The sequence below is a fragment of the Podarcis melisellensis genome, assembly GCF_964234715.1.
Source record: "Podarcis melisellensis genome assembly, chromosome: 5".
Taxonomy (NCBI): domain Eukaryota; kingdom Metazoa; phylum Chordata; class Lepidosauria; order Squamata; family Lacertidae; genus Podarcis; species Podarcis melisellensis.
In genome coordinates, this window is record NC_138537.1 from 20636943 (window position 1) to 20781121 (window position 144179).

A 144179-nucleotide genomic window follows, 5' to 3' on the forward strand; every position below is an offset into this window, starting at 1 on the left:
GACGGATGGTTTTGCTGTTGCCAAAAGGCTGCTAAGGAACTTAGGAAACCAGACAAAACCCCGGCTGCACATGCCTTTGTCTGAATCGAAGGCGAAAGCTGGGAGTTTCCCTGGCAAGGGGCAAAGCTAGACAATTCTGCTCTCTTGCCAGTTGGGAATGTTGCTTCAGCTGTGGCAGCAGAAGCAAGGACAGTTTGCTAAAAGAGATTTACAGGACTGAGCTACGGAGGTGTCTATAGAGCAACAGCTGTTCCACTTGCTTTAGCCATTAAATTTACACATTTAATTGGGTAATCCAAGGTCGAAAGGAGCTACAAGAGAGAAAGGGAGGAATCAGGAGTTTGGTCAGTGGGGCGAATGATCTTCTAAGTACCAGGGCCAGGAAGAGTGGGGAGCTGGAGCTTTTGCTTCATAGTAAGAATATAGCTCTGCAAGATTTTGACTATATGCATATGAAACCAGAGGTCCTTCCTGGATACCACTGTGATGTTTGAAGACAGTGAGTGATGTTTGAAGACAGGGCCTTTTCAGTGGTGGCATTTTTGCTGGAGCAACATATGAACCTCCTGCTCTGCATTCTGCTTGCCTGTCTACTCAGAGCTGTCCATGGTCTGACTTCCTTACCTTAACTCTTCCTTCACCTTCCTGGTCCTCCCTGTAGACCTTTGTCAAGAACACAGGGATACGTAAGCTGCTTTATCTCTCACTGGGTAAGCCCATCAGGGTAGCCAAATGTCATAAGAGGTGACCCATCAGAGGATATTAAGCCAAGCCTGCAGCCCATCCTGCCTTTGTTTTATTGGTGGTGGAGCACTTCCTTTGTCTGAAAATGACCACCAATTCCACCCATAGTATCTCAGGGCTAGGAGCTGCTGCAGTTCAGCGCATTACAGTGCAGTTCAGTATAATTGTGTTTCTGCCATGGAAAGTGATAGCTGCCTTCCACTCACCTGCTGAAAAAGACTTGTTGCAGTGAGGACAAAACCAGTCCTTCATCCCAAATATACTGGCTTTATTTAATAACACCAGAAGAGCTCTGCTGGATCAGGCCAATGGCCCAACTCGTCTGGCGTCCTTCATCCCAAATATACTGGCTTTATTTAATAACACCAGAAGAGCTCTGCTGGATCAGGCCAATGGCCCAACTCGTCTGGCGTCCTGGTCTCACAGTGACCAACCAGATACCTGCAAGAAGCACACCCTCCAACGTTTCTCTGTTGAAAATAGGTACGTCCTACTATACCCTCCGACATTTCACCAATGAAGATAGGGGTGGCGCTGTGGTCTAAACCACTGAGCCTCTTGGGCTTGCCGATCAGAAGGTCGGTGGTTCAAATCCCCGCAAAAGGGTGAGCTCCTGTTGCTCAGTCCCAGCTCCTGCCAACCTAGCAGTTCAAAAGCACACCCAAAAGTGCAAGTAGATAAATAGGTACCACTCCGATGGGAAGGTAAACGGTGTTTCTGTGCGTTGCTCTGGTTTTGCCAGAAGCAGCTTAGTCATGCTGGCCACATGACCTGGACAAACGCTGGCTCCCTCGGCCTGTAAAGCAAGATGAGCGCCGTAACCCCAGAGTCATTTGCGACTGGACTTAACTGTCCGGGGTCCTTTACCTTTACCTTTTTTTAAAAGTGGGACATTCCAGGATCTGTAAATGCAGGACCGTGCCTGATAAAGAGGACCACTTGGAGGGTCTGAGGCATACAGTCTGTGAAGTGGAACGGAATAATAATAAATAATAAATTTTATTTATATCCTGCCCTCCACTGCCAAGACCGCCAACACCAATACGTGGTGTTAGCTCAGGGCAGCTAACACCAGGTATAAAACAATTGATTAAAATACAACTTAAAAACAATATTAAAAGACATTAAAATGCAGCCTCATTTCAGTAGAAACTCAAATCAAAAACTTTTTGGGAGAAAGGAAAAAGGAAAGGGGGGGAGGGGGTCAAGTTGATTCCAACATACATTCATTACTTCTAAACAACTGCAACCAGCCCCCTTCCAAATCCCTGAGATTAGGAGCAGAGGGCTTCCAGGTGGTGCCTGTCATTTGGGGAATTTAAGCACTGAATATGAGCTGTGCCTCAGAAGAAAATAAAAGAGTTTGCGTCGTATGAAGCACAGCAGCAGAAACGGCAATGAATCCTGGCAAAGGTTATTCACCTCATGTCTAGTATGCACATCTGCCATACATCACAGGACTTCTCACTTGCACTAACACAATGTAATCCATATAAGGTGATCATCTTGTCTGAAGCGTCCTTGATTCAGAATGAAAATGTTTTAAGACTGCGGTCCGCATTCACCAATGCACAGGAAAATTAAAGGGCCGAACTGCACTGCGCATTCAAAAGCAGCACCGCATGGCTATAAAAGTTTGAAAAACCAGTAGCCATCTCGATTTGTTCTTTAGCAAAACATCCTCTCTATTACCCAATAAGTCTTCTGGATTTCCCAATAAGTGTGGTCAGACACAGAAGCCAAGTTCCTCCAAGAACAAAACTGCAATGAGTAGAATTATTGCACAAGTTCTTTGACCATGACTAGTTGTTGCTTTTCGGAAACATCATTCAGGAAAGCAAAGTAAGAAGAGCAAATAGATAAAAATCGGCATTCCAAAATTCAAAGAAGTTCTGGGATGGAGCCTAGTTTCTACATGACTCTGGCAATTCTATAATTCTTTAGAAATGAAGTAAGTTTCTTGCAATAAAAAGGCAGCTGTGTTATCCCACTGTATTTTCAAGCAGGGATGGGAAAATTCAGGCTTGAAGGGCGAAAACATGGCCTTGCAGGCCTGTCCATCTGGCCCAGGGTTTCCTAAACTTGGGTCTCCAGCGGTTTTTGGACTACAATTCCCATCATCCCTAGCTAGCAGGACCAGCAGTCAGGGATGGTGGGGATTGTAGTCCAAAAACAGCTGGAGACCCAAGTTTGGGAAATTCTAGCCTGGCCTGTGGAATTCTCCCCAGGCCCCACCCCTAACTGGCCCTGCTTTGCATACACACCCCTTGATTTTTTTGCCCGGTTGAAAATGTCCTTGAACTCTGGCAGTGTGTTATGTACTGAGTTGAGTAGGATCCAAAATGCAGCAGTCTGATTGGTCCTAGAACAATAGGATTCAGAATGCAGCAGTCTGAATGGTCCTAGAACAATGCAGCAGTATGATTGGTCTGCAGGAGCCACCCAATCCGGCTCCAGATGGAAGTGAATCCACAACCTGATTGGCCTACAGGAGAATTCCAGAATTAGCCAATCACGTGCAGCCCACTGTGTAAATAATGTATATAAAGCAGATACTTTGAGGGGACTTTCATTCCTCCTCACCACTATGAGCTGAATAAAGAGCATGAAATCCACTCTTGACTCTGAGTATATTTCACAGTGCCTCTTGCTAATTTGGATAGAGAAGTGTGCAAGTGTGTGTAGAAGCTAGCCAGGCTAGCCTACCGCACAATGGCGACATTTTCATTAATGCCTCCACCCACCTTCGCCTCTGGCTCCACCTGCCTCTGGCATGGGGGCCTTGGAAGGTTGCCTCCTTCATTGTGGCAACAGGGCTCTCTGAAACTCCTTTCCTTCCATGGTCATCCGCCTTGTTACGTCCACTGTTTGTTTAGCGCACTGTTTGATTTTATCTCCTCAAGGTTCTTTGCTGACTGTTGCTGCTATATTCTATTGTTTGTTTCATTGAATTTTATTATTTTAATATTTGTTTAATTATCCGATTGTCAGCCACCTTGGTGGAGGGTGGGATGCCCCATTTCAGGAACAAAAGACATTTTCATTAAACAAGCAACCTTGTCCAGAAAAGTGGCAGACTCTCAAAGTGCCCTGTTTTCCTGATTTAGAGAAGCTGTCCCAGTTTCCCACTTTTCCTTAGGATGTCCCTATTTTTACTGGAGAAATGTTGGAGGGTATGGAGTTATCCAGCCCCTGAGCTGTCTGAAGGCAATCCTGTATAGGAAAGGGTTTTTTAAACAAAATTTTATATTTTATTATGTTTTCATATAGGTTGAAAGCTGCCCAGAGTGGCTGGGGCAACCCAGTAAGATGTGTGGAGTATAAATAGAAAAGTTATCATTATGGAATGGGATGTCCCTATTTTCATCAGAGAAATGTTGGAGGGGTGCATGAAATAATATATTAGAGGGGGATCTTTCCTCTCTCTTTTTACCCTAATACTTCAAGGACTGATTAGAACAGCAGTAGTCAACATGGTGCCCTCCAGGTGTTTTGCACTCCAGCCAGCCTGCCTAATGGTCAGGGATGACTGGAGTTGTCACCTACAACATCTTCAGGGTGTCCTGGTTTAGAGTGCACAGTGCATGTGTTTCCAAACATGAGATCTAAGAGCACGCCCTAGTTGGTTCAAACAATCTGAGGGACGAGCAAGAATACATAAATTTGAATCCTTCATGCCAAATTTTTGGTGCTAGTTTTAGGCATTTAACTCATAAGATGAGTGTTATTCAGACACAGAGCAAACCAAAGTGAAATGGCTTCTCTGGCAATCACCCACCTGTTGCTAAGGCCCAGGATTTCCTTTTGCCAAACTTCAAGAAGAATCACAGCGTTTGCATCCTTCTCTCTATTGCAGCATCAATGGAGGCATCGCCGCAAAGCCTGCTGACAGTTGCTTCCCCGTTTCTCTTTGCAAGCATCAGCCCTGGGCCAGGACAACATTGTGCGCCACAGCCAATGCGAACGAGTTGTCACCAGGTTCTTCTTTCAGCCTTTAAAAAGCCTTTCTCTGCTACCTGGCAATCGGCCCTTCCAAACATTGGTTTGTCTTATCACCAGCACAACACAGCCCATTCATTAGCGAAATTCCTTTCAGAGCAGACTACAATGGCTCCTGACAAATTGTTGCTGCCATGTCTGTAAACAAAATCGAAAGTATCAAGGGCTTGGGGTTTGCTGCTGTCCAGACATCTTTAAAGGAGAAAAAGGAACACCAGCAGGGACCAAATTAATATTTCAGAGTGGAGAGATGCAAATGTGATGCTGAGAGCTGCCAGATCCTGGTTTCCCATGCCAATGTGACTGCGCAGACAATGAATGTCTGTACCTCAATGTGGGCATGAAGATTTTGATCGGGGGCTTTGCCAACCCATCTTTATCATCAGCGCAAGGCATTTAAGTCCAGTCTGAAGATGCACAGAGTTTCATAATGGCTACCTTCCCATTTCCCTTTCATAGTATTTGTGCTTACAAAGTGCTTCCGTGGGAATATGCTTCCGTGGTACATATGCCTGGTGTGTGGTTTTTTTAAAAAAAAAAAATACCTGAATGAAAACGTCTGTAGTTCTGCCAGGCTGTTTCTTTTCCTGATCTATATCTTGTGCACAAATGGAGACATGGCAGGGAATGTCTGCTGAGTTCTGCTCAAGCTTTGCCTGTCCTTCCACAAATCCCCTTTGACCGACAAGGATGTAGCTCAGTTGGTAGAGCACGGGACATAATCTTTGGGTCATAGGTTCAAGCCCCATGTTGGGCAAGAGATTCCTGCATTGCTGGGGATTGGACTAAATGAGCCTCGTGGTCCCTTCCAACTCTACAATTCTTTGATTCAAGGATGGGGAGTCTCATAACTGTCCCCAGACCACATCCTTCCCAGGTCGTGCTTCGTCCCATGAGTGTTTTCTTCTAGCTGAAGTGTCCGATCAGTAGGTCGGCAGTTCGAATCCCCACAATGGGGTGAGTTCCCATTGCTTGGTCCCTGCTCCTGCCCACCTAGCAGTTCAAAAGCACTTCAAAGTACAAGTAGATCAATAGGTACCACTCTGGGGGGAAGGTAAATGGCGTTTCCGTGCGCTGCTCTGGTTCGCCAGAAGTGGCTTAGTCATGCTGGCCACATGACCCGGAAGCTGTCTGCGGACAAACGCCGGCTCCCCCGGCCTATAGAGTGAAATGAGCGAGCAACCCCCGAGTCATCCGCAACTGGACCTAATGGTCAGGGATTGTTGTTTAGTCATTTATTCGTGTCCGACTCTTCGTGACCCCATGGATCAGAGCACGCTACGCACTCCTGTCTTCCACTGCCTCTCGCAGCTTGGTCAAACTCATGTTCGTAGCTTTGAGAACACTGTCCAGCCATCTTGTCTTCTGTCGTCCCCTTCTCCTTGTGCCCTCCATCTTTCCCAACATCAGGGTCTTTTCCAGGGAGTCTTCTCTTCTCATGAGGTGGCCAAAGTATTGGAGCCTCAGCTTCAGGATCTGTCCTTCCAGGGAGCACTCAGGGCTGATTTCCCTAAGAATGGATAGGTTTGATCTTCTTGCAGTCCATGAGATTCTCAAGAGTCTCCTACAGCACCATAATTCAAAAGCATCAATTCTTCGGCGATCAGCCTTCTTTATGGTCCAGCTCTCACTTCCCTACATCACTACTGGGAAAACCATAGCTTTAACTATACAGCCAGGGGTACCTTTACCTTTACCTTGCTTTTCTGCATGAAGGATAGAGAGGAGGAGTTTGTGTAGAACTTAGGTCAAATGATCAATGGTTGTGATTTCTTGCTTCCATGGAAATGTTTCTGCAGTCATTCTTGCCAGGAAACAAGGCAATAGTAAGACATGGTATAATCTGATAATGTAATTGAGTCATTCTTGTCAACTTTTTCACATGTACTGTATGTCCTCCACTCTTTGGGTTTATTTGTTTCAAGGCTGTCTGTTGCCTAAGGGTGGGGTGGTGTATTCTTTTTAAAAAATCATACTGTTCTTTATACTTCTTTATTTCCATATATTGAAAATGCTTAATAAAAAGATGCTGCTTCCGCTTCTTTTTACAAAACCAACTTATTTTAAAAACTGTTAGCAGTTTTTCAGGATGGCAATTTAGACCTAGAAAATGGAGGGGAAGGGTTAATCAGCTCCTCCACCACTGCTATAAAACTGAGCCCCACCCTGCCAGGGCTTTAAGAGAGAACAGAAACTTTGGTTTATTAACACAGAAACTGAGCTGGGTATGAAAGCAGCAGTGGGGCGGAGGAACAGGGCTAGTCTGGAGAAATGGAAGTGCACAGCTAACCAATGTACAATTTTGCAACAGCATAAAAACCGCATTTCTGGGAAAGTCATCATGGTGGTTCATTTAGATGAGATGCAATCTGCACACTTCCTCTGAAAGTTCAAAAAGAAGAAACGAAGATAAAGTAATGAACTCTAATGTAATGAATCTTTACGCCTGTATTCCGTTCAAGGACTTGGAGTGATGTTCTAGCCTCACTGCAAATAGCCCAAGAGACACAGTCTACCCAAGTGAGCTTCATTGCTGAATCTATAACTTGGATTTCCTGCCTCTCATCTTGATGCCATAGCCTTTGCTGCAATGCACACGGGGTCCAAAATACAAAATTCATTTGTACAGAGTCGATTAGAAAGGCCAGGCAGTTAGAAAACTGCCTTATACTGAGGTCATAGGTCAGCAAACTTTTTCAGCAGGGGGCTGGTCCATTGTCCCTCAGACCTTGTGTGGGGCCAGACTATATTTTGAAGAGAAACAAAATGAACAAATTCCTATGCCACACAAATAACCCAGAGATGCATTTTAAATAAAATGACACATTCTACTCATGTAAAAACACCCTGATTCCTGGACCATCTGGGGGCCAGATTTAGAAGGCGATTGGGCCGGATCCGGCCCCTGGGCCTTAGTTTGCCTACCCATGATCTAGGTTAGCACTGCCTGTTCCAACCAGTGTTTCTCCAGGATTTCAAACAGGTCATTCCCAGTACAATTTGGAGATCCCAGGGATTGGCCCTGGTCCCTGCTGCATGCAAAGCAGGTGTATGGGATAAATCCCAGTTTTTCAATTCAAAATTCATTTCCATTTAATCCATACAGGGAACCCTTTCCTAGATTCTTCTCACCTTAGCATTTATAAATTCATGTATCATTCAGAACTGATCCATTAAGTGTGTCTATCTGGGCAAAGTATCTCTTAAATCAGGGGTCAGCAACCTTTTTCAGCTGTGGGCTGGTCCACCATCCCTCAGACCTTGTGGGGGTCGGACTATATTTTGAAAAAAAGAAAATGAACGAATTCCTATTCCCCACAAATAACCCAGAGACGCATTTTAAATAAAAGCACACATTCTACTCTTATAAAAACACCAGGCAGGCCCCACAAATAACCCCGAGATGAATTTTAAATAACAGGACACATTCTACTCATGTAGATTCCCGGACCATCCGCGGGACGGATTGAGAAGACAATTGGGCCGGATCCGGCCCCCAGGCCTTAGTTTGCCTACCCCTGTCTTAAATGGATATTGTAGGAGAGTGCAGATTGAAGAAGAGGATCAAGATAATTCCTCTGCTAAGTTTCTGCCTGAGCTTTAAAGCAGAGAGATACAATTTATTTTCTCAGGACCTGTAGTTTATTTTGCTTCAAACTTCTCCTGCAACTATATTATGAGGCAAATGATATATTTCTTCATGTTCCCTCAACTGCATGCTATTCACATTTACATCACCCATATTTTGCTGTAAAAGTTGTGGGAAATTGTCCATCCATAAATATTTCCCTGTTACAGTTGACAGTAAAATCTGCTATCCTGGAAAATCCAAAATTCTCAAACACACAAGCCCAATTATATAGCAATGTGCCCACTTAAAAAAAGAAAGAAAAAAGGTTGTGAAAATCAGCTCTTTTCTTCCTTGCCCATCATTCCTTGTGTCAGATTGGTGCCTAGTTGGCAGCCATCAAGATGTATTGTAAATCAATGAGGGAAAACTCTGATGAACTGGACAATAGGTTCAGTTATTTCAACATCCAGCTATATCAATCAAAGGCATGTTTTTGTGCTTGGGTGAAAACTTCCACTTAGAGAAGGGCTGTTTTGCAACTCACACCCAAGTGTTGCACAAGAAAAGTGAAACTAAGTCTTAATATATCATTGTTTGTTCAAGCAATTTGAGCAACAGGGCAAGTGGCTATTTTCCTTCCGGTCATGACTCTTCGGATTAAACACTCTCTTTTCAAAAGTGCCTTCCATATGCTCTCCAAGAAGCTGACAAACAAACTCTGTTACTTATTCAGTATCCACAGGTATAACTGCCTCTGAATATAGATTTTCCATTTTAACTACCTGGAGGTACCAGGGTTTGAACCCAAGACCTTCTACATGCCAAGCAGATGCCCTCCTAGGACAAAGCTTTGGCCCGTCCTTATTTACCAGGCATGGCGACAAGCTTGGTGTGTAATAAATGGAAAGAAAAACAATTATCCTGAGATTGGGGAAAAGGGTGGAATTCTGTTAAGAAGATGCTTTAAAAACAACTTGTTTCGTAAAATCTAGTTGCGAAATGCCAGGGAACAAAACAAGAACGTTGGGTTTTGTCCAGATTAATTCCACAACAGTAGAAAGACACATGTTGGCAATTATTAGCAGAGTGATTGTTACCAAAAAATATATAAAAAGATGGATTTTCATTTTTATTTAATGGGAGAGGGCAGGAGAAAGGCAAACGTTTTGGACATTGTTGTCACCTCCACTTTCCCGAAGCTTTGGCTGGGTTAAGGTGGCCATCTGCAGAGCTGCAGACCCAGAGTGCTGGCCTGGGACCCATCCCTCAAAGAGCAACAGGTCCGGAGGCTCTAGAATCAAGCAGTTTTGTGCCAGTGTAGCCCAGAAGCCCCAGTTCTGAACAGAGGTTTCTACATGATATTTGAGAGAGGAGGGTGGGGGAGAAGTAGCTTCCCACAGGGCTTGCCTTTCCCCTTGTCCCCTAATATTCCCCGCCCCCCTTTAGAAATTTAACATGCAGAACAAAGCTCATCATCTCATCATGATATGATTATTATTATTACCCCGGTGGCATGTATGGCTGTATAGTACTAGCATGTGTGTGAAAGGATGTGTCATGTATTTCAGCTCTGGGTCACAAAGAACAGTTAGTTTTACAAGTGTGTGTGTGTGTGAGAGAGAGAGAGAGAGAGAGAGAGAGAGAGAGAGAGAGAGAGAGAGAGGAATTCCATTAGTGTCTCACTTTGAATATAACAGATCTCTATAAAGGACTCTATGAACTGAAACCAGAGACAGAGTATGTACTTCTGTAACCCAAGAAAATATTTAATAAAAACTATAGGTCCCATCATCCCTGTTGGCTAGGGATGATGGGAGCTGGAGTCCCAATAGCATCCTATTCCCTACCATTCAGCAGGAGCCCATATCGTTTTCTTGCTATGCTCTCAAGCAAGGATACATATCACTAAAGGCAGATTAATAGTACTTTGAGACTGACTACATGTGCTTTGTAAATTTAGAACACATTGCTTGTGGATGAGGGGAATTGTAATTTAAAGTGTAAACTACTCAAGGCTTAAGTCGTTTTTTTTATTTTTAAAAATGCCACTTTGTAAAGGTTGTTCAGTGAAGTTTGATAAAAAGTTACAACTGCAGTCATTGAAAAAAATCAAGACAAAATGAAACAGAATAACTAAACTATAATGCAAACGTTAATACCTTTATTAGGACTTATCGGTTTAGGCTGTTACCCTAACCTACTTCCAGTGTGTACCGTTTTACACTTGAGACTATTTAAGCTCATTAATTTTATTCTATTGCAGTATTTATTAGGGTTTACAAATTAAGTGAGCGTGTCAGATGCAACCTATAGTGGGGTGACTCTTGATAGTGTAATAGGGGTAATATATATTATATAAAGGGGACCCAGGTGGTGCTGTGGGTTAAACCACAGAGCCTAGGACTTGCTGATCGGTGGTTTGAATCCCCATGAGGGGGTGAGCTCCCGTTGCTCGGTCCCTGCTCCTGCCAACCTAGCAGTTCGAAAGCACATCAAAGTGCAAGTAGGTACCGCTCCGGCGGGAAGGTAAACGGCGTTTCCGTGCACTGCTCTGGTTTGCCAGAAGTGGCTTAGTCATGCTGGCCACATGACCCGGAAGCTGTACGCCGGCTCCCTTGGCCAATAAAGCGAGATGAGCACCGCAATCCCAGAGTCGGCCACGACTGGACCTAATGGTCAGGGGTCCCTTTACCTTTACCTATATTATATAAAAGCGAACAAGAAACAAAGGAAACAGCTAAATAAATATTGGAAGCTGCACTGAGGCCTTTTTAAAGCAGCTGCTGGTTCCTAGTGTGTATGTCTATTGGAAAGGACCAAATCCAACAGGTGGCTCTTCCTCTGGAAAGGCGGGATGATATTAAACCATGTTGTCGTTTGGGCGGAAAGGGGTCGCTGGGCTCCTTCCCCTTTCCCGAGAATCCGCCCCAGCCCTCCGGGGCGTGGGTCAGGCTGCCCTACTCGACGCCCCCGTGGAGGCGAGCGGAAGGCCGCAGAGCGTGGGCGCTGCTGCGAAGGGCGCCTCCTCCCGTCTGGGGCCGGAGCCAGGCGGCGGGAGGAGGCGGGACCGGCTTCCGGAGAGGGGAAGCCCGCACTATTTGTACTTGGTCTGCCGCTCCGGCTCAGTCACTCGCTCGCCTCCTCCTGCCGGGGAAGAAGATGCTGCGCTCGGGGACGACCCTCGTCTTGGCGGCGCTGCTCGCGCTGTTCTGGCCCGCGGGAGGCGACCCGGCCCCGCCGAAAGCCCTCTGGAAGCAGCAGCAGCGCTTTCGGCTGTCGCTGAACCCTTACACCGCGCTGGCCCGCCGGCCCGCGCAGACGGCCCTCGACTTCTTCAACTACCTGCAGAGCTCGCCCAGCTCTCTGCGGAGTCTGGCGTACGTCAAGAAGGCGTCCGCCAAGGTAAGGCAGGGCAGGGATCCTTGGGCCGAATGGTCTAGGGGGACAGGGAAGCGCACTCTGCACATGGGCAGAGGCGCGGCGCTTTGGAAACGCCGCCGTGGGAATCGTTCAAGGGGGCGTGGCTTAAGTAACGTGGGGTAAGCATTTGTACCGGGAGTGGGGCCCATGGGCGTGGGCAGGGAGGGGCGGCTGCCCCCCCTAAATCAATTAAATCAGTACAAAATGCTTAACTGAGGTTCTGCCCCCCACCCACCCCCAATCCTGGCCAAACCCAAGAGAGGGGCTTTCTCCAAAATCCACGCGCATGTCTGGAACAGAGCCTTCTGTGGGACTTTGCAGATGGAGTGGACTCTATTCTACAAAAGCAGCTTCTGACTCCTTAATAAATGTGTCAAGTCCTTAAGGCATCACAAGACAGCTTTTGCTGACTGAAATGATTCCCCCTATGGAAATCCTCTGTTAATGTTGCCCCCCCCCCACGGTAGAGCCATTGTGCCTTTTGAGGTGGCAGAAATGTATAGTGGGCAGGGGTGTGTGTGTGTGTGTGTGTGTGTGTGTGTGTGTTCAGCTCCTTTCTGGGGAAAGCTCCACCTGTTAAACTTCTGTCTGACTCCCTAGAAAAAAAGTTGGCAACTCTGCTTGCTCTATGTACAGTACTATGGAATTTGCTTGTAAACTGAAGAAAAGGCTGACTGTCGCGCAGACGTTGACCATGTTGGTGAGCCCCCAGGGTCCTGTCCATGCACACCTGTGCTTGATTTGGAGTAAAATGCTGCTTGGTGTAAGGTAGCAGGAAGACCTTCAAGCTCGCAAGAGTGGAGCTGGAAAGTTCAAAGAAGTCTCGCCATCACAGCTGGGCTCCAGGGCAACTTGTTTGCTCTGCCTGCTGGGAGTGTGGCCAACATGTGTGATGCTCTGGCATAATGCAGGCTTGTAGTGATGGTCACCAACTGTTTTCCCATTGATGGCTTATAATGGAGCTAGGTTGTTTGTTTTTCTCAATTTGGGTTAGAATCCTAGAATGTCAGAGATCTAATCCAACCCTTTGCAATGCAGGAATCTTCTACCCACCATGGGGCTTGAACCCTTGACCCTGAGATTAAGAGTCTCACTCTCTACTGAGTGAGCCATCCCAACTGGCCTAGGGGAAAACTCATCAAAACACAATACTTCATAAGAAACAAGAGGATAGATGCCCAGGGAGATATGGATTGTGGCTAATGCTGTGTGTACACTGCTTCTGAAACCAGCTGTGGGAGTACACTGGTTGCGGAGTATATGGGAATGTGTGCAATGCCATGAAGAGCTTTAAAAGGGGTGCGGGATAAGCTTATTCATGGTTGAAAGTGGACACCAGTTGTTGCAGGACACAGCTGGGGAGAGTACTGTTGCACTCATGGCCTGCTTGCAAGCTTCCCATAGAAGGGACTGTTCACATAAAAACTCAGTGATGTGAGCTTTGTTGCTCAACAGTGACAAGTTGCTGATATGCAGAAGGGATGGTTGATCTTTTTTGCTTTCCATGCATGTTTCTCTATGCTAATGACTTGTTGGGCAGCTAAAATTGTAAGGTACTAGAATCGATGTAAATGTGTAGAGGGTCTTTTTGCAATAAAACTGGTTATAACTTGATGCAAGTGTTTAACAATTGGGGCTGTTAAGTCTGACCATACATCACTGTGATATAATGTGGACTTTCAGAAGGGTAAAGCTACAAGTCTTAACCACAGTGTAACTTGCAGTTTCCGAAGAACGTAAACCTGGCAGCTATAGAATACACTATGTGCATTTCTAATAGCTATTTTATATATCGTAGTGTCAACATTTTTGAATTAAATGTTTTACATTCAAAAAGAAGAAGAAGGGACTGTGAAGGAAGGATGAAGGATTAAATAGAACTTTGGTCTGAACTAGCAGGACTCCTAAGTTCTTGTGATAGGATGGGAACAGCTTGGGCTGAAACTGCACATTTCCAGAGAACTGATGACTCCTAGTATCCAGCTGTTGTTTTCATTGGTATTTTGAATCATGAGTTCACCAGAAATTTGTCCCCCCAACTCTGTGGAGTCATTGGCAAAGCTGCTACACTGAAAGTTTTAGAATTGTTCCTGAAGAATGTTTCCAAGAGGGCACTTGTGAACAATTTAGAAAGACAAGGGGGCAGGGTCCTAAAATTTATGTTACACACAGCTGCTCCAGATGCCTTGGCAGTGAAATATTTCAATGTCTGTGTTTGATTTGAAGGAGCTACAGTTTTATTTAGCAGACCTTAGTGGAAACCGCTTCCTTAGTGTTAAGTTATTATGTCAAACGGTGAATACTTTCCAAGAAAATTGCTTAATTCAAATAACATGAGTTTTCTATTTTGAAAATCTTGGTGACCTCCTTTTTCCATTAAGTCGTATTTTGCAAACACAATGCTTGAAGTTGGAACTCTGTAATCATTTTTCATTAGGGTGGAGGAGCCATAACATTTGAGGTTCGTATACTACACTGTGAGATGGAGATCACATATTATTCAGAATTTGCACCCTGCTTTTTTCTTCTAAAGAAGGCCTAAAGCAGCTAAGCAAAAGAACAACCACCAAAACCCTCATAGCTTTAAAATAGCAATTAACATAATGTCAATGTCAAGATCTAAGCAGAAAAAAAACACAACTCTAGTAATCTAAGCAATCAGTACAATATATTTACAAGTGCAGGCAAAATAGCTCAGTCAGAGCCTGAGACACAATCTCAGGCTTGTGGGTTCAAGCAGTGGCGTAGCGTGGGGGTGCAGGGGGGGGCCGGCCGCACCGGGTGCAACATCTGGGGGTTAGGGTTAGGGGACTCAAATCCACAGGTTAGGGGGCGCAAATCCAAGGGTTAGGGGGCACAAATTACTTGCCTTGCCCCGGGTGCTGACAACCCACGCTACGCCACTGGGTTCAAGTGCCACGTTGGGTGGTGAAAAGATTCCTGCATTGCAGGAGGTTGGACTACGTGATTCTCGTGGTCCCTTCCAACTTTGATTCTAAGAAAAGTTATACCTAGGCTAACAGACAATGGACAAACTGATGTTATCCTACTCCCAAAGAATCCACGACTACCACCTACGCTCCTCAAAAGATCAACCTCCCAGTCTAATCTGAAATAAAAGATGAAACGAGAGAGTCTCTGGAGGAAGACACTGCCCTAGCACCATGAGTCATACCTTGGCTTTTGCAGATAAGAGATGAAAGAAAAAGGAAGTGACTCTCATCCTGCACTCTCTTCTTCTCAACGATGGGGAGGCAAAAGTTAGTTTGACAAAACCCCAGAACCCTCAGAGCACAGCCACACTCATAAAAAAAAGAGGTAAGAGGCTGGAATAGGGCTGGTGCTTGCAGCTTCCCCCAAAGGGACAATTGGAGGTGTGAACCTCAGCAGAAGTGCCCCCTCCCCATCAAATGCAGAAGTGGTTACAAGCAGCCAGATGGAACTACTTTACTGGGTGGGTGGAGTTCCTTCTTCAAGGCATCCAGGTCTTTAGGTGTGTCTGTTGAGTGCCTTCAGCAGCAAAATAATTCTGGTACCAGGGCAGGGTCTATCAATAGGAAGGTTCCCCCACCCCACAGCGCCCAGCTGTTCCGACTTATGACCCTGGGCTGCTGCTGTGCTCCCTTTAAACCCTGATGAGTGGTTCTTAAGGGGCAGTTTTGCAGATGAATCGCATCCATCACAAATTCCAGAATAGCCACATATTGGGGGCTGTTATTAAGCCTGATCACATACTGTTTAATCCATTGTTAAGTTACCAGTCCGTTCTGTCCTACAGAATAAATTAACTTGCAGTATGAATCTTGTAGTAACTTGTAGTATGAATCTCCCCTTAGTTAATCTGGGTAGACTCCCAGTCAGCAGTATGTAGGCAAATTTCTCACTTCCTCATCATAGAAAGGGAGATGAAGGACACATTGGACCAGGTATTCCCTCTGCCATTTGTCACACATTTTGAGATGCAGTTGATTGTTCTAACATCTCCCAGTTATAATGGCATTAAAATGGTATTTTTATGACTTTGGATCATATATGAATGGCAGGGTTTAGCACAAAACCATAATTCAGAGTTGGCTAATGGCTTTTTCCAAGCAAAACTGGATCGGTTTAATGTGATTGGTTCCTTCTTGCACTGCCTTGTACATTTGTGATTGAATAGTCCCGACTGGGTCAGGCCAGAGGCCAGTCTAGACAAGCATCTTTCCCCCTTAGTATCCAGTCGAATGCCTATAGGAAGTCCACAAGGCAGTGATAGCCTAATCATATTTTAAAGTCCGTTGCAACATCTTGTGGTAGTGAATTTCATACATTAATTATTATGTTTTTATTATTTTTATTTTTTATACATTAATTAATTCCTTTGTAAGATTCTCTCTTTTCATATGTCTTGCATTTCCTTCCCATTGGATGTCTCTGAGTTTTCTTGTATAATGAGAGGCATATGAATTTGACATTTTACAGCCATGCTCACACAATGAGATACAGCTGTTTCAGAATGTTAACAGTAATTTATTTATTTTTGGCACAAAGAGAGAGTAGCCACTTTGCCAATGTTTCCTAAATGAATTTTCAATTTAGGATCTTGTGTGCCAATATCCAAGTGGTTTGAGTTTCCAGGGGTTTCAGGTTTGAGGCACAGCAGAGACTGTGGTGTCTTTATGATATATGCTTTATTTAAGCATACACACACACACACACAACCTGAGCCTATGATGGAGGGGTTCACACAAGATCTTCCATAGCCACAGCCTTTGATTCAAACAGAAACCAAACATTGCTCTCGAACTCTGCTCTGACTCTCTCTAGCTTGCTGCTTTCCTTCTAGATCACATTACTTCCAAACTCTCTTTCTAACTAACCATTAGCTGGGAAGGTGATCCCACCCATCTGCCGTCTCACACAGAGACTCCTTCCTTTCTTAAGGGAATGGCCCATCTCCCAGTCTATCGCCACAGGAAACTAGCCTGGCTTATATTTTAACACTTGCTGGATCCAGGAGTTAGAAGGGTCTTTGCATACAGTCTACATCCTCCCCCACCCACTCAAAACCATACAAAGGCTCAGTTGTCAGCAGCAAAGAGAATGTGAATTTGTGATGAAAGCCATTCACACATTTTCAAAAAAATTATGTTATCCAAACAGGCTAATGAATAAAATTGTAAAGACAGGGATATGTTGTGCTATCCAAGCATGCTAATGAAAAACGAGGCTTGTTGTTGGGATCTCTGGCACAGCCAAGTGCTGATGAGGCTGTATACAGCAGAGGATAAACATATTCAGCCTCACTTGTGAAGATCTCAAAGAGCCCCCTGCAAACCTAGTCCAAGTGGGTTAAGACCAAAGCTCTCCTAAGATCTGCTGCTGGCTCTAATCTCCACTTGAATAATAAATCTTGTATTCCATTCTATCCCTTTGAAAATCTGAAGAAATATCCTTAAGCAGGCAGCAAAAAGCCTGGGGCAATGTTTTCGCTCCTCCCCACCCTCTGTTGTATTTCAGAGGTATTCGCTGGGTAGAAAAAGACAAGAGTAAGCATTCTTTGTAATGTTTTACAAAACAAACCAGCTGTCTGGCCAGGATTGAAGGAGGGTGTTTGTTAACATTTCCTGCCTTTGGACTTCATCAAAAGTGTGTTTCTTTGGATGAAGTTTGATCTGAAGCTATTCTTCTATGGGAAGACCTACTGCTTTGGGAGCAGGGCAGCTGGTGGTGGTGGCAGCGATGGGGAAGACGCAGCACAATTTCATGTGCTCAAAGAACCTATTCAGAACACTCTACCTCTTTGATTCCAGCTTGGCATAAATACTTGCCAGTTCCAGGGACTCCATATATACTTGCTTGGCATGGTAGATGTCACCTTGTGGCTTGCTAAATGCAAGGTGGTTCTTTTAATGAGATTCAGAAGCAATACAAACACAAGGGAGTGAGAAGAGTAAAGATCTTGTTCTAAACAGCAAGCATTGTATACATTACCAAGCAAGGACTTCGATCTGTCACTGGGAAGCCTTCAAGAAGTGGCGAAGTGACCCCAAGTAGCCTTCGTTTGCACGACCCACTGGCCATCGGTTCATGCATGAGCTTCTCAGAACTATGCCCAAAACGCATCTGATTTGTAGATAGCGAACTTGTTAGCCTATGTGCCTTGCTCTACTAGCTAGTGCAGATTATTATTTTGCTAGCCCCCTCTTCCAATACTCCACATTCCTCCAAACAATGTCTACCATCAAAGAAGGTCAGAAGGTACCCTGCGTTATCACTTCTTTCCAACAAATTAACGGCTGTTCTCAGCCATCAAAGAACAGAACAAGAGATAGAGGGGGAAGTAAACAGAGGCAGGAAGAGATAACCACGCCAGACCACTAGCTCTTCGAAATTACAATTATCTTCTGCAAAAGATTGCCCATACACCTTGCCAACCTATGCCCACCTACCATATCCTTTTTACAGGCATGGCCCTCATTGGGGTTAGAATTTGGCAGTTTCTAGCCTGTAACCTAAGGGGTGTTCACTTTCGCATCAGGAAGTTTATGCTGCAATAAATCTGTTAAGCCCTCAACGTGCCACAAGCCTTTTGGCTACCTTTTTTTAAAAAAATGCAACAGACCAACCTAGCTAACCCCTCTGATAGAAATTGCATTTGATTCAGACAATGTTCCTGCAGCTCACATACCCAATGGAAGGAAGTATCCTTCTACAATGTGATCCCTCTGGGTTGCAACCTCAAGCCTGCAAGTGCTTGTCGGCACCATTTTCTGGATGTTGCTGCAGGAGTATTGCAAGCATGGATGTCATTGTGGCCATGGTAAACCAGTTTATCTCTCCACCACCGTTTTTTAAACTCTTGCCTTTCCCCTAAACAGCTCTGTCCCCCTCCCCCCATTTTACCTACATTTCACTCACCCGACATGTTGCTCTAACATTAGCCTCATAACTCAAGAGTGTGACTTGCTCCACATCACACAAATAAGTTTGTCACTGAGCTTGAACCCACGTCTCATCAGTCCAGATCCAATACACTATCAACGATACCATTCTGATCTAAGCAATGCCCTAGTTTTGTGCCCACAATCTTATCATATAGAACTCTTAACCCAACAGCAAACAAAGGAAGTGGCAACTGGCTGTGTGGAGGTTTTGCACAACCATCATTGGGTTGTATGGAAAAAAGCTGTGCGAAACCCATCCCGGTAGACTCCATTACCGATCTCTTTCTCTCATGCTGGAACAATCTTGCAAACGATTCCCTTTTGGATGTTTTGAGTTTCCCTCCCAGTAAAAACCTTGATATAGCTTTTAAATATAAAAGGAGACGATTCATTATGGGGATTCCTTCACTTCCCAGATATCCAGCTTGCTTTGCAGTGGTGAAATTCATTATTGTTTCTTTCCAGCTGCCAGATCTCCTCTTGGACAGAGCTCCCATTCCTTGAGTGCTCCGATGCAGAGCATAGCACAGTGATATTAGAAGTTGGGCTTGCCAAATTTTCCCTTAGTAAGCAGCTATCTAAAAGATTGGAATCTGATCCGGAACAGAATTTGGCCGTCTTTTAACTCCTCGCCCCCACCTCCCTGCTTTGAATCTGACTTCTACCAATTCCTGTTCTACACCTAGAGCAGGGGTAGGCAACCTAAGGCCCGTTGGCCGGATGCGGCCCAATTGCCTTCTCAATCCAGTCTACAGACGGTCTGGGAGTCACCATGTTTTTACATGAGTAGAATGTGTGCTTTTATTTAAAATGCATCTCTGGGTTATTTGTGGGGCATAGGAATTTGTTCATTTTTTTTTCCAAAATATAGTCTGGCCCACCACATGGTTTGAGGGACAGTGGGCCGGCCCACGGTTGAAAAAGGTTGCTGACCCCTAACCTAGGGCATTATTCAACACAAGTCTTAAGCAAACTTCATTGATTTCAGTTGACTTAGGCTGCAATCCTATAACACACTTATTAGGCAATAAGTCCCGTTAAATAAATGGTGGGCCTTATTGACTAACACAACTAACAACTCGGCCTTAGGCATTCCTATTCAGAAAAAAGCCCTACTGGGCGCAAAGGGAATTCCTCCCATGCAAATGTATCTAGGGTTACCATATAAGAAGGTACTGAAGAGAAGGGCATTTTGGAGGAGGCATTTTGGCAGGGGGCCCTGCCACTTTCACCCCCCCCCAAAAAAAACCCCACACACAAATGTCCCTTAAAGCAATTTCCTCAAAAGTCAACTTCAATCCTGCTCTTACAAGCCAATTTCCTGGAACTTGCTTTAGGGTGAGTATAAGGGCTGGCTTGTAAAAGATGTTCTTAGCTCCCATCGTTTATTATGAAGCAGCCAATAGCTCCTATTAAATCCACTGATTTCAGTGGGTCTGCTTTGAGTATGACAAAATTTGAAAGCAGCCCTGTGGTCCTAAAGTTGGTGGGTTTCACTTCCCACCCATTACCAAAGCAGCTGTTATTTACGGTATTTTAATGAGAACATAGAGAGAGTCGCACGTTTCCATTTCCTTTGTCGGGTCTCGTTTGACCCAGAGGCGGCCTGCTTGTTGCTGTAAAATGTCAGACATAGTAATGCAGTCGTAGGGGTTTGCTTGTGAATCAGGATCATCACTGAGGGATGAGCAATACATTATCACTCAGAGGATAATGTGCTGTTAGTAACAGACTGACAAAAATAAGTTTTTAAACAACACATATCTTTTGAAACTGGCAAACACCTGTGTATAATACATAAACTTGTCTGTCTTCCTGTATGACTTGATATTCTAAATTTTGAAAGGAGGCTGGACTTTGGTGGATAATATTGTTTATAGAATGTTCCTCTTCAACCAGGCCTTTTGACTGGTTAATATTCTACAACCTTTTAAATGTCTTTGAGGTGGTGGTGCGTTTATTGTTTTGTTGTTTTTGTTTTAACTATTTAGTTGTCTTTTTGCCTTGTATTTTATCACATGAACTGCCCTGAGAAATATCACTGTTATAAAAATGCTGTGTATAACCACAAGGCATTCACTTTAAAAAGCAATAGTCCTTTTTTACTTACACTGATCTTCAGCTCTATAAAGGATTTTATTAGAACGGATTTTTATCTCTCTGATGATCAGCCTATCACTAAATTTGATCAAGACTGCTGGCTATGTTTTACCACAGCAGGTTTAAACATCCTGTTCTAACTAAAATAAACAAAGTTAAGTTTTAGGCTTACTTCTGGTAATTTTAGAGAGAGACGTGGCTGTGACTATTAGGAAAGGACCCTGAACCTCTGAATTTGCCACTATCCCACTGCATGCACAGACAAACTATGGTTGGTTGGAAATGGAAAGGAAGGCTTCTGAATGCCTTCTCCTAGCGGTGCTAGAGGAGGAGTATACAAGCCAGAGATTCACATGGTGCTAACATTGAGCTCTCAAATTTCAGCAGCGCCCCGTGCGACACTAAAATCCTCCCCCATTGCTGCCTCTTGCACTCTGTTCTAGAGCATTATTTTGGTGCCCCCTGCAAAGCAGTGCCCAGTGCAGCCATACTAGTCGTGCTACCCTAAAACTGCCTCTGCGTTTAACCATAAAGAGGTAAAGGGACCCCTGACCATTAGGTCCAGTCGTGGCCGACTCTGGGGTTGCGGTCCTCATCTCGCTTTATTGGCTGAGGGAACCGGTGTACAGCTTCCGGGTCATGTGGCCAGCATGACTAAGCCGCTTCTGGTGAACCAGAGCAGTGCACAGAAACGCTGTTTACCTTCCTGCCGGAGCAGTACCTATTTATCTACTTGCACTTTGACGTGCTTTCGAACAGCTAGGTGGGCAGGAGCAGGGACCGAGCAACGTGGGGATTCAAACTGCCGACCTTCTGACTGGCAAGTCCTAGGCTCTGTGGTTTAACCCACAGCGCCACCCACGTCCCACAGCGCCACCCGCATCCCAATACTCCGCATTTAACCATACTTAGCATTATATCTGAACCAGCAGAGTAGGGTTGCCATGTTTCAAACAGTGAAAATCTGGACAGCTTTTTTGGTGGGGGGAGAGGAGAGATGATTTCTGCCTGGACATTGCTGCCAAATGTAGTGTTCAGGATATGTCCAAGAAATTCCGGACATATGGCAACCCTACACCAGAGTCTTGGCTTATAAAAAGCTATATAATGATTGCTCAGGTTACTTTCTTCGGCCCTAACAGAACACCATGTTACTATCGTTTTTACAGATAGGGGCGTCTAAGCAATGTGATGCTACTAGGGCTAGAAATGCTGTTAAACAAATCCATGAATAAGTGACATTTATTAAAACCTGAACAGTATTCAGTGGCCAAATGTAATGCCTGAAGCTAGATATCTCTTGAAGCAGTATTTTTTTTCCTTCTTCTTCTTTTCTGTATTGAAAGATTAATCTTGCAGAGGTAAAATGATTCTTCAGTGCATTTCTTTGCTAGCGAGGAGCCTATAAAACAAGCAGCGCATTGTCAAGGTCTAAACTCTCTAGCAAGCCGTTTTGGAATTCCCTCACCCTTCCTTATCTGTCTAGCTTGCATCCTTTCAGGATATGCAGAAATGGGGCTTGAAAATGTACTTGCTGTTTTGGAAGAGAGTTTAGGGACCAGACCAGTGTCGTTCACCGGACTATTTCCTAATGACCAGGTATTTTTAAATAACCGAGAAGATGCATGGAAATTAAGCCCTGGACAGACACACGGCAAGTCGCATCATGAAGCTTGGATGACTACAGCTGCCAATTAATTGGATAGCTCCCATTCTGCCCTTGTGCCTGTAACTGCAGCCAGTTCTTCAATTAGAAACTTTGTGGTCTAATCACAGTTCATGTGAAGGGGTTTGTATGTGAAGACAAAATGGTTGTGAATACCTTGAAGTCATAAGCCAGGATATAATCATATGAATTTGATGGTGTTTCCTGCTTGGCAGGGGGTTGGACTCGATGGCCCTTGTGGTCTCTTCCAACTCTATGATTCTATGATTCTATGAATGCAGCCTCTCTTGGGCAAGCAAAAACCAAAAAAGACCTTTTGGAAGTTTTACTGAGGGTTGGAAAGGAAGTTTTCTTTCTGGATCATGCAGACAAGTTCTTACAACGTATAAATTAAGGAGAAGTTTGCTACATATTTATCATTCTTTTTTAAAAAACAAAAACAAACCCCACAACATTTGTTTGGACGGTTTGATTTAAATCGCCACACAAAAGGGCTCATTTGAACAATTTCTTTCAATCAAGTTTCCAACTTTGAACCTGCAGCAGGACATCATTTGAATGCTAAGTATTATTATAATGTGACACTTCTAGGCGGCTTTTTTATGCCTCTGGATTCATTGTTCTTTTTAAAAAAATGCTGTGAAGTGCAACTGTTGCTTCTTTCTCTTCCAGTTTATCCCAGGAGTTGAGCGCAAGTACTCCCTGAAGTTTGCTACAAAAGATGCTAAGTCTGGGGTAAGTTTGCACAACAAAATGGAACTTTGTTTCACATATGGTACTTCCCAGACATGTTTTTGCTGAGTCTTCCTTTGATAATCACTGGCCTCTGCCCAAGTCACTTCTCTTATCCACAGCGAAAGCAACAAACCTGCCGTGGCTTCTTGGTGCTTGACCTATTGGCAAACAAGGGTCTGCACAACCCTTGGCTATAATGGATTCCCTTTTCCCTTCTAGACATCTGCTGAAAATTGTTCTGTCTAAGCAGGCCTATCTAGACGTATAACTTAGTTGCAGCTGTTTTTAAATATGTTTAACATGTTTCACTGAGTTTATTTGTTGTTTGGATGTTTTTATTTTAATTTTGGTTGTATTTCTATCACAGAGGTTTGTTTTGGGGGAAGGACAGGATATAAATGTTAATTCAGATGCAAGAAACACCCCCACATCCCCTCTGCCCTGCCTCATGCAGGTATATGCCATAGCTGTCAACGTTTCCCTTTTTTAAAGGGAAATCCCCTTATTCCAAATAGGATTCCTCGAAAGAAAAGGGAAAAGTTGACAGCTATGGTGTATGCTGTTCTTAAGTTAAGGGAACCCATTGTCTATCACTATTGTTTTTGTCATGGTGCTGGCATTGAAAGTCCAAACATTTTTTATGTTGTTTGGTGCATGTTTTTTACCTTTATTGTATATTACTTTTGCATTGATATGTATTAAGTTCACCACTTGGGGGGGCGGGGCTTAAAAAGTGGCATATAAATAAATCATGCCAACACTGGTGCTTGTTCTAGAAGAATTCGTTTGCTGCCCTGTGGTGCTGGAAGATATGTGCAGGTCTTCCTACTAGTCCAACTAGTCATAGCTCAACAACACCTTCCTAGTAGTACATAGCACACACTCCCTTGGTGGTTCAACTGATTCCTCCCCACCCCCCACCCCCAATACTTCTGCCCAAGCACAGACTGCCTGGTGCTTCTTCACAACAACACACCTCCTGCATCTTCCTCCCACATTCTGCAAAGAGGCGAGACTCCATCTCTTGTCCCAGATTTTGAGGGACAGGTGTCATGTGCCTGCAAATCAGTAAGTGCAACTTCTCTGGTCATGTGTGGATTTAAGAAAGGCAGCACCCCAGATTTGTGATGTCCTTAAAAGCACACATGGCAGAAAGTGAGAAGGAATTAAAGAACCTTTTAATGAGGGTGAAAGAGGAGAGTGCAAAATATGGTCTGAAGCTCAACATCAAAAAAACTAAGATCATGGCCACTGGGCCCATCACCTCCTGGCAATAGAAGGGGAAGAAATGGAGGCATTGAGAGATTTTACTTTCTTGGGCTCCATGATCACTGCAGATGGTGACAGCAGTCACGAAATTAAAAGACACCTGCTTCTTGGGAGAAAAGCAATGACAAACCTAGACAGCATCTTAAAAAGCAGAAACATCACCTTGCCAACAAAGGTCCTTATAGTTAAAGCTATGGTTTTCCCAGTAGTGATGTATGGAAGTGAGAGCTGGACCATAAAGAAGGCTGATCGCCGAAGAATTGATGCTTTTGAATTATGGTGCTGGAGGAGACTCTTGAGAGTCTCATGGACTGCAAGAAGATCAAACCTATCCATTCTTAAGGTAATCAGCCCTGGGTGCTCACTGGAAGGACAGATCCTGAAGCTGAGGCTCAGGATCCCTTCTAGACACCTAGACATCATGGCCACCTCATGAGAAGAGAAGACTCCCTGGAGAAGACCCTGATGTTGGGAAAGATGGAGAGCACAAGGAGAAGGGGGCGACAGAGGATGAGATGGTTGGAGAGTGTTCTCGAAGCTACCAGCATGAGTCTGACCAAACTGCAGGAGGCAGTGGAAGACAGGAGTGCCTGGCATGCTCTGGTCCATGGGGTCACGAAGAGTCGGACATGACTAAACGACTAAACAACAAATAAAAGCGCACATGAAACTGCCCGATACCATTGGTTCATCTAACTCAGCATTGTCTACAATCTTTTCACTCCAAGGGCCCACCCTTAGTCCTCAAATGCAGTTTCAGATAAAATTGTAAGGTTGGAAGGGACCTCAAGGGTCATATCTAGTGCCGTGTAGGAATCACAGATAAGTAATCCCAGCCACCCGCTGCTTAAAAACCTCCAAGGAAGGCGAGCCCAGAACCTCCCCAGGGAGTCTGTTCTACTGTCAAACATCTCTCACCACCAACAAGTTCTTCCTAATTAGTCGGGATCTCCTTTCTTGTAATTTGAATCCATTGGTTCAGGTCTGGAGCAGCAGAAAACAAGCTTGCTTTATCATCCATGTAATAGATAGTTGAAGATTGCTCTCGGTCTTCTCTTTGCCAGGCTAAACACACCCAGTTCCCTCAACTGTTCCTCATAAGGCTTGGTCCTCCTCCTCTGAACGTGTTCCAGCTTAACAATATCCTTCTTAATACACTTCTTTTTAACCATATATTTGTATGGTAGGTGTGCTGCTGTTGTGACCCATTTGAAGATCAGTAGTCCACATGGACTGGTCATGGTTTCTCTAGGATTGCAAGTTTAAATTAGATATTTACCAAGTGATTGTTTCACATGTGCTTTTGAGGGAGAGGGAGATAAGCCCTTAGACTAGGGGTCCAGATTGACATTCTGGCATGTGGAAGATGGGTTAATATGTCCCCCACTTACTGTTTTCTGACCCAGCACACACACCCAGCCTACTTTTTGCCTCCAGAAATTATTTGCTTGCGCAGCACTTATTCTCAGAATGTGCTTCTTGGACTCATTAGTGGGTTCTCTGGACCGGGCCTGTGGTAATGTAAAAGCCTTTCAATTGGAAGTAAATAGCATAATTTTGTCTTTTGGTTTTTTCCCCTAAGCAAAATCTAGGCTCATGCCTTGCAACTGTTCGGTACCAGAGAGAAAAGCCTAAACCGAAGGTTGATATTGTGTGCCCACACAGCAAAGACCCAGAGGGCCTAGGCCATCTTCCGCAGAATATGCTACAGGACGTCGCCTTGTTCCACAGCATCAGAGGTATATCTCTTGCAAATGATCTCTCTGGTACCTCTCATTCCAGTTAGCAAAATTAATCAATGTTGCATGAACCTGGACTGATAAGAGATGCCAGGAAAACTAGTGTGAATGCCGTGATCCTGCACTTGTTACAGCTGCCTGTGGTTTGCAAGTCCAGTAACACGAGGGCTTTCTTCTTTAGTAATCAGTAGCTATTTCCCCTTTCTTTTTCTGACTGTGGGAGAAGGCAGAAGGGTAGCCAAGTTTCTGAGGCTTAATCCTTTTGAGTTCCCAATGAATAAGGAACTCAGACCCTCTATGTGATTTGCACACAAAGAGGAACCATTTCCTTCCTTTCAGCCCAGCGCAGTGCTTGGCCAAAGCGTCTTTGTGGGTGGAAAAGCAGGATGTTAAGAGCAGTCGCAGCAGGTCCTTCACCTCTGGCATTCCCTCAGGTTCACAGCTTGCACGACAGACATGCATATTGGCAAGATGATTATGAGTTCGTGAAGCAGTCTGTCTGTCTCTTTCTTTCCTTTCTAAGTGGCACATATATGTTCATCACCTCTCCCACACCCAAAACTTTTTTAAAGGGAGGGGGAAAACTGTTGCAAATCAGCTCCTGACATTTGGGAAAAGGCATGGTGGGGGAGAAATGTGTTAGCAGAATTCAAGAACTCTTGAAGTTGCCACATAACACCGGTCTTGAAAGACCTACATTGGCTCTCAGTATGTTTCCGAGCATAATTTAAAGTGTTGGTGTTGACCTTTAAAGCCCTAAATGGCCTCTGCCCAGTATACCTGAAGGAGCGTCTCCACCCCCATCGTTCTGCCTGGACACTGAGGTCCAGCACTGAGGGCCTTCTGGCGGTTCCCTTGCTGCGAGAAGCAAAGCTACAGGGAACCAGGCAGAGGGCCTTCTAGGTAGTGGCACCCGCCCTGTGGAATGCCCTCCCACCAGATGTCAAAGAGAAAAACAACTACCTAACATTTAGAAGACATCTGAAGGCAGCCCTGTTCAGGGAAGTTTTTAATGTGTGACATTTTAATGTATTTTTAATCTTTGTTGGAAGCCGCCCAGAGTGGATCTGTCCCATCCCTACCTGGATATGCCAGGAATTGAATTGGGGATCTTCTCAATGCTCTGCCACTGAGCTATAGTGGTCAAATTGGTGATTTCTGCAGCCAGCTTCCCCCCACTGAAGCCGAAGTGTGGCAAAAACTCACATAATCTGTTTTTCCAAAGTTTACCTGAGATAAATGGATTTTTGTTTTCCAAGAAATGGAAGCATGATCATGGGGGAGTAAGGGAAAGGAGATTGTTAGCCGCTTTGAGACTCCTGAAGGGGAGTGAAAGGCGGGATATCAAATCCAAACTCCTCCTCCTCCTAGTTCTTAAAATTCCCATGAGGTGGGGGGAAGCTTGCAGCATGTGCAACTAGGCCTTGAGCATCCATCACAGGACTCCAGGAGAGCCTTGTCATAAAAGTCTGATTGTCATAAAAGAATCTCAATATCCTTTTTCCTTAAAACACACACACAAAACCCCCACTATTTTTCTGTCCGCAGATGGCAAGAAGCCCTCTCAGGATTTTCTGCAGAATTTAGCTGCCATTGGAAACAGTTACATCTCATGGGAGAAATCATCTGAACACAGAAGTTACACCGTGACACAAGTGACGAATTTGAAGCCGTGGGTAGGTGAAATTCTATGCCTGCACAAGGGGAAAACGGGCCTTGTGCAGCAGATTTTGCAGGCCTCAGCAGCAGTGGGGGCAAAGCTCATTCTGCCCTCGGACAACCTTCCATCTGTCTGCCTCCTTACTTACAGCCAGTCTTTAGTCTTGGTGTCGCCTTTGTACAGAGGATGAGGGGTGTGTGTGTGTGTGTGTGTGTGTGTGTGTGTGTGATGGACTGGCTGGATGCAGTCGAGTGGTGCTTACTCCCTGGTAAGTATGTTTTAAGCTTAAAATCAGTAGGGCTTTTTTTTTTAATTAAAAAAAAGGGTGACTCACTTTTCTCTGCCATCAAATGCAAACAACACAAATGTGATGCTATCAAGAACCGTATTTTTTCACACCAGACCATAAGACGCACCTAGTTTTTGGAGGAGGAAAACAATAAAAAAAATATTCTGAATCCCAGAAGCCAGATCTGATTTCTGGGATAGCCTCTTGCGGTTCTGGCTTATGGGATAGCCAGGCGCAGCCTCTCCCAGGCAGCAGGAGGAAAGCTCCCCCAAGAGCCACGCTCCCTTTAAAGAGTGTTGAGCATGTGTGCGGTTCTTGGGGGCTTTTCCCCTAGGAGGGAGAAGGGCAGCCCTTAACCCTCCTCAGGGAAAAGCCCCCAAGAGCCGCACACACGCTCCACGCGGCTCTTTAAAGGGAGCGCTGAGCAGAGCCTCCCATCTGCATTCGCTCCATAAGATGCACACACATTTCCCCTTACTTTTCAGGAGGGGGAAAGTGCATCTTATAGAGCGAAAAATACGGTAGCTCCAAGATCGGGCACAGCTTTAGTGCAATAAGCAATGATAAACAACAGTAGCTTCAAGCTAGTTGCAAAAGCAGTGGAGGAGTGTGTGGATGTCCTAAGGAAGCTTTGTTGTGTATACCAGAAATGCTATGGTACTTCTTGACTGCACTTGGAATAAAAACAGGTAGTTTTTGCTGATGTAACGTGAAACACAAAATTGCATAGAGCCGCCCCCACCATCCCTGGATCAAATAACAGTTTCTTTCATATTTCACTGAATGCAAATCGCTGCATTTTCTAAGTGGAATTTTTGAATGACCATCTTCTTCTTCCAGGTAAGAAAATACATTAATTTCTTTGAAGTTGACTACACCGCTCAGCTGACAAGTGATTCCTCAGAGGTAAGAATACTATAGTACCTAAGATTGCATCTCACTCATGTGATAAGTGTGATTGTGCAGCAATCATCTACTTTGAAAAATATCATAGTAAGTGGCTACGAAACTGAGCTGAAATTAGGGTGCATCAGCCATGAATTCACTATGTGGTCTGTCAAGTTGTTCTCTCTCTCAGGCTCAGTAAAACAGAATAAAAAGCTTCAGTATCCTATGTGTTTATTCTGTAGTCCCCCTAAATTCAACAGGGTTTGCTCCCTAGTAAGCGGGCTTATTTATCTACTTGGCAGCAAGTCTTTTTGTGTTCAATGGGACTGTGTCTATGATCATCTTAAACTGCAACCCTGTACCCTTTCACCTGGGAATAATCTCCACTAAACTTAGCGGGACTTATAAGTGGCAGGCTTGGTGGGAGAGGGCCTTCTCAGTGGCTGCTCCCAGATTTTAGGACTTCTGCTTAAAAGAAGCTAGTACTTCCACTGGCAGGTGAAGACTTTTATTGTGCCAACAGGCTTCGAGGAATTGGCTGCTTTTAACGAGAGAGTTTGTGCCATGAAATGTTTATGGCCCATTATCTGAATCATTGAATAGTTTGTTTTAATTCCATTACTATTTAATTGCTTTTTAATTACTGGGGTTTTTTTTCTATTTTGTCTGTCTGGGGGAAAAGGTGGGATCTAAGTAAATACTCCGGCTTCTCCTCAGATCGTATAAATCTTTCGCCTTTTAGTAAATAAATGAATATAAGACTTCAGAGTATTTAAGTGTAGAATTGGGCATTCAAGCACTCAAGAGTGCTACATAAATACTGATTACTTTTGTCTGCTTCTCTAGAACCTTTCCTGCCATGTGCGTGTTGCCTGGAGACCTGGCTTGACAGCACGAGTGAAATATGACTGCTCTTCAGAGGACGACTCTTCAGAATCTGCAGATGGTTCTGGGGTGGAAGAGGGATCTGCTAATGGGGTCATACTTCAATATGATGAAAATAATTTTTAAGTAGGAAGAACGCCTGCATTATAAAGCTGTAAACATTTTTTTTTGCGAAGGTGTAGATGACCTTCCATTAATATTCCAAAACCACTGTTGTGATTCTTCTATATAAATCGTTACCGCATATTTCAAAGCTTTGCACTAGTCACTTCTGAGCTACCATAAATATCCTCTTTTCTTTGTAATTTCTGAAAAGAAAAAAATATTTTTGCTAAAACTTCTGAAAACTTTTTTTTAAAGAAAAGAATATATGTAAAAACTACTGATTTGTCACCAAGTTTCTGGTAGGAGGTAACTTTGTATGAGGCAAATTTAATATATAAACAAATGTCTTTTAAGTTTCTTAAAACTGCCATTTTAAATAAAGATTTGATAAAATATTTTAAGTTTTAAAAATAAAACAGTTGATGCTAACTTTTAACATCTCCAATAAAATGAATACCAGTACATTACGTGTATGCTGTCTTATTTTACATGAGTTGCTCAATTTCAAAATTATTCTGTGTAGCAGGGAGAAGATACTGAATATGCAGGGAAAGTGAAAACTGATTAAAATTATGAACTGCTTTTCATGGGACACTTTCTGAAACGCATAATAAATTTGCTACTAAAGACTGACCTGCCTCCAGCAATCTTGTAATTATCTACTTCAGTTTTAGCTGGAGATATATATATCTTTTCAAATTCTTTTATCAAGACAGTTTTTTTTAAAAAAAACATGTATCTCTGCAACAGGACAGCTGGCATTGTCTATCATGGGGCTCACATGGGAGGATAAATAGAACATGGGCAGTCAATAAAAATTTTAAAGTAAAGCTAAAGACATTTTATTAAATTAAGACAGTGACTAATTAATGGAATTTCTATGTGAACATTTCAGCAACAGTCTTTTGGTGACTTAATAAAGTCGAAGTATCGATCCAGGATGAAGTCTGCTCTGAATATTAAAGAGTCATTAAATCAATAGAGCTTAGCGGCAGTAGATGTTTGGTGGCAGGTCCTCACGATCAGCTCACATGCAGGGAATCAGCTCTTTGCCTTGCCCTTTTTCACAGGAAGTTGTCCTGTTGCTTCTAGGTGTCTGCTAACTAATTCTTCCTGGGTACTGGATAAGCAGGGCTGGTATTTGACGTATTCCATTGTGTATTCGCCTTTTCCCTGCAGACAAGAGAACCTCCACGTTACGGACAAATTAAACAAATTCTTAACTCTATGCAGCATGCAAAACGTGGCATCGTTTCCATGTAACACGTGAAACTAAACACCGTAAATGCAGAAGTGGCGCGGCAACCGTTGACTGCCTCTTGAGCAGGCGCCTGAGCTTACAAACCAGTGCTGATCAGTACGTATTTACTTATTGGCGATAAAAGGCGGCAAGGGCACTGTCAGCTTCAGAGCATCTCAGTTTAAAACCAGGAAGATAAACATGCAGGACAATGTTAACATAAGGTTACCAGGCGTCCCCGTTTCCTGGGGACAGTCCCCGGATTTACAAATCAGTCCACATACAAAATCCATTGCAGTTGAAAAGTGTCCCTCGATTCATTGAAAAAAATCTGGTAACCTTATATTAACAGGGATAATGATTGAACACATGGGGGCAGGTTGCTAATTATAATGGATTAAGAAAGCCTCCGGACCAGAAAATGTAACATAGGTAGTGGTTGGCTTACTCCTATCATATGTCACAAAAATTGTCACTTTCTTGATATGCAGCTGCAATCTAACATCTGGTGGTTTATTCCAAGCCTGCAGCATGAGGACTTCGGACCACCCTTTCCTCTATGCTGCTTTCCCATCTGCACCTTTCCTTTCCTTCCTTCACATTTTCTTCCGCTGCTTCCACCATTTTCCTTCCCCTCTCTTGATTCCATTGGTCTCTTCCTCTTCTCCTCCTTTCTCAGAATTGCTTTCCCAGACATTCTTTGCCTTCCCCCTTCAGGCACCTGCTTAGTCTACCCCTCGTTCTCTAGAGCTGCTTGCCTTGGCACTCTATGACGCTAAAAAACTCAGCCAAACACTGTAGCCCAAGGCTACAGCGCCATCCTCGCAAAGGACCTTTAGTGCACTGCAGTAGGGATGTGGCTACAACACCAGAAACAGTAAACGTCAGCCAACAATGCTTTCTGAAAGAGAGAGATGTTTTGTTTTGTTTGTTCTAAAAAATGAGCTCAGAAATTATATATTCGCTTACCTCTGTGCACGACCTCAGTTCGTTAGAATATCCAAACATATTATTCAACGGCACCTGATGGCAAATGGAGAATGCATGTGATGTGGATTTTGGTGGGAAGGAGATTATTTCATATTTAAGGAAATCGACATTGCATCCAAGCCACATTCAGAGGTCCCATGAGTGAGACACTGCTAGTCTGAGCAGGGGGGGTTGACTGCTGCAAGAACAAGACGCTAGACTAGGGCTACCTAAACCCAATTTCGATCATCTCTCTCACTCCAAGCACGTTCCTCGAAATTACAAACCCAGAGTTTGGGAAGCACAGTAGGCTAAGTGCACACACATACTTTGCACAGGGCTAGTTCAAATGTAATTGACTCTGCTTAATAAATGCTGCTTTATTAAGCTGAGAATGGGCACTGGATCCACAAGTTCCCCGCTAACCGCTCTCTCTGCATGCTGGTTTTAGCACTGATAACCTGGCTTACTATTAACCACATTACTTTTAATCCCATTCCCATTTGGAATGGGAAATGGTGAGCCTTTATCTTATCTTACTATGTAGAATATAAAGACATATCCTGGTTAGTTAAAGGGAGAGGAATTAAGCCACAGGTTGTTGTTTTTTTTGGAAGCAGTGAGAAACTCATTCAAATACCATGAGAAACTGGCTGAAATTAACTAGGACACAAGCACCAAAGGGGTCCAAAAGTCACTATAATAAATTGATTTGTGTCTGAACTGGTTAATAAAATTTGGATTTTTAAATTTTATTTTACCATAAAGGACCACGACACTGATTATAGCTCGCCCACCAGATAAACATTAACTGAGCAGAGAGGAATTCTTTTAATATATTGTGTTATGGGCTAGCCATTTGGGTGGAAAGGAGTGTTAGGGAGGAAAGGGGTAGGCCAGCTCCAGGCAGGCTTTTTCTCCCCATTCCAGGGCTCCCAAAGCCTCTCCTTATCTGCCTCTGGTGTGTCCCCAGGATGCCTCTTTTCCTCTTCCTCTGCTGCTGGGAGCACTGATGACAGAGGAAAGACAGTTGCGGAGATTTGCACAGCAGCAACCAAGAGGCCTCTGGTTCTGAGTCCTAAGCAGTGCTTTCAAAAATATGGTTAGGTCCCCCTGGATTCAGTCGTAAAGCAAGAATAGTTGAGCAAGCTCAACAGCACCTACGTTAGCGTAGAGAGTGAAATAGCCTTCAGCCCCGTCCTGTCCTGTGATGATGCCATGGCGGCGATTGACTCCAGCAATCACTTCCCCTTGGAATTCGTTGGGTGCCACAACTTCCACAGACATAATGGGCTCGAGAATACACATGGTTGCATTTTCCAAAGCTGGGTCCAAAAGAAAATATGTTAGAACACTTACCTTCGTATGTCATTTCTTAATTTTTATCCATACATTTCCCCCATTAGTTTGAAATGAAAAAGCAACAGATAAATGCACACAGAGACATTAAACATCTGCAAACAGCAGAACTGCTTGGGCATGCCAAAATATATCGCCTAACAATATTAGAATGAGTGTTGGTATTGAGTGCAGCAAGGATTACTTTTGCAAAATTTTGGGAGTCACCTAAACAGACCAAAGGAACTGTGTAAATTGGGACTTCCGGTTTAGCGCGACTCAGAGCCAGGCGGGGATTCCTTCGTTGCGGAGGATCCCGAACTCTCCAGGGGAAAATAGGGGTGCCGCAGGGCGCAGCGAACCCCTGAAAAGTGTCCGCAGGACGATACGGGCACAGAGGTTCCCGTGGTGCCGAAGCGCAGAATCCCCGGCCGTCAGGTAACTCCGTTTCGGAGCGAAGAGTACGGCGGGGGGGGAAGCGGGCAGAGGGAAGCCATAACTGCCTCTGGGGAGCGAAGCCCCGTGCCTGGAGGAGGAGCGCTAAATTCTCAGAAAAAGGACAATTTCGAACAAAAGAAGGAAGCTTTATAGATGTGATTAAACCGAAATTCGAATTGGGAAAGAAGGATTTAAGAGAGCTCAACTTCTACCCGAAATCGTGTTAGACGCAGAGCGCTAAGCAAAGCGGTGAAAAGTGTGTGTGTCACTAACGGACAGAACTTTCTCTCCCTGAAATCTTTCCAAGCGTGGGGTACTAAGTAACAGTTTGGGAAGGAAGACAAGGGGAGAGCAAAAAGAAACTATATATCTTCTGGAAGGACTTGGTCCTGGCTCCTCCAGTCTATAACAGCTTAGAGGGAAAAAAGAAGGGACAGCGCGATCTTTGGGGAGAAGCACTGTGCGAGAAAGATCCGTGAAACTAGGGACGCCATTATTTTCCTCACTGTCAGCACGTATTGATAGAAGAAGAAGGAGGAGGAGACAAGAGGAGGGGTGATCGACAGCGGTTTACTACCCAGCAGGGACGTGGACAAAATTAAAATATACCAGTGGGTTTTGCCCATTCTCTTCCTCGCGAGGAAAGCCTGCATTAGAACTATACGGAGTCCCAGCTCTTCTCTTTTCTTTTCTTTTCCTTTGCGTGATTCCAGCCCCTCTCTGCCCCCCCTTTTGCCAGCAAGACTCGATCCTTCCCGGTGAGACTTGTTACTACTTGTGGTTCTCAACCTCTTCTCGCCAGCGGGAAGCATAGCGCTCTAGCGGGAGGGGGAAAGACCGTAACATATTACTTTTTATTCATTTCACATAACCTACCGATCTATTGGAATGGAGTCAGAAATGAGGGAGCAGAATACTGCTTAAGGAAGGGGGGTTGTGCTGATAGAGAAGAGCTCTGGTGCTTCCGGAAAAAGCGGTGTTGACTGAATTAGCCCAATTGAGGGCAGGAAGACAAAGAAATAGGTACAGAATACAGCGAAGGTGGATTAGCCCACTTGGGGGCAAGAAGACTTAGAAAGAACCAAAAGGGGGCAGGGACACTGAACTTTGGAACTTTGAACCCCAACCCTATAATTAACGGATTAGCCTAATTGGTGGCAAGAAGTAAGAAGTAAGAAGATCAAAACTGGACTTATATCTGTAAAAACTGCAATACAAAAGCCACAGTGGGAATCGAAAATTAGATTTTCTTATCTTCCTGTTGAACTGAATTTCCTGCTGAGGGAGGGGGGAGCTAGTTTTTGTGGGAAGGGGAAAAAAGGAAAAGAAGGTCTATCAGGCACAAACGTCATAGTATAAAGAAATTAAAGTAAAATATCAAAATGTCATATACACAGAAAAAGGTGGGGGAAGGGGGGACTCCAACAGAAAGAAAGGGGTCTAAACAAGAATCTGATTTTAGATCAGAAATATTAAAAATGTTCAGTGAGATTAGGCAAAGTGAAAAGAATCTAGAAACAAAAATTGAACAAGTAGACGCAAGAATAGGAAAAATGGATAAGAAAATAGATGAGACAGTCAGAGAACTTAAAGGGCAAATTAAGGAGGTATCTAAGAGAACCCAAGTATTAGAAGAAGGGATGAAAAAGACAAAACTGGAAATAAGAGAATTGAAGCGGGAAGAAGAAAGAATCAAGGCGGAACTCCAGGGGACCAATAAAGCCCAAGAAGAGATGTGGGATGCCATTTCTATGAGTGATCTCCGACAACGGGAAACAAATTTGAGGATGAGAGGTATACCAGAAGCGCAGAATGAGAACATCAGACAAAAGCTTATAGTAGAATTGGCGCAATGGTTGGATCTCCAGGAAAGCGATGTAGCAAATATGATATCGAATGCCTTCAGAATGAGGGTCAAAACGACCAAAGCTAAGAAATACCCAGGAGACTGTCTTATAATTTTCAAAGACAGGGAGACGAGAAATTTGGTCCTTCAAAAAAATAGAGAAAAAAGGCTAATTATAGATGGCAGCTACACAATCATTTTCAAGGACATCCCGATCAGACTGTTGAAACGGAGAGACCCCTATAAAGCAATAGTTCAAGCCCTCAAAAAGAATAATATAGAATTCAAATGGGAATTCCCGGAGGGGATCTCCTTTTTTTATAAGAGCAAAAGACATAGACTGACCAGCCCGCAAGAGATAAGCAAATTCCAAAGAAAATACAAAGAACTGATGGCAGAAGAAGATGAAGAAGTCAAGGGAGCATCAGGAGGAGAGGAGATAAAAAGGAAAAGCGGCCAGAGAGACGAGGAACAGGAGGAAGAGGAGGCGAGAGAGGAAGAGGAAGAAGAAGAGAAGGAAGGAATCTAAACACACCCAACTAAAACAATATGGCTTTAAAAATTTGGAATTGGAACGTGAATGGCTTGAATGAAAAGAAAAAACGCAACAAGGTGGAACAACTTTTAAAGAAGAAAAACTTAGATATAATTTGTCTGCAAGAGACACATATCGCAAGGAGTCACAGAAAGATTTTGATTAATAAAAGACTAGGTAACGAATTTATATCCTCAGATAAAAAGAAAAAGAGAGGAGTGGTAATGTACGTCAAAAGCAAAATTGAAGCCCAACAAATATTTAAAGATGACGATGGTAGAATAATGGCAATACAGATTAATTGGCAAGGCCAAAAAATAATGCTGGTTGGGATCTATGCACCAAACGAAAACAAATCAGAATTCTACAAAAAACTGGAAGACAAGCTATTAGAATTCGCAGACCAAAAGATAGTTCTGATGGGAGATATGAACGGGGTGGTTTCCTTGGAAATGGATAGATTAAGAAATAGCAACACAAAAGAAGGGAAGCTACCCAAATCTTTCTTCGATATGGTAAAGAGCTGTAATCTAACAGACATCTGGAGGCTAAGACACCCACTGAGAAAAGAATTTACTTTTTACTCCGACCCTAATGAATCACTGTCCAGAATTGATCAAATTTGGATCTCAAACGAGTTGACGCCAAGAATATCCCAGGTAGAAATCCAACCAAGAGTTATCTCAGACCACAGCCCTCTGGAATTAGAAATTAAAGGTTTGGAAGAAAGATCGTTCAGGTGGAAAATGAACGATTACTTACTAGACGACCAAAAAATAATACACGAGGCTAGAAAGAAATTGAAAGAATTTTTTGAAGACAATTGGGATAAAGGAACGAAGAGGAGTGTTGTCTGGGATGCAGGCAAGGCGGTGATGAGGGGGTATTTCATCCAACAGAATTCGATTAAAAGAAAAAATAGAGAAAGAGAAAAGAAGGAAATTCTAAGACAAATTATGGAAAATGAACAGAAATTGATAAAAAAGCCGAATAATGCCAGAATCAAACAAACTATTAAGGTGCTGCAAAAGGAGTTTGAAATGATGATAAACAAAGAAATTGAATGGAACATCAAAAGACTAAGGCAAAGGAAATTTGAATTTGCGAACAAAGCAGGAAAGTGGCTGGCATGGCAGACTAAGGAAAGGAAAGAGCGAACTACAATAAATAAAATAGAAGTGGGTGGAGAGGAGATAACAAATCCAAAAGGGATTAGGAAAGGATTTCTGGATTTTTACAAACAATTGTATAGAAGGAAAGAAAAAAACAACATAAGGAAAATAGAAAGGTATTTAAGGGAGAAAGAGATACAGAATATTTCTTCAGAGGCAAGAGAAAGGTTGAACACCCCAATAGGAATAGACGAGATAAAAGAAGTAATAAAAAAATTGAAAAATGGGAAAGCCCCGGGACCAGACGGATTTACAGCAAGATATTATAAAGAACTGGAGACAACTTTGATACAACCAATGAAAGAAGTGATGAATATGATTCTGAAGAAGAAAGAAATCCCAGAGACGTGGAGAGAAGCATTCATAACATTCATCCCAAAAGCTGATGCAGACCTGACGCAAGTTAAAAACTTCAGGCCAATCTCCCTATTGAACACGGATTATAAAATCTTTGCAGGGATATTGGCGGGAAGGCTGAAGAAGGTTTTACAAGAGATCATAAATGAGGACCAGGCAGGCTTTCTACCTGGCAGACAGATGAGAGACAACGTAAGAAACATCGTAAACATAGTGGAATATCTGTCTGCCAGGAATGAGAAACAGGCAATGTTAATGTTCGTGGATGCGGAAAAAGCATTTGATAATGTATCTTGGGACTTCTTAGTGAGAAATATAGAACAGAGAGATATGGGTAACGATTTTCTGAATGGAATAAAGGCGATATACACGGAACAAAGAGCCAAACTGATAGTAAATAGTGTGATATCAGAAGAGATAAAAATTTCTAAAGGTACCAGACAAGGTTGCCCACTGTCTCCATTGATATTCATCATGGTTCTGGAGGTGCTATTGGATTCAATAAGGAAAAAGGAAAGAATAAAAGGGGTGACGGTAGGAAAAGATCAGCACAAAGTTAGAGCCTTTGCGGACGATTTAGTGTTGACGGCAGAAGATCCGTTGGAATCAGCAACAGAAATACTAGAAGAAATGGAGAAATTTGGAGAAGTGGCGGGATTTATAATAAATAGGAAGAAAACAAAAATTATGGTCAAAAATATGGAGAAATCAGCGATGGAAGAATTACAGCAACAAACAGGAATTGAAATTGTCAAAAAAGTGAAGTACTTAGGAATTTGGCTGACTACAAAAAATATTGACCTGTATCAGAATAATTATATACCGACATGGAATAAAATTAAGAAAGATTTGATAGTATGGAACAAACTAAAACTTTCCTTCTGGGGTAGAATTGCACTAATCAAGATGTCGATACTACCTAAAATGCTATTTCTATTTCAAATGTTACCGATATTAAAAGGAACGACGACCTTCAAAGAATGGCAGAGGATGATCGCACGCTACGTCTGGCAGGGGAAAAAACCTAGAATTAAACATAAATTATTGATAGATGCGAAGGAGAGGGGGGGGTTTGCCCTGCCAGACCTTAGGATGTACTACGAGGCATCATGCCTCTGTTGGCTGAAAGAATGGATCAACCTCAAAAACACAAAATTGTTAGATTTAGAAGGTTTCGATAATAGAGCAGGATGGCATGCCCATCTATGGAAAGAGAAGAAAAAGGGTTATAAGTCGTTTGAAAACCATATTTTCCGGAGAGCGTTGCTGGAAGTATGGGATAGATATAAAAACATCTTGGAGGTAGGAGTGCCACATTGGCTATCCCCATTGGAGGTGTTAGCAGTTAAAAAAGTTAACATGAGAGACAATTGGGCGACATATGGAGAACTAGTGGTGAAGGAAGGGGGAAAATGGAGGATAAAACCCTACGAACAAATAAAAGGACAGGTTTACGATTGGCTACATTACCTACAAATAAATGAAATGTTTAAGAAGGATGTAAAGGAAAAAGGATATAGAGAAAGAGACTCGGAATTTCAAACAGAAATAGTGAACAACAAACACAAGGTGATCTCAAAAATGTATAAAATTCTGTTAGACTGGCACACGATGGATGAGGGGGTGAAAGATACGATGATCCAATGGGCCAGAGACTTGGGACATAATATAGAAATAGACGAGTGGTATAAAATATGGAATGAAAACATAAAATTTACAGCTTGCGTCTCCCTAAAAGAGAACCTAATGAAGATGGTGTACAGATGGTATCTGACGCCAGTGAGATTAGCCAGAATGTACAAAATTAGTAATAAATGCTGGAGGTGTGGAGAGAAGGAGGGTACATTCATGCATATGTGGTGGGAGTGCAGTAAAATAAGGGAGTTTTGGGGGATAATATATAGCGAACTGAAGAAAATACTAAGATATAACTTCGATAAGAAACCCGAAACTTTCCTATTAGGAATAACAAGAAAAGTTATAACAAGGAAAGACTGTAAATTTTTCCAATACGCCACCACGGCGGCAAGGGTGCTGGTGGCCCAGAATTGGAAGGGAAAAGAGGTCCCGACCTTGGAAGAGTGGAGGGCAAAGCTTACGGATTATGTAGAACTAGACAAATTAACAGGCAAAATAAGATATCAAAAAGATCAGAAATTTTTGGAGGACTGGGGGAAATTTACCGATTATTTGGAAACAGTATGTGAGGAACATACAACGTTAGTGTGCCTAAAAGAAGCTTTGTAAAAGAGTGAGGAGCATTACGTGAGAACAAATAAAGATATTACTGTAAGACCTAATGGTAATGTTGAAATTAAGAAATGTGTAGATATGATAGAAATTGCGGAAGATTGTCGGGAAAGTTGAGGGAGGTCCAAATAGGGAAGAGCTACGATATGTACTTGGATGTAAAAAAAGCTTTTATCTTTCTGTGTTATCAAAAACTTAATAAAAACGAATAGAAAAAAAAAAAACAAAGGAACTGTGTAAATTGATTAAGAAAAAAACTGGAATGTATTAGCTTTGGTTTAATTAACTGCTGATCAAAATGCACGACTATTAGCCATATTATATACACAGAACATCCATCTTCAGAGGCAACATAATCCCTGACGAATGCACGATGGGATCAGAAGACAACACGGACAAATCCATCAGTGACAAATCCCTGGGCTATCTCCACTCGTGGATACAGAATGCCAGGTAATTTATATATGTCCAAGAAAAAATATTGCACACAGATACAAGTTAATATCAGGCCTGCATTTGTTTCCAATACAGTATCTAATAGCCAGGTCTCAATTTTGAACAAAAAGCCGTCTTTCATGGACTCATTCGTAATGAACCGCTCTGATTTTCAAATGAAGGGCAGTATACAAATTTAATTTAAAAAATAAAATGAACAAATGTGTATTTAGTGCTAATAACACAACTAAGTACTGAACAGAACAGAGATGAAATGTGTTTGGTGTTCAGGAGACCTATAGTCTAAGTATACCACAGAGAAGTAAGTGGAAAGACAGCAACAAGTCTGGTGGAACACTGAAGTCCAATAAACTGATTATTGCAAACGCTTTATTCCATACATATATTATCTTGAGTTAGCAGATGCACACACATTATCATGGGAAAGAGTAGCAGCAGGAAGCACTGACATTAACTATGGCAAGGAAAAGAAGGCGATGTGATGGAGAGACAGTCACGTTTGACCTTAATAGCAACGGTGAGGCCGAACAGGGAGAAGGAAAAGGTGTTCCCAAAATGATAAACAACATGGGAGAAAACATGAAGTATGCAGGTATGCATTTACAGATCAATGAGCTTCCTCAGAGAGAAGAAGAGTTGTAAATTGGGCAGAAGTGGACAGTATTAAAATGAAAGGAGGAAAATAAGCTTAAAGTTGATGCAGAAAAAGCCAGAGCTAGACACAAAATTGGCGAACTGCATAGCAGCAACTGCATTATTCACAAAACTATTCCGGATAAACTGCAGGGGGAAAATGGAAATAAAGAATAGCTGTGTGGTTAAGGTTGGAAGCGCCCCGTCTCTGAAGCAGTACCTTGTTTCAAGGCTCCTTCACCAGCTCGGATGAAAGCGATTTCGTTGGAGTCCACCATGTGACTCGCACCGTCCTCTAAGACAAACCGTATCCCGGAAACCTTGTGAGCCGTCAAAGGGCCTTTTTCGCACGCCTCAAGGAACCCCTATAAAAGAATAGCCTCAGCGTTAGCGACTTCAGTTCAAGTCCTTTGACATGCAGGTGGCTGTAGGAAACATGTAGACAAGTAGGCCTTTGCAGCCAAAATGACCATGCCTGACTTGAAAGGAAAAGGAGCAACAAAACTGTTATGTTTATAGCACCGCCCCCTCTCGTTCTCCAGATAGCCGCCTGAAGCCTCCAGAGTGCAGCGGGAGCTCCTGCCGCACTCCAGAGGCTTCGGGTTGACTTAACTGAAGCACCGACCCCTCTCGCTCTCCAGGCTTCAAAGATAGCCACCTGAAGCTTCCGGAGCGCAGCAGGAGCTCCCGCTGCGCTCCGGAGGCTTTGGGTTCCTTTCGCTGAAGGGTAGGTGTGAAAGGAACCTACCCTTCAGCTAAGGCGAAGCGCCCCTTCAGCTAAGTGGGAGGAGAAATGGAAGGGGCTCCGTTTCTCCTGCCACTTCGCTGAAGGGACGCTGCGCAGAGAGGGGGAGAATTTTTTTTCTTGTTCTCCCCCTCTAAAACAAGGTGCGTCCTATGGTTCGGTGTGTCCTATATAGAGCAAAAAATACGGTAATCAAAATTATATGCTGCATATAAAAAAGACAAAACATCAAAAACCCATAAAATAAGATTCTACTCACTCATTACCCACACCAATTCCACATCCACTTTCTCTCAGTCATCCTGCATGCCCACTCACCCACCCACAAAAAGCCTCTGTACCTACAATGCTAGCTCAAAACCATGGTCTCTTAGCACACCTAGAACCCTGCTCCAAATTTCAGCTTATGTAAGTAGGATATGAAACAGATTTGAAAGGTATCTTACCAGAACCATCACCTTTTTAAAAACAAAAATGAAACAGTAACCTTGCCAAAAGGTAGAAGATACAGTCTCTCTCGTTTTCAAAAGAAAGAATCCCTCTCTGCTTCCTTCATCAATTTCACAAGAGCAAGTCAACATGGACGAACTGCAGGCATTTATTTTACGGTGATGGCAAAAGCTAAGCAGAATGCAATGGACCAGCCTATTTAGGGAATGCACTTAGGAAAGACAGTCAAAGGGCCCAAGGGCATTTAAAGAATGTTTTCCACAGAGATGTAAGTAGGAGGCAGAACCAAAGGAGCTTGCCGTCTACTTGAAGGCCCAAGAAAGAGGTACCAGAAATCCAGTGTCAATCAGACTAGCTTGCAATCACCTATGCATTAAGAATAAGAACGTATCTTTAATGCATAGGAGTGATCTTTCTCTGCTCTTTTATTACCTAGCAAGATTTTCTGGTGTGTGGATGCCTGTGTGTGTACTTTTGAATTCTTGTTTTCATTCCCTTGTGTCTTGTTTTTTACCATTTTCCTGCTTGGATCTCATTTGGCTTCACAGCCAACCTGTTGCTTGAGAATATGCCCATCACCAGCTTGTGATCCTGTCAAAAGTGCTTTGACTGGGGAGGGGGGTGAGGCAGACCTCACCTTTTCAATGGCTGGCACAAACTGCTTTGGGATATTCGTTCCGACCGTCTTGTCAACGAATTCCACCTTGGTGTAGTCTTCTTGCTCCAGAGGCTCTAAATAGCCTATCACTTTGCCATACTGGCCTGCTCCACCAGACTGCCTTTTATGAGTGAAGTCGAACCTGTGAAAAGACATAAACTCAGCAAAAAGAAAGGAAGGGAAGCAATGCCTATTGATTTTGCTCAGCACACATGCATAGCTCAAATCCTGGCCTTAAATCTACAGGAAAGCACACAACGTTCTCACCTGGGTGCTGGCTCCCACCTAACAAATGGCCAGAACTTCCCCGTCCCCATATAATCTCTTGTAGAGGACTTTATGGAGGAACCACAACCCAAACAAGCTTCTACAGAAGGGATGAGAAATCCCAGGCCTGTCTCCTCCTCCACAACACTCCCCAGGCCACATCTGTCATTGGCCTTGCTTCACACCTCCCTTGAGCATTTGTGCCTGGCTGGAATGTGTCCTTGGAACTCTGGTAATGCTTCTTGATTGCCTGCCTCAAAGGCGGAAAGATCAGATCTGCAAGTGTGTATCGAAACTAGCATACAGTACTATAGCCCTAAATGGCCTCGGCCCAGTATACCTGAAGGAGTGTCTCCACCCCCATCGTTCTGCCCAGACGCTGAGGTCCAGCGCCGAGGGCCTTCTGGTTGTTCCCTCACTGCGAGGTTACAGGGCACCAGGCAGAGGGCCTTCTCGGTAGTGGCGCCCGCCCTGTGGAATGCCCTCCCATCATATGTCAAAGAGATAAACAACTACCTGACATTCAGAAGACATCTTAAGGCAGCCCTGTTTAGGGAAGTTTTTAATGTGTGACATATTAGTGTATTTTGGGTCTTTGTGGAAGCCGCCCAGAGTGGCTGGGGAAACCCAGCCAGATGGGCAGGGTACAAATAATAAATAATAATTATTAATTATTATTATTGCAAAATTCATATTCATTATTTTGCCCGCACTGGCATGTGACCCCCCTGGAAGGCTGACCCATAAGGGAGTGTAGACCTTGGGTTGAGAAAGATTCCTTCTCCCTCTACAACCAGACCATTTCCATGGTGGTCTTTTTTGGAGCCTCTCCAGATATGGAAGCAGCAACTGGGAGGCTCCATGCGAGAGTCCTGTTCATACTGACATTTCCCCTGTTCAATACCTAGCACAGGTTGGAATTGGCATGCAGAATAAGTGGCCAGTCCACATGTCTCTGCTCTTCAAAGCAAAGGACCTTACACTGCCATGGTGACTCAGCCTGCCTAAAATCAGTCCCTCTGCACTCCGATTTGGCACAGGAACATGCATCTTATTGGGACAGGATGCTACATTATTCTCTGGGCCAGTCGAATGCTCAGTCTTCAAGTTTCACTGCATTTTAGAAAATAGTCTTGAGAGGAAGCCCAGCACAGAACACTTTGCTGCTGCAGGTGACAGCCCAAGATATGAAAGGAAGAAGAAGAAGAAGAAGAAGAAGAAGAAGAAGAAGAAGAAGAAGAAGAAGAAGAAGAAGAGGAGGAGGAGGAGGAAGGTGGTGGTGGTGTAGATTTGATATCCCACTTTATCACTGCCCTAAGGAGTCTCAAAGCGGCTAACAATCTCCTTTCCCTTCCTCCCCCACAACAAACACTCTGTGAGGTGAGTGAGGCTGAGAGACTTCAGAGAAGTGTGACTGGCCCAAGGTCACCCAGCAGCTGCATGTGGAGGAGCAGAGACGCGAACCCGGTTCCCCAGATTACGAGTCCACTGCTCTTAACCACTACACCACACTGGTACCCCTTTCTTGGCATCGAGTGAAGGGGACACAAGCTATTTTCCAGCTGATATGATTGGCGCTTCTTTTGAAGCCCTGGCTGACCTCTGGAACATTCAAACAGCTGGGACTGAGCGCCCTCTCCCACTTTGCTGTCACTGCAAATGACATGTTTTGGCTGAAGTGTGTTTTTGTACCTTAGTTAGTCAAATGAGTATTAATTTATGCTAATTTATGCAGACTTCATCCTGAAATAAAGCATATTTGTGGGAAGAAAACCTTATTTGTGGTTGTTTCCGATGAGGCATGCACATATTTTAGCAGGCACCCTCTTGCTATCAGCATCGCTCCCTCCCGTGTGAGAGAAAAAGAGGAGTGCATTTTCTATGGGCCCTGAGTGGTGCTGCCAGACCATCTCCATTATGTCCTAGTAAAGCTGCAATCCTAACCCCATTTATCTGGGAATAAGCCCTGTTGAAGTAAATGGGATTTATTTCTGAATAGACATGGTTAGGATTGCACTACAAAGCTGTCCTATTGGCTAGGGCCAGCAGCTAAAACAAAAATGCTTGCTAATCAGCATCAGCATCTGTTCACTGTTGAAAATGAGATGATAACGCTGCATTTAACTTTCCAGAATTTTTTATTGTATTGTTGCATATTTGTATGATTTTCTGAGCTGCTCAAAGGACTCTATGGGGTGGGGTGGCCTGACCTATATACAGTGGTCCCTCGGGCTACAAACTTAACTCATTCTGGAGGTCCATTCTTAACCCGAAACCGTTCTTAACCTGAGGCACACTTTCGCTAATGGGGCCTCCTGCTGCTGCCGTGCCACCAGCGCACAATTTCTGTTCTCATCCTGGGGCAAAGTTCCCAACTCAGAGAAACTACTTCCGGGTTAGTGGAGTTTGTAACCCGAAGCATTTGCAACCCAAGGTACCATTGTATATAAAAAACAAATAGAGAAAGTACTAAACTAGTTCCTTTGTGTGCAGACTGCATTTGCTGGTTATTTTTGACAGCACAACCTTTTCTACTTCCAGTGGTAACAACAGCCCTTTATAGGAAACACAGCAGAAGTTCAGAACTTTATCACTATAGCAATTTGGCAGCAATGTCCTCTTCCGCCCCCAAAAAAGGGAAAAAACAAAGCCCAAAGTTCATGCTCTTTCAAACTACAGTGGTGTGTGATGTATTTATTTAGTTTTGTAAAGCCTTCCATGGTAAGGTAAAGATAAAGGGACCCCTGACCATTAGGTCCCCAGTTGTGGCCAACTCTGGGGTTGCAGCGCTCATCTCACTTTATTGGCCGAGGGAGCCGGCGTACAGCTTCCGGGTCATGTGGCCAGCATGACTAAGCCGCTTCTGACGAACCAGAGCAGTGCACGGAAACGCTGTTTGCCTTCCCGCCAGAGTGGTACCTATTTATCTACTTGCACTTTGATGTGCTTTCGAACTGCTAGGTTGGCAGGAGCAGGGACCGAGCAACGGGAGCTCACCCCGTTGCTTGGATTCGAACCGCCGACCTTCTGATCGGCAAGTCCTAGGCTCTGTGGTTTAACCCACAGCACCACCCACATCCCCGCCTTCCATGGTAGGAATAGAGAAATAAACTGTCCAGTACAGTGGTACCTCGGGTTAAGTACTTAATTCGTTCTGGAGGTCTGTTCTTAACCTGAAACTGTTCTTAACCTAAAGCACCACTTTAGCTAATGGGGCCTCCTGCTGCTGCGCCACCGGAGCACGATTTCTGTTCTCATCCTGCAGCAAAGTTCTTAACCTGAGGTTCTATTTCTGGGTTAGCAGAGTCTGTAACCTGAAGCGTCTGTAAGCCGAGGTACCACTGTATTACAGTCTGCTACTTAATATCATTATTTTACTTATATTGGTTCTCCAGCTTCCTTTGTAATTAACTCTTTACAGGGCTGAAGCATTGTGTTCCTTTTGTATTCTTACAAAGATTAATAAACCTAGTTTGTTTGCTTTTTAAGCCTCTCACCCCACAGCTGCCCCAAACGCTATTTCTTATTTCAGAACACTTCGGCTTCCAGACGGGAAGCACAAAAGGATGGTGATGCTCCGTACGGCATCGGAAGCAGCAGGTTGCAAGCTTTTGCCGAAGTAAATCACCTTCATCCCAGTCCTAAACACACCTACTTGCTCCCTGGGAAGCATCCCGTTTTTGAAGCTGCGCAATTACGAACGATTCCTCTTGATTTCAGCGGGGTTTTATTCGCACGTCATTCTCGACCTCTGCCAAAATCCCTTGGCTGCGGTCCCGGGAATAACATGAACTCCCAAGTAAACATGCACGGGTTGTCCTGAGCGGCCCAATATATACACGGATCTTTGGAATTTTGACCTAATGGTTCATTTCCAAGCGCCCCCATCTCGACTCTCTGCCTTCTAGCTTCGCCGCGCAGGATCCACCCCCGGCCCAGATGTGGAGCCCGGGCGGGCAGATGTTGCGCCTCTGCGCCCCAGCAGCCCCCGCTCGGCTCGCCCTCTTCCTCCTCCTCCTCCTGCCGCCGCCGCCGCTTCCTGGTTCTCTCCCGCCGGCGGCGCAAGAAACCCCATTGTGCGCGGCGGCGGCTGCTGCAGCCACCGCCCAGGCCCAGCCCCGCCGCCGGGCCCCCCTTCCCGCTCCGCCAGGGAGGAGCGAGCGGCGCCGAGGCCTCTCCGAGCGAGCCGGCCCCATGGAGATCCCCCCGTCGCACTACCCGGCCACGCGAGCCGCCGGCGTGGTCGAGAACTACATCAACTACCAGCACGGCAGCCCCAGCAAGATCTTCGGCGTGCGGGAAGTGCGCCAAGCCAGCCGAGAGGTAAGCGGGGCCGGGGATGGGAAGGCGCGGGCGCAGAGGCGCTGCTTTCCAGCGCGCACGCTTCCCTGGCAAACAAAAACACACACCCAGCAAACCTATGGCACCCTAAATGCTACCGCAGGGCTCTTTCTTGGTTTCGCTGCTGCAAAAGGCTGCAGCAAAAGTCGCGCTCCCCAGATTTAACTTGGAAGAAAGGCCCGTTTAACGTGGCGGGACCATCTGCAAAGCATCTGGGCGCCTAAATAAAAAGGCGCTTGCAGAGTCTCCGCTGCTTTCTCCTCCTCTGAGCAACTTCTCTGCAAAGCTTGATTCCTAAAAGGGTTCGAGGCTGAAGACGCCAATCACTGCAGAGGGAGCAAGCAAGCGCGCACAACACCCTCTTCCCCATCTCTGCTACTTTTTAATCCAGGCGAGCGGGGCTCATCCTGGCCCGCGAGAAGCGACGCTTTCTTTTCAACAAGGCGCACAAAGAGACCAGGGGCTGCGCCCCAAGCGATCGCCATGATCGGCAACGACAACAGTTGTTGCTATAGCTTTCTCCTCCCTTTGTGCGCCACGTGGTCCAACAGCGGCAAAGCACCTGCCCCATCGATCGGTAAAAAACGAAGTCCACAGAGTTATCTCGCCTATTCAAGGCGGAGTAAACTCGTTGCCTTAACCCTTCTTGTTCCAGACTTGCCTCTAATGCCAGTCTCTCCCTTGGCTGGAGGGCGGGGGGAGGGAGAATCTATCACTGCTGCATTATAGGGATAAGCTGCAGAACCAGTTGCAGTAAAAACAAATAGAAAGCCTGGTTGATCCTGGCAACTGTCTGCTGTCCACAAATAAGAGCACTAACCTTTCCGAAACAGGCACACACCTGCAGAACCCCACCCCAAATCGTAGCTGGTAGAAAATGCCCCAGAAGTGTCTTTTGGACGCTTAACTGGAATACAAGAATTCTCAAGCATGTTACATCCATTCAAAAACTATAATGATGCTTTTTATCCACCTTTCCTCTCAGCAAATGTTCTAAATAATGGGGTACTTCGAGGCAGCTGGACACTGCTTTTAAACACTGGGCACTAGCTAAAGTTAAGCATTTTTTTACACCTCTCTGATTTCGACAAGGGAGTGTTAAGCTTACCTACTGAGAGCAAAGGGATTTAAACATGCTTGGCCTTTAAAAAAAATACCTTCCACAACAAGTTAACTGTTTGTTTTTGATACGGATACTGAATACATAAAGAATACCCTCATATTGTTAGGGTCCCTGGCAAGTCCTCAGAAGTCGAAGTAAGATAAACAACATGTACTCTCTTTGTACTTCAGGAAATTCCAGGTGTTGGACACAAATATCGCCTGAAGTTTGCAATGGAAGAAGAACTTCAGAAAGTAAGTCCTGCTCCTTTGTTTGTTGTTAGTTGGGATTCATTTACGGCAAACCTCAAGATGGTAAAAAGTAGACTGTATCACTGCCTGTATGATTCCTGAATGAGATTTCTCCAGCCATAAACTACCCGGAAACCACTTCAAAAAGCTGAGGGCTGGTTCTAGGACAAGTCGACAACACCACATTCTTAGGCTGGTTTCAACAGCCCTCTGGGAATCCTGATCCTAAATTCATTTATCAAGATGCTGCCAGGAGCCTAAAACTTCCATGCAACACGCAAGAAAAAGCGGGACAGGTTCCTGGCAGAACTTTGGGTTATCACCTCAAAATGAAAATCAGAGACTATTGCTGGTTTATAGATTCATATTCATCACATGTATGAATCAGCCATTACAAACAGAACTGTAATAACCTCATGTGTCACATCAGTCTTCAAAGGAGTAAGAAATCAAGTGATGTCCAGACTTGGAAGGGACCTTAAAGACCACCCTGCCAACATGGGAGCCCCACAACCACATTACAATAAGGAACTGCATGCAAGCCATTTATTTGAAGCAAAAGCATTCGTTGCTTCTAGAATGTAAAATTTCAAACAGAGTTTATTTTAACCCTTAAAAAAATTGGTAACTGAACTTGACCCCCCCCCATTTCATATATGCCCCTTGAAATAATGGGGTTGCATTGACACAAAACCACATCTTGCTAATGGATCTGGTACCCTCTGACGGAAGATCAAATGCTCCTGCTGTTTTCGCATAAAAGTTCACATCACCAAGGAGCAGACAGCACACTGCAGCTCAAATCACCCATCGCAGCAGGAGTGGGGAACCTTTTTCTCCCCAAGGGCCGCAATCCCTCCTGGGCAACCTTCTGAGGGCCACATGCAAAAATGGGTGGAGCAATGAATGCAAATTTTACCCTTGTACTTTAGGCAAGTTTCAACACAAACTCACATACACCCCTCTCTGTTCAGACAATCAAGAGGCATTATCAGAGTTCAAAGACACATTTGAGCCAGGCAAAAACACTTTTTTCCGGGGGGGGGGGTGTTAAGCAAGATGAGAGGTGCTGCCCTAGGAGATTTCTGATGGCAAAACAGAAAGATCTAGGCCTGAAGTTCCCTACCCCTGCATTATAGGATGATTCCATAACAGGGGGAGATGCAATGTTCAATAGCAGAAAAACTGAAGAAAAGGGGAAGAGAGATAATACACATAATACTTCCCTTGAAGAGAGAGCAATATACAATTATTCTGAGCAAGGATTTAGGTAAGAGAAGGATATGGATATTCTAATAGCAATGATGGCTATTTTGGTTAGGTGATATTGGTAAACAAGGGCGAAGCAAAATGTGTTTATCATTTGAATAGCAAGCTCCTTCCAATGAACTTTTTAAACTTGTCCGATTATTTCTCCAGCAGGGCAGTCCTGTGAACTGCACCGCTGAAATCCTGTATCATCACGGCGACCCACATGTCGCTCCCGAAGTGCATTATACAGTGGAAGGGGAGTTCGGGACAAATACAGAGGAAGCAGACAACAAGTTTTACAACAGACTCAAGAACCTGCCAGACCTATTAGAGGCACAAAATCTTCCAGGTTAATTTTTTTAAAAAAAAAATACAACTTGAAATTACCTTTATGAATGATGTGTCAGTGTTGAACTTAAGGTTTTGAAGTAATTGGTAAATGTTGCCTGCAACAAAATGTTGCAGCGTCTCCTCCCTCCTAACAGGCACACTTCCTTTTTGGATTCCATCCAGCCATTTCCTCTAATCCCTCCCCCCCCCCTTTCAACATTACGTGTGGAGTATGCTCAGACATTAGGCCACTGTGATTTTTTGCTCCCTTTTGAAAAGGGTTTTTTGTTCCCTGAGCATGCTGTTGTTTTCTTTGTTTCTCAGTAACTCCATTTTGGTTGCCACTCATGCTGTTAGGAGGGAGTGGGTGCTTGAATACATGTCCCACAGCTTTTCTTTAGTTAAGGTACAGGCAAAGAACATGGGGCTCAAGGACCAGTTCTTTACTCCATTCCCACTTAGGATGAAAGCAGCAAAGGGCCAAGACAGAAAGTCTTGGTAGACCAGCTGAAGTTCCTATGTTGGTTGCCCCTGCTTTAAAGCAACTGCAACTAGATCTTAAACAATGTAAAAGCGGAACGACCATTCGCGGGATTCATCTACTGTAACAGATTACAAATAAAGTTCTCAAAAATACAGCTCGTTGCCATGTAAATGGGTGACTTGAGATGGTCAAGCAAGCTGATCAGCCGGAGACTGGAAAGTGTCTGCAACAAGTAGCAAACTACACAGAGTAGTGTTATAGTACATTTAGTGTGTGCAACAGATCTCTGGTGCAGAATTTGGAGAGCCAACGCTTTCATTTTCAGTAAAGCAGGTGTAGTATCTCTATAGCCACAAATACGGAAACAGGTTTGCAGTACCCACATACAGTGGACGCTCGGGTTGCGAATGTGATCCGCGTGGGATGCACATTTGCAACCTGCAGCGGCGCATCTGCACACACACAGGTTGTGATTCAGTGCTTCTGTGCATGCACAAAGTGCGATTTAGCGCTTCTGCACATGTGCGACCACTGAAACCTGGAGTACTTCTGGGTTTCGGCGGGTCCGTAACCCGAAAAATTGCAACCTGAAGAGTCTGTAACTTGAGGTATGCCTGTATTTCCAACAAATGAATGCATGCCTTCTGCGGCTATGAGTCCCTTGCCCATGGTTCCTAGTCAGGATGGGCAAAACTCACACAGTCCTGTTATTCCCAAACTTAGCTCTGCCTTTCTTCCTGCCACTGGCTGTCAAACAAAAATCCAAGTTCTGCATGAAAGGTGGAGTATTCAGATTGTGCAAAGTTGAGACATCTTTAATGAAGTTTTTTTGGGGGGGGGGGGAATTGGCACAGAATGCAATTTGTGTCTAGGAATTACTTTTAAAAAAACCAAAAACTATACATGCTTAATACTTTCCCAGTTCGATTCAAGCTATTTGTTTCTGTTGCCAGACAATTTCGGAAATGTCTCTGAAGAAATGAAGCCTGTTCGGCACTTAGCCTGGGTTGCCTGTGGTTACGTCATATGGCAGAATTCGACAGAAGACACTTGGTACAAAATGGCAAAAGTGCAAAGTGTCAAGCAAGTGGTAAGTGAATGGATCAAAGAGGGGAGTCTGACAAGTTGTCCTATGGGAAGAAGAGTTCACAGTGGAGTGCAAAGTGAAAGTATTTTTTGAAGGAAGTCACCAAGTGGAGATTAACATGGGATTCTCAGTGTATACTTGCCTAAGAAAGCCTGACATATTCTTAAGAATAAGAATAATTTATACCCTGCTTCTCCATTTTGGCTTAATTTTTGTTAAATAAATCAGGACATGGTGTAATATAATATGTCAAGTGTGGTTGTTCCTCTGAAGTTGTATTTACCTAATTTTAAGGCCTGCTGTTATTATATCCTGATATGTAAAACCACAGAATTCCCCCCCCCCCATTTTACTTCCTCTTTAAAGGGGAGGAAGTTCTCCTGACCATGCCTAAAGGATTTCAGGTCAGAAGAACCCAGAAGTAGACAGAGTCTCCAAGGTGATTTAATACTAAGACAAAAACAAGCAATGAGTCAGTTCTAAACCCATTAAATTGTTTATGGAAACGAGAGCATTCCTTCTTATACGAATAGAATCCCTTTTCAGAATTAAGGAATGGCAGAGTTTTAAATGATGAGTCTTTGCCTTCTGGATGTTAAAGGGAAGCAAGGAAGGAAACCTAGTTCCCTCCTGGTAGTTCAAGTTCTTCAGTATTTCCACGCTCACTGAACAACATTTGAAAGTGGTTAGCTGTACATGGGTGGCAGCCGTACTTACTAAAGTCAGGGTATGTTCCTCCCCCCCCTCTTTTGTTGGTTGCAGAAAAGGAGTGATGATTACCTGGAATTTTCCTATGTGGTTCTGATCCATGATATTGTCTCCCAGGTAAGTAACAGAATTGTAAAGCAAATAAAGGAAGGGGCGGGGGGAGAGAAGAGGACCTTTCCTGAAAAAAGCAATCCTGGAACAGTGATCACCACAGTATCAGGATGTTAGGACAGGAAGGAGCAACTCAAGGGCCCCAGAGCTGTTCACAGGCTTGTATCAGGATAGCCAATGGAGGGCCCTGCATTTAATATGGGACTCCCAACTCCCATAGATGATGGCACTTGTAGATGAACAATACCTGGGAGAACAATACCCTAGGTGTCTGTGCAGTCTGCAGAGTACAGCAGAGAATGGGATAAAGACAGTCTGAAAAGCAAGGCACAGGTCTCAGCACTGCTTCAAACTAAGACCCATGATATGGAGCAACAGGATTCACCTTTCTCAGAATCTGTATTCATTTAAAACACAAACACACACACCCACACACACACCCAAGCTCAAGCTCAAGATATTTCTGGCCACAAATATAGGACTTGTCAGTGCCTGCTGCACTCTCAGAAGTTAGATTTCCAGAGGCACGGAATAGACCCATTGGGCAAAGGGGTTTGCAGGGGATTTTTGGACTAGATGACCCTTGGGGTCCCTTCCCACTCTACAATTCTATAAGCAGACTTTGCAAAAGTGCAGGATTCCACCAAATGAGATTTTTTTAAAGCTTCATAAACTATATGGGTCACGGAATGCATGGTGCAGAATTTGCGTTGCCTGTTAAGGTTGCAACTTTTGTCCCACTGATACAGGTTTCTATTCACCAGCAATCTGATCTGCAATAATGAGCATCAGTTCACTCCTACCATGAAAGCTTCACTTCCCGAATTCTACAAGCCATCCTTCCACTAAAGGCAGAGGATAAGGCTAGGCTGTGTCCTCCTCCACCCTAGCCGATTAACCAACCCTACTTACCTAGATTACAGTATGCATTTATTTATTTAATGTGCAGAGGACACAAACACACACAGCCCTGACTATATCCTAGCTTGTAGCACCCTGTCCCTTTAGCTGCGTTTCCCTAACTTTACTAGCTGAGCACTCCAAGAAAAACCAGCTCTAGGCAGTCAGAACCCTCAAAACAGCACACAGCGAGGAGAAGGGGGGGAGACTGTTCAATATAGCAAGCAGAAATTCCACTGAGAGGTTCTGTCATTAGAAGGCTCCTCCTGTCAGAGGAAGGCTTTGGATTCAAACCGTGATCCCTCCCAGATTAACCCCAACTGTGCCATAAGCAGAGAACAGGAGTGAACAAAATGCCCACGCCCATCTCGTGGGTGGGTGCCTATTCAGCAAATCACTCTAGATCCCCCAACTATGCAAAAGTGCATGCTACACAGGAAGGCAAATCTTAGCCGATCTGACATCAGATATGTAAACTTGTTGATCCACCATATTGCAATTGTACATACCTGCACACAAATCACAGTGCAATGAATCGCTTTTCATCTAGTGACACCTCTTATGTACTACAAATGCCTTGTATTGCAGAGAGCTTGTGTCTCCCTCTCCTACCCACCCTGGCTTCTCTCATTTAGATTAAGGTGCAGGAACCAGAATAGTTATATAAGAATGCAACACCAAGCCAGAAGTACAAAGGAAGTCCACAAGAGGATATAAACCAGGGGTTGGCAACCTAAGGCCTATGGGCCAGTAGCAGCCCACACGGCTTGTCTAACTGGCTCATGGCGACCCCTGCTGCCCCCTGCCACCAGCTCTTACCAGCGCGGTGCGGGCATCAACCTCCGGGTTGATGGCGCCTGTGCGCATGCGCACGGGTTTTCCTCCAACCTGGAAGAGTGCGCATGTACACACGCTCCGGCCCATCCTCCAATGGACAGAGTGTCAACCAGCCCATCCTCAGATAAGGTTGCTGACCTCTGATATAAACCTTATTCCCAAGTATCATGAGAACAAAATTTGTGGATGGTGACCTAGTGAGGCTGCTGTCTATTGAACACTTCTGGTTGCATGGTTCCCTATGTGCATGAATTGGGCAGAGAGCATGCCTATATTACAGGTTTGAAAAGTCAGCCTTGAAACAACACTGCATGAAACAGTAAGGTGTGGGGGAACTACCTGGCAATATTTCAGTGAAACAATTCTCTCCTTTTCCTGCCATCCACATTCTTGATTACCTTGCTATATGAGAGTCACTGCACTTTGTTAAGAATTTCAGAGTTGGAAAAAGGAGGAGGAATGAAATGTGACCTGGCCCAAAGTTACTAGATAGGAAAAGAATGTAATTTTCCAGATATGCAGAGATAACAACGCTGCTCCTTGGTTTCTCTAATACCCTGGCTGTTCTAACGTTTGGGCTTTTTTCTTTTTTGTAATCCACAGGAGATTATTCCTTGGCACATGCAAGTTTTATGGAACCCGCAGCATGGAGTTAAAGTCACACGGAACAGCCGTCAGCCAAAACGTGCGGCACAGGATTAGTGGCCACAACTTTGACCCTACTACAGGGGTACCTTGGTTCCCGAACAGCTGAGTTGTCAAACAAATTGGCAAACCAGTGTTCTGGTTTGTGAACGTTTTTTGGAAGCCGAATCTCCAACACGGCTTCCAACTGAGTGCTGGAAGCTCCTGCAACCAATCGGAAGCCACAGCTTGGTTTTCATGGATTGAAATGCATTTCACGGTTGAAATGGATGGATGCCCGAAACAGATTAAGTTTGAGAACCAAGGTACCACTGTATTAGAGGTTGTTCAAATGTCTTTAAAACAACTTTGTACAGCTAGAGGAAGGGCTATAAAATAGGCCTACGCAGGTTCAGAAACCCCTACATGTATAAGGACCAATGCAAATTATTTCCTGGTCTCAGTGTGGTGCCTCTCACATGCCAGGGTGAACACTTACGGTACAGTTGCCACAATGCTCTCTCTGAACGCTACTTTAGGCTTTCCAGTCTCACAAGGACAACCATATTCTCTTTCCATTCTCTAGGTAGAAACAGCACACACAAAAATATACTGATTAAAATGTGTTGCCAAATGGGTAGCGCTAAGCATAATCTCACCTAATTATTCCCGAATGCTACCTACAATCACTGGGAAAGTGTCAAGCCAACATTTTCCAGCTGTAGTATCTCTCTAGTTAATTAGAGCTTCTTATATCTGGACCAGACAGAAGTCCACCCACCCAGAGCAGATTTGGAGTTTTTTGAGTAATTTTTTGGTCCACATCCTGTACATATGCAAAATTTCTGACCTTCTATATATACTTCATGAGCGAGAATCACAAAAAATTGTTAGCACAGACGCAGCTGAAGAATTACAACCGGCACTGTATAATTTATACATAGCCAGATATGAAGCTGGGGAGCACAACTAAACTATAAATGCTGAATTAAATAAATACTTTTGCCAAGTGAGACTCGGTAGCACACTTGACCAGTGCAATCTTGTAACAATCACCTGTGCATAGATTTCCAGGTGCAGTTCTCCCATTCCTGAAACAATGGTCTCTTTGCTCTCGCTGTCAAAATGAACTCTGAAAGTGGGGTCTTCCCTCGTGAAGCGGTTAATGCCTTTTGAAAACTTATCCAAGTCATTCTAGAGAGGGGCGGGGAAATAAAACAAGGGTCAATTAATGTCTTTTGCATCACTGAGTATAACAAGATAGTCAAAAGTGCTGGGGTTACAGGACAAAATCCCATTAAAAAATGGAGCTAGATGGTTTCTATGAACTGTAGGGTATCAATGGAACGTGTTGGCTTCAGAGCATCACAAACCTGAGACTGCTCCACTCAGTACTGCATTGACAAGTACTGTATTTTTCGCTCTATAGGACGCACTTTTCCCGCTCCAAAAATTAAAGGGAAATGTGTGTGCATCCTATGGAGTTCCCGCTGCACTCCGGAGGCTTCGCATTGCTTTCGCTGAAGCCGGGAGAGCAAGACTCTCCTGGATTCAGCGAAAGGAACCTGAAGCCTCCGGAGTGCAGCGGGAACTCGCGCTGCGCTGCGAAGGCTTCAGGGATAGTCTGAAGCAAGACTCTCCTGACTTCAGCAGAGGGAGAACTGCGCAGCGCCCCTTCAGCGAAGCAGGATGAGAAATGGAAGGGGCTCCGTTTCTCCTGCCACTTCACTGAAGGGGCGCTGTGCAGAGAGGGGGAGATTTGTTTTTTCTTATTCTCCCCCTCTAAAACAAGGTGCGTCCTATGGTCGGGTGCGTCCTATAGAGCGAAAAATACGGCAAATACACAACTAGGATGATCACACAAAATTGCCAGGGCATCAAGCCTATTGGAACTCTGCAGCAGGAGAAGCACCACACCAAAGGCTCAGCTTCTCCCGAACACAAGAACCAAATGCAACAGAAACTTTACAATTTTCCTCCAAGAAAAATCAGATCACAACATTCCTTACAGATTAAATAAAACTTTTACTATTCACCCTTGTTTGGACTTCCGATGCCTACCTTGTTTGATGGCTTCATTGCCACTGAAATGACAGGATCAGGGACATGGATAGATTCCTATGAAAGGGAACAGAACACAGAAACCAAAGAAGCATTTGTTAATATAAAAACACTTGAAAATTATCTTTCCAGATAATTATCTTTACTTTTAACACTCAAAGCCACAGGCAGCCTTCCTCTTTCTTTTTAGGACTTGAAATTTATGGGGTTTGTTAAAACAAAAGTTTTGTAATAAGGGATCAGATCCTGGTTTGTAGTCAGAAATTAAACGACCGTTTCCCTGTTTAGGATAAATCAGAATTTTTTCATTATGGCATTTAAGAGAAGGGAGGAGAGAAGGAAGCAGGAGCAGGCATAGCACTTATCTTAATAAACTAGATTGCTACATCTGTATTGTGCTGTACTCTTCATAGAAGGGCTGGATGATACATTTCTGATCATGCTCATTCATTTCAACAGAATGCAGAACTGACACTAGCATAAACTGATTATACTTGTAGGTATATATTTTTTTTAATGTAATAGCTGTAAAAGCAGACTCAAAATAAAACCTTTTTTTAAAAAAAGTAAAAGTTTCTTTAGTACAGAGGATATTTAGATTAAGGAATAACATCTGAATTGAGATTTTAAGAAATATAAAAAGAACACACAGTTCAATTCAGAGGAGGAACTTACCATGGAAAGGTCAGTGTTAGATTTTTCTGAAAATGTATCCCCACTAGCACAGTCGATGCCGAATAATGCACAGATGTCTCCTGCATAAACTTCTTCCACATCCTAGCAGAAACAAAACAAAAAAATAGCATTCTATGTGCTTTTTATGGTATTGGGCAAGAGTGCAACCATTCTACAGCAGTGGTAAGACCTGCATGCATAGTCTATCCCTGATTATAACAGGGTTCTCCTAGATTCCAAGCTGCCACTAGAGGCTCTCAGTGTTTCAGTGGCAAGGAGTACCTATGCCCTTGTTCCAGCTGGCTGACAAATTATAGCCATCACTACCATAGTCTAGGTTTTTGATAAGCTCCTAACTGGACTACTGCAATGAACACTACGTAGGGCTTTGCTTGAAGACAGCCCCAAAGCTGCAATTGGTGTACAGTGCCATTGCCCATTTGTTGTCTGGGGCAGTAAAATGGGATCATGCCACGCTGATCCTGAAAACTCACTGCTAAGCAGCAAAGTCTGATTCACGCTTGTAGGAATGAAAATCACGGGAGACGAGTAGTAGGTGTCATGTGAGAGGCGTCTGCCGGGGAAGTCCCGGGAACTCTCTTTTATTGAATATTACAAGCATTGCCACAGGTGTGGTTGTGGCTGATTGGTTGATACAAACACAAAGAAACTCATTGCCTATTGGTTAATGCAAATGCAAGGTGGGAATTACATGTGAGGGGTGGGAATTACATGTGAACATTAATCACTGGTAGATTAAAGGCTGGGAAACGAGGTTGGGACTAGGCAAGCATGAAACCTCCTAATTAATTATATGGCATAAAACAATTACTAATGATTGATCATAACATGAAAGAATACAACAATCAAGTTCTATAGATGTGCTCGGCTATGCATGGAGAACAGGTCAACATGAACTTAAGATGAATTGAGCAAAGGAAAGAATGTCTTGGTGTTTGGAACAGGTTCGTACAGTGTGTGCAGAAACAGAGAAAAGATCATGAGCGAGAGTTCCCAGAATGCAAGAGAAAAGAAGCAATGCTTCCCATAGCAAGACTTCCCATAAGGCCACAGTTATGTGTAGAAAGAGATGCAATGCTTCCCTATAATGCAACAATTATGTGCAGAGGGAAAACATATGTGCAGAAGGAAAACTTCCCTTTATCTCCCCCTTTCTTTTCTTTTTTGCGAGGCGTTCTGGGTAAATAAGGCAAAAATATTTCGGGATTAGTGGTGTGCCAGCGAATGCCCAAAATAAATTCGCCAGGGAGGATGGGACAGAAGATACTACGAGATACGTGGTTTGCCAACGCATGCTCGAAATAAATCTGCCCATATCTCCCCTTTGGTTTACTGTTGGTGTTGCCATTTTGCAAAATAAGCGGCGAGGATTTTATTGGGTGGCTGAGGGGGAGAGAGAAGCCGAGAGAAAAGACTTATGAGGCCAGGAATGCATTGGAGGAAGCAGCATAGTAAGATCAAGATGCAAATTATGACAATAGCATATTGAAAGAGATTACGAAGCCAAGTAAGGTTCGGCAGCCAAGCGGTAAGCCACTGGGTGAAAGAATCCCAGAAAGCAGGAAAACCAACATCCTGTTTGATGTGATGTGTGAGATTTTGCAAATGAGAGATTTGTTTTTGAATAGCCTTAGAGTTGTCAGTGATGTTAAAGCAGCACATGTTTTCCACTTGTTCGCATCCGTAATGATGGAGCATCAATAGATAATCGATAGCAGCGGTTCTATAAGAGTCCGTGACGCAATTCACTCTGTTCTTTATTCAAAAGGTGAAGAGCTTGTGAAGTAGAATTCAAGGCTTTTGCTGCGGAGCAAGCTAAAGAGTTAATATTCCTGCTATTTCGTACAGCCAATCCAGGGACTCCTAAAAGAGAGACAGCTAAAGAAATATATTCAGATCTGCTAGGGAGAGAGACAGAATCGTTATAATCATTAGTCAATTGCACAGGGCGTCAATATCGAGAGCGGGACAAATGATGCTTTTTTGGTAAAATAATAGACATACGGCTTAAGCAGCAGGGCGTGCCATGACTGATGTTTGCAGGAATGTAATTAAACGTGAAGCCTGGACACGACCAGAACCAGCCTTCAGGCATATATATATGAAATATTTACATAATCAGAACAATTGAAGTTATCCTTGCCCATTTTTACACTGTTGGTTTTGTGCAGTTCACCATACGGGCACAAGTAACATTAAAGGAAGCCACGTATGGGGTCATGGAATTGGCTGCGTGGAGAAATGATGCAAAACTTTAACAGCAGCTGCCAGCTCAGAATGCTGGGCAAACTTCTGTAGAAGAATGTAGAGGCTGTGCCATTTATCATTTTGTAGCCATGCAACGACCCCCCTGGAGGGGGCTCCATTAGTAAACACAGTAAGGGCATCCAACGGGACAGAGCTACTGCGCTATGCTTAAATTCACTTTGGTTGGCTGCCAAATTTGGATTGGCTCTGGCAAGCAAGGACATGGCATGGCTCTGACTAATCTGTGCCAGAGCATATTTAGGACCGTTAATAATTAACTGCAAAGCCTTCTTTGCATTTTCAAAAGCCAATTTTTTCATCAGTTCATTCTGGGCTGTAGTATTATCAACCTGCCTGGTGACTGCTTCTTTCAATCTATCTATAAATTGATGGTAGGGCTCTGAATGTTGTTGTTTAATATTAACAAAAGAGCTAATAGGGAAAGCAGAAGGCAATTCCCCAGCCCACACAGATTCCTCCTCTAAGGACAGAATTCCTTTCTGCCTAGCCAGAGAAAGTGAGGTGCGCACAGCTCCTGTAGGAGAGCACGCAGGGGTTGTGGCAGGCAAAGCAGGCAAAGGAGGAAGGGGAGGGGTGGATGGGTTTGTGGGCTGAGGTGTAGGGAGGGGTTGGCAAGGCTGCAATGGAGGCAAAAGCTTAGGATAAGGAGGGGGGGGATTGTCTGCAACAGCCAGAAGGGCAGGGGCCGAAGGAGACGCCTGGGGTCCTAATTTAGCAACGGCAGCTGCACATTTCTGCCAAGTGAGCAGACAATGAATTGAAGCCCTCGGTTCTGCAAAGAGGGTCTTCCCGATCTTTTGCCAAGTCCCCACCTCAAGGGACCCCCTTTCGGGGTAGGAGGGATATTGGCAATTGATCTCACCAAGGAGCTGTTCAATTTCTTTTAAGGAAACATTAACACCCACAACTCGCTGTCTAACTAGAGAAAACAATTCCCTGGCATGTTCTTTCTGCAATTTAGTCAAATTGCCCCCCATACTCACGAAGTAGCGCGCTGAGACTTTTCCAGTCGAGTGAAGTACAGGGGCTTGGCTGCGTAAGGGATCTGGCACGTCGGGGGTCACCAGATGTAGGAATGAAAATCACGGGAGACGAGTAGTAGGTGTCATGTGAGAGGCGTCTGCCGGGGAAGTCCCGGGAACTCTCTTTTATTGAATATTACAAGCATTGCCACAGGTGTGGTTGTGGCTGATTGGTTGATACAAACACAAAGAAACTCATTGCCTATTGGTTAATGCAAATGCAAGGTGGGAATTACATGTGAGGGGTGGGAATTACATGTGAACATTAATCACTGGTAGATTAAAGGCTGGGAAACGAGGTTGGGACTAGGCAAGCATGAAACCTCCTAATTAATTATATGGCATAAAACAATTACTAATGATTGATCATAACATGAAAGAATACAACAATCAAGTTCTATAGATGTGCTCGGCTATGCATGGAGAACAGGTCAACATGAACTTAAGATGAATTGAGCAAAGGAAAGAATGTCTTGGTGTTTGGAACAGGTTCGTACAGTGTGTGCAGAAACAGAGAAAAGATCATGAGCGAGAGTTCCCAGAATGCAAGAGAAAAGAAGCAATGCTTCCCATAGCAAGACTTCCCATAAGGCCACAGTTATGTGTAGAAAGAGATGCAATGCTTCCCTATAATGCAACAATTATGTGCAGAGGGAAAACATATGTGCAGAAGGAAAACTTCCCTTTACACGCTGACTGGTAAAGCTACCTGTCAGGAGTTAGATAATCACATTTTTTCTGCTAGATTAGCCAACGTGTCAAGACAGTAGTAACCAGAGAAAGATGAGGAAGAGGATCAGGAACTAGGATCAGGAACGAGTGGCTCCCAGAGAGGATGGGCCAACTGATTGCCAGTATGACAAAAGCCAATTGACTAAAAGCGTTTTTACTATCAACTTGAAAGGTAACTTTTGAGACTGTACTAAGATGAACTTGGAGAAAAATTTAGCCCTTAAGAATAATTGAAGAATGGCCCATTTTGGCCTTACTGTTGAAAGATCAGTGGGCAGCCATCCACTTCCAGCTGTTTTTATAGGGCCTTGGTGTTTAAAAGCTAACTGGGTGTAAAGAAATCGACTTGGGATTCCCCAGGCAGACATTTTATAACATCATGGGAATGTTTCGATTTTTCGTTTGCAAAGAAAAGGAGTTCTCGGGGCAAGGGGTGGATAAAATAGGGGAGCAGTTATGGCAGAATGTTAATTGTTATATAACAGGCATGTTCAACAGGTCGATTGCGATCTACCGGTTGATCGTGGGGTGACTGTGGTCTATCGCCCTTGCTGAACCCTCCCCCCAAGAAGCTCAACAACTCTGGTGATTCCTCCCCAAAACAAGCTCAACAACTCTGGTCAACCCAATGGGTAGATCACTGCCAGTTTATTGATAGTGGGAGTAGATTGCAGTCTCTTGGAAATTGGACGTGCCTGCTATATAAGCCTTCCTGAGCTTGCAGCTTTGGTCATCAGCTGTTTGGTTTTTCCAAAAGAGGGCCACGTATTGAATGGAGCAGCGAAGGCTGGAGAGCCAGCGGCAAGGGCTCTTGGTACACCCTCCCATGGTAGCTGAGACTCATGCAAAGGGCTCTTTAACCTCTTCCTCCCCAGTGGGAACAGAAACTTTAAAAGGGCTCTTGATGATGACACTGAACAGCAACAGCTGTATCTCCATCTCTCCATCTTCTACATCCTGTCTGCCTACACTACATAAGGCATGAAATGCTGCTGTTCATACTTCTTCTCAATTCACATGGGAGAAAGCAGCTACAGAAAGGTGTCCTCAGGATCAAGGGCGAAACTGAGGGAGGAGATGGCAAGAGTATTGCGCTGTACAGTCGGGCAGGGTATCAACTGAAAACCATATAGATGTTTTTGGAGAGGAAACAAATTTTAGGAGCAGCATTTATCTGCAAATAAAATCCCACCGCACAGGCAAGGAACTGAAAAACCTTTAACTAGAAATGCCTTCTCTTTAACCCAGATTGCATACAAAGAATGTTGTAGCGCAGCTACAAACCCTTTTTTCCTCATGGACCACTTGAAAATTGCAGCTGGCCTTGGCGAATGACTTGATGACTATTCTACTTGTTGCAGTGACAGTAATATGCTGTGCTTGCTGCGGTATGCTTTGCAGATGTATTTCTATTGCTTCTTTTATTTCTTATATTGTATTTTCTTGCATTACACTTTGCATCCCATAGAATCTGAATCGTTACAGGATAGAATACAACATAAGAAATAAAAGAACAAATACAATTTAAAGATCAATATGAGTATTTGATGCAGACCACCTGACTGAAACTCGCCCAGGAGTCACAGTTCAGGAACCCCTGCCTTTCTTTACATCTTCTTCACTGAATGGAAAGGGATTGAAGTGGAATAAAATGCCTCACAGAATGGGTTTTGCCTCGATATTCACCTCCATCGTGTCTGCATGCATGCGGACCAGTCTTGGCACCCGGACCTTCTTCCCAGTCCTGGTATTGTAGATGGAATCGCCTTTCTTCAGCATCCCCTGATAAACGCGCACATAGGTGAGCTGCCCAAAACGCCCAGCCTGCAAGCGGCAGAAAACAGCAGCCAGTCAATCGAGGGAGACAAAACTTTAGGAGAAGCAGAGAGAATCAGCACAACGCACATCCTGAAGTCTAGAGCAAACAGCCCCTAGCAGCCCTGTCCCAACAAGTTTCAGCTCAGTGGTCCTTAGTTAGAAAGTTTTGTCGGAGGAGACCTACCTCAAGTTTAAATGCCAGGCCCAAAAAAGGCAAGGAACTGTCTCTGGCAGAGCTCAGCGAAATCATAGATTTTTCCTTGGAGTCCCTTGAAGAAGAGAAAAGTTAAGTTCAAAATGCAATATTTCTACGGTACTTCTCAATCCGTTCTTTATATGGGGATCTGCTCTGAAAGACGATTTAATGAGCAGCCTTAACAGGCTCTGAAGACCAATGGCAGATGTAGAATTATTACTAAGAACAGCCTTAGTTGGATTTATGTTCTTTTTGTCTGTGTTTACCAGTTAAATCCATCCTACCTGGTTTCCGTGCAGGTTTTTAAAGGAAAACCCTTAAAAATCCACATGGATTGTATGTGTATCCTCACCTTTCCCCCAAAAGAAAATTTAAGAGGTGGTCAAAACGCTGCCTCTCCTTTCTTCCTTTGCAGATTTTAGCCACTTGGAGCAGCTAATGTATGCTAACTCCTGCTGCATGGATTTAAAGAGTTCTGCAATTCCCCCTGGAAGCGATGGATATAAAAATATGTTATTGATCTCAGAAAGTGTGTAAGGGGGAAATTGTGATTGTCCCCCTGGGTCCAGCAGCTTCCCCACCCGCCATACCATCTCCCCGAGAGTGACTGCATGTTATCACATCCTGTTGCTCCCAGAGGGAATTGGAGACACATTTTCAACCCACACAGCCAGATCCACATGGGCTAAATGATTCCAAGTAACTAGTACATGAAAGTAAAGCCCAAAGGGTCAACTCTCAGGTCACCTCATTGTGGAATTGGGCAGGAGTCTTACTCAATCCGCACGTCCAAGGAGGTGCAGGTCAGGTGTATGCTGTAGAATCTGAACTCACCAAATTGCTTCCTAAGAATTCTTAGGGTTGATTTTTAGCAGAAACGTGCACTGCTGGAGGTGTAAGTGAATTAAGGTGGATTTAATACCTATCTTTTGGAGTTGTAAAAAAACCCGATGCATTTCTGGAGAGAAGCACCCAAATCTTATACGGGCAAGTACAGGCTATGATCTCCCGAGAAATCCTAAAATTCTCCTTTAGATAACTTCATTCTGAAGTCATTAATACTGATTTACAGCTGATTACTGCACTGCCATTTCACAAAAATGGAAAAATAAAGACATTCCTATAACAGGATAAGGAAAATCTGGTAAACTCTCTTAATGTTATAGCTTACATATGAGAGAAACACAATGCATAATAATGAAGAAAAGAAACTTATTGAGAGAGGGGCCTTGTTTTTTGCACTATGGAATGACAATATAAATGACGCTGTTTTTCCTTTTAATTTATTCATGGTACTATAGGTTTTCTGTTACATTGCCCCGTTCCCACCTTCAAGTGTCATTTCCCTTTCCTTTCCTATACAGTGGTACCTCGGGTTACATACGCTTCAGGTTACAGATTCCGCTAACCCAGAAATATTACCTCAGGTTAAGAACTTTGCTTCAGGATGAGAACAGAAATCGTGCTCCGGCAGTGCAGCAGCAGCAGGAGGCTCCATTAGCTAAAGTGGTGCTTCAGGTTAATAACAGTTTCAGGTTAATAACAGACCTCTGGAATAAATTAAGTACTTAACCCGAGGTAACACTGTAATTGCTGCATATAAAGGTAAAGGTAAAGGTACCCCTGCCCGTTCGGGCCAGTCTTGCCAGACTCTAGGGTTGTGCGCTCATCTCACTCTAGAGGCCGGGAGCCAGCGCTGTCCGCAGACACTTCCGGGTCACGTGGCCAGTGTGACGAAGCTGCTCTGGCGAGCCAACACCAGCGCAGCACACGGAACGCTGTTTACCTTCCCGCTGGTAAGCGGTCCCTATTGATCTACTTGCACCCGGGGGTGCTTTCGAACTGCTAGGTTGGCAGGCACTGGGACCGAACGACGGGAGCGCACCCTGCTGCGGGGATTCGAACCGCCGACCTTTCGATTGGCAAGTCCTAGGCACTGAGGCTTTTACCCACAGCGCCATCCACGTCCCTATGAATTGCTGCATATACTTACTCTCTATTTTTGAAGTTTTGTTTTTTTTACTGAAACATAAATAAATATTAAGTCAGCCTCTAAGCATCTTGCAGTATTGGATTCTGTAGAGACAGCCAAAAGGTTTTTTTTAAATAATAATAATAATAAGAGAGAGCTGAAGGTAGTTTAATAGACACATGCCCATTTCTTTTGTCTAGTGTCACCTCTAATCAAACGAAGTTTCCAGGGGTTTAAAGGACCAAAAAAGCCAGTAAAGCTCGTTTACTAGAGACAACAGTAGGATGAGCATCCACATCACAAGCAACAATGTCTCTATTATATCACCTTCTGTTCTTTCTTTTTTAAAAGATGCCTGATTAATCACTGGGGATGAGAACAAGAAAAGACCTACAGCTTTTGATGTGTCTGCCACCTACAGGCCAAACAGGTGTACCCACCAGCTTAGGAGACGAAAGCATGCCTCAGACAAAGTGGACTTTATCTTACAAAATCACTGCCTTTCATCTTCAACCGTAGCATAGGGTACTTACTGGCCACGTTATAAATATAATTTTTTTCCTCCAATTTAGGGGGGGGAGGCCTATGCAAACTAGATCTATTTTCCTCCACTTTCTGTACTTACTCCTGGTTGGAAATCGCGTAGTTCTGGACTTCGGATGGGTTTGGGAGGTATTCCAGAACAGCATCCAACAGAGGCTGCACACCTTTGTTCTTCAGAGCACTTCCTACCAGCACAGGTGTGAAGGCTTTGCTGAGTGTTGTCCTTCTGATTGCAAGCTTGGGAGAAACAGAACATCCACAGCGTTAACAGCTGGGTTCTTAAGGGCACTTGGCGTACAAGAATACAAAGCATCATGCTTTCTGTTCCCCACCAAATGAAAACAATTATAAGAAAAGCAACGTTTGTGACTACACGATACAAAGGGGGACTTTTTCAACTGTGGAAAGAAGCTTTAAAACAGGACACCAGCTCAGTTTTTAAACTGAAGAAAGAGGCTTCCCTGAAAGGTTTGCTTTCTTTACGTATCTCAGGAGGTGGCCAAAATTCACATAGAAAACAAGTCCTTAGTGTAATCATCACACTGCATTTGAGTGCAAATGTCATGATGTCGAGGATTAACCTACTAGATGCAAGAGAAAGCAAATGCCAAAAGAAAGAAAAGTACACATAAGCACAAAGCTGCTACCAAGTAGAAACCGGCATTTGTTGGGGTTTAACAAGTTGGAAGAAAAGCCGCGGCCAAGCTTGCATTGCAGGAACTACAACTGGAACAACGCTAACATTCCTGCATTGCAGGAAGTTGAACTATATGACCCTCGTGGTCCCTTCCAGCTCTACATTTCTATGATCCTATCAACCTGGGATAGTTCAGTTGACATCCCTGTGTTGTGACAGGGGGCAAAACTCTGTGTAAATCTGTAATGGTGCAGCAGCTGTTGTTTCGGCTCTAGCCCTGCCCATTCTTGTCGGGGCCCAGCCTGGACCTGCCACCAGATGTATTTGTCTCTAGACCTGTGCTCAGGGCCTCCAAGATCAGCGGCTCAAGCTAGGAAAGGGCCAAGAGCCAAACTCCTGTGACTGATACCAGGCCTGGCAAACCTAAAGGTTTGATACCATCTGTCAGACTGGAGAGGCCAGCCCTGTACATCCCTATTCCCTTCTAGGTTGGATGAGGACTCTGGCTCCACATTACCTTGGCAGGCCAGATCTGAAGTACCAAGTTTAAGCCCTCAAAGTACCTGATCTTCCTTCCTCTCCCTGCAAATAGAATATGGCATATCACAGACAGGAGACAAGATTAGCACCCTGACTGGAAATCTCTGTGTTCTATTCACAGAACCTGCAACTCCCTCCTTTCCTCCCCCCCCCCTTTATTTCTGCAGATGACTTTTGTACCCTGACTTCAGCAGCTGCGGCACACCAGTCAGGGTTTCAACCTCAGGAGTAATGTTTTGCTGTCAGCAAACGAGATGTTTATTTAAGTCCATGATGCCTAAGGAGCACGCAAGAAGAACCCAATGCGTTTTCCATGAAAAATTATTTTAAACCAGAACTTGGCCGCCTGCCACAGGCTAGAAATCCATCACTGGGGACAAATTAGCACAAACAAACCTGCCTCTTGGCCTTTCCACAGCCATTAAGTAATTTGTAATTAATTAGCTCTGGGAGAAGGAAGGCAGGGGGAGACAAGGCCGCTTTGAACCAACCAGAAAACTGTTTTTGCCACCAATATGACAAATGATTTTAAGATGATTTTTTTTCATCCTAGATGCAGAGCCACAGGATGAATCGACTACTTTGACCACATGCACATCACACCTTTAAAGCACTATGAGAACACTTTAGACAGTCATGGCTTCCGCCCAAAAATTCTGGAAGCTGGAGTTGGTTAAAGGGGCGGAGAGGGACAGTTCACAGAGTGGCTTAACAATCAATCTCTCTTCCAAGGGAACTCTGGGAATTGCAGCTCTAACAGATGAATAGGGGAAACCTAACAACTCTCTGCACCCTCAACAGACTACAGTAAATTGTTATCATTTAAATGTGTGGTGTGGCTGTGCCCATAACAGCATGCTTTTATGTCTAAGAAAATGCTTTTAAATATGTTGCTATGTATCCCCAACTCTGTAAGAGGAATGTTTCTCTTGAAGACTCCAACCAGGCTACAAAAGGAGCCTTGTAGTCCTCTTCATGCTTTATTGGGGGGGGGGGCTGTCAGAAAGGGGAGGGGGAAAGGAAAAAGCAACCTTTTCTCTTTTGCACATGAGACTTTCCCCTGCTGTGCTAAACGCAGCTGAGGTGAAATACCATGGAGAGCTAACGCCAGTCAGAACAGACAACACTGAGATAGTTGGATAATAGACTTGGTATAAGGCAGCACCCCAGCATTAGAAGACTCAGTTTTGAGAGTGTCGGCCCCAAATCCTAGCATGTTATAACCATATAGCACTGCAGGCAGGGTTCTGGGTAGCTTCCTCATGCAATGCCCCAGTAATATGCAGGAAGTGAAGCCTTTGAGCTCACAGCACAACTGCCCTCAACCCTAATATTCCCTTTTAGGGTACTTGCTATATCTATATCTAGTAGACTGTACCACTCCAGTTTCCTCCGCTCCCCACCCCCGCCACCGCCCCAAGTGACATCTCCACATTCTTTACAGCTTGGAAGTTCACAGGTGCTCACTGGTTTCTTCAGGTTTTAAAAAAACACCCTTCCTTCTTTCAATTCGCAAATGTGTGTACATTTGCAATCCTAGGAAGTCCCCTGTGTTTATAGAAACGGCTAACTTATTTTGGGCAACTCTGCTTTGCTTCCAAATTAATAGTCCCTCAGCCACCACTGTTAGAAGGAACGGCAGCTAGAGATTCCACCCATTTGTCTAATCCTTTTAAGAAGCCATCCAAGCTAGATGGGCAACACTACCATTAAGTTAATTTCATGCTGGGTAAAGAGGTAAAAGCATGCCTAGGATCCGAAGGCGCTCTAGACGACCCAATCTTTTTTACTCTTTTTAATTTCAGCACAGATCAAGAGACACATATTTGACTGGAGTACGGAGTTTCTGAAAGAGGATGAAAAGAGTCCAAGGGTGCAATCCTGTGAACAATTGGAAGTAAATGCAATTGAATTTTGGTACTTTTTCTGAGTAAAAGTATATGAGGTTACAAATCTCTCCATTGAATTTTCAAATAACGGCACAGATAAAGATATCCAGATTATTTGAATGTCCCTTGGACTGTTTGGTTAATGGACAACATCAAAAGCTGTAACTAAGGTAGAGGTTTCGAAATTAATATTCCTACAGTGTATTTTGACTCTTGGGAGCAACCTGATAACTCAGCTGTGCTTAAAACGGGCTTCTTCCTCTTAAGCATTTTGTAAGAGCCTGGAATACAGAGGGAAACCATTGCATAACAACCACCATGCAGCAATTCTCCAGACCGCAAAGTCATCAAAGGCTAACAAGGGTAACGGGAGATTTATTTCCACATTCAAAGCTCTATATTCCATGCTCATCAAGTCCTCAAGCCAAATCCAGTCCTTGCCCAAGAGGGTTCAGCTACGGTGAAACAGTGTCTCCTTACACCAACTGCACATCAATTTAGACACAAGAGGATGGGGGTGTTGAAATGCAGTGAAGGATTTCTACCTGCAAGTTAAGCCTTGTGTCAGAATATACAGATCACAGAGCGCATTAGGCTTTGCCTAGAAACAAATATCGGTACGCAGGTACAAATATTGCATTTATATTTATAAGGAGAAGAGGAAGAAATCACAGATGACCTCTAGGATCTGTCACAACTTTGTCTATCACACCAAACAGCTGGCCTCCTTCTGCCAGCTATTCTCCCCTCCAGGCATCTGTTGCTATTAATGCCTGGTACTGAAAACCTGCCACTTCCCTGGATAGCAGCAAAGCGTCATAACAAAGATATTGCAGACACAGAAAGCCCAGCTCACTCGTTTAGCTTCTAAAGGCAACAAAATGTGATGTCCCAACACACAAAGCTGTCTCTGAATGAGAGTGGCAATATAATTATCCCATTAAAAGCAAACCAACCAACCAACCAAACAAGCAGGGTCATCACAGCTTTGCTATCTTTAAAAAATAAATAAATCCTATCCATTAATCCTACCTAATTCATTTAAAATTATAGTCATACTAAATTGTAGGATAGATTTTTATTTAGTCTTTATATTTCACCCTTGCAGACAACCCTGCAAGAACGTTTTATGCTTTTACTGCAAATACTGCATATTATAATATGCAACAGTTATTATAAAGTTATATTTCACAAATGTGCATATATATATAGAGAGAGAGAGAGTTATAGTGCACATCTAGAGAGATCCAATGTGGTACAGTTGTTGGACAAATCCCTACTCATCCATGAAGATCACTGGGTAACCATGGGCCAACTTCTGTCTCTCAGCCTAACATACCTCACAAGATTGTTCTTTATAAAAGCTAGGTGTTGCTATTATTTTCAGATAGCATTAAGGAGTTTGTGACTGTAGGACATGTAACCAGTATTAGTCCAAGGGAAGCGTGGAGAACCTGTGGCCCTCCAGATGTTGTTGGACTACAACTCCCATCATCCCTGACCACTGGCTATGACTCTTATCCTTGATTAATTCTGATGAGAGTGCACCACCCTGTTCACTTTTACATATGCAAAACATTATACAGCAAATGCATACATCAAAGGACTTTGGGGAATCCTTGAGGCAATGGGGAGAGAAGTGAAGTCCCTTTACCTTCAAGTCAGTCACTGTTGGGATTTTCTCTTCAAGAAAAAGCTCCCCAATCTGTTCGTCTAAGTTTGCAACACATTCAACCAGTTCCTGGCGGCGATCGGTAGACTCTGCTCTGAACTCAGGGGGAATGTCGTCATATTTAACCGTTTGGCTACAGAAGCAGAGAAAACAAGCAGACCATCAGAAGCCAACCAACTAGAAATTTTAGAAATCTCGCATGCTCCTGTGGACTTCAGTGAGAACCACAACTATCAATTTATTCCGCTCTCATGAGTGACACATTTTCAGTTCTTTTTACACCTGCAAATCTAGCGACAAAGCTCTGCTAGCAATAATACACATTTGATTTAAAATTGGACCTCTTGTACCTTCTGTCTAATAATATTCACATAGGCTATAATCCTATGTGCCTTTAAAATTGTGGGGTGTAAACCAGGATTGACATCATAAGGATACAATAAAATCAAGATTGCTGGGTGTTTTTCAGATAATGGACATTTTCCTCTTAATGCTCTGCCGTGATGAGTACACAATAATTTCAGGTGTACACAAAGATCCATATAAATATGACACTCTTGGATGGGTTGTTCCTGTGACAAACACTGTTCTCCTAGAAAGAGGCTCACTTAGCCATCTTACGCAGAAGGAATCACAGATACATTAAAATTTCTAAAACCCATGCTGGATAGAGCAAAGTTATAGCTCCAGTTGAGCAACTGCTGTTTGAGGGTATAAATATGATCATATTTATATTTCAATTCCTATTCAATTCTCATTCACCTATGAAAATGTCACTCTGCCTTATGAGCAAACAAATGTGAAGACAAAATGGCCAATGAAATCTTTTTCCACTCAAAAGAACCAATATTAAAGCTGAAAGGCTTCACTTGCTTTACCAGAGAGTAAGCCCCACTTTCTTCTCAGTAGACATGTTAAGGAATGAACTGTAAATCTCTCCCTGCAGCTTCCTGCAAAGGTGTAGGGTCCCTGAGTATTTTCACATACCAGAGATTCAAAAGCCAGCCTGGAGTTAACTTTTATTATATGGATTTTGTCCACCCAAGGCAAGATGGTGATTACATGGCTAAACTCTCCCACAATAAGAGCAAAGCATATTTAATTGCCTGTCTGCCATGCAATTATCACCTTTCCCCTTTCACAGAATTCACAAATAATGAATATGACCCAAGGGTCATTTGCTGTGCAAATCCACAGCCAAACATATTCACCTAAAAAGCCCCAACAGCCACAAGCTGAACCATGGTTACAGCAAACATGGATTCCTTAATAAAACAGGGTTTACTAACTTGCTTCAAACTCTGTTAAGATAGGAACCCTGGGCTGCATTTAGCTATAGTGGCAACATCACCTTCATTTATGGTTAAAAGCGGCTGATAAAATTTGAATACAGAGGCATGGTGGGGAGGATTGTGTTATAGTTACGAGATGAGGCATGTTATGGCTATACTAATCAAAACTAATTCTTCCTCAGTAACCAAAACACTAAATTACACTTCTTATAAAACAACATGTTCAGATGTAAAATGCCTCCATATTTCAAACTGCTCAGAACCCTTACCCAAAGTCACCTTCAAAGTATATAGCTTTTTCTTCAACGAGATCAATGATCCCTCTGAAATTTCCCTCCAAACCCATAGGTATCTGAATAAAGGCAGCATTGTGGTTCAACTTGGATCTGTGAAGTTAAAAACAAATACAATTCTCTTAAGACAGCATTTCCAGCTAGCTGTAAAGAACTGCTTCTCCACATACAAGTCCATCTGCCCATGAAGATCTGAAGGGGAGGCCCTGATAAGGCTCTAGATCAAAAGGTAAGGAAGGCCAGTTGCCATAACAGAACTTTAGAAAAGACAGACAAATCATCTCAAGATTTAGAATGCACCTTTTTGGACACACTACCTGCTGGTGGTAGCAGGATTCTGCTTGTATATGGGGACACCACAACCCACGCTGGGCCAGAAAATAAAATGTCATACAAGGAACAACATCAAAGGTCTAAGTCTCTAGTATGAGTAAGGTGGAAGGGCAAAGGCTCAGGGGGTGAGGTCTGGTACCCACTTCGTACATCTAAGCCAGCCTTTCCCAATCTGGTACCCTCCAAATGTTTTGGACCTTAACTCCCATCATCCCTGACCACTGGCAGTCCTGCCTGAGGCTGGGGGGAATTATAATCCGAAAGATGATGATGATGATGATTTATTAAATCTGTATACAGCCCTTCCTCTGTAGATCTCTTTTTTTTTTTTTTAAATAATTTTTATTAAGATTTTCCAAATTAAAACAAATAACATCCAATTCATAAACTTTTTTCCAATATCCAGGACTTCCCCTCCCCACCCCCTCTTGTGTTCCAAATCTTCCAAAAAGACAATAAAATTCAACAAATTCTTATTCCCAAAATACACTCATCCTCATTAACTTAATTTATCCAAATTTCCATCCCCTAAGGTCGATCTATTCCCTTCCACGAGTTCCCCCCTTTCAAATATAATACTAATAATAATAAAATAAAAACAAATAATAGTTTTACAACCTTTGGATTCCAAATTTCCCTCCCCTCGTTCCCTGTTGCATTCCTCCTATCCCTCCACTTCTAACCTCTTCCTGAAGATCCCACATTTCAATAAATCCACATTCCTCTGGTCCTTTACCGGCCTTTTTAAATTGCACGTGTCCAATCATAAAAGGGGTCTATCAATAAAAAGGGGGCCCATTTCTTCTATCCAGATTTTTATAACCAGGAGTAAAAACCCCAAATTTATATCCATAAGCTTGTCAAATCTGGATATCCCAAATGTTCCCACCCCAATTCTGTCCTATTCTTATTATTTCCTTGTTCTTGCCAGTCCAATCTTAAAAGGAGTCTGTCAAAAAAGGGGCCCATTTCCTCTATCCAGACTTTTATAACCAGGAGTAATAACTCCAAATTTATATCCCTAAGCTTGTCAAATCTGGATATCCCAAATGTTCCCACCCCAGTTCTGTCCCATTCTTGTTGTTTCCTTGTTCTTGTCAGTCCAGTCTTAGGAGGAGTCTATCAAAAAGGGGCCCATTTCTTCTATCCAGATTTTTGTAACCAGGAGTAAAAACTCCAAATTTATAACCATAAGCTTGTCAAATCTGGATATCCCAAATGTTCCCACCCCAACTCTGTCCCATTCTTGTTGCTTCCTTGTTCTTGTCAATCATTCTCTTCCTTTTTACTTCCCTGTTCCCTCACAGAAATGTTCTTTTTCCAAAAGCTTCTAGTGTCTCTACAGAGGCTTGTTGTTCAAAAGCAGAACATTGCGTCATGTTCCTTTCAGTTTTGAACAGATAGATCCATTGTTCCCGGTAGGGTGAAACCCTCTGTAGACAAAATAATGCTCCATTTCTGCAGTTTCCCAGGAGATTAAAAGTTCCCTTCAACTGTTCATGTTTCCCGTCGAAAACACATGCAATATCCCTCAGCTCCTCTAGATGGATTACAGTAACAATGTTCCCTTCCGGATCACGTCCACCAGTCCAAGTAACTTGTAAATCCTTATTTGAAACAATTTATCTTCAATTTATAGCAAATGTAGCCGGCAAAGTCCTCATAACAAAGTCTCAGTTTTATTATTCCGTTTTGACAGCTCTTGACAGCTGTCAAAACCTCCGTTTCTCTTCTCCAGGCACTTTCACGGATCGCTCCAGGGGTTCGGGGGGGGGTTGCTTTTTGATACAAATTCCACTTTTCTCCTCCAGCTCAATCTTATAATTTTCCCTCGCGAAGTTGTTAGTTCAGCAAGATAAGGTTCCACTCGATCTTAGTTATCCAGTCCTTTGTTTTGACTCTTCTACAATTTAGGGGGGGGCTGACTTCCTTTTTTCCACCTCCCCCGTTCGCTCCCAATTTTTTAAAAAATTTAGCTCTCTTTTTAGTCCATATTCCAATTACTCACGGGTTCTTCTTTTAGGTCCAAATTTTCAATAGAAGAAGTCAGCGCTCTCCGCCGGATGGCTCGCGGCTGCGCTCGGCAGGGATAGCAGAGGACTCAAAGCACCACGCTCCTCCCCGGCACCCGATCCACAGCCTTTAAAAAGGCTCTTCACGAGTCGGGAGGGCGCTAACGGTGCCAGCCGAGTCTCCATGTCCACGGCCTCCGTGGCCGTGGTTTTTACGGGTCCCCGCATCGCCGGTGCGGTAGGACCCAGCCCCTGCCGAGCAGGCTCCCTCCGGAGCTCGGAGGGAGCCCGCCATTCGGCGATGGCGCCGACCCGGAAGTCTTCCTCTGTAGATCTCAGGGCAGTTCACAAGATAAAAAAACACAACACACATAATAAAAATAAGAACAAAAGGAAACCGATTACCAACAACAACACATTTAAAAGGGTATCGGACGTTAATCCGTCAAAGGCCTGGCCAAAGAGGAATGTTTTCGCCTGATGCTTAAAGTTGTATACTAAAGGCGCCATCAGAAACTCCCTGGGGAGGTCCTTCCAAAAAAGATTAAGATTTGGAGGTCACCAAGGTGGGGAAAGCTGATGTCAGCTATTAAAGAATTCAGTTAGCAAGGATCCTTCAGCCCATTTCATATGTGACACTCAATGTTGACCAGGTTACCCACCTAACCTTTAAGAAGCATGGCAGCTCAGAACAATACACTGAAGACACACATCTTTTGACAGTGTTTCTAGAAAGATTTTCCATCTTCCTCTCTGATATGAGCAGGGGGCGGGGGGAGGAATTCTAACTGAGATGTTCATACCTAAGTTGTTGGACGGCTCTGTCTGGACTTGCACCCATTCGATCCAGTTTGTTGATGAAGGACAAAAATGGGACATTATACCGCTTCATCTGCCTATTCACCGTCATTGTCTGGCACTGAACCCCTCCGACAGCACACAGCACCAGGACGGCTCCATCAAGAACTCTCAGTGATCTCTCTACCTCTATAGTGAAATCAACGTGTCCTGAAAGGGAAGTAAAAAGATCCAGGAATGTTAAGGCTTCCAACTAGCTGAGAATTACTGCTGCATTTGGTTCTCTTCCCTGCTGTCTGGGCCTGGTGGGGGTTGCAGTCAAAAACATACAGAGGGCATCAGGTTGGGGAAGGCTATGTTATGCCTTAAGGACTATGCACTATGTCCAACACAACCAGGCTATCAAGATTAGGGATTTTACAAGTCAGTAGTAATAGGACTAGTTCTAAGTTTCATTTCATACATTTGTTTTGAAGAACCTTACACAACAGAATTTCAGGCAGCATTTACTGAACAGGTGAAAGCAAAGCCATCTAAATCCCCTTTACACTGGGCTGTAGGGGATGGTGGCGTTGGGTTAAGAAGACATTTCTCTTCTCTCACCTCTACCAGTTGAATCAGCCTCCCGCCAGCCATCAAACATGCTGTCAAACCAACAGGGTGTTTAAGGGCGAGACCTGAGTTGACCTTACTGCCATCAGGCACTGACAAAGGCCACCATCACTGAGCCAACCTGGAAATGGCCCAGAGATCAGGCGCAACTGCCCTGCCCCACTTCCTCTGTGGCCACTGAGTGGCTGGGCTGCACTTGTGATGGTGCTCCAAAAAGCCCAGTGGGAAGGGAGTAGAGCTTAGGCCTTCAGCCTTAGAAAGCAATTTACAAAGCAGATGTCATTTTGGCTATGGGTAAAAATTATACACTCTTAACACTTGGGTGTGTTTATCATGCCAGGCATAGAAGCGCTAGAAACATATTTAGTACGCTACATGACTATTACCGGGGGTGTCAATTATATTAATGTTGGTGTCTTTCCACATGGTAAAAGTTGCTGCAGACTGAATAGTGATCCCCCGTTGTCGTTCCAACTCCATTGAATCCATGACAGCACCAACTCCATCTTTCCCTTTTACCTAAGGTGAAAGAAAGCATATCAGTATTTCTGCAAGTCAGTGCATTTCTGCATGTACACCTGTGTCCTCTTGTACAAGGCAAGGATCTGCTCCGAGATGCTTTATTGCCCAATTGACAGATCAAAATTTAAGGTCAAATCAAACATCACACAAGTAGGCTTCCACTTGCATAACAGGGCTTTCCCTTCCCTTCTCCCCCTCTGCAACCCCCTGTGCTCCCTCCAAATCTGCTCTTTGCTTATTCTGCTCTGGAGAGTCCTCCTCCTCTCTGATCACATTCAGAAGTACCTCGTGCATTTGTGCTATCCTTCCTGTGTAGAAAAGAATGCGCTCAGTTAACGTAGTCTTTCCAGAGTCAATGTGTGCAGAAATTCCTATGTTGCGGATCTTTTCATTGGGAATAATTCCTGAAGAGCACCATCTGCAGCTATTAAAAAACAGCTGAAATACAAAAACGGGATGGAATGTTATTGCAAAAGATTACAATACACAAGACAACAGTAAGTACAGTACAGAAAACCTGTCAGTATTATTGCTAGGGTTCATTTAACAAATGGTGTTACTTCTACAAAAGGGATTCCCCATTTTGCCCCCTGAAATTGGTTTTGGGGGATTGAGAGAACCCCCAGAACAGCGCACAGAAGGAGGGAGGATCATTCTGTTTGGAAGGTGATATTCCACCAAGTTGGGGAGGAAGAGAGGAGCAGGGCTATTCCATCATCTTTGTTGAGGGACCAGCCGCCTTTGTCTCTCCCTCAATTATCTTTCTTAAATACCATACTTTCCTGTGTCACGTTTTACTTCCTGCAGTGACAAAATTAATAGCTACAGTATCTATTCAGTCTATATTTGTACTCCCTTGTGTCCACCTAACAATACCAATTAAAATAGTAATAACTTTCTAGCTACTATTCTAGTAGTGTTCTAATTGTTAGAACATGTGTTCATGCTTAACTTCCAACCCTTATAGTAACTGACACAATATCCTGAGTTTTAATATTTTTAAAGTTTAAGTATTCTGGGCTGAATATGTATGATACTCCCAAGATTTATAACTAGAACAAAATGTTTATTTTCTACAAGAACTGGGCTTAGAGTTTTCTGAAGTCAAGACTTCCAAGATTCATTAACAGAGTGCTATGCAAGTAGCTGACTTACATCCTTCACCCATACAAGATGCAATAATTTAGTTTAATGTAAAGAAGTCAGGGCCGGATTTAGGTTTGATGAGGCCCTAAGCTACTGAAGGTAACGGGGCCCTTTATATGTCCAGCTGTCCTTTGTCAACAACAAATTGCCGCTGTTTTTTGTGTTGAATATATGCTATATGGTAATTTATGGACCTAATAGGTATCTAAAGCAATTTGCCACTGTTTCTGTATGTAGGTTTTATTTGTTTTTTATCTTATATTTTGGAAATGTACATCGTTTTTTTCCCTTAAATTTTTTAGGGGCCCCCAAGAGAGTGGGGCCCTAAGCTATAGCTTGTTTAGCTTATATGTAAATCCGGCACTGAAAGAAGTGTTCAACATGGGTTGAGGAGGTTTAATAAGGCTGCAATCCTAAGACCACTTACCTGGGCTGGGAGGAAGCCCCATCAAATTCAAAATCTAAGGTCAAATCAAACATTGAATTCAATAGGACTTACTCCTGTAAGCCCTATACAGTATTAAGAATGCAAGAAAAGCCCTGCTGGATCAGGCCAAAGGCCCATCTAATCCAACACCCTGTTCTTACAGCGGCCAATGAGATGCCTATGGGAAATCCACAAGCAGAACCTGGAGTGCAGCAGCGCTCTCTTCAGTCGTGACTCCTAGCAACTGGTATCCAGAGGCATACAGCCTCTGGCAGTGAAGGTAGAACATGGTGAAGGCAGAGCACAGCCACCATGGCAAATAGCCATGGCTAGCCTTATCCTCCATGAAGTTGTCTAATCCTCTTTGAAAGCCGTCCAAGCTGATGGCCATCACCACATCCTGTAGGAACAAACTCCATAATTTAACTATCTGCTGTGTGAAGAACGACTTTCATTTGTCTATCCTGGGTTGCATTATCTCAGCAGCAGTTTTCTCTGCTGTAAAGAAGCGGTTGCCCCCCCCCCCCGCCCCATCTTTTATTAGTTTACTGTCAATTCTAATACAGTGGTACCTCAGGTTAAGAACTTACAGTAATTTGTTCCGGAGGTCCATTCTTAACCTGAAGCACCACTTTAGCTAATGGGGCTCCCGCTGCCACCGCACCGCAGGAACACAATTTCTGTTCTCATTCTGCTCTTAACCCGAGGTACTATTTCTGGGATAGCTGAGTTTGTAACCTGAAGTGTCTGTAACCTGAAGCGTATGTAACCCGAGGTACCACTGTACCGATGTTATCTTCCAAATGCAACTTTACTGCAAGTTACCCCAAAGAATCTTTGGTGGTGGGTGGCCAATATAAATGTAAGGAACGAACAAAGAAGAAACAGGCAGGCGGAATACCAATGAGGATTTCCCCTAATGCTGCAGGGACACCATACATTAAATGTGCGTGGGTCGCACCCCCGAGAATCCTGGGTTTGCTAAGGATGTGTATGTATAAATGCAGTTGCCAAAAATGAAGCCATGTGTTTTTAAATGTACGGTGAGGATCCGCCCTCCAGAAGCTTCACCTGCAGGTTTTCTGTCTGCCATTCAACTCTATTTTCGAGTACCGTCCCCAGCAGGGCGTTGGGGATCCTGCCCAGGCAACGTGACTTCTCGTTTTCCTATCCCACCGAAACCCTGCATGGGGTTGCTCAGCCCCCTTCGCCGCCCTCAGTACCTGTCGCCGAGGCAACGCGGAGCCCACGATCCTCCGGCACCGTAACATGACGCGCAGCGCACAGGCTTCCAGTCCCCGCCGCTGAATGTCACGCCGTCCACGGCTCCCAGCCCCACTTCCTGCCTTAGCCGGCTTGCGCTTCCGGGGTAGGGCCATAGAGTTGCCCAGCGGGACACTCCGCTGCAGCGCCCCCTTTAGGGAGGAGGGAGGAACTGCTCCGAAGGGGAATCTGCTTTGGAAGCAAGGAAGCAACTTTGCTATTTCTGTAATGTCCTCTCCCTACTCGCCCCGCAAATGGATTATTTGCTGCTTTAAGCTACTATTCGTTTGCATTCATGGGTCTCTCTTGGAGGGTGTGAAGTTACTGTTGTGGGTTAGAGGGCAGCAACACAGAGCCAGCTCGACACACGTCGAACATGGTCTCCTTGCTGTTCTTCCAGATCCATTGCCTCTGAAATCGAAGTGGATCAGGGCCTTAAGGTAGCTGTGCTCTTAGCAAAAGAATTCCAACGTGAAGCTGCTGACATTTGAGATATATGTTCTTAGGAGCCACGCTGTATTTGTTTTAAACCGTTAGTATTGTGTTTTTAAATTGGTGGGACCTTACAATGAAGCACAGGTAATAAATAAATAAATAAATAAATAAATAAAAACTGCAAGTGTTGATGCAGGTATTTTCAAAAGTAAACTTTACCCCAGTGGGCACACAACAAAGCTGAGAACTGAATCTCAATTTCATCCCAAGTGATGATAATTCTATAGAAATCCTGATTCTAAGTGCACACACAGCTCTAAAAGCCCAATGATGTGAAATAGTATGATTACAGCGGTGTTGTGTATTTGTGTATTGTTACTGTTGGGACACAGGTGGCGCTGTGGTCTAAACCACTGAGCCTCTTGGGCTTGCCGATTGGAAGGTCAGCAGTTTGAATCCCTGCGACGGAGTGAGCTCCCATTGCTCGGTCCCAGCTCTTGCCAACCTAGCAGTTCGAAAGCCTGCCAGTGCAAGATAAATAGATAAATAGGTACCGCTCCGGTGGAAAGGTAAACGGTGTTTCTGTGCACTGCTCTGGTTTCGGTGTTGCGCCAGAAGTGGTTTAGTCATGCTGGCCTCATGACCTGGAAAAACTGTCTGCAGACAAACACCGGCTCCCTCGGCCTGTCAAGCGAGATGAGGGCTGCAACCCCAGTGTTGTCTGTGACTGGACTTAACTGTCAGGGGTCCTTTACCTTTTTATTGTTACTGATGAGTTATCTCCAAGTTGAAAATGTTTTTATACACAGTTCTTTGAGAAGGAACTGATATACTTTAGTTCAGGGGTCGGCAACCTAAGGCCCATGGGCTACAAGCAGTCCATGGGGATCATTTAGCCGGCCCATGGACCCCCACCGCCTGCTCAGTCGGCTCCCATGTGCCACGCTAAACCGGCACAGAGCAGAGTGGGGACCGCCTTCCGCGATGCTGGCCGGTTTCCCATTGGCTGCAGGAGAAGCTGCGCACACCTCCGCGCTGGAAGGAGCGTTGGAAATAGCGTTTTCGCATGTGCACACACTCTGGCCCATTGTGGCGTCTGCGAGACCGTGAACCGGCCCAAGCCACAAAAACTGCCAACCCCTGCTTTAGTTGTTTTTTTCAAGTTTAAGATTCTTGAATATTTGGGAGGTCAGCGTAACTAAGCAACTCAGGCCGTGAGCCAAATAATGCATCTAGCCAGAGACTCATCAAGCTTCACTACTCTATGTTTGGCACTTCTAAATTGAGAATTAAAAGGCTGTACAGAATGTGGAATGCCACAAGCACATGCAGCACGGCTAGAATTTTGGAGGATCTTTCATGGGGGACAGTGAAGAGAACCTTTTCAAACTAAAGCTTTTGATCCCAGCCAAAAGTTAGCTTTCTGAGCTTTAAAGATTGCTGTAAAAAGATATGTTCATCCTGAGTCAGGAAATGTGTTTTTAAAACTTTGCAATTATATATAAACTTGGCATTACTAGTACTGGTAACATAAAACTGTCCTTTATGTATGAACTGGCAAATATAAACTAACTGATCCACTAGGTAACTAAACTAACCTTTTGAAAGGCCAGGAACCACAGACACATGGAACTTAGGCTTTTATCATTGCCAACTGGGAGAACTAGAGGGGTGAGGCAAAATTTGAACTGGAGGAGTTCACTCAGTCACAGCACTACTGGCATCTGTTATGCAACTGCTTCTGAAAACTTGACTCAACCTCAAAAATTTCCTTTATTCTTATGGTCATAGACCAATGAGCTTGCTGAACTGAATGTTAACTTTGCACCATTGTTTTAATAGAAACAGAGGTAAGGGAGTTACTATAGATTTCACTCAAAAATCCAGGTAACCTGGCCAGGAAAAGTGGCATTATGTAGAATGCCTGCTGTCCTATAAATGTGGTTTAATCCATGTTGGAGTTCCCTACATTAAGAGCAGGGAAGCAAACTGAACAGGTGGCAATTTCAAAATCTTTGTTTATTGCACTTCTTAACTTGATTACATGCCAGCCATAATCTTAAATGGTAGGTTAATAAATCAAGGGATTTATTTCTACATCCCAGGGCAGAATCATGTTTCCTGGCAGCATCTACTAGATTCTGTGAACCATCTTCACTAGTTTTAGAGAGCTAGGCTCCTATTTTAGGGAGCTAGTGGTTTATGGACTACAATTTCAGCAAACAGAGAGTTGCATTATAACAACATCTCTCCTACCCCTCCTGCCCAGAAAAAGAAAAAGAAAAAATGTCTGGGGAATATAAGGGTGTTTACAACAGCATGGGTAAATTACAAGCTTGGGAAATGTGATGCTAATACTCACTTTTCTTAAAATACAATCATGCTGTTTCTCAGATATCCACTATATGAAATGCCTATTCCTTAGCAGAAGATGTAACTCTCACAAGTAGATGACAAGCATAGCATTATGTTGAATAGACCTTTATTAATAAAGTGGCAAGTGTTATTCATGAACTCTCCATTAGATTCATAAATTTTGATGCAATACTAGCAGCTCAAATAATGAGTATTAGCCTATTGTTTATTCAACATGAAGAACATATATACATATAAATGTCATGTGCAACTTTAAAGGGTTGAGTAATTGGGTGATAGTCAGTGGTAATCATACTGAGAGTAGACCTATCGAAATCAAAGGATCTACTCACAGTATGAGTAAGCTGATTATCTTCTACAATAACATGCTGAAATATAATTAATTTGAACTTTCCTTTTTGTATATGTTGTACCTTCTGTTAATTACCTAACACAAAACAATTCAAGTGTCGAAAGTTCAAGAAACTATACAAGAGCAATATTTGAACTGGCAAGCCTTAACCAAACTTGTAGAGTAACTCATTACTTCACTTAATTTACAGCTAACTGGCTGAATATGACCATACTTGGGAAAAATGCTTTATGAAGTCTGATCTCTAAAACGAATGGGAGCCTGCTGTATATTTTACAGTGAAGACACATCTAGCAAATCAGCTTCTTCACTGGTCTCTGAATCTAACAATGGATTTAAAATATGCCTAACTCAGTGTTGGGTTTAAGCCTAAGAAAGCAAGTATGTCTTATTATAATTTTTTCTCTACAAATTTTCATTTTGTTTTGAAGGAAACCCCCCCACAAATATCAGAACACCCCCATCTTCCATTTTTTTCATCAACTACAACAACTTACAAGAGAAAAAGAGAAGAAACCAACCAATAGAAGAACCAAATGATAATGAACAAGCCAAGGGGGTGAAGTATGGTCACAAATGAAAAGAAGAAGATGCAGAGCATTAAATTGTTATGTGTAATACTAGATAGAGCCCTCAATCACCATTAGTGGTTTTTCTGCATTTTTGCTCCCATTTTGAAGGCTGAAGATGAAAAGGGCTTCAGTGGTCACTTTCCTTGAATTCCTACATGCACTACCAGCATCAAGTGGCCACAATTTATATATCTTAAAGGGAATTATTAGCATTATAATATAAGGAACTGTAATAATTAGATAGTGAAAGAAAACCTACTTTATTCAACCACAGGAGAAACAAACCAGTACAATCCGATACATAGAGATCCAAGTGAGTCATGTTGAGAAATTTAGAATCCATTTCTGGAGCTTATGTAATGTCCCAACGACTTAAGTGCAGCAATTCAGATTCTTTGTGTTCTTTGCCCCCAGAAAGTCTTATGGGGTCTATTTAGGCAACCTATGTTGATAATATCTGAACAGCAGTCAGATGCAACATGGAAACTGGATCAAGTTAGTTCATGGTTTTTCCATTCACAATTCATTTAAAAGCCCATTACATCTAATAATTAAATCCAGAAACCATTTTTCCTTCACAAGAATGTCAACCAATTATACTCTAGGTTGTTCTCTAGCTCTAGCTCAAGTATGACTCCTAACTTCAATCTGCCCAAAAGGTTAGAGCTCGTTTTAATATGTAGGACAGTAACTGTCTCGCTATAGGGAAGAAGCTAGTAACATGCATTTTAATCTTAGAAAAGAGCATGGTAGAGCTGAAATAGAGGATTATCTTTCAAGGAAGCAGAACAGCCAACAATTTAGGAAATGGTTGTTGTGTAAAGAGATATGCAAAACAGAAAAATTGTGATAAAATTCAATTTTATTTATGCAGCTTATCTAACTTTTTTTGCAAGGCTCATCAATATTGACTGTTACTCATCAGTATTGACTAGAAGTGTAGTATACATGCTATTTCGTAAAGTATTGCTTAATAGACCTAGATACTTCTTTACAATGCTTTAGACACTGACAGATTGGATCTTCACCAAAACTACACCCGTATTTCTTGAGTTAAAAACTGCAGTTTATTAACTGTACTTCCTTGAATACCTGTACATGTAGCTGCAATGATACATGTTTTGTTTTTGGTTTTTTTGGCTCTACACTTGCTGGAGCACTGTTAATGCAAACTATTTGCTTTGACATTCTGCCTCATACTAAAAAAAAAAAAACCTCCATAAAGTGCTTTCCAGCATCAGTGTTTTCCTTAACTACTCTCAAAGCCAAATGTTACCAAGGAGCTGGAGCTATCACAAACATTCATTAGTCAAGAGAGCAAAATTCACTACTGCTAGAAACAGAGAGCTTGGTCTTAAGTTGTTGATCCAGAATTATTGCGTCCTCCGAAGAAATAGCCTGATGACATGAAAAGCGACACAGCAATTTATTTTTTGCTGGTTTTGAGCGGAACATGTGATCCCTTGATATTGAGCTTCTCCACAGAAGGTTTAGGCTTCCTGGGTCCCTCAATGGATACCCTTGGGCGGGGGGTCTTCTCTCTGAAATAGTATTTAGAAAGATGGAATACTTGATGTTTGGGAAACAGGTTAGGAAAAATAAGGGCAGTGAACTCTCATAGCCAGATAACAACCAAGCAACCGCAAAGGCTATACTGTATTATTATCAGTTTCCTCACAAAATTAGAAGGTGAAACCTGGGTTCAAACTCTCCCTCCCCTCTTTCATTTCATTTAAAGAATTACAAGACTCCTGCTTAAATCAATATACACCCATAGGTAAATGCAGAGACTTTACTAACGGGAGAGGGAGTGAAGTAGCCAGATACGACACAGCCTCCCCCCCCCCCCAGCTCAATTTACATTCATCTTAATCCATGCGGGACCATTAAGACAATCCCTTGTTTCTTCCACAGGCTCTTTTTTCAGAAGACCCTTCTCATGAAGGTGTCAAACTGAAACTGGAAAGTTCAGGATCAAGACTGGGTCTCCTACACCTGCAATCCAGCTGCAACTCAAGTGTGCTTGCATGGGTGGTGCATCACAACACTTGTCAACAGCAGTCAACAAATGTAATTGCACAAAACTGTCAAAGCACAGTAGAGCGTTCTGACATTCTTTTTTCTTACAGAAAACTGGGAAAGCAGAGCAGCAAGACAACAATGATTTCTACCTTCTTACTGCATCTTCCTTGCTTATGTGATGGCTGTTTCTATGTCTTGGTGCATCTATACCATTTCTTATTCCCGAGGGTTTGTACTTCAGAATCTCCTTCTGCCATTGTTCATCAAATGCATGAGCTTCATCTGTGCAACAAATGAAATTTTAAAGTGAGCATCCTTACTTGATACAACCAGTGAAGGAAATGTTTGAAAGTACTATATCCCAATACAAAACACGATTAGGGGGTGCAGTGGAGAGAAAACAGCCATACTGAATTTTATGTATATGTATGTGCACCTCTGTACAACATTGGCAGAACTGTGTTACTACAAACAACAACCCATGTAGGCCACAAGGTTTCTTACCTTCATCTAAATTAACAAATTCTTGATTCAGTTCCTCATCACCAGTTTTGTTGTTCTTGGCCTTCTGAACAACATGAGCACGATCTTGAATGTGATGACCAATAGACATTTTTTCAAGCCCACTTTCAGAATCTTTAAGTGCTTTTCTGGTTTCTTTAATCTGTACACACAAACACACACAAAATCAAAAAGTCACCACTGAGAAACAATGTTTTCAATTAGTATTTTGGATTTCCCTTTTCAAGCAAACTGTGCAAGATTATGAACACAGTGTACGCACATATCTTGTCTCTGCTGTAAACAGGGAGTGAAGTGAAAAGGAAACAGCATGTCAAACACACAACAAATGCTAACATCTGAACACAATATAGAACCAAACACAGTTGGAGCTTTACCTTCATTTGTACTGCGGCAGTTGCCACTTTGAAGAGATAAGCGGCTGTTCCATTTAAAAAACAGCTTGTTTCTTCAGCAGCAAGAACTGATGCAGCAAAAAGAGGGCAGAGAAGGCAAATACCCAGTTGTGTACTTAATTCACTATTACTTGCATTCACTATTACTTGTTGAACTATGGCCACAACATGCATGTCTGTGATCCACACAAAAAAGGAGCTGGGATCTATTCCTACCATCTCAAGGTCTTGATATTATTCTCTGTTAGAATGGTTTCAAAAACCACCAGAGCCTAATCTAAATATAGCCTGTGAATGGACGTTTCGGCTACAGAGATAAGTGTGTGTTGGTATTTGCTACATGAAAGGGACACCAACTATTAGTATGTCATGCTAACCAACTTGACAATCTTGGCTTCTGCTTATCGGCATGCTCATAGGTATATTATTAGAAGCTTTTTGATAACCAAGTGCTGGCTAGAGCTCTGAAGTGATCTGCTATAAGTTATTTTCAACAGCCTTCTGCTTATATATAATCATTCATGAACCTGACTTCAGGGTTCAAATTCAAATTCAAATTTCTTAACAAAATTAGATGTAACAGCTGTGAGGAAGCCAATGAAAGGGCACCTTAAGCATTATATAAGCATTTAAAAGTCAAGTACTTGGTCTGAACAGATGACACCTATTTTATGCCACTGCCAGTTATTTGTAGCATTGTAGGATATATTCATGTGTATTGTTGCTTAGCTTCTTCAATGTTCCTCTTCAACTAATCTCACTGATAAATGCCATAAGAAGCAGTAGGCCAAGTTACACAACACAAACCCATGGTTTGGCACTATGGGATGAACTCTATGCTTACAAACTCACTTGTGCCCACCACTTAGTTGTCTACTTCCAGCAAACCACATCTAAATAGGGTTTGTACTTGCTCTGCAAACCAGGGTTGTAAATGGGGTTTAAAATGGTAAAATTACAATTTGTTATGAATATGAAGATTTACAAAGCTTATGCTCCCTCTACATTAATACTGCCCCATCCTTCATTCAAAGTCCGTTGATTCAGCTCAACGGGGAACCCCCAAACCCCAAGAGACTAACTTACCCCTCCTGGAGCCACACGTGTCTGAGCTGAAGCCTGGAAAACCTTTGGAGGTTCATCACCCTTCTTGGAATAAGTCATCACTGAGGAAGAACTGAATGAGTGAGCATTTGGATCAAGTGCCATTTTATCCTGAAGTTAAACATAATAAATGATTAAGAACAACATAAACACCAAGACAGGAGTCCATAGCAGAAGCCTAGATTTAATGTTGTACATTGTTCCATTTAGATTAGGAAAGGAGAAAATCTTATGGGACTGCAACTCTCTCTAGTCTTCAAAACGCCATAATGGCTGTCCTAAGCCTGCCAAGTGTTCAGAATGACTAAGCAGTGAAGCCATTCACTTGGAGAACAGAATTTAGAACCACGCTTATTGTATATAACAGCAGATTTGTAAGCAGCCGCTTGCTTGGGCACCTGAAGCATGTAAAAATACACTCCAGGACACCGTATGAATTTAATGAAGAATGCTTGTGTAGTTTTTAGTTTAAACATTAAGGAAAATACAAACTTACAAAGTTTCTGTGCAATTCCATCATACTGTTTCTCATGTTTGACATCATTCTGTCCATTGCAGAGAAATGATCCCTGAAATCCATGTTCTGCCAGAAGAGAATTGAAAAGATAATTAGAGAGAAACATACATTCACCATGAGGTCCTTGACACTGTGTGTGTGTGTGTGTGTGTGTGTGTGTATGCACACAAATAAATTTTTACTTCTTTGAAGGGCACACCAGAAGAAGGGAAGAGACCATCTTTAATAATCCCCATTAAAAAAAACACAAGCGAACATTAAAAGCAAGCAAGAGTACCAGAGTAAAAAGTACGAGTACAAGGTACAACAACAAAGATTTCATGTGTGTGAGGTGGTGAGCACATGATGCTTTTTAAACTAAGCATTTTGATTTGATTTGTATCTGTCTTTTCCCCTCTGCAGATCTAATAGCAGCTGGGAAGGAGGGAGTAATTCAGAGTGCAGAAAAGGCATTAGTTAGAAAGGCTTAGGCACCTTCTTCCAAAGCGACACTTCCCCAATTTCCAAAGCAGCCCTGTGGGGTTTCTAATTAGCAAAACCAAAACCATGGCAGATCCCATGTCACCTCTAGTCTGGCCCTCAGTCTACTAGAGAGGAAAGTGTGAGAGGCTTTTTGAAATACAGTTCTCTAGAGGGATCAGAAAGGCTTTTCTCATTAACCTCAAATGAACTTGGTCAAAGGATGGACTGATTTCATGTAAGAATTTTTAGGATAGATTTCCCAGCCATTGTAAATTTCTGAAATCCTACCGCACAGTAACTGCCTGAAGTAACTATCACAAAGGTAACTAAAGTAATGTTGTGGAAAAAGCGAACTCAAAAAATGAAAGCCCTCCACAAGTGAATTTGAGAATGTTGCAAGGTATTAAAAGGCAACACCTTGTTACTGCCTTTTTTCTTTTTCTTTTTTCTTTTATACAGTAACATTATGTAGTTATTCACTGGGGTAAAGGGAACAAAAATTAATTATTTTTTTATCATTAAATGCTAAAAAAAGCTGCACTCTTTTGTATGGACTATTTGAATGGCTAGGCCTAGATCAGGAATTTATGAGTTGATGAAAGAATCTATGACTCAGATTCCAGTCTATGATTTATTATATGTAATTTAGGAATAAAATTTCACTTGCTGCAAAGGAGAATATGGTCTGTTGAGAGTGCACAACAAGTAGGCTTATATGAAAGACTGTTGACTTGGCTCCAGTGTCTGTTATGACTTCTCAGTTACCAAGGCTTCCGTTTACACAGATACCATTTGTCACATGCATTCCAGCCGATGGATTACTAGCACAAGACACATGAAACATTAGCAGAAGCATGCAAAAGCCTTTATAGGAAGTAAACTGGGCTCACTGAGAGGATTAATGTAAGATATAATGGTGACTTTATGTAGTGGAAAATGCAGGAGAAAAAGCGAGGAGGTGTAGGTTTGGCTTTACGCAGCTGTGAGTGCTTGCAGGAGCACTCCTGCCCTTGAGAGTGGCCCAGTTGGGGCTTGATTGCCCAGATTAGGAGCCCTTATATGCACAGGTGACGGCTGTGGAGACATCCAGCCCCACCTGGTTGAGGCAGGTACAAATAGTGCAGGGCAAAGTGGTTGAGGAGGAAGAGGATGATGGACCAAACACTGCTGAGGCTTCCCACAGTTGGATCTGGTGGAGGGGGGAGAATTGTTTCTTTGGAACTGTTCCTTTGGGGTTATTTCTCGTTGTAAGAAGGTTTACTATTTGAGGGTTTTTTTGTTGTTGCTGTTTGATGAGGTTTTCCAATTCTGTTCAAATAAAAATATATTTTTCTTCATAGACCGACTACAAAAGATCTTTTAAAGAACCTGCAGTGTTCATTGGCAAAACACTGTGTGCCAAAAAGCTTCACATTCATTGGCAATTAAACCCAAATTCTGGGCAGAACTGTGCACATCTTATATTTGCTTGGTATAGTTTATGCTAGGCTGCAAACATATCTGTAATTTTTGAGGAAAGGGCCAGGGAAGCAGAAAGAAAGTGAAGCAAATAAAGAAATGGCCAAGGAAATTGAACCTCAAAAACAGTAAATGGTATACCTTCCAGAGAAAACAAGAAGCTGTGGTATTAACTTCCAAGCCATAATTTCTGGAAGCTTCATTAAAGCATCTCTGATTATTTAAACTTAAACAGACAATGGTACCCATACATTTATAAACTGTCTCCTGGAATTATGCAGACCAAAAAATACAGAAGTTGTTTTTCTTATAAGCGCAATGCTCCCTGTATTCCATGACCAGTGAATCCACAACCCTGTGGAATACACTCGGATGCAAAACATAATGTGGAGGGACAATTCAGACTGATAAGAAAATTATTATGAAAGGTATATATTCGTATCTCTTACTTCTTTCTTCCTTTCTGCTTTTATTCTTTTTTGCTCCCTCTACATAAGTTTCTATATTTTATTTTTTCCGTTTAAGTTTGTGCATTTTGATTTATGTATATGTGGAATACAATCCATTTTTAAAAAAATATTAGCTTCAAAATTATAATAGTCCTAGGCCAAGCATAGAAAGAAAAGGAAGCAATTTTTCAAGCTCAGCAAGAAGTCAGCAACAGAATGCCAACAATTAAGAGTCAAAGTTGTTAGATAAGCTTGTGAAGACAACCAAACTTCAAAGCCTATCCCAACCACATTTAGCTAGACTGTCTCCCTAGCTTCAAGTAAAAGGCATTGTGAGATATCCATTCTACACTTAATGGATTGTGAGGGAGGAAAGAAATCATTTTATCTTCTTGCAAGCAGAGAACCCAATGAGTTCAAATCTGTACTTTAACACTGAAGAGGGGACAAGACCATTAAAATAATTAACATTTTAAAAAACAACTGTTTGCCAACTGCCAGGACAATGTTACAAGGATGGGGGGTGGGGGGTAGATGTTCACTGCTTCTTTAAAAGCTATGTGAGTGCTCCTATGCTGGAATAAGCCTGCAAATTAGCAGGCTAAATACCACAGAGCAGCGCAAGGCACACGGATGCGGAGAGTCTCACTCATCGCTAAAGGCAGGGGTAGGCAACATTCTAGATGTTGTTGGACAATTCTCATCAGTCCCAGAGAGCATGGCCAGTGGTCAGTGATGATGGAGGTTTAGTCCAACAACATACGGAGGGACAAAGGTTCCCTGCCTTGAGTAACGGTATCACACTCCATAGCAACAGCAGTGGACATGCCATCAGGATGAAGGGCAAGATGTACTTTGAGCAAAAGAAGAAATCAGTAAACAAACAAACAAGTTTTTCCAACTTGAATGCTGGGAAAATGTGGTGCCTCTATAGTAGAAGTACTACTTTTCAACATTCATTTGAAAAAGGTCTCGGAGGAAACCCAAAGGTGGAAAAAGAGTCCTTAAAGAAGTTTCTGGGTATCGACCACATTTCACAGAAATGTTATTCAAGGTCAAAGGAGAGAAGCCCATGTCATTAGCATAGTAGACCCAAAGCTGAACCAGCCACTTGCTTGATATAGTGCTATTCTCTAGTAACGTAACTTTTTGGAACGTGCACTATTCTATGCATATTAAAAGGAAATAGCATGAGTCCAATAAATAACATTCTAGACCTCTCTCAATGCAAACACCACTACTGTACTCCAATTCATTGTAACGAAAACAGTTCAGAGACTTTATGGAAATCTTGTGTGTTTTTACCCTCGTGGCAATTTATTTCATGCATGCAGAAAAGAGAGATGGTCTTGCTTAGTAGCATAATTTCAGTCCGCACAGGAAGTTTAACAGTTCACAAATGGGGGGAGGATTCTAAAATGCATTTCACAAAGCTTACTGCATTGTGGGAGGGGGCAGAAACAGAACCAGACAGACATGCCCACATCAGCAAAAAATTAGAAACTCGTGTTTGTTTAGTATACTAACCATGCCACCAAAACAGCCAAAAGGCATAAGGGGGGAACTCATTGCCTGAAAGAGAAATACCAGCTCATATAAATTACTGCATTAGTGCTACTGTCTAAAGCAGCCTTCGCCAACCTAGCAACCTCTTGATGGGAGACTACAACTCCCATCAGCATGGCAAAGTCTGGTCTAAAGAATGAAAGCATGCAGGGTACATTCAGATTGTGGTTTTTCATGAAATCATCTGCTGCTATTTGCATAAGTGGCACAGCTCACACTTTTTGCCACTTAGTTTACCTTCTAAATTTTGAGTGACATTTTCACCTTACAGAAGAGGCTGTATGTGATATTGGTGCAGGCAAATGTCTTGTACCATTATCCTGCCTTGTCTCCTTTTTTACTGGAACTTTTGTCACCCCAACACTTGAGTTTTTAAACTGTTAAATTTCAGCATTGTAATTGATCACCTAGGAATTTCATAAATTTCCAGTTGCAGATTTAATATGCTATAAACTAACTTAGTTATGTCATAATCCCAGAGCTCAGCTACTTCATTAACCTGTCTTATTACCACTGGCCCATTTGAGACAATTTGGGACAATTTGGGGAGCAGACCAGTGCAAATGGAATCGTGCAAATTCAGCATTGTTCACACAACAACTTTTAAAAAACTGAACCTACACTTCCAACAGAGTGGAAGAGGAAACATGTATGCAGGAGATGTATTTTTAAATTACTTATATTTTATTGAAAACATTTCAATTAAACAAAATAAAGTGAAAAAGACAAAAAAAAGGAAACTAAAGGTGCATAAAAAATACAACAAAAAGAAAATAAAGAATGGAAAGAAAAACACTAATTCCATACATATTTGTCAAATACAAATGTATTTAAGTGAAATTATTATGGTAATTTAATCCATATACATTTATTTTTAACATACTATATTTTTTATAAATGCAGAAGTATTTTACGGTTTCTTCTGGAACAGAGAAGGAGCAAAAACTAAAGTGAATACTATTCTGGATGGGCCCTTAGGACAACAACATGCTTATATCACCAAGAATTAGAGATCTGTATTTTAGTATACTGACCATGCCACCAAAACTGCCAAAAGGCATAAGCGGAAAACTCGCTGCCTGAAAAAGAAGCATCAGTTCACGTAAATCTGTATATTAGTAACATGGTTTAAAGATTAAAATACAGAAGGAAGGCATGCCCAGATCACCAGAAGACAGAGTTTAGCATTTAGTATACTAACCATGCCACCAAAACTGCCAAAAGGCATAAGGGAACGGCTCGTCTGAAAGAAAAATATCACCTTATGTGAATTGTTGCATGGTGTGTCAGATGGTTCAAATTAATAGGGGGGTGGGGAAACTTAAAACTCCCTAGCTCAAATTTAAATAAGGCACAGCATAACCAAAACAATGAAGGACCAAAATAGATGTGACGGTGGCAGCCATACTGTTTACACGTAAGCAGGGGATGGGTTTAATTTTTACTACTGGAGGGATAAGAGACAAACCCTCCACCACATAATCTTCTTATGATCCATTATCCAAACCCCTCCCATAACAACCTGGATCCATTATCTGAAGTGAACTAGGCTGAGTGAACAGTGCCATGGGCAACAAGCTACAGACAAGTAAGACAAGGGAAGCAGGATTATTCCATTCCTCTCACCCCTATGCATCCCTTTTGATGCTACAATTAGATGCCCCCCACCCCTGCTTTGTACATGACCAGGGAAATGTGAAGAAAAATGGCTGCTTCTGTCACATCTAATGTGGTCCCTGAGATAGTATAAACTATGTTTAAATTGAAAGTGCCTAAGTTTGAATACATGTGCTCTTGTGTACCAAAGTATTGCCATGTACCTTTAAGTTCTGTACAGTTTTCTTGCTTTTCCAGAAATTCAATTCTATTTATTTGCAGTCACGATTAGCCAGTTCAGATGGAGAGAAGTTGATTAAAACCAACAAATCTGTTCCTACTCAACAGATAAATTTGGGTAACTAAATTTCAAAGAGCTAGAATAAACTGCGGGTCACAAAAATTAAAATAAGTGATGCAGCTACTCTGCTACAAGCATTCATTTTATGTAAAAGCAAGAGATTAATGTAGAGTTAGCAATGAAATACATACATATTCTCTAAAATATTCATAGAACCCTGGCGTTAAACCAAATCATCTCTCCCATGTCAGCAGTTTCAAAGGTCATTGCAAAGAAGTTCTGAGTAAATCTATCACCATATACAGAATGGTCTGACTTATAAATCCACAGTGAAGAAATTATATGCTAGTACACACATATAAATAGATGATGCTATAAACACCATCTAATATGAGAATTCAGCCAACTGGTCTTGAATATCTCTGCATGAAAAAATGATTGGAGAGTCTGGATATAAATCTGAATTCCCCAAAGCATGCATGAAAGGTATACTTACATCAAGCTATCACATCAAAATGTATTTTACTACAATAGTCATTTTGTACTTATTCATTTAACACTATGTTTTACAATGCAAAGGCTCATGGACATGCAAAACCAACTCTGCCCATCTATAACCTACCATCTCTATCTCCTTCATTCCTAAAACTCATTTATTTCTATCCTCATGTAATCTCTACTCCTTTGTTTCCCTAGAGTCAGACAACAGTAACTTAACTTTATTTTGGAGGGCAGGAGGAATTCAGACACACACTTGGAAAATCTTCCCAGCACTCAACCAAAGAGGAGTATTTATTCTGGTAAGTGATGCTGCCACAGCAGCCTGTTTTGCAATACTGTATAGTAAAAAGTAAGTAAGCTTATGCACATTCAATTTGTGTGCATTCAGCTTTACGTGCTTTGCCAAAAAATAATAAAATAAATAAAATAAAAGGGGAGCAGAAAGGGAACAGGCATCTAGGGGGGAAACTTTGGCAATCCCACCCACCATTGCACCTCATGTATTTTGACTATATGCAGTTTTGGCTTTAGGTGCAATCCCCAGAATGTAACCCCCACATAAGTTGCAGTCTTAGTGTGTATTGTTTGGCCTTCCACAAATACGGACTAGAAGCTTTTTAGCAGCAGCTGGAATAGTGAAGGTTGCTCGAATTGGTGTTAAGATTAATCTCTTAACGAAGGAATATTTTTAACATTACGTATGACCAATCCCAATTAGACTACTGATGGCTGCAAAAGACGTGGGTTGATTTGTGTTAAATGGGCCTGATTTTATTAGGAGAAAGGAAAGGAAATAATAATGCTAAATAACAGACAAAAGCAATACGTGGAAGTAACATAAGCTCACATCATTTCAGAGGGAGAATCAGTTTAAACATTACTCTTAGAGAACTTGATTATTTCCAGGTTTCTACACATTATGTCCTTGTAAAATGAATGCAATAACACACAGTCTGTGTAAATCCAAGAACTAATAATATGATCAGGTGCAGAGACAGTCATCAGCACAGCGGCCTTACTTCCTAAATGCAAAGCCCCTCCAGCTGGGTAATTCTATCCCCCAGTCAAACTCCCACTGCTTTGGTGTATCCTTCTGTAACTGGATATATTGAGACCTAGGATTGTTTTAAACTCCTAAAAAAGCATTGCACTCTGGTTATAAACTGCAGCCCCTTTGTATGCTTATGCTTGAAGGGCTTATTAGGGTCCCCCAACACACATTATAATCCTAAATAGCATTTTTACAAAGTTTGGGGGTTTTTTAGACCATAATAAGTCACATAGAATATACAGTGTTAAGATACACAGAGTCATTGAACTTTAAAATAAGCTACCATGTGCAACCGAGAGTGTTGTATGTTGACACTGTTTCAGCGGCTATCAACTAACATGATTTTTTAAATTTATTTGTTCAAAACACAATGCTAGGCTACAACTCTCATCATCTTTGACCATCAACCTTGCTGGCTAGGACCAATGGAAGTTCAAAGTTCAAAACATCCAGCAGGCTACAGATTCCCCAGCTCTTCTACAGAGAAGTTTTAAGACACGACTAAATGACTAAACAACAACAAAGCATATAGACTGGTCCGCATCAAATACTTAAAAAAAATTTTTTTGCCATTGCCAGAAAAACAAGCTTGTAAAAAACTTGAATGACTGAAAGAACTCTATTTAGAAACAGTGCTTAGGCAGGCAGTCTCTATGTGTTCCAACAATTGTTGTACCAACTTGGCCCATCAATTTAAATGCAATTGTTTCAGATAGGTGAACTGAATTGGCATACTAACAGATACCAAGTATGTTTATAAGGAACATATTCTGGGCCCTTTTCTGTTCAACCAGGTCAGAATAACTCCCCGATTTCTGATCCGTATAAGATATGAATCTCCACAGCCAAAAAGATTTCTACTGTCCAGTGTAGAGTTGTGCAATGGTTTAAGGTCGCTCCCCAAGTTCTAACATACTCTTAGATGTGCAATATGTATGACAGGCACTCAGAGCAAGAGTGTTTGGAATTTGTAATAGCAAATAAAATGTGAGGGCTTTAATGGGGGTGTTTGCATTGCTCTATCTGGTCTTTTTAAAAGACAAATGATTAGTTAACTATGTGTTCTTTTCTGAATTGTAGATATAAGCCTGTAATTCAAGGCAGGGGTGGGGAACCTCTTTCAGCTCAAGGGCCACATTCCATTCTGGTCAACCTTTTGAGGGTCACATAACAGTCAGTACAGCAGCTAATGTCATTTTTTTTACTTCTGTACAATACACTAGTTTATGCATGCATTCCCACACACCCCTGTATCCTCCTGGAGACAAGCAAGAGCCATTATCAGAATTCGGGGAAACATTCAACTAAATGTAAGTTCCCAGGCTTGCAATTGCAACAAAAGATGGAGAAGCCCAAGTGCATCTTTGCATATCTGATTAGATGTTTAAACGTTTGCTGAAAAGTCTGATGCTGCTCACAAAAGCAGAACTGAATCTGAAGCAAACCCAACTGTTACGTTACAAATCGAAATGCTTCTAAACTAGAAGCACACAATCCGGTGGCTACCCCGCAGGTGACAGTTTCTGCTGCTGCTAGCTTTATTAAAGCATCAGTTCCCACTGTATAGTTTACTGACCTTGGCACAATTCCACACCCCCTGTGGTTATGTTACCCATGAATGCAAATTCCACAGGCTAAGTTTTGACACTAAGTAGCCAACAGAAGATATTGTAAAAGCCAACACACCTAAATAAATACAGTCTTCCAAACCCCAGGAACCAAAATAAAAATGTAACCATCACATTTTTTGAAGCAGAAATATTACTTTGTCATTACATAAGTGGATACCTTGTACAATAGTGAATATATAAGTCAAGCAAAACGTATTACAGTTACATATTTGAAGTTGCTATGTCTATTAAGTTTCCTGTCAATTTATTTAAGTTCTTTATCAGCTGATGCCAAGACTTGCAATGCCAGCAAGACTGCAACCCTAACCATGTCCGTTCAGAAGTTATGTCCTTTTGAATTCAATGGGATTCACCATTAGGATTGCAGCCTTGGATGGAAGATACTATCACGTCACTATGCATGATGTTATAGTACTGTTACAGGTTTGTATAATCAAATAAACTTAAGGATCAATGTGCCAACTAATACATCTTTCTACAGGAGACAGGATCAGTTAGAATGCAAGTTTCAACACATTAAACCTTGTTTAATTTATTTGCTCCATGAGTTAATATTCTAGTTTTTGGTGGTTATTTACAAAGAGAGTTAAACATCATTATCTCTAATTTACATGAGAGATGCACCAAGAGTAAACTGACTGGCCCAAGTACCAAACCATCAGCTGGGGGGAGTGGAGAAGCAAGCTGAGATCCACCATACTTTGTCACTGATTGCAGGTAACCTGCAAGACTATAAAATGACATACCTTGTGATTGTCTCTCAAAGCAACCTGAGAATCAGGACGTCCTCTTTGATGTAGAGCTCCTTCCCCACCATCTTTAATGGAGAGAAATGGATCTCGTCCAAAAGGTTCAGAAAAGAAACGACGCATGTGATCATTGTGTGCGGCAAATGGATCCCTAAAGATAATATTAAGGGGGGGGTGAGAGAGAGAAACAGCTCATATACAGCCATGCATTTAGAAAAAACAGACAAGATTCCAAGGTGTAAAACTGCTATCTTGATGGAGAGAGTGCAGTGTTTACCCTACTTAGGACAGCCACAGCATACTGCTGTCTTAAATTAAAATCAATACACATTTCGCTGTTACACAAAGAATATTAGGAAGTGGCATACTCGAAATAGTGACTCATACAGAGTGGCAACATGACATCCTCTAAGGTCAGATAATTTTGTAACAGGTAGAATGGGTTCATTCAATATTATCACTCCTAATACAGACTCACAGCAACATTTATTATTCTTAAAGGAAGCCAATTGAAAGGCTTTTAGAGCTTTATAGGAGTCTAAACCATTTCTCTGAGCATGCAAGTAGTTCTTCCAACTGACACTGGTGTGTTCTGGCATGCAGTTTAGAAATGGCTGAGATAGTGTATATAATTGTTCTGTCCTTGGCACCTGAATATGCATCATTTCAATATGGAAACAGCAGCCAGTCTGCTGTGACTGTTCTCCTATAGATTCTTATCCCTTGAAAAGAGCTTAGTCTGCATAATTTATTTATTTTTTAACAGAAATGCTTTATTAGAACAGATGGTTCAGTACAAGAAACCAGCCACAGCAGATGACTCTAATATCAAGAGTGAGATAATACAGAGAACTTCTTGGCTAACTAAATGCACAGGACTGTCTTTTGCAGGAGGGAAACTGTTTCTGCACCTGTCTGCGCTATTCAGGAAAAAACTTGGCAGGACCAGAAAACATTTTGACTGAGATCAACTAGAGCTTCCCTGGAACAGCTGCTTGGTGAGGGAGACATTTATAAAACCAATTTTATCCTAGACAGTATTTCTAGCTTGCCAGATCAAGATCTCTCCTTGTGAGGCTGAGGAAGCTTTCATATTAGTACACAGTTTTAGAAATTAATTCCAATGTGAAGTAGCCCTATCCACTTGCATGATGATCTAGTCTGCAATGTCTAGAATAGCACTTGCTATTACAATTTGGATTAGACTCTGAACAGCTTCCAAACAAGACAATGGTCAGCAATTATGGCTACTAAAATACAGGTAACAGAACTGCACAGTCCCTACAAGGTGTGTGGGTGTACACACACACACACTCACATTTTGTAATTGTTTTATTTTGTAATAGTTGGAAGCCCTGAATTTTGGGAAAGAGTTCATAAAATTGTGAGATTTGAACTAGGAGCTTCGTAGTTCACACTTCCTTTCCCTATACGGATAGAATTCTTTTTATCAGACTACCATTACATGTTGACAGTTTCTATATAGGACTTTGTGTATTTCTGGTCTCAGCATCCATCCATGGTTCTATTGCTTCCCACATTACATAGCATGGGTTCTATTAACAGGCACTCCCTCATGTCACTCCAAATGCAAAAGAGTAGGCAGACAATAAAGAAACCAAAACAAACATCCTGTAGAGACTATTCCCAAAAGCTTTAGTGGGTGCTTGCTATGCACTTTTCAAACTTAATTTCTGCTAGATTGCAAAGGAAATTAGATGACTAGTAAAAGAAACTAGGTGCAGGATTAATTTGAGGCTCAGAGTCAGTAATGAACCCTTTGGTCCCAATCCAGCAACACTACTGTGGATACAGGCCAATACTTTTGCTTGTTTTGCACCTCCCATCTCTTTCTTCCTAAGCAGCAGCAAGATACGTTTAGACTTCTACATGAAGACTAAAAGGACAAGATTGTGGTTAAGAAGAGGGAGGACTGAGTGCAAAGGAAAGAACCTGCCTGTGCATGCAAGCCTTTGGATCAGTGCCACTGGATTTCAATACATTAGGAGTTGGCTGCAGAGCTGACATAAAAGCTGAGAACCTTGTCAAGGACTTTAAAAGAGCAATCTAAAAAGTTGCTGACACTATGTAAAATCATCCACAAGTTCCATTCAGATTTCAAAGGATGTGTGACCTTGTACAATTTTAGCTTAAGGGGATACACCAGAGACAGGATTGGGTGTGTACTAACTAAGGGAGTTCCCAAAACCAGAACACCTGCACATACAGTGTTAAGAAAGCATTAGGCCTCCTGAATCCAGCTTAAACTGAGCTATATAATCAAGACAGATTACAACTTTTAAGTATGGACCTAGGCATGAAGATGGCCCACTGAGTTATATAACTTCTGTCTAGGCATTCATCAAGCAAAAGCTAATACTGTATCAGAATTGGGTTTTAAAACCATTCCGGGTTTAACCAGGCCATAAAAGTTAAAAGGTCAACCACAAGCTTGCTACATAGGTCCTCCCCGACCATGTCAAATGTTGAAGTTATTTAGGGTTGCTTACAAACATGTAATTGAAGGAAAGTTGCAGAACTTCAGATCTCATACATATTGAATGTAAGCCACACAGAGCTCAATTAAATATAGAGAAGATCACAGCCTTATTTTTTTTTATAATACCCATCTACTCAGACTTATTTCCAGGTAAGCCTACATAGGATTGCAGCATTAAAGGATGACTATGCAGAGTTTACTCAGAAGTAAGTCCCACTGTGATCAATGGGTTTTATTCCTAGTAAGTATGTTTACGATTAACCAGATACAATGCCTGACATATATAAAATTTATATGAACAAGAAGAATGATTCCCAGGTGCATTTGGCCTAGATTACTGCAGGAGAAAAGTAGCATTTTAAGCTATTTAAAATAACATAAATCCTTTTCTCCCCCCCCCCCACCCCATGTTCTATTGTGACAGAACAAAATGAAATACGTTATATATCATTTCCCACAAATTGAAGAAAATGTTTAAAATAACATTTGTGAAAAAAGAGGCTTTTTTGTTAGGCATTTTAGGTACAGAAATCGAAAGAGCAGAAAAGACTATGTATGCGGCAACAGCAGCAAGAAGATTACTGGCCCAGAGATGGAAAGAAGATAAAGTTCCAACCAAAGAAGAATGGCTAATGAAGATGATGGACTATGCCGAAATGGCAAAATTGACCAGGAGAATCAGAGACTGGGATGAGAAGAAGTCTTAACAAAGAATGGGGAAAATATAGAATTTATTTAAGAGAACATTGTAAACAACTAAAAACTTTGGCAAGATTAGAGTAATACTTGTAGTGGTCAAAACACAATGGAAAAAGGTAATACTGTTGTTAACAAATTAGTTAAAATATGGATAAGCTGAAGGAAAAAGGGATTGACATTGAAAACCAGAGAAGGGCGGTGGGAAGTCTAGGGATTCTGAGAATCCTAAAAGTGAAGGCAAACGATATGTTTAAATTGTAATATGTTATGTACAACTCAATTTTTAAAAATATATAAAAATAGAAATAAGTTTTATGCCTTCTAATTTTCAGTACTTACTCAACATAAAAAAACTGAGTTGCAAAAGGGTCATTAATTGCTCTCTAAAAATGTCTTTAATTGTGTTTTTCCTGCTGTGCACTTTCATGCTATTTCATGCTACTGGAGACCACATGTTTTTTTATACTGCAGAAGTAACAATGATAAAGGGGACACATTAAAAGATGCTAGGCTTCTGAAAGTCAACACAGAAACAACAACCACTTCTTTGTTATCTGAAAAATAAATAAATAAATAAAAACACACAGCGTTTTAAAAAGGCTTTAGAAAGGCATCCCTTTCAGCATATCAGCACGAAACTTAAAAACTTCTTGGGAGCAAGAGAAAATAGGGTTGTTTATATAGGTGCCACTTTCAGCACCTTGGAAACATGGGACTGAACCCCTTTTACTTCCAGGTCCTGAGAACAGCACTGCTCACACCAAATCTTAGCAAGGCACCATAAGAACACTCCAGCCATTCTTTTCCAGAGGAGGCCAGTGGCTCAGTTCCAGAACTCTGGGAAGGCTTCAGGCACACACCAAAAAGGGGGGGACCAGCAGCTTTATTGTAGTGCAAGCTTTCATGAACTACAGGCCTCTTTTTCCATTGCATGCCTCATGCACACATAACACAGTTCCGTGGGAGCAGAGGGACTAGTCTGGACTGGATCCAAACTTCACTTAGTCGAGCTTAGGGTCCCCCAAGGAAATCAACGAGGCCACAACGCAGTTTTTATCGCTTCGATTTCAACGGGTGCAAGTTCAGCTAACTTAAAGAGCATAGCTGTCAACGTTTCCCTTTTCTTGCGAGGAATCCTATTCGGAATAAGGAAATTTCCCTTTAAAAAGGGGGAAAGTTGACAGCTGCGCTTAAGGGCCTGCACCTTAAGATCCAGCGAGGACATGAAAATGCAACTTTTTTTAATTGCAGCATCGCAACGGGGGCGGGGAGGCAAATTCTGCTGAAGTGAATAAGCAAGGTTGGGGGGTGGGGATAGTAAAAGAGAATTCAGCGACCTTAAAAGGAGGGGGGAGTGAATTATTGTTGTTTTTGAGGGCCCCCCCCCCACACCGTCAGGCTCCGCTCTCTTTTTGACACGTCTGGAGAGAAGGAACGTCAGAAAACGGTCGGCGGGGGTGTGACAAGAAGAGGAAAAGGCAACGGAGAGATGCGCATCCCAGAGGGAATGTCTATGGGGCAAATGGGGGAAACGCCAACGCCGCCTCCACTGCCTCCCTCAGGGCGACGTCGTGAGGGACGGAGCCCCCCCCCACACACGGAGCCCCCCCCTCATAACCCAGGCCGATCCCCCCCTCACCGGAAGAAAGGATCCTCCTCGAAGATTCTGGACCAACCCCCGAACATGGCTCCGGCTCGTGAGGCGGCTCTCGCGCTTCTCCTTCAGCCCGCCGCGTCCCGCTCGAGGTGTTGCCGCCGCTCGCGGGCCGCCCCTGACGACGGGCTCTAAGGAGGCGAACCGCCCGCTCGGCCGCCACGCCCCTTTCCCCTCGCCACGCCCCCCTCGGAGCCCTGCGCTTCTCTTTCCCATTGGCCCTGGCGAGCATCCAACATGGCGGCGGGCGACAATAGGGCAGGAATGCTGCCATGGCAACGGGCTCCGAGGCGGGGCCTCCCCGCTGGGGCCCGGCTGCCTTAAGTGGTCTTCAGTTCGCTGTTCCGCCGCCGCCGCCCCAAAGTTCCGGCTTCCGGGGAGAAGCTACCCTTCATATGGGTATCGCGGTGCCAAGGAGGCAGCGCCGAGTTAACATGAAGGCTGCCCACCCTTCCTTCCTTCCTTCCTTCCTTCCTTCCTTCCTTCCTTCCTTCCTTCCTTCCTTCCTTCCTTCCTTCCTTCCTTCCTTCTTATCCATCCTTGAGAGGGTTTTTTGCTTTTTAAATAAAATTTAAAGAGGAGTCTGATATAACAACGAATACATAAAAAGCATACACATCTTGCAAACGAGCAGCAGTTTTTAAAAGCAGGACAATATATCTGAGTTGTTTTATTAATATGTAATTTAAATTGCATGCTGCTTTGATGCATTTTCCAACTCTCTTATCATTTTTGAGAGGCGGCAACCAAATCTGTATACAGCATTATCAGAATAAATTGTTTTATTACCACCCTGCACCATTCCAAATGCAGCTGCATCATGGATTGTTGTCGTTTAGTCGTGTCTGACTCTTCGTGACCCCATGGACCAGAGCACGCCAGGCACTCCTGTCTTCCACTGCCTCCCGCAGTTTGGTCAAACTCATGCTGGTAGCTTTGAGAACACTGTCCAACCATCTCGTCCTCTGTCGTCCCCTTCTCCTTGTGCCCTCCATCTTTCCCAACATCAGGGTCTTTTCCAGGGAGTCTTCTCTTCTCGTGAGGTGGCCAAAGTATTGGAGCCTGAGCTTCACGATCTGTCCTTCCAGTGAGCACTCATTTTGACACTGCTAAATTCAGTGTCCAGCAACCCATTTTAACCCTGCAAGCACTGAACACTTAACTAAATCCAGGAATTATTGGTGTCTTGCACCCACAAACTTTGGCACCCCCAAACTCATAAGTAAGACATGGTTTATCGTTCATTTCCCCCTTTTACTTGACAAAACTAAGTATTGGATTCTTGTGATGGCAGCGGAAATATGATCTGAATCATTAGAGGAAGTAAGCTGTCCTGCTTTAAATTACATAATCATAAATGACATTCCATTCTCAGGGCTCAGGTGATGCAATATGTTTGAAAAAATAAACAATAGCTAGACAAGTATGTGTCCTTAAAACAACCTTAAAGTTACCTCCTTTGACAGAATGATGAGTCAGGTTGCCCAGCTGGTATGAAAAGACATACTGTACTAAGTAATAAATCAAAATTCAGTCATCTGGAATAAGAATTAGTTATGTAAAACAACCATGCTTGCATCCTGTATTTTGTATCATTTATATTTTATTAGCCCATTTGTTTTAGGTGTTTTACAGCATGAGATCAGCTGGGATGCAAGAGTTTGGGATTGGGGGATCTTGGGCTTTTTTTGGCTCAGCTGGGGCTACACTGGCAGTAGTTGCTCAGCCAGCCTAATTTGCCCTAGTGTAAATCCTCAAAATGGGGCATTCTGGGGAAGTGGTGAGGGCAAGACAAGACAAGGACCTATACAAAACCCTGTTCAGCATGATCATGTGACCTATGTGCAATGCTCAAAACTTGGGCCCACCTCACCTGCTGGTTCAGCCTGCAGAAGACCCTCCCAGGGACTCCTGGATGGAATTTGGAATTTCAGAATTTCTTACTTAGGAATGCTCTGTTAATCCACAAGGTTTGTTATGCTAGCATTTTATTCAACTTTACCATGTGATCCTTCTGTTTAGCTGTCTTGATTTTGTAAGCTGCTATGCAAGCTTTGGCTGAAGACTGTCTTAAAAATACTTTACAAAATAATAACTGGAGTGCTTGGTCTTAAAGGATGGCATTGATATGGAAGGCATAATGGGCGCCTGGTAGAATGGAGAGAACCAGCGAGACATGGTTGTCTCTGGATAAAAACTCTATAGGAAGGACAGGGAAGGACGTATTGGAGGTGGTGTCACCTGGAGGTCAAAGAGGGCATTGAGTCCAGCAAGCTAGAAATCCCCAAAGGGGCACTCCTCTGCAGAACTGTTGTGGGTAGTGATACCCGGCCCCAAGAGTAACATAGTGCTGGGGACATGCTGTTGTGCCCCTGATCAAAAGGCTCAGGAGATATTGAGATAAAGAATGAAATCAAGGAAACATCAAAAAGTTGCAAGAATAGGTGACTTCAGCTACTGCCTCATAGACTGGTTACATAATGTGTTCATCACAACAAAGAGCTAAAATTTGTAGATGCCCTAAATGATTGTGCCCTAGAACAGCTGGTCAGACTGGGAGGGTAGTGACCATGGACTTAATATTGAGTAGCACGCAGGACCTGTTGCGAGACGTTGTAGATCCAAGTGACAGATAAAAGAAAGTACTTCTCCATGCAAAGCATAGATAAACTATGGAACTTGCTCCCATAGTAGTCAGTGGAGTGCCATTTATTTCAGGCCACATGAGATTATTTCTCAGGAGTACCAACATCACTGCTTATTAAAAAGTAACAACAAATGTTCTTAAAATAGACTGTTTTGCAGTGGAATATATTCAAGACCAGGTCCTCTGAGTATCACTGTCAATCTTTGGATGCCCCTGCTGTCAAATATAAGGTAGGCAGTAATCAGGGAAAGGACCTTCTCAGTGGTGGCACCCTGCTTGTGGAATACATTGCTAGTGTTGTTTGCCTAACACCTATTCTGAGCTGCAAATACCTTTTTATTCTCCAAGGCATTTTAACTGTGAGCTTTATTTCCAATGATTAGTTTTTGTGCTGCTCTGCCACCTGCTGTTTTAGATTTTATTGCTGTTGTGGTTTTTGGTATACATATTATCATTGTTATTGTATAATTGCACTTGAGTATTTTAAATATGCTGGGATGTGGGTGGCGCTGTGGTCTAAACCACAGAGCCTAGGGCTTGCCAATCAGAAGGTTGGCGGTTTAAATCCCTGCAACAGGGTGAGCTCCCATTGCTCGGTCCCTGCTCCTGCCCACCTAGCAGTTTGAAAGCACATCAAAGTGCAAGTAGATAAATAGGTACCGCTTTGGCGGGAAGGTAGACGGCGTTTCTGTGCACTGCTCTAGTTCGCCAGAAGCAGCTTAGTCATGTTGGCCACACGACCCGGAAGCTGTCTGCCGACAAACGCCGGCTCCCTCGGCCAGTAAAGCGAGAAGAGTACCACAACCCCAGAGTCATCCATGACTGGGCTTAATGGTCAGGGGTCCCTTTACCTTTACCTTATTTTAAATATATCCTAGCAATGTTTCTTTGATGGGCAGGATATAAATAGCTAAAACAAATACATCACACACAGAGAAATAAAAAATGGTGCCAACTATCCTTTGACTTCACTTCCCAGCTGATTCCTATATGCAAACTCATTCTCAAGGTCAAAGCATGCTACCACTATACAAGGTAAATGGGTATCTGAATTGCAACACAAATGAGAGAAATATGAACTGAGCATTCTGGATTGTTTTAAAATTGCTTTGTAGAAAAACAGTGGGTCTGAAAACAGTTAAAATCTTCCAATTGGGCTGAAAAAAGATTAGGCTTAAAAGAGGAGGCTGCCTGATTCAGAACAGGACACAGCCACCTGTGGTTTTTATAGGTGAGGAAAACTGGAATAAAGAACAGCACAAAGATTTTAAGCAGGCCACACTGTTTATTGAAAGGGCTTACAAAACAATTTGTTTCAGTGGGTCAACCAAATAAATTTGCCATAAAATCACAGCATGAGAATGCCCCTTTTAAAAGGCTTATGCCATCAACATACAGCAGTAATAATAAGACATCAAGGTCAAACTTAAAACTAACACAGATTGATTGTCCTCGAAACTAAGAGCCTGTGTAATTTTACTGAATTAGAGTTTAAGCTACCGTACTTGGTCTATAAATACAGCAAATAATAAGAAGAAGAAGAACAGAAGTAAAAGCTCCCCCATCTGTGTCCTTTTCAGGAGAACTAAAACGCCTTAAAACAGGTCTAAGTTTATCCAGGATCTTGGCCCAACCCTACAATGCCAGGCATGCCGCATCAGTTTGTGAATTCACCAGAGTTCACCCCAGCCTAAGTTAGTCAAACTCCTTCAGGGAGCCTGATGAGTGCAACAGCTCCCTTTACAGTGCTGTAGTTCATATGCCATAAATACTCAAGAGTTTTCAAGGGGTTCCAGCCTTGAATTCAATTCTCAGCTTCCATCCATTCTCTCCCTCAAAAGCAATTTATGACAAGCTTTTGCTAACGGAAGTACAACTCACTTACAACAACTGAACATCACGTGGGAATCTAGGAGGGATTTAATCACTCAGTTCAAGAGAGTATTAATTACAGTACAGTGCTTTTATAGCAAAAACATAATCATACAATTAGTATATTACTCAGTTCATTATGTAGCTGTCGCTGTTGATTTCCAATGGCAATCCCATTTCTCAATACTAGCGCAGTTTGTTGGGTTTTAACTTTCAGCATCAAGTGCTTAGTTTTAGATAAAGGCAAGAGGATACAGAATTTGCTGGCTGTCTCTCCTAAGATAGAGAGACACAATGGGTGAGGCATATTCTGTGTTGAGTGTGTTCTGATAACTGTTTGCTTCTGTGTTTTTCCAAACGGTAGCTTCCAAACTTTGAGTGTCACTTTTCAAGGACGTATAAAAACAGTGTCACCTTGTGGAAGGCTTCACTGAGGGTTAAGATGCTTCTAGCTAATTAAATCACAAGATCTTCCAACCTTTAGTTTATGCTGCTACATCTTTTCCTTTGGACAAGAGGAGAGAAGCACTTGGGATCTTTAAAATACTAACAACATGTCTGTGGAAACTGAAAAGCTCAGGGGTTGGGGACAAACCACGCCCAGTTCAAAAGGAAAATAACCAGTAGGAAAATAACAAGGTCTATCCCATGCTCAAGGCTGGATTGAGTTGGCTGGCGCCCCGGTGTAATTCACAAAATAGAGTCTCCTTCCTCAAAAAAAACAAAACAAAAAAACCACAAAAACACACACACAAAAAGGCATCAACAAAAGTATATAGTTTCCAGATCAAGGGAAGTAACAGCCAGTAGATATTCTGAGCTTCCACTGTTGACTACATACCCTGTGCAATTTACAGGCAATTTACCGTATTTTCCCGTATATAAGACTAGGTTTCCCCCCTAAAAAATAATGTCAAAAATTAGGGGGTATCTTATACTCTGAGCCATCTCCCCTCCATTTTCTTAAATCTGAGTCCCCAAAAATAGGGAGCGTCTTATACATGGGGGCATCTTATAAACAGGAAAATACGGTTTGGGCTCCTCCTATCTTCAACACGTGGCAAAACAGAAGAGCCCAGCTATTTATCTGTTAATATTTAAAGTGAATTTCACACATGCCAAACACTATTATGTTTATTGGATGTCAAGAATGTTATAAAATGGGTGTATTTTTTAGCAAATAGCAGTCCTTGATTCTCCCCTGAAAGGAAGGATGGATTTGACTCGCTCCAAAGTTGTGCACAGCTGAGGCTTCCTATTGTACCTATTTTCAACTAATGAAACAATTCATTATTCTTCATAGTAATATACCAGCATTTTCTTATTTATCTCACATCTTGCAGTAGTAAAATTGGCCCTAATTGAGGCATGCAGACTTTCAACTTCTGGAGCGTATTATCCCATGGAATATTTGCTATTGCCTGGTTATATCATTTTTGCCGTCTCCCACACTGAGTTAGTTGAATAAATAATGTATGCTGCATTCATTTGTAGTTGATGTCCAGAGAGTTGTATCATAAATTAGGCTAGAACACACAGCGCAGCCTTCTTAGGATGTTCATTACAGAAGAACAAAATTTCTCTCTCTTCTTTACCATTAACAAGAGAGCAACATGAAGCCTTTGGCCTGCTGTGGACAATGTGTATTTACTGATTTCTCAAATATTATTTCACTTTAGGAGATAGAATCACCTTCCTCACTTCCTTCAAATGTCTGAGAATGTCCTGTTGAACAAATAAGGAGGAGGAGCTTCAGAAACTTAATTATTTTCGTGTGTTTGAGGCAAAAGACACTCTTATTAGGAAGGAGCTCATTACGAGAGCCATACCAACACGCTAATGTCAGTAGCCCATTTCTGAGAGTGATGTCTCTAATTGCTCAGGCCTTTCTACGATTGTTGTCTGATTGAGTTAGATTTCTTTTATACAGATAAAAAGGATTTGGGAGGAAATCATCTCGCAGCTACAGGATTGTCAGTCTGGAGGGCATTGCCAATGAGATTAATGATGTCGCCAGTAATATATGAAAACTTTTGCATAAATGAGATTATGGAGTCTGCAGAAACCTGCCAAGTGGTATTCATTCAGAGTAAATATCTTTAATTAAAAGTTTTGAGGTATTTTTATTCCTGAACTAATGAGTTCTGCTGCGATTCCCCTTAGGAATTAATTTACCTTCTTAATTCTTATTCATTTCCAAGATATGGCTATTTAAATCTCATTCAGAATTGGCAGCCTTGTTAAGCACATTCATCACGAACAAAAAGGTCATGTTGCAATATTGCTGGATTGTTGGTATTAATATTGTTCAGTTCTGTAAACATTATATGGAGCTTTTAATTTTTTTACCATAACCATACTGAGAGCCAGTATGGTGTAGTGGTTAAGAGCGGTAGTCTTGTAATCTGGGGAACCGGGTTCAAGTCTCCACTCCTCCACATGCAGCTGCTGGGTGACCTTGGGCCAGTCACACTTCTGTGAAGTCTCTCAGCCCCACTCACCTCACAGAGTGTTTGTTGTGGGGGAGGAAGGGAAAGGAGAATGTTAGCCGCTTTGAGACTCCTGAAGGGGAGTGAAAGGCGGGATATCAACTCTTCAAGGGTGCAATGCAACGGGAACTTCTCCTGTGCAAGCACTCCTTAAATCAACAGGGCACATTGCAGAAATCCCATTAATTTCAATTGTGGGGTGTGCAAGAGAAAGATTCCTGTTTAGCAATACCTACTCATCTAGCCGTCCATTCCACCTGTATTACGTGCATCCTACTAGGAGCTCAGGGCTGTGGTCATGGGTTTCCCCATATTCCAGCCAAATGACCTGGAATTCATTCAGTCATTAGCCACTTAATTAGAAAATCAGGGGACAGGGCCCTTGCACTGACAAGGGTGATATGCGGCCAATTCAATTGAGTCACTGTAATATTGGGACGCGGGTGGCGCTGTGGGTTAAACCACTGAGCCTAGGACTTGCCGATCAGAAAGTCGGCGGTTCGAATCCCCGCGATGGGGTGAGCTCCCGTTGTTTGGTCCCTGATCCTGCCAACCTAGCAGTTCGAAAGCACATCAAAGTGCAAGTAGATAAATAGGTACCGCTCCAGCGGGAAGGTAAACGGCGTTTCTGTGTGCTGCTCTGGTTCTCCAGAAGTGGCTTAGTCATGCTGGCCACATGACCCGGAAGCTATACGCCGGCTGCCTCGGCCAATAAAACGAGATGAGCGCCGCAACCCCAGAGTCGGTCATGACTGGACCTAATGGTCAGGGGTCCCTTTACCTTTACCTTTACATGAATATTTAGAAATTGTCTTTGCTTAAATGTCATTTTAGGCCTATATATTCCCCCACCCCATTATCTTTCCGTCTTAAAGGTAGGTAGACCTTCAATACTGCAAGAAGGAAAAAACAGTAATAGTAACTGGATATTTTTAGCTAACTGAAGCTTCTGCAGTAAGATGAACATAATATGGGATAATCTAGAGCAGGCACCCCCAAGCTGCGGCCCTCCAGATGTTTTGGCCTACAACTCCCATGATCCCTAGCTAACAGGACCAGTGGTCAGGGATGATGGGAATTGTAGTCCAAAACATCTCGAGGGCCGAAGGTTGGGGGTGACTCATCTAGAGGGTGCATTGTACAGTTAACTAAGGACAGCCAACTGTCAGCTGCTTGGGGTTTCCTCCCCCTGATACATTTCAGTTTTCATTAGCGGGAAGAAATTTGATCTGAAGGTGAAAATTTCATTACAGATCATGGATACACACAGACCTGTTTAGGTAGGCAAAGTTCCAGTGCATATTGCAGACATTAGCAACTGGCAACTGGCAACTGATGCCATTTTAGACATGCCTCCTCCTCCCTTAAAGAATGCTGTTACTGGTATCTTCTGCACATCTGACTTCCAACAAAATCGTAAATATTTCCTTCTTCCATGAATAAACACTGCAGATCAAGAGTGCTCTCCTCTCAGAAGCAAGTCCCACTGAGTTTAGTGGGAACTTCTTCCCAGATATGTATGTTTAGGACTGCAGCCTAAGTAATCAGATTAAGGAGCAGCATATTGCATATACAACATAATGTGCTTTGAGCTACTAAAAAAAAAATAAAGTGCTGGAGCCTGGGTTGTTGGATGCCACCTGCTGGTTTAAGATGGAATTAACATACTAAACAGAAGGCAAAAAAATCAAATGCAGCTGTGATCGCCCATAAGAAAAATTCCAAAATAGGCATTAGGGTATTACGTTTATAATGCCAACCAAGCTTCATGGAACAATTTCAACTGGTTTTTAGTGTCCTACCAAATTTTAATCAAGCTATATTAAAAGCTTGTCCACAGTTCAGTTATAAGGAAATTAAATGTTGTCCAGCAGTAAGAAATAAACACCTTTACCTTTATGTCTCTTTAAAATCTTGTATGCCATGTGTAAGCATACATCTCTATGCAATATAGTAGCCTCACAGAAATGAACGCACATAAGCTAGTTATGTCCACTAACTTAAATGGGTCTACTCCAAGTTTGATTTTGTGGGATGCAACCAACTATGTTTCACCTGCCTGTGTTTCTGAACTTGGAACCCTTATTGGCCGATGGTGCCAGCTTCATTATAGAGCCAGACCTACTGTGAAACAGTTGTGCCGCTGTTTATCTAGCGCCATCCATGTGCTTGGAACTTCAAGACAATGATAGATCCCTGCCTTAAAATGCAACACAAGCAAGGCAACAGGTGAAGGGAGATGAAGGCAAAGGTAAGCAGAAGATGAGGTAAAATTAAAAGGTAAAGGACCCCTGGACGGTTAAGCAAGCTCATCTTGCTTTCAGGCCGAGGGAGCCGGCGTTTGTCCACAGACAGCCTTCTGGGTCATGTGGCCAGCAGAACTAAACCACTTCTGGCGCACAACGGAACAGTACGATGGAAGCCAGAGCGCACGGAAAAGCCATTTACCTTCCCGTCACAGTAGTACCTATTTTTCTACTTGCACTTTTTTGCGTGTTTTCGAACTGCTAGGTTGGCAGGAGCTGGGATTGAGCAACGGGAACTCACCCCATTGTGGGGATTTGAACCGCCGACTTTCTGATCAGCAAGCCCAAGAGGCTCAGTGGTTTAGACCACAGTGCCACCTGCATTCCTTTTGAAGAAGATGAGTATGCACTCAGTTCAGTTACCTGCCTTTAGGGTTAGTCTGAGAAGGGAGATGATATGTTGTCCAAAAGACAGTCCAGAAAAGGTGGTTTTTGAAAACAGAATGTGGTAGGGCAGGTATTTTCCTGCTTACGCAGCAGTTAAGAGTCCTAGGTACTGCGTGTATATATAAAATAACATATGGTGAAGAACACCATCTAAAAAACCTGCAAACACCCTCTAAACCTCTGGAAACCCTTTAAAAAAACATTAAAAACCTGCAGCACTTACCAGATGCGAAAAATGCCAACTTTCCACCGTCCTCAAAGGTTGGTGCAAAGGCTCCTGGTATTGCTGTTTTCCCCGCTCTCTTCGTACCATTTTTGTGGTTTCCCCTGGTTACCTGTGAGTTTCTGGGCACGATTCAAAGTGATGGTGACTTTTAAAGGCCTAAATGGTTTGAGACCAGGGCACTACACCAGTGTGGTGTAGTGGTTAAGAGCGGTAGTCTCATAATCTGGGGAGCCGGGTTCACGTCTCCGCTCCTCCACATGCAGCTGCTGGGTGACCTTGGGCCAGTCACACTTCTCTGAAGTCTCTCAGCCCCACTCACCTCACAGAGCGTTTGTTGTGAGGGAGGAAGGGAAAGAAGAATGTTAGCCGCTTTGAGACTCCTTAAAGGGAGTGAAAGGCGGGATATCAAATCCAAACTCCTCTTCTTCTTCATATGAAGGCCTTGCTTATGACCTGCCTAAGATCAGTTAAATTGGTAGGCGCTAGAAACAGGGCCTTCTCAGTAGTGGCTCTTACCTTCTGGAACTCCCTCCCAATGGAAGTTTGCTTGGCTCTTTAAAAATGGTAGTGATGTTTTCAGCTTTATTGCTGTGGTTTTATTCAGTAACTTATTTTTGGAAAATCAATCCAAGTATGCACGTTTACAGACAGCAGGAAGATTCCCCCCTTTTCATAATACGTCAATGACAGGAAATATTAATAAAATAAAATATAGAATTATTATAACATATTTGAAATTTGCCATTTGCTTCACAGAAATATCTGATAATCATTGCAAATTCTGTCCACCAAGTTGATCTGGACGCTGAAGAAACAGATAACGCATTGGTTCCATTTAAGTGTGCATTGTGCCATGCTGGTATTCTGCTTGGATCTTCTGATTATATCAAATGATATAAACTCTGTATTTTTAAAGTTTATCCCCTAAAGAACTGCACTACAGTGGCCAACTTCTCGGAAAGCTCCAGAAACCACATTTTTTCATACCTCGCCTCTATGCAGAGATGCTGTTTTATGATTCTACTTCTGTTGCTTTGGAACATGTTTTTATACTAGTATATTGTAGTATTGTTTTTCTAGACCCCCCCCTCCCAAATTTGTCATGGTATTATGATGTACTGCTTTACAGTAGGCTTATAAATATTTAAGAGCAGGGAGGGAATCACTTCCTCCCAAACTGATCTCAATTCTACTTTGACTATAAACTGATATGATTTTTTTTTAAAAAAAAGGTAATGACTGTTGAAAATATAAGTCCAGTTCTAATTAAGAATATCCTGTACCTCCCTGAGTGTGCCTGGATGAACCCTATCATTAGACTGCTTAATGCATGAGACTTCTTTTAATAGACTCTGTAAATTACTTGGCGATTGGGAGGGTGGGGAAAATCTTTACATGTTGCTCCTTCCCTCTTAGGTATTGGTAGTGGGCTCTAAGAAATCCTTTACACACACCGCAGAAAACAAACCCATCTTCCAGGGTTCGAAGCTCCCCACATTAATCACTGATAACAACATTTAAAAACTCTCCATTAGCAGATCTGCCATTCATCATTGTTGCATAAAGAGAACCTACACTGGGACCAACTATATAGATAGATTCATCATTGATTTCTACAGGTTTTCGACACACTTCCACTTATAAGTCACTTGCAGACCTATTTCCTCCCATCACACATGAATTAGAGGACCATCAATAATTTACCAGTAAATAAATAATGCTTATATACTGCAGTCACGGCAACAAAAATCTTTCATACTGTGTCAGAGGTCAGCAGCCTGTGATGTACCTCTCAGAAAATATTCATAAGGTTGCAAATCTATAAAGCAAGTACTTGTATTGGAATATTTTCATTGTTCTTTAAAGGAGACATTTGTCTACGACTGGTGCTGTTTCATTAAACTTCTTTGTTATGTTAAGGGAGAGCCCCATGTCTTCCACGCTCATCATCATGTCAATAGCTGCAAAGTGTTAAGTAAGAGGCGTGTGTGTGCGCGCATAGCTTTCTTATAAGGATTTTGTCACGATTTACTGGAGATGATTTCAAACTGGATTCACAATGATGGTCAATTCACATGACCATGTTGACACACTAAGAATGAAAGTATCTAGGCTGACTTTACAGTGGTATCTCGGGTTACATATGCTTCAGGTTACATACGCTTCAGGTTACAGACTCCGCTAACCCAGAAATAGTACCTCAGGTTAAGAACTTTGCTTCAGGATGAGAACAGAAATCGTGCTCCAGTGGCGCGGCGGTGGCAGGAGGCTCCATTAGGTAAAGTGGTGCTTCAGGTTAAGAACAGTTTCAGGTTAAGAACGGACCTCTGGAATGAATGTACTTAATCCGAGGTACCACTGTACAAGCATAGATTGCAACCAATCTTACATGAGCCACAATGCACTTTTGGAGCTTGGCAGATACAATAAACCCAGATTTCTAGCACATCAGTTAGGTTTTATGACTCAACCCCAAGCTTCCTTGTTCGTTTTCTTTTTAAAAGATGTCAAGAGGTTCTCTATAAAGAGGGGAAAGGACTTCTGGCAGAGGCAGATACATGGACTACTTTAAACAATACACTGAATCGAAAAATAAGCTCCTAGAATAGCTGGGTCTTGCAGCTTACATGAACTATGCAAATTAAGCACATCACAACATTTGCTTCAGCAAATCTTAGGAAGGAGCAAGGATTTATGGAGGGTGGTGAAGCTTTGCCAGCTGGAAATCCCACTCAGCACCTCCCTCTGCTTCTGAAATTTAATTCCCCATACATTTCCAAGCTTACCTTTGAATCTGTACATCTCTTCCAACTACGAAGTTTTCATCCTGACATTGTTTTACGTGTAAGCAGCCCTCAGATTTTTTTAAACAACTAAAGTGCAGCATTTAAACGTCATAAATGAATAGAGGGTTTCTGAGATGGAAATGAGTAGCAGTACTGGGTTAGATCAAATTGGGCCCAGCTGCTAACAAGCAGGATATAACTAGAAGAGGTTTCCTCAACCCCGGCCTTCCAGATGTTTTGGACTACAATTCCCATCATCCCTGACCACTGGTCCTGCTAGCTAGGGATCATGGGAGTTGTAGGCCAAAAACAACTGGAGAGCCGAGGTTGAGGAAGCCTGAACTAGAAGAAGAGACAAATACCATGAGCACCAAAGTTTCTTTTTTCAGAGTATATCCCCTGTGGTTGCTCTCAGGACTGCCAAGAGGCAGGTCCTGATGTAGCAGTCCCACAATTAGCAAAGAGCTCCAGACTCCAAGCTCTTCTTTTTTAAAAAAAGTAAGACTCTAGCCTCCCCCCCCCCCCCGAAAGAAAGTTTTGAAGCAAAATGTGCAGTTACCCTTCTATGTGATTTCTGTGAGATGAACCAGTAGACAGCTGCCTGCAGCACCTTTCTGAAGGCACTTCAAACCGCAGCAGATGAAGCTGGCAGTAGTATCATGGAAAGAAGAAACTTACAAAGAAAATATATTGAGAATCAGGAGACAAATGAAAAATCTTGAGTATTATTTTAGAAAGGAAATGTTTTACAGTCATACCTCAGGTTACAGATGCTTCAGGTTGCGTTTTTTCAGATCACAGACCAGCTGAAACCCGGAAGTACTGGAACGGGTTACTTCCGGGTTTCGGGGGCCGTGCATGTGCAGAAGCTCTAAATTACGCTTTGCACATGCACAGAAGCACCGAATCGCAACCCGCGTGTGAGCAGATGTGTTGCTGCGGGTTGCAAACATGCACGTTCGCAACCCAAGCGTCCACTGTATTTGTGTTTTGTTAAAATAAAAACTCAGTACCTGAATCACTGAGACAGCTATCCGGAGGGGTGGGGGAATCCATGGAGAACAATGTTGCCCATCATTTGTCTGTTCGGTTCTGATGTAACCCAAAATATCCATGGCAAGACACACTATTACAAGAGTTGCTGGGACTAGCTCTGGGAACTAGCTGTGTACTTAGCAAAGAACCACCAGGTATGCAATAAGGAGCAAACTGTTTACAGTACAGACACTCCCCACCCCATTTATGTGCGTACAATATGTGTGCAACGGCAAACACACGCATCATGCCAAACCCGAAAATGACCAGAAAATGCCACAAATAGGGGCAGAACGGGGTGTTTGCAGGATGTTTCAAAAGTGTTTCAAATATATGTGATTTCACACACAGTGTCTTGGAATGTAACCCCTGTGTAAACTGGGAATTTCCTGTACTGGACCGGCTCCACCATGAAGGTGGAGTGGCTCTATTTAACTGGAAGGGCTATAAAACTTTACTCTTTTGGCTAGGACTTCGGACAACAATAGCCTTCCTGGATCTTCTGTGGTTTTGCTTCTTGCTCCCACACTATAGCTGATGAATGACGATAGCCCAATGTGTGGGATTCAATTTGAAGTACACATCAACAAAAGAATACACACATTTCCTAGATAACATAGGATCCAGTGGAAAGATATGTAAGAATGGGAATGTGGTTTTGTTCTTAGCAAATCCCACTAATACAAGTGGGCCATGCTGTTCAGGTGATATGAATTCACTAGAAAGACCTGAATGTTTAGTGAACTGTGTTTAGCACAAGATGCATTGACTTAAGAAAGTAACAACACAAGAAGGAACTTGCTGGATCAGACTGAAGGACATATTAGCTGAGCATCCTGATTCCCAAAGCAACCAACCAGATGCCTATGAGAAGTCCAAAAGCTGGAAGGGGACAATAGAAGATCTTTGACTTTCTAGCAGTTGATATTCAGAGCCTTGCTGCATATGATCCTGGAAGTTGTCCATGCTATCATGACTAGTAGCCAACAGGAAATGAGAGAGGCTGTGTGAAATATAGGGCTGAAATAAAGAGCTCATGTGCTGTATATGCCCAGCTACAACCTGGTACCCCAAAAGCCTTTGACAAAAACGTATGATTCCTCCTTTGACAGCATTCACAGTACTATGGAAACCTATATGCCTGAAGGCAGACCACAGTCTTGCATTTCTGTGACATGTTCCTTTCTTGCTGGAGCAGCTAAACGTTGCATCAAAACTACAAGTGATATCCTTGCCCCAACCGAATAAAGCAATTTCTCTCTTTTTCTCCTTCAGCTTTCTACTCATATTTCACATAACAACATATTTTAAGGGATGAAGCAAAGTTTAGTTGGCAACATGATGCTTCAATAATTAATGTAACTTGTAACTATGAATGTATGGGAGAAGATACAGATATAATCTAAGGCCCTGAAGCGGCTTGGGAAGATCAAGAGTGCATACATAATATGGCCTCCATAAGCAAGAAGTATATTTGCAATACTGAATGCTTTTATTGATTTGCTTTCTATGCCCACCTCACAACTTTTTATTGATTTGCTTTCTATGCCCACCTCACAATTGAGTGTCTTAAAATCTAGCCAACATTGCATGAAGGGGAATCAGGGTTACTTTTTTAGCTCAGTGAAGGTAAATCATCCATCATATACCTTTGGGTGTCTCATTCTGAATAGTGTACTGATATTTTTTTTGAGCATCTGTCAACAGCAAATGTTTCTTACTTTGATTCTATCCTTTCACTTTATTCCTAAGAGTTGAATATACATAAGAGTAGACCTACTGAAATTAATGGCTCTGAGTTAGTCATGTCCATTAGTGTTAATGAGTGGAACTAACATTTGATACAACCACTAGTAAATAACCCATTAAACATGAATTGAGAAAAAATATATATCATTCACTTGTAGCAGACAATCATGTGCTCAAAATGCCACAACTATACCTTCAAGAATTCGGTCCAATGAATGCTGCAGATCTCCTATCCCCCAGAATGTATGGCATGATAAGAGAGAGTTTCTGCTTAACCCTCAAGAAAGAAGGGCATTTTCGTTGGCCAGGTTTAATTCAAATCCATCAAACCTCCTTTGGGGAAGGTTCTCGGGCAGGGTGGAAGGAGAAAGAACTTGCCCATGTGAAGACCACCTGGTGGAAACCCTTACACGTATGGTTCTTAATTGTAAACTATATGCTGATTTCCGTCAGCAATTTCTAGACAATTCTGCAAACCAGAGTTGGAGGTCATACATTTTCTATTACTGGGGAATGATCAGGAGCTCACCAAGTTAGTGGCTAAATATCTATATTTGGTTTTTTGTCGTCAAAATACACTGCAGACGTCTGATCTCCTTGGAGACCTAGAGATGTGACGATAGACTGCTCTGCCTCCTTTCTTTTAGCAAATGTTTTGTGCCACTATGGGAAGTGGTAATTCTGTATTGATTTGTTTTAGATGTTTGTATGTGATGCCAATAAAAGGTTTGATGATGATGATGATGATAAGAGTTCATACTTATACATGACTTTTTTGTGCACAGCTTAGGATCTAGTTCAGCTCAATCTTTTATACATGTGAGAACATAATAGGAGAGAAGTAGTGGATCCAGAAGGAACGCGGGTGGCGCTGTGGGTAAAACCTCAGTGCCTAGGACTTGCTGATCGTATGGTCGGCGGTTCAAATCCCTGCGGTGGGGTGAGCTCCTGTCTTTCGGTCCCAGCTCCTGCCCACCTAGCAATTCGAAAGCACCCCTAAAGTGCAAGTAGATAAATAGGTACTGCTATATAGCTGGAAGGTAAATGGCATTTCCGTGTGCTGCGCTGGTGCTGGCTCGCCAGAGCAGCTTCGTCACGCTGGCCACGTGACCCGGAAGTGTCTTCGGACAGCGCTGGCCCCTGGCCTCTTAAGTGAGATGGGCGCACAACCCTAGAGTCGGACACGACTGGCCCGTACGGGCAGGGGTACCTTTACCTTTACCTTTTAGTGGATCCAGAGAGGCCTGTGCATATTGTGCAAAACAATTTCCTGGGCACATGAGGAAGTGACTGGTCACTTCCAACAGCAATTTCACTCATCCACCCAGAGGCTCCTCCAACTTTCAAAGCAGGGCTTGAGGGGGGTGGGGGTGGAGAGAGAAACTGAAATATCCTTGCACACGTGTGAAATATTACACACAGTACTTTGAATCTCAGCCACTATTGTGGAAATATTAAAACATGGACACCGCCAAAGAGGAACACCTGCTTTATCAACTAACAGCAATCCTCCTTTCACTGAGTGGAAGTTTGTAGTGTCTTTATTATGACATTGTTTTCCACTAGTCTAAAAATATCCAAATAAAACTCAAACGGGAGACCGAAGAGTGCATAGCTCAAAATACTCTTTTATTTAAAGAACCTTGAATTGTTAGCAAAGCGTACTTAATAAGATCACACTGTCATTATGTAGTTTAGGGATAGTGGGTGCCTTTCCTATACAATTGCCAGTTTCCAATTCTTATCAAGGAGCTCCATGCCTGGACTTTGAATGAGCATCAGTGGGGAAGGTGTCACAGAATCTAGAGGTATGTTTCACCCTTAGAGCACAGAGCTATTAAATGGTATCTTAATACCTTACAATTGCATCTATATAACTACACACTGGAGACAGTTTAAGAATGAAAACTGCAAAACACCAAATGATCTCTTCTCTTCCCTCTCTATTTGTCTGTGTCCTGTATTCAGAATAATTTGTTGAGCAGGCAGCAAAGCATATGATTACATTTTAATAATGATAGAGAACATAGAAAGTTAGGACTTGCCTGCTTCTGTTGGGAGGAGAGAGGTATTAGATTGTTAAGGAAACAAATCCTAAATGTTCTTTCCAATGGGACTGAATTCTGTCAAAACACCACCAGGATCTCTCAGCTGCCTTCAGGACAATAAGGCATAATTTCTTATATGCAGTAACTTAGCAGATCTTCTGGTGCTCCCTCTCATCTCGCCTTCATTCTACCCACCATCCATTCAGATACGCGCAGTTATGCTAAGACAATTCTCAATTAAAACAATGTTGGCCTCAAATAGAAGCTGGGGGTACAAATTTATTTCCTGATAGGCCATGCTTACTTGGACACTCATCCAGTTTTACCACTGGATTTTTATAGCACAGAAGACACTGGAATTCTGTAGGCTATTTAATTCACCCAGGCCACAGGGCTGCCCATTAGCCTCTCTTGACGAAGAGAAATCAGCCTCTGGAACCATCTTTCCTCTGCTTCTGCCTTGTCAACAAACAGCTGTAAGAGAGGAAGAAAAGATACAACATGTAGACATCTTGCTGAGGATTAATATTTGTGAGTATTGAAAATACCCCATGAATCCATTGCCAGAAACCTCAAGCAATCAGTAGTGCAGTGGAAAACCTACACTGAGATGCCCTCATCAAAGTTAGGATTTTGTTGTGTTTTTCCATGGATTTTCAGCATCTGTCAAATTGTGGTACGATCTGCATCAGGTCTTAGGTTTGAGCATATGCCGTATATCTGTACCATGCCAACTGCGTAACCACAATCACTATCCACTTATCTAGGCAATTTTGAGGTCTGGCATCACTATCTATAAATTAATCCTGTGTCACATCACTGGATCCTTCAAGCATCTCTGTAGAATTGGGAAGATCTCTGCTGCAGCAAGTGAAGAGTGCCTACAGAGCCTGAATCTAATTACGGTAGACAGAAGTTCAGGAAGATAGGTGCTTCCTCCAAGTATGCTAAGAGCATGTAAGAAAGACAGATTTCTATATTCTGATGTATACAATGCAGTGCAGGCAATTCAAAGGAAGTTATTGAAATGTGGGTACATTTGTATACCATAATGTAGCTAAAAAAACTTTTAAGTAATAAATGGATGCAATTTTCAGAATACCCTTTTTAATATTTCTTAAAAAGAGAGGACATCCTCTGGAATGTAAGTGAATTTGAGAGGCAAGACTGGTTCCCCCCTCTCCTCCCCCCCACCCAACAGTTCATAAGTCTGAAAAATAAATAAAAAGAATGAAAAAACCCAGATTTAGCTCTACCTAAATCTGGTTATAGCAATTTGATTCCCATTTGATTCCCACATTTACATGGCAATGCGCATGCTAATAGCTCTAGTGTTAAATGTTTTGTGAAAGTTGTTGGACTTTATTCAAAATACCCAGCATACACATAGGAACATATATATTGCATAACCTAATCTCTCCGCTTCTATAGGAACTTTGTTAGATAAAGGCTGTCGTAATAAGCGTCACCACACTCACGTTAGGATGGGCTAGTGAGTTTTCATCTTGGTATTTGATAGCAGTAGGAATAATTCCAGGCACTGTTTCTTTTTCAATAGATGTGAGAACAGAACTTCCCGGTTCTGCTGCTGCAGCTTCGCTTTTGACTTCAGCAGGTTCTGTTGCCTAATTGAGAGTGCAGGGTGGGGGATAAAATTCACACACAATCTTCATAGTCTAATTAATTCTGCTCTGAATAATATGAGAACATCATTGTCCTGTGACAGTAGACTGATAGTGAAAAATATACTGAATAACAGGAATTTCATGTTAAAGAATTTTGCCTAAACTAACCCACCACGTCTATTTTAGTAGATGCATGGAAGCACCAGAATGCCTTGGAACCTGGAACTATAGACTGGACAGCAGCCAGTTTGAGATTCTGAACTTGCTAAATTCTAGAGCAAGGAATTTCATTTATCTTTATAGGATCCTAAATCCTAAAGTCTCAAAACAGTTGTCACAAGTATTTGTGCATTTCTCTTATGAAACCAAATTAATAAGATAAAGGGGGGACTGTTTCCAAGGGCTCACAAACTAATATATATCTATTTGCAGCAAGGGATGCCTTATAATATAAGACATATATAGTGAAAACTGCAAAGGCCTGCTTGAAGAGACAGGATCCTATGCTCCAGCTGAAACTAGAATGGTGCTTCTGCAATAGTTCTGTAGATGACTATGGCACCGTCTAGCTCAGTCCTATTTACCCTGACTGGCAACAGATCTCCAGGGTTTCAGATGAGCTTTTCCCAGCCGTACTTGAAGATTTCAACAACTGGTCATCCACGTGATACACACAGCACTTATCATCTTATTTAGCAACCCTCCCAAGAGTATCCTTTCACTCACCTTTTACATGACAAAGGGCATGCATTTCCTGACACACAGACTAATTTCAGTGTTGGGAAAAATAATGACTGAAGATTCCCTCCAAATATAGTTTGTCCAACCCGCACTTAACCCACAACTCCAGTGCAAGAGAACTCCATCTTAATCATGAACCCAAACATCTTTGGAATTATTACTGCTTCAGATCTGGAATATCTCTATCTGTTCATTTAGAAAAACGTGATATGGTAAACCGCCCTGTGATACTCGGATGAAGGTTGGTATAGAGATTTAATAAACAAACAAACAAGCAACATTCATATGGCACTGGATTCAGAGAAGAACATGTGCACCTTGATGTGGGGTGGGAGTTGGAGGGCTGATTCGGTCTGGTGGAAGCTTCTCCCATTGCAATACATGCTGCTCCACGTGACTATGACCTTGACAGAGGGGGGGCCTTCCCAGGGTGATGCCATCAAAAAGGGGGGAGACAAAAAGCCCCCGGATATGCAAGAAGCAGCCTTGTATTTCTCTGTACCCAAACTGGCAGTTTAATAAGTTAGATTGCTATATTAAAAAAAATACAGCCTTTGTGTCAAAAATGTCAATATTTAAAAGCGGTACCTGTGCCTTGCTGCAACCAGAACACACTAACTGAATTAAGCACATTATTGTTGACAAAACCTGCATTCCTTTATTATACCTAAATGCAGAATCACATCATTATGGGATCCATATATTTCTGATTTCTGATGACTGGGATTAGGATTACCAGTATGAAAGTCAAAGTCAATGTCAATGTCAACTGCATTAATGTACCGGCTTTCCACCAGCTCACAAGGGGCTCTATGCAAAGAAAGAAGATTGAAAACTTACCTTTTTGACTTCTTTACTTGATCTGAATGTCTGTGGAACAAAGGAGTCACTTTCAATTGCTTCAATTTCTTTTACTCGTTTCACTTGCTCTACGAGGCTGGTTTGCTCTATAGAAGAGGGTATAATGTCAGTATAGTTTAGCATAAGCTTAAGATCAGCACTGTGCAATATTCTTCTAAAGTATTTCCTCTGCTCGAAAAATGGAAAACTCTAAGGTAAGTGATGGCTCTGCCAAGGAGAAATTATTCTTATTTTGTTCAGCAAAAAAAAAGGATAGGAAGGATAAAGCAGATTCTAGACAATGGAATTGAAATATTTGCCATTGACACCAGTTACAAACAGGATGGCACTGCTGACAAAGCATCTGGTAATCATGAGTTTGATTCCTGTTGCAAAGAGTACAGGCACCCCCCACCCTCTGCCCCACAGTTCAATATAATGCCAAAAAGAAGGGACTTGGCGTTTTGTCTCTTGACTCAATAAAAAGTCCCCTAGCATCTGACCACGGTTTGAGCCTCTCAGTGGGGTTCCACCTACCACACTGAGACTCACTCCAAACAATGATGGGTAATTCTATACAGAGCCCATTGTATCCCTAAAGTAGCCCTCTGTATGCTTATTGCATTCATGTAAACCATTTTAATATTCCAGCACTGCTTTATGTGACATTTTAAAAAGTTTTTCAATCTTTTAACAATTGAAAAAGTTGAAGAATGTGCTAGAGTTAGGAAAATTTCATTTTACAGACTCGCTTGTTTCCTTTTGAGCTTCACTGTAATAAATATGAATGCTGCATTTTTTTCACTTCTGTTGGAGATGAAATTAGTAAGATCGGGCATATATATACTGACAACAAAAAGATCCATCAGAAATTTAAGTACCGTACTTTGATCCACAATAGGAAACCAAATAGAAAAGTTCTTCAGATACAGTGGCGTAGCGTGGGTTGTCAGCACCCAGGGCAAGGCAAGTAATTTGCGCCCCCTAACCCGTGGATTTGTGCCCCCTAACCCTAACCCCCAGATGTTGCGCCCGGTGCGGCCGGCCCCCCCCTGCACCCCCATGCTACGCCACTGTTCAGATAACATAGGTATTCAGCACACACTAAGGAACACAATAGTCTGTGATATTTGCTGGATTGAGAAAGGTCTCTGGACAATCTGGAAGCTCAGTCTGGGACTAGATATATTTTTGGCACCCTTCCCTTTAAAATGTCAGCACTGTATCGTGCTAAGCCCATCAACTCTTATCCAGAAGAGCATTCCAGTATTTATGTGGACAAACAATACATACAAGTTTTATTATACGTAAAAGCTTTGCTTGATCAGAGGCAGACAGAACAGAACCTTGCACACTATATAATTTAGAGCTACTCTATGTCAGTCAAACAACCAAGGAAATTTAAAAGAAATTAATGTTGCCATACATAAGCAACGGAAAGAAATTTAGTTCTGCTAATCTACACATTCAAACGACTGGACTGTAGCGGACACAGAAGGCTAAGTCAAATGGCTCACTGTTTTCTTATGCATCCACTGAATACAGCCACCACCACTGGTATAATGTCAATTTATTTAGGATTAGGTTTCTACAACAGTTGTCATTCAGGTCACATGTTGTCCTTTCTCTCCCACTGATGAACTAGTTTGGGACCTGTGAGACACCCTTGCCAGTCACTCCTATGATGGAAATGGTATGAAGATTTTATAACCACACATAATCAAAAAGCCGGATACTGTCATGACAAGTTGCCCTTGATGCTCAGGTATATCTGTGTCTGCTTCACTTATGGTTTTCCAACACCGATGACAGATATCTGTGTAAGAAAAAGTGTATGCACTATATATAAATACATTGTCACAACTGTAAAACATGCACCTGAATGTTTTTGTAGTTTTAACATTCAATGGGAAAACCGTTGTAGACATAGGTTTGACCTTTGATATTGGCGAGTGCTGTAATGTGAATGACAGTCACACTGTGGGGAACATGGTCCCCAAGAGAAACAAAATCACAGAATGTTTTCCAGAATTACTTCAGTGACATTAACTGGATAAAAATGGACTGGAAGGAAGCTGTATCCATTAGTCTACAATATTGTTGACAAACACATTATTGGTATATAAAATGACTTCCATATAGTGTTTGTCAGATGTCAGTAGAAAGGATATATATTTCATAGTAAAATCAAAAATAATGGAGTCAGAAAGCTAAGAGGGTAGAGACAAAAAAAATCAATACTAACTCATTGGACAGCAAGTCCTTTCACTCTGGTCAGACTGAAAATACAGAACTATTTGTATCAGTGACTGTTGATGCCATTTTTCATACATAAATCATTCCTTCTATAAGAATTACAATTAAGCTTGCTCCTAGTAGCTCTGTTCTTTTTATCTTATTACTAAAGCGGGTGGGAAAACTTGGAGAAATAAGCATACATGGGAAACTATCAATGCACTTGTGTGGGAGGCTTGTCAAGACCTTTCTGTGATAACCTTCAGTTTTAATGTGTCTGCTCATACAGGCTTACGTCTGTAAGTCAACACAATCATACGGCAGCAGTAACCTTCTGAAAACAGCAGGTGGCATTGTATTACCAGTAAAACCACAATGCATAACAGAAGGGCTTCAGAGGCCTTGCCTTAAGTATCCAGAATTCATCTTATTTCAAAAAACCAAACATCTTTCAAGACTGTGACTCCTTTTGTTCTAACTTAAGAATATTTGTATTAATGATTTATTTTTTGTGTGTAAACCTGGCTTCCGTAAGTACCTTTAACGTATGTGCTGTTCCTATTTTTAAAGGGGGGCAGCTTTTTCAGTGGCTAACACTGTTGTTGTTTAGTCGTTTAGTCGTGTCCGACTCTTCGTGACCCCATGGACCAGAGCAGGCCAGGCACTTCTGTTTTCCACTGCCTCCCACAGTTTGGTCAGACTCATGTTTGTAGCTTTGAGAACACTGCCCAACCATCTTGTCATCTGTCGTCCCCTTCTCCTTGTGCCCTTCATCTTTCCCAACATCAGGGTCTTTTCCAGGGAGTCTTCTCTTCTCATGAGGTGGCCAAAGTATTGGAGCCTGAGCTTCAGGATCTGTCCTTCCACTGAGCACTCCGGCATGATTTCCTTAAGAATAAATTGATCTTCTTGCAGTCCATGGGACTCTCAAGAGTCTCCTCCAGCACCATAATTCAAAAGCATCCATTCTTTGGCGATCAGCCTTCTTTATGGTCCAGCTCTCACTTCCATTCATCACTTCTGGGAAAACCATAGCTTTAACTATACGGACCTATACAGCTAACAGGGTATGGCATGTAGCAATTACACTTCACAAACATAATTAGGATCTCCAGCACAGCCAGAGAGGAAGTAAAAGGGGGCAAATATTTCTTTTAAAAACAAAAACATAATCTATATAACAATACAAAATGATAGAAAACTAGTATCTTGTGAACCACTCTATTTAAATGTTACAACCAAAAAAATGGTATGCCAAAATATGCTTATAAGACAATTTTCTAATAACAGAACTCAGCCCAAGGAAAAACAACAAAGAATCCTGTGGGAACTTTTAAGATTAGCAAATTTCTTACAGCATAAGATGTTGTGGTCTTCTGATATAGCTGTGCAGTGTTTTAAAGGACACTGCAACAAGAAACCATTAAATTACAATGTTTCAAGCGGTTCAATTCTGTCACCTGTGGCCTGAATTGGGCTAATGGGCTTTTATTACATTACACGTGTTAATTAGCTTACCGATGTCAGGATGTTTGTGTTATCGTTGACGCTGCTTTGTGAATGGTCACTGTTAATAATAATAATAAAATTGTCGCTGTCTGTGCTTTCTGAGTCTCTTTTCCCTCTGGCCTCACTGTTTACAATCCCTTCCAACCATTTGTGTACTTGTATGTATGTCACTGATTTGTTAAGTCTTTTTAAGAGGCCAATGGACTCCGTTGGCTTTGTTGCAACGCACTCACCCTTCTGAAAACTGTCAAGGAAAAGGGGCTTTGAAACACTTACTGGTAAGCATCAAAATAAGTTCAACATATACTCAGCCATAAAGCTCTCTGGGTGACCTTGGGCCTGACAAGGCCACAAAGCATAATCTACCTCACAGGGGTTTTGTGGGGGTTAAATGACGATTGAATGCCCAGGCAGCATGGATCCCAAAGGGTATTGGGAGGGGAAACTGCCAGGAGAGGAAGCTGTGGGGAGGAGTGGGGAAAGGATGAAGATAAATGTCACAGGTCGTGGAACCTTCTCATGTGGCCACTCTCCAGGTTTCTGCCCCACGGCAATAAATATCTGAAGAAGCAAAAAGCAGGGCATTTTCAGTGGCAGCCCCAGTTCTGTAAAACACATATGGGTGCCATACATTTTAACCTTGGGTTAGCAACTTTTTTAAAATTGAAAAAGGGCCATATTTTATTACTGAGCAACAATAGAAGGGCCAGCAAGATCGATCTGACCCAACTGAATGAATCCTGGATAAGTCAGGACTTGGGCAAATGGGCCACTTAAGTCTCCTTTTCAGTGTGAGCAGCAAGATGAGCTTTGACCAAGCAACTCTTCCTTTACTCACCTCAGTTGCTCACCACCTTCTCTCATGCTTTAGGCCTGGAGCTAGCACAGCATAAGAGTTGTGGTGGTGTCTCAGCCCATGCTTTTCTTGCTCTCTGTTGCTGTTTTTTAGCTTAAAAAGATTTCTTCCTCGTGTAAGTCACATACATGGGTCAAATGACACATTAGGTTTTATCTAGCATTGGTCATACTCAGAGTAGATCTATTAAAGTTAATTGGCCTGACAGGTTCTTTAATTTCAGTGGGTTTACTCTGAGTAGAACTTAATTGGAAACAATCCCTTTCTTGTATTGGGTAAATGTACTTTCATTCAGCAAAATGATTAAGATGTTACGCCAATGTTTACTCAGTGTTTTCCAGCCACCTAACGTGTATATAAAAAAGACATATAATTACAAAGAAAGGTATAAGAATTCATAGGACAAAATGGTACAGAACATCAATAATATCCTGAAGGATGCTGGACGTCTGCTGCATTTTCACAGAGAGAGAGAGAGAGAGAGGCTGAATAAAGTTTCATCTTGCAGCACATGAGCAAGCCAGACTGCAGCCTCTGCTGTTGCTGCTAGCTGTCCATTTTAATTCTTGAATTCTTATTGACTCTAATTAAAATTCTATAGATGGAAGAGCTGTAGGTTTCTCAGGAACTTGCCAGTGAATGTTGTCTGCCAGCCATCTCCAAACACCCCATAACCACACACAACCAGCCTGTCAGGAGAGCTAATGCAGACATTGTGGGGCACACCACATTTGTCACTGTGGCTAATATCAGAGATACTCAGCTCTTTTTTTCTCAGCACACAAAAGCACGATATGTAATTCAATGCTCAATTTACCCTTGTCTCGTAGGAGATTTCCCCCCGCTAATTGATAGAAATTAAGCCATTAATCAAGCCACTAGCCATCATTCAAACCAGAGAAGATGAATACAAACTTTCATCATAACCACCTTCCCCATTTTAGTGTTCATTAGCATTAATTTTTAATGCAATTATGCTATTCTTTTACACTGAGCTCATAAATTACTGCTCTTTTGTTGCTGGTTGGCCTTGTAAAATCCAAAGGTAATGCTTTGTGCTCTGATCTTAAAGGCAATTACTAGCTTCTTCTATCTTTTATATATCCATAGTAAAAAAACAAACAACCCAAAAAACTTTATATAGTATATATAACACATCTAAAGTATGTGGCTTATTACCAATATATAGCATACACATTGTAGTTAGACATGTAGGTAGACAGAAAGAGAATACAAGCACACAGAGAAAATCACTAAAAGGGTCATATATATACATAGGCCACAGAGCTCAATAAGAAACTATTCAGTTAGAAGCAGCTGTGGCTCTCAGTAGCTCTCGTTCAGTTCAGTTGCACATACTTTTATTCTCTCTCCTCCTCATATAAGTGAATCACTGCCATTCCCTCCTCCAGGGAAATGTAAAGCTATGAAGTTGGGCACATGGCTGGGATGAAGGCAAAACCAGACCACCTCCACCCCAACAAACACTGACGTACAGTGAGAGGGGGTTCTCAGGGAGCACACAGTGATGTCCCTGGTGAAACCCCTACAATAAATGGACCTTCAGTGTCAGCCCCACCTGTGAAAAAAACACGGGCATTTTGTTAACATTAAATAAGCACGACTGCAAAAAGCGCCCTGCTTATAATCAAAGATGTGGAATGCTAATATTAAACAGAGAAATTAAGCAACAAGCCTTGGGAGGCTTTCAGTTATAATTTATCCTAATTGGGAAAACAGCAACTGCGCAGACACGTTTTTTTCACGCTGCTCATTTGCTACACATGTGTCACAAGATCAAATGAAACTTTCAGAAGACATGAGCATATATATCCCAGAAGAACACAAATTGCCATGTGGCAACATGTGGTACAAGAACATGGTTTTACTTTAATTCAAGTAATGATCCATCACAAGGAACCACACAGAAGTTTGTTATGCATCCAGCTGTACCATATATATACTGCAACTGCTGGCAAAGAAAGCCTGTAGAAGAATGCAGATGTATAAGAAATGCAGATTTACAGGAAACTACTACTACTCTGTGCCATGACCCCAAAGTAGCTCAAGGAATCCTTGATCTCCCTACACTATTGATAGCTTACAGCTGGATTCCCAGCAGAGATAACAAAATCAGTGTGGATTACAAAATACTTTGACTCTTCTGATAGGTGCAGTAAATGTTCTTCTTTTGGTTTCTTGTGCAGTTTTTGCTATGTATGACAGATTAATGTTTACTGATTTTTTAAAAACATGTTTTGGGGGTTTGTGTTTGTTTCAGTACTAGAACAGATCCATCTTGAAAAATGGGGAAAGTGGAATACAATTTCATTATCTGCCCAAGGGGTCACTCATAAGTCTACGAAGAAAAGCTTAGGATACAGTTAACATGGAGATTCAAATGCTTGCTTCGTGCTACTAGTTATCGTCACTGTTGTTTCTAAAATTCCCTTTCTCAAAGAAATTACCATTAAGAATCACTTGGAGTCAATCTGATCTTGTTCATGCAGATGAACAAATTGACAAGTTGTTGTTGTTGTATTAATAATAATGATAATAATAATGATAACAATAATGAAAATGATAATAATCTGGGCGGCTTCCAACAAAATATTAAAATACTGTAATACATCAAACATTAAAAGCTTCCATAAACAGGGCTGCCTTCAGGTGTTTTCTACTATTCAGATGTTGTTTTGTTGTTGTTGTTCTTTGTTGTTGTTTTATACCCCACCCATCTTACTGGGTAACCCCAGCCACTAAGAGCAACTTCCAACATATATAAAAACATAAAAATAGTTTTTTAAAAAAAGAAAATCAGATAAACAACAGTTGGCTCATTTCCCAGTGGCTGCTGTTTATTTCATAACAGGTAAGGTCCCCTGGATGGTTAAGTCCGGTCAAAGGTGACTCTGGGGTTGCGGCGCTCATCTCACTTTTCAGGCAGAGGGAGCCAGTGTTTGTCCGCAGACAGCTTTCAGGGTCATGTGGTCAGCATGACTAAACGGCTTCTGGTGCAACGGGACACCGTGATGGAAACCAGAGCGCACAGAAACACTATTTACCTTCCTGATGCAGCGGTACCTATTTATCTACTTGCACTGGTATGCTTTTGAACTGCTAGGTTGGGTAGCAATTTCCCAGGGGCTACTGTTTATTTCATAGCATTCCATACTAGAATAGACACTGCGATACAGAGAGTTTGGGATAATATTTTATATATGTAATGCTTATTTTTTATTTTAAATAAAGCAAACAATAAACAAACAGATGCTCCGGTGGGGGAATCATAGTTCATTGCACACAGAAGTCCCTAGCTTTAATCTTTGGCATCTCCAGTATGATACCAAGTGACTGGAAAGGAGTCTGCTTGGAACTCTGGACAGCTGAAGCTGGTCAGTGGAGGGAAAGAAAGAAAGAAAGAAAGAAAGAAAGAAAGAAAGAAAGAAAGAAAGAAAGAAAGAAAGAATCTTTCAATTTTTATGGGCTTAATGCTTTCATTGCCCTGCAGCTGCTATGTTCTCTTAAATGCAAGTGCTCAGTTTGGGAGCTTTCCTTTTGTTGTGCCTCATCCAACCACAGAGAAGTTATACTACAATCAAGTGTTATATAAATTTTGTTAAAATTCTTGATGTTAGCCTGTACCCATTGAATGTGTGCTGAACCACCAGGGACCATGGATTCATATCTTCCAGTTTGCCTCAAATTTGTGGGCATTTGCCTCAAACTATGCTAGACATTCAGGTAGTAAAAGTGTTTAGCATTTAATATTCCGCTGTGAATTGTTTTAATTGATTTTTATACTGTATTATTATATTGTTGTAGCCCGTCTTGGAGCTTTATGGTGAAGGGCGGGTAAGAAAGCCTACAAATAAATAAAATGACATTTGAAATTACCACAAGATTGATATGACACAGGGAAGTAATCAAAACTTGATCTACCAGGACAATTTGTTTACAGAATATACTTAATCCATCACTTGATATTCTGATTAAAAATGATTGGCACTAGGCAAACAACAATTTGTACTTAATGGATTACAGACTTGTTAACAAATACTCAAACATAATTTTGTGTTTGGCATTACATCCCACCACTTGTGTACCAGATGCCAGTGACCTCAAAAATCTTACGGAAGGCAGCAATTGTGAAGTTTGCAGATGTCATAAAATAACCGAAAGTAAGAATCAGATATACACAGTAGATGGTTATAACAGGAGAAATCAGAACAATTGTTACATTTCTCCTCTGCTAATGCAAATAATCTTAATGAGCATTTCCTCTGACCTCCACGCAGTATCCCATGTGCTACAAAAACAGAGCTTTTCACTCTTGACATCAGCCCATCCTGCCTATCTTAAATTAGAAATTATATTGGTAAGAAACCTTGAAAGCCCTGGCAAAAAGTGTAATAGCAAATGAACATTAGCTTCAGATATAAAGGAGGAAAGTTTGGCATCAGAAATATCCCCTTGCCATATGGGGAAACATGTTAACTTGAATTTGCTATTCTTGAGTGGGAGATCAGGAGAAAGGAGAAAGGAAAGACAGAAATGGAAGAACAATGCAACTTGAGATAATTCCTTGTGACATGCGTAACAGCTGCCAAGGAGACAATCGTTTCACCAATCTCATAATACGAAGTCCTCTTAGATCCATCTGTAAAGAAATAGGTTGCTCTAGCAGAACAGAGCTGTGTGTAGCACAGAAGTACAAAGCAGAATGTGTAGATTATTTACTTAACTTAAATAGTGTTAAATCAGAAGGTTTTAAAATTATGAAATATTTTAACGACACACAAACAAACAAAGAAACCATAAGCACTTCACATATACATTTCACCATAAACTGCTTGCTTAAAATGGCTTACATGATTTTTGAATAATTTTCACACTTAGGATCTAAACAACCCGGAAACGAATTCCAGAAAAAGGTAACAGCCACTCAGAAGCCATCTCTACATGCCTCTGTTGTTCCTAAGTGACCAAGAGAGGATGCAAAGAGGAGGTTAGTATTAGCTGAGTGTAGGGATTGTATGCCACCAAGTTATACAGAGCCACATTTAGCAGCTTTTGTTTTAACTTCATCTACTAGGGATGAGAGGGACGCGGGTGGCGCTGTGGGTTAAAGCCTCAGCGCCTAGGGCTTGCCGATCGAAAGGTCGGCGGTTCGAATCCCCGCGGCGGGGTGCGCTCCCGCTGCTCGGTCCCAGCGCCTGCCAACCTAGCAGTTCGAAAGCACCTCCAGGTGCAAGTAGATAAATAGGGACCGCTTTCTAGCGGGAAGGTAAACGGCGTTTCCGTGTGCAGCTCTGGCTCGCCAGAGCAGCGATGTCACGCTGGCCACGTGACCCGGAAGTGTCTTCGGACAGCGCTGGCCCCTGGCCTCTTGAGTGAGATGGGCGCACAACCCCAGAGTCTGGCAAGACTGGCCCGTACGGGCAGGGGTACCTTTACTTTTACCTTTTTTACTAGGGATGAGAGAAAATTTCAAAGTACTATTCTAGAATAATCATTCCAGTACTTAAGGCTGGGGTGGGGAACCCTCTCCTCCCCAGCAATTAGGGTGTTTCTTTTAAGGCTTCCATAGGTGCCAGTGGAAGCTTTTTAGAAGCACAATTGCTGCATGGGTGTATTTTCATATGAGGGTCTGCTGCTAAAGAACGAAGGGCATGTGCTGCCCCCACCCGAAAACTGCTGCTCCTTTAGCTAGGCAATTAGGCTTGAAAACAGCTTTCCTTTGGAGCCAATTTGAGGCTTTTTTCAAGCCTAACTGCCAAGACCGAGAAGGCAGCTAGGGAGTAAGATATTAACCCTCCCAGCACCGTGGGCTGCAGTCTTCAAGAAGATCACCACCTTAGCCATTTTAGCTTGGGGGAAAAGCTCCAATGTTTTCTTCAAGCCTAATTGCCTGGTGGTGGGAAGTGACAGTATATGCGTGTGTGTGTGTGTGTGTGTGTGTGTGTGTGTGAGAGAGAGAGAGAGAGAGAGAGAGAGAGAGAGAGAGATGTGGGTGTGAATAAATTGCTGTATGTTATATACACACAGTGCTATTTTTCTAGAAAAAGAGGTGCCAGAACTCAACATGAACACCTACCTTGTTCTCTTATAGTGGCTATGGCACCCACCTGAGAGGTGCCAGAACTCAGTTCCAGTGAGCTCCGGCTGAAAAAAAGCCCTGGTTATATGCGAGAACACAGATGCGTGGGTTCTGTAAGTGTGTATGACCAAAGAAGAGGTGTATCCACTTTTTAGATTGGCCCCACCCAACACTGGTACACAGATCCCAGAAGGTTAGTTATGAAGGAATATAGTGTTTGCACATAAAAAGGTTTCCCATCCCATCTTAAAGAAACATTGGGGGGGGATGTTCAGTATTAGCATATGATGTGTGTGTGAAACAACTAAGACAGAGAAAAACATTTTATTATAATTACAAAAAAACCCAAAACCATAAAGGCTTTTCATTCACAGAATGGCTTATTTATAGATGCCAGAGTGATTCATTAGCTCAGCAAATGTGGACCATGAGAACTACAGCAGAATTGTAACCTGGTTTTTAAAAGTGCAGCTTTTCAAAGGTTTTGATTCTCACCTCAGGGAATCAACTATGAACAATGTACAAATTTTTTTTAATGAGTTCTTCTTATTTTGTATGTCACAAAGCATTAATTGACCACGATTGATAAATATTTGGTGAACTTTTGATGATTTAAGTTTTCCCATCAATGCCTGCAAAACTGATAATTATACCAGAAACTTTTCATCCGGCAATCTTTGTTCTGCCTACAATCTATGGGCAAGATCAACCTCTGACCCATATACATGGAGGGCAGGCACAGCATGTGTAAAAGAGTGTGGGCAAGAACCAAAGCAATTTTTAAATATTGTATAGCACAAAGCACATGTACAGGTGATTTAAAAATAGCAAATTACAGTGACAACCACCACCAGAAAACCAGCTTTGGAATATTTCCAGTAAGTGCACCCTGACCTTTCAATATTGCTGCGCAGGTACTAAACTGAAGGAGGTCAAGGATTAAACATTTGTGTACTGTATAAAGCCGGCCAAATACATAGCAGCCTGTATGTTTCATACTGCATAATTCCAAGCAAACTAGAACAATCCATGGATATATCTATCAAAGCAAAGAGATAATGTCTTGACAGAATGTGTACTGACAACCTGAACAATCAACATGCTTTGGCCCTAAAAATAGCAGGGTGGCTGGATGCATGTATAGGATGGACATATAGACCTTCCTCCATTGTGCTTAGCATGCTGAGGGTGGATGGATTGTGTATCATGTTGGGTGTGTCTGTGTGTGATTGTGTTTGTCTGAATTAGCAATTGGGCTATATATGGCCCCATAATAGTTGAGCATGGCACTGATCATCTTGTCTTTGGAAGGTTTGCAATGTTACCTCAGCTACGATCTGTGCCTAAATTTGGAGCGAGCAGCTTCACTTGTTGGTCTGCTTCACTCAGTGATCAATCTACCACCTTTATATTAGCTTTTTAATGTTAAAATTGTCATTTCCCCACTAGTTTTGAGCACATACTAGAATGACAAGCTTGATGTTATTCTTCTCTCTTAAATACACTACAGGGTGTTGCACTCACATAATGTATCGGTGTATTTATAGGAAACTGTTTCTGGCAGTGATCAGGTAATAGTTTTTGACTGAATTGATTATTCACTGACAGTACTCAACTTAGCCTTGCAAATGCATCAACTATGTAATAAGGAACTATTAAGACCATTGATTTTCTGATTTCAATTGATAGCTAACAGGCCAAAGCTACACATCAATATTTGCGTAACTAATACCCAAGAGCTAACAAATTTGACAAATGAAAACCTCAATAGGCCAAACAGTGCAAATAAATGGAAATTTAAAGCCTAACCCTCAGAAATTTAAATGAGGTACTTATATTCATGATACATATTAGTCTACAGGTATCTCATGCTGACATGAGTTAAGGGAATAGGCACATACATAGATATATTTTTAATCTAAAAGACAATATATAAAAAATGTAGGGGGGGCCTGAGCAGAAGTCCATTTACTGCTCATAGTATCCAAGCCATAATGTTTGAAGCCTTATGTAGAGATGTGCTGCAGTATTATTAAAAATAATCATCTTCCAGGTAATTATAAAATATTTAAAGCCTTCTCTAAGAACCATGAATTTAAATGAAACCCATAACTTGCCCAAGGTATTGCTGACCATCTGTTTATATAATTCACCTAAATGTTGAAGATGAGTTTAAGCTACTTATTCATGCACTTTAAGCACGTGGGATCTTATTTCCATAATTAATTACCTTGGGCTCCATTTATTAGAAATTCCATTGTGTTGCGATAATGACACAAGGAAGACAAATATGCCAGAAAGCACATACAGTGGTATATCTAACCTGGGAGGACAAGGGCTGTATTAGAAATGTTCATGATCCCAATAATCAGAGGTTCCAGACAGTTCTCTGAAGCCAACTGGCAATAAAGCAGCTGTAGAACATCTGTAGACTCTTAAGGAAGGTCTTTCAGCCTGAAAAACCCTTTAAAACATATCAAACTAATAATATGGATTTATGTTTTCATCTTGTGAGGTAGCTGCGGGTGCCCCTTGCAGTTTCTGCTAATCGTCAAGGATAACAGTGTTTTAACACAAAATCTCCTTCACAGCCCATTTTCTTCAGTTTTGAACTTGCAATCAAGCCAATGCTAAATTGGTAAGACCGCAGTACTTCCAAAGCCAGATGTAATTTCACAAACAGATTTATGACTTTGCTGCATTAGGTCTGTGAAGAAAACGTTGTAAATAATGCAACTCTGAAATCATATCCTTTCAAACTGACAGCTATTACTTCAGATTTTCTGAAGCTTTGTATTTAAGACCCACTACTGCTAAACCCTTAGTTTGTGACCATCAGCAGGATTGTAAAATAAGACCATTTGGCAGCCGATCAAGAACAAAGAACCACTAAGACATGCTTCTCTGCCTCCTTTGCTGGCAGGAAGATGCAACCCCCCTGGCAATGTAAGACTGGATGTAACCTTTAGTCAAAAACAGGCTTTATGTTAACTCACACTTTGATAGTAGAGACAATGTTTTAACACAGAATATATAGATAATCAAATAAATTACAAATGGATCAAGGGAAAGTAGGAGAGAAAAGATATGTGGACTGGGTGCAATTCTCCTCTCATGTCAGCCAATACAGACCCAATGCAGTCCTTCATTTCCAGTAATATCTAGTAGAAGAAGAGCCCTCCTGGATCAGGCCACCCAGATCAGGTCATCCTCTTCTTACTGTGGTCAAACAGATGCTTATGGGAAGCATGCAAGCAGGACTTTGCAGTTCCTAGCAATTGGTATTCAGGAACACATTGCCTCCAACAGTGGAGGCAGATTATAACCATCATGGCTACTAGCCACGGATAGCCTTATCCTGAGGCTACATGGTGGCAGGAGAATCTCTACGACTGCAGGAAAATGGCCTTCACAAAGAGGAACATTTTTTTGTTAAGCTAGCCGGCTACTCTGCAATGGTAGGTACATGCAATGTATAGCCTGCCCCTGACCTTTACTGATCAATAGAGCCCAATATTAAGGACACTTCTCATTTTTATAACCGTTAAAATGAAAACAGCTTTTAACAAATAGCAGAGGTTTCTTGACATATTGCCATTCCAGAGTTGCTCTTTTCTCTCTTTCTTCTTTTTTAGAACTTCAGCTTCACAATATTATTATACAAGCAATCTCACATCTGGATATATTAGAAAAACACAAACCTATAAAAAATAGAGGAAGAATAAGGTCTTACTGGCAAAACCATATCGTTGGTGATTAAAATATAAGCACGTTTTAATGCCTCACAAAAAATGTCCGTGATTTTTATAATGATGAAACTGTAGTTGGTGAATTATTTATATCAGATCAGCACTTATTAAAATTTGTCCCTTTGACTTATCTAATATTCCAAATAGTTAAACAAGCCATGATCAAGCAGCAGCACCAGGAGCCAATACATTAAAGATTGCAGTCTCTGCCCCTTTCTCACATCTGAAGAAAATTTGACTTTTCAGCTTTTCCTTCCAATCCAACCTCAACCATTCTGTGGTCATTATACTAAAAAAAAAGGGGGGGGAAAGGTGGTCTACCATTTTGGCAAGTCAATCACAAGTCAAGTAATATGAAAGTACCACTCTAGAAACTGTTGCACAAGTACCACAATGCACTTGGCAAAGTGTACAACAAGTAGTGTTTAACAATATCTGCACAACAAAAGGAAACAGAAATAAATTGTTCCATTTGAACCAATCCAATACACATTCTTAAATGAATCAGTCCTTTATTGATTCCATCTCTCCCCCAATTTTACAGCTGGAGAACTGAAACAGATAAGTAACTTAGCATATTCATGGCAAATAAAAAAATTAAAAATTCAAGCACACCACAAACAACTTACAACAGAAATATTAGACCTCAGATTAGTTACTTGCATACTTATGAGTTGAGATGGAGATACTGATCTGTATCAGTTAGGAAACATCCTGTGAAATTTCACAGATGTGGTGGTTATTTTGGGAACAAGGACAATTCCAGATACTCCTCAACAATCAACTTGCCAACTTCTCTTCCCAATCAGTTCCCAGCCCATAATACCATCCAAAGAAGGGCCTCAAGTTCTTGCCTACAAGATATTTCTTTCTATTCTTGATGAGCTCCTGCTAACTGAACCTAACGTCCAAAAGACCATTAAAGAAAAACCATTTGACTCTATCCAAACATCTTCAACTTGGCAATACTGCATAACTGAGAAGGTTAGGTAAAATGAAAGGAAGTTCTGAAATGGTGGGCAAGGAGGGGAAGGAAACATGAAATGTCAATCATCCTTCTAACTACTATATGAAAGGCAAAATTTAAAGTACACAAGAATATTCAGTCTAATTAGCAGCAGGTCAAGGTGAAGACGAAGAGATGCAGGAAGGGATCAGTTTATTTTATTTTTTGTTTAAGAAGAAATCTTAAAATTTAAAAACTGAAAACAGGTGAAGATTTTTGTTTACATATTGTCATGCAATTTTTGGCGGCCATAATCCATAGTTAACCACAAACAACAGTTGCCACAGAATAACAATAAGACTTGACCAATATTAGCAGCATTTCTTAGGTATTTCAATTTTTTGGGTGCATCTGTGTTCTAAATGTTGCTTTATATTAAGCTGAATATCTCAAATAATGTACACCATATTAATTAATCCATTTGTCATAAAATTACAATAAAAGATGAAACATACGTAAAAGGAGATCACAGTATGTACCAGATGTTACAAATTCTCAAGACACTGGAAATTCAACACCAGGTGGTTATGTCGGCCTAATGAAGCAACATCTCTACTCTCCAGGGACATGAAGGGTGCAGTTGAAGGCTCTCAGATATTGCTTAAAATATGCCATTTGTTAGGCATTAATTGAACAGTTTGAAATCCTGCTTTTTGTATAGTGGAGCCATATATGCGTTTAATTTATACAATATCATATGGAAATTTCTGCCGAGTGTTTGAGCCAGCTTTCATTCAAGTTAGATACTTTTGTTACTTAAGCTTACAGTTGATCAACCGATTTTGATTAATGAAGCAATAACTTAACCATATGTTATCTAAAATTAAAATTGAATTTCTTGCAGAATATATATATATATACTATGTGTTAAAGGCCACACAGCCAGAGTTCAGGTCACTGCCATAACAATAAACTTCAATAAAATTAGTGGAACATAAAGTGCGACCTTTGGCAATCTCTAATGAACTTAAGGGCATCTAAATATATTTTCTTATCATTGAGTACTGCACTCTAAGTTATTACAGCTATGTGTGCCACGTGGTATGACCTCATGCAATTGAATCCTCCTGTAGCAAGTTATGCCTAGTTATCAATGCCAATTGAACTAGGGAACAATATTAGAATTAACAATCGGAAGAGTAAAGTAAAATGATTCCCATACCTTGCTAAATTTAAATCTAAATCAGGGAAGCCTATATGGTGCCCCCCATGTGATGCTGGACTACAATTTCCATCACCTGTGACCATTGGCTATTCTGGCTGGGGCTGATGGGAATTGTAATCCAACAACATGTGGAGGACACTGAAATGTCTGCCTCTGATCTAGATATTGTTAAGAGTGAACATCATCTCAAAAGTAGTTTCCAAAAGTGAAAATTCAAGGTAGTAGATGCAAGACAAAGCAGGGCCAGTGCTCCTCAGTTTCTTCCACTTTTCTTTGGTGGAACAAATACAGGAGCAGCTAGATAGCAATTTAAATCGACAGAGCTCAATTAAAGGGCTCTGTGAAGCCCTTTAATTGCACATCCTTCCAGTGGCCCCAGACCAGCAATCCTCAGATGCATATCCTTCCACAACAGTAGTCCTGAGAAGGAGTTGGAGCCACTCCCCAACCTTTCCTCTGTGAAACTGCTGGCACATCTCATGCGCTGAACCTTGAGGAGATCCTCCTGCCACTGGACTCTTGATGACCAGACCACAGACTCCTTGGAGGGATCAGGAGACCCTCAAGCCTTCCTCTAGGGTATGGGTAGGCTAACTAAGGCTCGGGGGCCAGATTCGGCCCAATCGCCTTCTAAATCTGGCCTGCGGGTGGTTCAGTGTCCTTTTATTTAAAATGCATCTCTGGGTTATTTGTGGGGCCTGCCTGGTGTTTTTACATGAGTAGAATGTGTGCTTTTATTTAAAATGCATACCTGGGTTATTTGTGAGGCATAGGAGTTTGTTGTTGTTTTCCCTTCAAAATATAGTCCGGCCCCCCACAGGGTCTGAGGGACAGTGGACCGGCCCCCTGCTGAAAACGTTTGCTGACCCCTGCTCTAGGAAGTCCTCACAGCTTGAAACTCCAGTCTAGAGGAACACACCAGTCCTTTAACAGTCCAAGTGTAGCATAAAGCAGACAGGCTGCCATCTCTTCCAGTTGCTCTAAGAAACCACTGTGTAACTCCTGCCTTAGCTAACCTTGGTCATTATCCTCGCTTTGCCTACCCTATTCATCTGTTACCTTCCCTTCTGGTTCCTGGCCTACTGATTTCCACCTTGTTTGGGTTATCACCTTCCTTTGGTGGTGGACATCACTATGGATCAGGACATCATGTGGCTCAGTTCCTTTGCCCATGAGCGTGACATGAGATCTGTAGATGCTTCATCTTGACTCATCATACAGAAGCTTAATAAAACATGCAAGGCAAGTTAAAGAAGCATTCACTCAATCCACGTGCTGCAGAGCATAATGCAAACTGACCTTGAATGTGCACCATCCAGCAATTTGCAGGGAATAGTGATTCAGATGTGTTAAATAAAAGGAAATTTCTAACTGTTGTCCTTAATGTAATATGCTGAGTGTCCTTGTCCTGAGCTCTGTAAGTAGCAGTATGTGATCAGTTATTTAGCACAAAATTACCAGGGCAGAAATGATATATTGTATACCTATATTCAGACCTTCCTAAGAAGCCTGTAGATTATCCGAAAGAGAATGTCCTTCTGAAGTAACAGAAAAGTATTTCAAGTGAATTAAAGATTATTTAATGTTAGTGAAGAGTGGGTAAAATCCTTTAACTTATGGGCTGAAGGAAGGAACAAGAAAAAAGTCAGAACTATGAGATCACATTTAGAGGAAGTTACTGCATGAATATTGGTAAATAGTCTATAACACAAGCTACTCTCCCTTTCTTACACACATTGCTCCGGATAATATCTGTACCAAACAAACTTAAAATTAATGCAGTTTCTATATTCAACACATCCTTTAGAGTCTCTTAGCGAGCATGAACTAGATGGACCAAGAAACAAAAGATAAGTACAGTGGTACCTTGGGTTACGAACAGCCTAGTTAATGAACTGTTTGGATCATGAATACTTCATCGCTGGAAATGAGTATTCCAATTTGCATATTATTTTTTTGGAATGTGAATTTGCAGGCTCTGGCTGTGGGAGGCCTTGGTAGGCCGCACCGTGGCCCAGAACTAGGCCCCGGCACCTGTGTGGACTTGATTCAGCCTCTGCTGCCGGGCTCTCACCGCGGGAGGCCTCAGTAGGCCGCCCCACGGCCCAGAGCTAGACCGCGCAACCCGTGAAGCCCAGATTCGGCCCCTGCTGCCGGGGGAAGAAGCACCAGCCGCAGGAGGCCTAGCAGGCCGCACCGCAGCCCTCATCCCGCCCCCGAAGCCGCAGAAGCAGTGCCCGCCATAGGGGGCCCAGCAGGCCACACCGCAGCTCCAAACCCCGACGAGGAACACTTACCTAACCAAGACCAAGAGCGAAGTCCAGCGGTGAACCTGGTAAGAAAACAAAGTGAGCCTGGGCCGAAAAGCATCAGCCCTTTACTGGCCCTTGCCCCCCCCAGCAGGTAGCAAGGTGAGTGGCACCTGGCCAGGTAAGCCCACCCACCCTGTGGGAGGGGGGAGTGGAAAATTTTGGGATTCTGCCTTGTTCCTTTGTTTCTGGGAGTCTGCCTTGTGCCTTTGTCTCTGCTTTGCTTCTTCGTTTTGGGGACTTTTGGGGAACTCTGTGCCATTGTTTTGGGGACTGTGTGGAACTCAGTTCAGCTACGTATTGATTGACTGCGGGACTGCTGACATGGATAAAAGCAGCAACGGGAAGAGAACCATGATAACTCTAAGAGGTAAAGAAGCAAATTATTTCTAAGCGTGAAAGTGGGGTCTGTGTAAGTCAGGGGTTGGCAAACTACGGCTCCCGGGCTGGATCAGGTCCGACTAGGTCCTAGATCTGGCCCGCCCAGCCATTTAAGAACCCACCATGAAGCCAAGACTCCTGGCGATGGCGATGGGTGGAAGAGGCTGAGTGGTAGCGGCTCTGGCAATCAAACGCCGTGCCTGATTTACCTCAGCGTGGCACAGGGGTGTCTCTGCCAATCAAACGCCTCACTTGGTTTACCTCAGCGACGTTTCATTCACAGAGACGTCCCTGCGCTGCGCTGAGGTAAATCAGCTGCCGCTCGGCCTCTTCCTCCTGTCGCCTGCAGAAGCTCCGTCCGGGCAGTCAAGCTCATTTCTGGTGGTGGCGCTGCGGCCACCATGCAGCCCTGCATCATGACGAGCGGCTCCAATGACAAGAAAAGGTGTGGGTCTGGGTTTCATTGCTCGCCTCCTTCACATGCCCCCCACTCCTTGTTTCGGGTAGAGGGCGGGCTGCCTTTGCTTGCTTGCTTACCCTGATATCATTAATATTATTCGTAGTTTTGTGTCCCCAGAAGCTGAGCGTTCGCGTGGAGTTTGATGGTGGAAGGACAAAAATCCTCTTCCCTCTCTTCTTTCCCACCAGCCTTTCTCCTCTTGTTCTCCCTCCAACTCAGACCATTGGGGAAATAGTAGTAGTAATAATAATAATAATAATAATAATAATAATCTTCCTCCCGCCGCTGCCTTTGCCCTGGTGCTCCTGTGGGCCAGAGAGCGGAGCTCACTCTGCCTACCCGCTGCACGAGAAGAAGCAGCGGTGTGGTGGCAGCGGCTCTTTCTCTAGGCGGGGAGAAAGCCCATTTTGTGGCGCCGCCGCCAGCCCTTTGGCAAATGAGGCAGGCGGCAAAGCAAGAAGGAGACTGGGGTGGGTGAGGAGGAGGACTCCTTGCCCCCCCTCACCTCTTCTTCCAGCTCCCTCCTGGTGCTGCTTCTCCGGAGCTGCCATCCCTCCTTCGCCTTGACCGTTGTCTGCATGTTTAACTTGCCACCCTTTTCTCTGTGGGGTGATTGTGGGTCTCAG

The 144179-nt window shown here is 42.5% G+C and overlaps 5 protein-coding genes and 1 long non-coding RNA gene across 11 annotated transcripts in view; 2 read left to right on the plus strand and 4 right to left on the minus strand.

The window, feature by feature from the left end:
- Positions 1 to 11437: 11437 nt before the first annotated feature.
- Positions 11438 to 30458, plus strand: LOC309369919 (ovocalyxin-32-like). The gene is made up of 6 exons (XM_081911396.1): positions 11438 to 11716; positions 23099 to 23161; positions 26013 to 26169; positions 27718 to 27845; positions 28959 to 29024; positions 29853 to 30458. Exons 1-6 carry the CDS (start codon positions 11474 to 11476, stop codon positions 30015 to 30017), a joined length of 822 nt encoding a protein of 273 aa, XP_081767522.1. The 5' UTR covers positions 11438 to 11473; the 3' UTR covers positions 30018 to 30458.
- LOC309370468 lies at positions 18326 to 19843 on the minus strand. The gene is made up of 2 exons (XR_014168584.1): positions 19601 to 19843; positions 18326 to 19342 (listed from the first exon to the last, which is right to left on the minus strand). It is a non-coding gene; the product is annotated as an uncharacterized lncRNA (long non-coding RNA).
- A 353-nt stretch (positions 30459 to 30811) lies between the features above and the next one.
- On the minus strand, positions 30812 to 80197 carry GFM1 (G elongation factor mitochondrial 1). Its single transcript, XM_081910970.1, has 18 exons — positions 80081 to 80197; positions 77570 to 77722; positions 77149 to 77281; positions 76156 to 76360; positions 72984 to 73100; positions 71405 to 71555; positions 66767 to 66921; positions 64158 to 64242; positions 63842 to 63979; positions 58113 to 58214; positions 57438 to 57494; positions 56433 to 56570; positions 55876 to 55958; positions 43063 to 43225; positions 41451 to 41595; positions 33370 to 33530; positions 32206 to 32259; positions 30812 to 31169 (listed from the first exon to the last, which is right to left on the minus strand). Exons 1-18 carry the CDS (start codon positions 80126 to 80128, stop codon positions 31038 to 31040), a joined length of 2220 nt encoding a protein of 739 aa, XP_081767096.1. The 5' UTR covers positions 80129 to 80197; the 3' UTR covers positions 30812 to 31037.
- Positions 47021 to 55629, plus strand: LOC309369907 (latexin-like). The gene is made up of 6 exons (XM_081911364.1): positions 47021 to 47673; positions 48985 to 49047; positions 50467 to 50644; positions 52063 to 52199; positions 52959 to 53021; positions 55356 to 55629. The coding sequence occupies exons 1-6, from the start codon at positions 47290 to 47292 to the stop codon at positions 55452 to 55454; spliced, it is 924 nt and encodes a 307-aa protein (XP_081767490.1). The 5' UTR covers positions 47021 to 47289; the 3' UTR covers positions 55455 to 55629.
- Positions 80198 to 84096: 3899 nt separating the features above from the next.
- Positions 84097 to 103189, minus strand: MLF1 (myeloid leukemia factor 1). 6 transcript variants are annotated; one of them, XM_081912223.1, is made up of 10 exons: positions 103018 to 103189; positions 98177 to 98330; positions 93552 to 93593; positions 93385 to 93429; positions 92312 to 92356; positions 88395 to 88481; positions 87881 to 88009; positions 86382 to 86541; positions 86027 to 86159; positions 84097 to 85396 (listed from the first exon to the last, which is right to left on the minus strand). In XM_081912223.1, the coding sequence occupies exons 1-10, from the start codon at positions 103062 to 103064 to the stop codon at positions 85282 to 85284; spliced, it is 957 nt and encodes a 318-aa protein (XP_081768349.1). In that variant the 5' UTR covers positions 103065 to 103189; the 3' UTR covers positions 84097 to 85281. The 6 variants fall into 6 exon arrangements, with proteins under 6 accessions (XP_081768349.1, XP_081768350.1, XP_081768351.1 ...); XM_081912224.1 differs by lacking the exon at positions 93552 to 93593; XM_081912225.1 differs by lacking the exon at positions 93385 to 93429.
- Positions 103190 to 120137: 16948 nt separating this feature from the next.
- The window catches only part of RSRC1 (arginine and serine rich coiled-coil 1), a 162167-nt gene continuing 138125 nt past the window's right edge, over positions 120138 to 144179 (minus strand). The window contains exons 7-9 of the mRNA XM_081911295.1: positions 123784 to 123890; positions 122056 to 122202; positions 120138 to 121051 (exon numbers count right to left, since the gene is read on the minus strand). Coding sequence (XP_081767421.1) covers positions 120950 to 121051; positions 122056 to 122202; positions 123784 to 123890 — 356 coding nt within the window. The 3' untranslated portion in view covers positions 120138 to 120949. The remainder of the gene's footprint in view (positions 121052 to 122055; positions 122203 to 123783; positions 123891 to 144179) is intronic.

Coding starts and splice junctions, on each gene's coding strand:
- LOC309369907 (XM_081911364.1), top strand. CDS start 47,290: ATGTGGAGCCCGGGCGGGCAGATGTTGCGCCTCTGCGCCCCAGCAGCC. Junction 47,674..48,984: donor TGCGCCAAGCCAGCCGAGAG/GTAAGCGGGGCC, acceptor TTTGTACTTCAG/GAAATTCCAGGTGTTGGACA. Junction 50,645..52,062: donor AGAGGCACAAAATCTTCCAG/GTTAATTTTTTT, acceptor TTCTGTTGCCAG/ACAATTTCGGAAATGTCTCT.
- MLF1 (XM_081912223.1), bottom strand. CDS start 103,064: ATGTTCGGGGGTTGGTCCAGAATCTTCGAGGAGGATCCTTTCTTCCG. Junction 88,010..88,394: donor TGGAATTGCACAGAAACTTT/GTAAGTTTGTAT, acceptor GTTTAACTTCAG/GATAAAATGGCACTTGATCC. Junction 86,160..86,381: donor ATTTGTTAATTTAGATGAAG/GTAAGAAACCTT, acceptor TTTGTTGCACAG/ATGAAGCTCATGCATTTGAT.
- GFM1 (XM_081910970.1), bottom strand. CDS start 80,128: ATGTTACGGTGCCGGAGGATCGTGGGCTCCGCGTTGCCTCGGCGACAG. Junction 56,571..57,437: donor CAATGAAGCCATCAAACAAG/GTAGGCATCGGA, acceptor GCCCCTCTCTAG/AATGACTTGGATAAGTTTTC. Junction 41,596..43,062: donor TTGTGCCAGCCATTGAAAAG/GTGAGGTCTGCC, acceptor ATTCTTTTATAG/GGGTTCCTTGAGGCGTGCGA.
- LOC309369919 (XM_081911396.1), top strand. CDS start 11,474: ATGCTGCGCTCGGGGACGACCCTCGTCTTGGCGGCGCTGCTCGCGCTG. Junction 26,170..27,717: donor CTTGTTCCACAGCATCAGAG/GTATATCTCTTG, acceptor TTCTGTCCGCAG/ATGGCAAGAAGCCCTCTCAG. Junction 27,846..28,958: donor TGACGAATTTGAAGCCGTGG/GTAGGTGAAATT, acceptor TTCTTCTTCCAG/GTAAGAAAATACATTAATTT.